Here is a 122,496-nt window from a genome sequence, read left to right as displayed (position 1 = left end):
GAACGATTCTGATTATTTGAATGAGATGAGTTCATCCTGGGACAGCAAGAAAACAGACAGGACGGCGGTCATTGAAGACCAGGTTTGGACATTCCCTGGTTACAGGGTGTATCTACCCCGGTCAAGGATGCCGCTTCGTACTGATGTCACAACGTTTATTGTGAAACACTTGAACACAGTGAAAACTATAAAGGACATTAAAACAACAACATTACAATACGTTCGACAATACATTCAGTCAATGAGGAATTTAATAACGTACCGTGTGCACCTTATTAACCGAAAGTAGACAAACGTTGACGTAGACTTGAGACTGTTGTTCTCCATCTAGCAGTTGGTGCTTGTGTCTCTCTCTCGAGACTGTCTTTCTCTATCTAGCAGTTGCTCTGCTTGTGTCTCTCTCTCGAGACTGTCGTTCAGTCTGTCTCGCCGTACTCGCTTTTATTGAAAACACATGACACGGAAGCAGAAGTGACATTGACAAACATTATAAATAAAGTATCAAAGACGATTTCTAGAAAAACACACATATAAAGTTTCGCATATAAACATTAAACACTTTTATAGAACAACAAGTATAAATAAATTATATTTTTGTTGTCGTAGCAACCAATGACAAGATACCCGCCAGTTACACTCCCACCAAATTACTGTTGATATAACATTCCTAAGCAGTTCACCTTATCTTTAGTCAATAACCTGCTGTAACTACACTGACCATACCCTTGGCTGCAAGCGTCAGAAAAGTGGTGAAGCTCAACTCTCTGTACCTTGCCAAACCCGTTTGGTATAAAACGTGTTGCAATCTAAGTTTGATCAAGGTTCTCTAAATCCTCTCTGCACAACTCCCACCTTGACTTCAAGAGGCGTGGGTACCGGCAATGGATTTATTAACATAAAGCGCGGGTCCGAAAATACGCGGACCCGGTAAAAAGCTCGTGAGAGAAATGAATGACAAACTGACAATGTTAGTGGGTGAGTGGCGGCAATCCACCGGCAATCCACCCCAACCACACTAACCAAGAAAAATAAAGTGGCACACGGGGGTGCAAAATAACCTACGACGCGGTGCAATCAACAAACGCGTTCGTGGCTAAAATCATTCCTCGGGCGAAGCAAATTATGTACTGGCAACAAGTTCCAAGTACTGGCATGGCACAAGGCGAAGTATCTTCCGATGCTGGGTGAGTGCCAGCGTCGGGTTTAAATGTCCACAGTCACTGAGGAGGAAATTGACAGCAGCTGGCGAGCGGCGGGAGCGGAGGCCCCGCCCAGCTGTCAACTGGCTCATGACAGTACCCCCCCCCTCAACGGACGCCTCCTGGCGGCCCACCTGGTTTCGACGGGTGAGCCTCGTGGAATTCCCTCAGGAGCGACGGGTCCAGAATCCAGGTTCGCGGAACCCATTGACGGTCCTCCGGTCCGTAACCCTCCCAGTCGACCAGGTACTGGATGCCCTTTCCCCTGCGGCGTGAATCCAGGATCTCCCGCACTGCGTATGCCGGTCCTCCGTCCACCATCTGGGGGTGGGGGGTGTGGGTGGGGGGGGGGTTGGGCAAGAGGGGGGGCCAAGGGGCTGGCCTCCACTGGTTTGATGAGGGAGACATGGAAAACCGGGTGGATCTTCATGCAGGCGGGCAGCCGAAGTCGGACCGCGACCGGGTTGATGATGGCCTCCACAGTGAAGGGGCCCGCGAATCGCGGACCCAATTTGGGGGTTGTCCCGGCCAGCCGTAGGTCCCTTGTGGACAACCAGACCTTCTGGCCCACCTGGTAGGCTGGCGCGGAACGGCGACGGCGATCCGCGACCCTCTGGTTCCGGACTGCCGTGCGTGATAGGGCTGCCCTGGTCTCCCTCCATACACGATGGGCCCGCCGAAGATGGTGTTGTATCGACGGGACCTCCACCTCCCCTTCCTGTGTGGGAAAGAGCGGCGGCTGGTAGCCATAAGCCGACATAAACGGTGACCGACCTGTGGCTGAGGAGACCAGGGTGTTGTGGGCATATTCCACCCACGGGAGATGGATGGACCAGGCCGAGGGACGATGAAGGCATACGCAGCGCAGGGCCGCCTCCAGGTCCTGGTTCTTCCGCTCGGTCTGGCCGTTGGACTGTGGATGATAACCGGAGGACAGGCAGGCCGACGCCCCCATGGACCTGCAGAAACGCTTCCAGACCCGGGATACGAACTGGGGCCCTCGGTCCGACACGATGTCAGTGGGGATCCCGTGGAGACGGACGACGTGTTTGACCAATAGTGTCGCCGTCTCAATAGCGGACGGCAACTTGGTCAACGGCACGAAGTGTGCCGACTTAGAAAACCGGTCCACTATCGTGAGAATGACCGTCTTTCCACGGGATGGGGGGAGGCCGGTGATGAAATCCACTGATATGTGGGACCAAGGGCGCGGGGGGACAGGTAGGGGGCGGAGCAGTCCTGCCGGAGGCTGATGGGAGACCTTGCCACAGGCGCACTCCGGGCAGGCCTTAACGAAGTCCGCCACGTCGTCGCGGAGCCGCGGCCACCAGAATCGCTGGGAGACGAGGTGCTCGGTGCAGCTCACCCCTGGGTGACACGCCACCTTGGATGCGTGCCCCCACTGGAGCACCTCCGAGCGCAGCGAATGGGGGACGAACAGTCTGCCTGTGGGACACTTATCGGGAGTCGGGGTACCTTTTAATGATTCCATGACCCTCCATTCGACCTCCCACTGGAGCGCCCCCACGATCTGGCGGCCGGGCAGGATGGGTTCCGCAAGGTCTTCCTTGTCTGCTGGCTCGTGGATCCGCGAGAGGGCGTCGGGCTTGGTGTTTTTGGTTCCTGGACAGTAGGTGAGGGTGAGGGAGAAGCGTGTTAAGAAGAGCGCCCACCGTGCCTGGCGTGCGTTCAGCCTCTTGGCGGCCCGGATGACCGCCAAGTTTTTATGGTCCGTAAGCACGGTGAACGGCTCCTTCGCCCCTTCGAGCCAGTGCCTCCACTCCTGAAGAGCCAATACGACGGCGAGCAGCTCCCTGTTGCCCACGTCGTAGTTGGCTTCGGCGGAGCTGAGGCGGCGGGAGAAGAAGGCGCAGGGGTGGAGCTGCTGGTCGACTGAGGAGCGTTGGGAGAGTACTGCCCCAACACCTGAGTCCGAGGCGTCTACCTCCACAATGAACGCGGCGTTGGGGTCTGGATGGCGGAGAACTGGGGGGTGAGAGAAAGCCTCTCTCAGCAGACGGAACGCGGCGTCCGCTTCTCTCGTCCACCTGAACGGGGTCTTAGTGGAGGTGAGTTGGGTGAGAGGGAGGGCCTTCCGGCTGTAGTCCCGGATGAAGCGGCGGTAGAAGTTGGCGAAGCCCAGGAAGCGTTGTAATTGCTTGCGAGAGGTGGGCGTGGGCCATTCTACTACCGCTTCGGTCTTGGCTGGGTCAGCCCGGATCTGCCCCCGCTCCACGATGAAGCCCAGGAAGGATAAGGAGGAGGTATGAAATTCACATTTCTCGGCTTTGACGTATAGTCGATTCTGCAGCAGCCGCTGCAGAACTAGCCGGACGTGCTGGCGATGTGCCTCAAGGGACTCTGAAAAAATTAAAATGTCATCCAAATATACAAAACAGAAAATATTCAGAAAATCCCTCAAGACATCATTAATAAGATTCTGGAACACAGCGGGTGCATTGGTGAGACCAAACGGCATCACCAAGTACTCGAAGTGTCCCAGAGGTGTCTTAAATGCGGTCTTCCATTCATCCCCCTCTTTAACCCGAACAAGACGATAAGCGCTCCGGAGGTCCAGTCTAGTGAAGACGGTCGCGGCCTGGATGGACGCGAAGGCGGAGTCAATCAATGGGAGCGGGTATTTGTTCTTTATAGTTATTTCGTTGAGTCCCCGATAGTCCACGCACGGACGCAACGATTTATCCTTCTTGGCGATAAAAAAGAACCCCGCTCCCAAGGGTGACCGTGATGGCCGAATGAGCCCGGCCGCGAGCGAAGAGTCAATGTAGTCCCGGAGAGCCTGTTGTTCGGGTTGGGAGACGTTGTACAGACGAGAACTGGGAAACGGAGCGTTGGGCTGAATGTCAATGGCGCAATCATAGGGACGGTGCGGTGGTAAGGACAGGGCGCGGTCCTTGCTGAACGCCTGTCGTAGGTCGTGGTAACAGGGCGGTACCCCCTCTAGGCTAATCTCCTCCCTAGGGTAGCTGTGAGATGGTGCCGACCCGCCCGCGGCCGACCGGAGGCAGTGAGCGTAGCAGAGGGGGCTCCACCCCTGAATGGTAGGTCCGTCCCACGAAATGGCCGGATTGTGGGTCCCCAGCCAAGGTAACCCGAGCACGATAGGAACCGAGCGTGAATGCATCACGAAAAACCGCCGGTATTCCACGTGATTGCCCGAGAGTACGAGTCGAAGCGGCGCGGTTTCTTGCGTAACCTCGGCGAGTAACCGACCGTCGAGATCGAGTATGCTCCGACTCGCCCCCAGCTGAACAACCCGACAACCCAACGCCGACACGACGCGCGGGTCTATAAAACAGCCGTCGGCCCCCGAGTCCACTAAGGCCCGAACGGACATTGTCCTGGTGGGACCGTGTATAACGGCATCCAGTTCCAGTCTCCGCGACGTGAACCCCCCCGCGGACCTTAAGGGGACCCGTTGTTTGTGTGGACGGGGTAACTTACAGTCACTGGGGGTCTTTCCGGGAAGCCCCCAACTTGGACAGTCCGGGGCTCGATGACCCAACTTGTCACAGAGCTGGCATGCCGGGCCGGTGCTGCGTCGCTCCGGCGCCCGCGCAGCGGCCCTTTCGCCCCCCATCTCCATCGGCTCCACGGCCGCGTGCCCCCCACGCGGAAAGGTCCGGGCACCCCCTCGGGTCCCTGCTGGCGGCTCGAGATTAGCCTGGGCAGCCCGCTCCCGGGCCCTGTCTCGCATCCGGTTGCCCAGCTGCAGCGTGAGGGAGATCAGCTCGCGAAGGCTGGAGCACTCGTCGTGGGTAGCCAGTTCGTCCTTCAACGCATCGCTGAGCCCGCGCCGAAACATCCCGCGCAGCGCGCGGTCGTCGTACCCGCTGGCGGCAGCCAGGACGCGGAAGGCGACGGAATATTCCGCCGCCGATCGGTTACCCTGCTGGCAGATCCACAGCTGGGACTCTGCTGCCCGCCCACTCACCGGGTGATGGAACACCTGCCGTAACTCGGCGATGAAGTCCGGGAAGGAGGCTCGGAGCTCCGGCCGAGATTCCCAGACGGCCAACGGCCAAGCGGCTGCGGGTCCGGCAAGCAGGCTGGTAACGTAAGACACTTTGGCCGCGTCAGTGGTGTATACGGAGGGTTGCTGGTCGAAAACTATGGAGCACTGCAGCAGGAATTGCGCACAGCGTCCGGGCTCCCCTCCGTAACGGGCGGGATGTGGGATGTTGGGTTCGCGGCTCAAAGTTTGGGGAGGGACGGCCCCCGCGGCGAAGGCGCCGCTGGTCTCAAGTCTGTCTACCCGTTGGGCTAATCAGGTAATGTCGCGGCGGATCTCCGCGATGGCGGGCACCACTTGACCGAGCTGCTCCGCCTGCTGAGCGAGGACGGAGAAGATTCGGTTACTGTCCGCAGGATCCATGTTGGTCGGAAGATTCTGTCACGTTCCGGCGGCGACAGTGGCAGCTGGCGAGCCGGAACGTGTGGTATTGGCGGTGGATCGCTAAGCAGGACAGAGGCGTGGGTACCGGCAATGGATTTATTAACATAAAGCGCGGGTCCGAAAATACGCGGACCCGGTAAAAAGCTCGTGAGACAAAACCGAGAATGACAAACTGACAATGTTAGTGGGTGAGTGGCGGCAATCCACCCCAACCACACTAACCAAGAAAAATAAAGTGGCACACGGGGGTGTAAAATAACCTACGACGCGGTGCAATCAACAAACGCGTTCGTGGCTAAAATCATTCCTCGGGCGAAGCAAATTATGTACTGGCAACAAGTTCCAAGTACTGGCATGGCACAAGGCGAAGTATCTTCCGACGCTGGGTGAGTGCCAGCGTCGGGTTTAAATGTCCACAGTCACTGAGGAGGAAATTGACAGCAGCTGGCGAGCGGAGGCCCCGCCCAGCTGTCAACTGGCTCATGACAATCACGACCTCCTTCTACCGCGGTACCATCGAGAGCATCCTGACCAGCTGTATCACCGTGTGGTACGGCACCTGCACCGTGTCCTGCCGCAAGACTCTGCAGCGCATCGTGAGGACAGCTGAGAAGATTATCAGTGTCTCCCCCCCCCCATCTACACATCTACAACACCCGCAGAGCCATCAGGATCGCTGGCGATCCCACCCACCCCTCCCACAGCCTCTTCAGCTTGCTGCCATCGGGTAGGAGACTGCGGAGTCTCCGAGCCAAGACCAGCAGGCTCAAGGACAGTTTCTGCCAACAGGCAGTCCGGAGACTCAACTCCCTCCCAGCCCTGCCCAGCCTGCCCCTTCCCACTGCCACACTCACAGAACTCTGAGTACACGCTACATGCTGTACTATCATCCTGAACTCTATTTTTTGTTCTTTCTCATTCTTATCTGCAAGACCTCACTTCCACCCTTTCTTGTTTGTTTTTGCATTACTACATTACGTCACTTTATATACGTCACTTCCTCACTTTACATATGTCACTACCTCACTTTACATACGTCACTACCTCACTTTCCAGAGAACACTACCTCACTTTACATACAGAAATTACATGTTTTGTCTGTTGTCAATTGTATGTCTTTTTAGCCACGTTATAAGTGCCTTGCATGTCTTGCACGCTGGGTCCGAGAGGACATTAATTTCATCTGTGCTGTATGTCATGCATATTAGCATATTTGACAATAAAGCTGACTTTGACTTTTGGTCATAACAACACCTAGGTACGTCACTTGATTTTTTTACAGGTATGTTGTATAGCATAGACTCATTACATGACTTCACAGCTAACAACTCACATTTATTTATATTTAGCGAGAGACCTGACACTTTGGAAAACTCTTTAACCAGAGCTATGGCCTTTGGAATTTGCTCAGGATTTTTCAGGAAGAGTGTGGTGTCATCTGCCACCTGGCTAATCGCAACCTGCCTGCCCGCTACCTCAGTACCTTGGACCTCGCTTTCAGTGACCAACAGGATTTGTGCTGAAAGTAAGAACAGGAAGAAATGGGACAACCTTGACGGATGCCACGGGAGACGTTGAAGCGAGGGGACGTACCATATTTAAGCAGTATTGAGGAGTTGCAGTTGGTGTGCATACAGTGTCTTAACAGCCTGAGGAAAGTAGTTTCCAAAACCAAACTTATTAAGTGATTGAAAAATAAAAATGTGTTCCAAAGTGTCAAAAGCTTTGTAAAAATCCAGAAATAAAATAAAACTATTGTGGTTAATAAGTTCCTGATAATCAAGAATATCCAATACAAGACGAACATTATTAGCAATGTGTCTTTTACTCAAGAAGCCTGATTGTGTTTCACTCATTATATGCGGTAAGGATTTTCAAGGACTTGCACACTGCAAGAATCCAAACTAGGGCGCGGAAAATCCAACTGGACCCTCCGCACCCTGCCCACCACCTTTTCCAGCTACTCCCCTCAGGCAGGCGCTATCGATCCATGCGCACCAAATCCAGCAGACATTTAAACAGCTTTTTCCCCCAAGCCATTAACTCTTTGAACTCTTTCAACAGTAGCCAAAATGGAACTGTATAGTGCCACTAAGCAGTTTTTTGACGACGATACTAGTGCTGCGTGTTCTACCGGAAACAAATTCCTTGTGTGTTCTACATACTTGGCAATAAAGATGATTCTGATTTTCTAATTCGATTTGCAAGGATGGAGGCTAAAACTTTCTAGTCTGTATTTAGTAGGCAGATCGGGCGCCAGTTTTCAAGAGATGATGTCTTTTTTTTTGTTTTGGAATGAGAGATGTAAGCCCTTGAGAGAGTGAACAGGGGAGGGAGCCTTTTGATATGCTCTCAGAAAAAGAAAAAAAAAACATTGAGCAGGAAAGGAGCCAAAGGGTCAGAAAATGTTTGATACAATTCTGAAGTAAGCCCATCGTTTCCAGATTTATTCATCTTGAGCTGCTTAATTGCATCCTGCACTTCAATTAGATTGATTGGTTGATCACATGTTTTTTTTCTCATTAATGTTAATAGTGTTATTGGACGTAATGGATTCTAAAATTGACACTGGCTCTGCTTGCATATGGTTGGAAGTGTATAGGTTACCATAGAATTTTGAGCAGAAAGAGGAGATTTTGTGGTAGTCTGAGACAATTTTGTTATCAATCTTGAATGTGTCAATGGTTTGTTTTTTAGATTTACATTTTTCCAAGTGAAAGAAATACGATGAGCATTTTTCCCCTTCTTCCAGCCAACGCCTCCTGGATCTGATAAACGCACCCTCTGCTTTTCGTCTATATATACCATCCAGTTTATTTTGGTAGTCTGCTAACTTGGCGTGGTCATCCTCAGATAGGGTTGCTGATTGACTGGAAAGAGAAATTATTTGAGCACATAAACCGTCCTCTTCCGCTCTTCTGTGTTTCGCTAAATTGCTGCTATATTTCCTCATGTATTTACCGATTTCGTACTTTAGAAGTTCCCATTGGAGGCTGAAAGTTTTGAAGAAGGGCTGTGTCCCAATGAGACTTTATTAACCTGTTTATATTTTCCTTTACCTCATCATGAGCTAACAAACTATTGTTCAGCTTCCAACATAAAGCCTTAGGAATATCCATAACTGGTGTCAAGGTTACCTTAAGTGTGATTATTTGATGACCAGACAGAGGGTTGTCAGGAAGGGCATCCGACGTAAAAGCTTGGCCAAAACAAACATGCGTATCATACCTCTGAAGATGGAGGTGACTGATTCGCTGTGGCGACCCCTTGAAGGGAAAAGCCGAAAGGAAAAGAAGAAGACAGTGGTGCTGAGTGGTAGTCTACTTCAACGAGGTCCGCAGAGATTGTTTTAGATATCAACCAGTAATCCAGTCTAGATTGTTTTGAAAGGTCCTTAGAGTGCCAAGTATATGTTTTTAGAGAGGGGAAACATCATATAGGTTGTACTTCTCCATGAAGGTGATGAGGTATAGATTAGAGACTGCTTGACTTGGTGGTGGAAGATCTAGTTTGTTATTCATAACATTAAAATCACCACCCAGAATTAAATAGGCAGTTGGATATTTGTTTAACCAGTACTCAACTTTTTTTTAATCAATTCCTTCTAACAATAATATATTTTTAGGACGTGAATTGTACCCATATATATTAATCACGATAACATTTTTATCAGATTGCCAACATAAGTATGATATAGTGACCTTCCGGGTCACTGTCATGACCAATAATTTCCCCAGAGAAATTATCTTTTAGAACTGTGACACCGCCTGCTCTTTCCGACCTGTGTGCTCCCCAAAAGTCTCTTCCCCATTGACTTTTCCAGAGACTGACGTCATTTGTTGTCCTATGAGCTTCTTGCAAAAACAAGAAATCACACTTAAATTTTCTGAGAAACAAAAATACAGCTTTGCGTTTCAAGGTGTTCCTTAAACCCCTGCTGGCATTTAGGGAGAGAAGGGAAAGGGACATAGGGATGACAACGGTAAGAAATAGACAAGGAAGATAGAAGAAGTGAAAAATTAAGCTAGGAAAAGTAAAATATAAAAGAAAATACAATTTCTTTTTTAAATAAGAACGAAATATAGAAAACTCAAAAAGCAATCCACGGGATCACTTCAAACATAAAGTGCTCACACCAAAGGTTTGGTGAAGCACAGTCTCTATTGAAAAAGAAATAGAGACTAAGGACTGCTGAATAACCAAAAGTAGATCTACATTTAAACAAAAGAAGTCAGTTGTCAATTAACGTCGCGCGAGGAATCGTCACTTCTTTGTGTAAGGAAGCCGGGAGCAGTCCAGTGGCTTTTTCGGGATCGGTGATTGTTATTATTCGTAGTCTTTTGTGCTAAAATACAGTACAGTACATTTCTTCTTCTTTTCCCTCCAAGGGCTCGCCACAGCGAATCAGTGTCATCCATCTTCATAATTTTGATGCGCATGTTTGTTTTGGCCAAGTTTCGTCGTCGTCGGATGCCCTTCCTGACACCACCCTCTGTATTTATCCGGGCCCGGACCGCCACAAGAAGACACTGGTTTATGTCCCCTAGTGGCTACAGAACAAGCAACTCGTGCAGTAAATATATACTACTGTATAATACAGTAGTATACATTTACTGCATAATACATTTACTGCTTAATACATTTACTGTATAATACAGTAGTATACATTTCCTGCACGGCTCTTGGCATAGGCGGTCGCCTAGGCCGCCATTTGCTGGAGGGGCGCCGCCACGCCGCCAGTCCCAGTTGGCTGTTGTCATTGAATTGTATTGGGGGCGCCGGGATGTAATCTCGCCTAGGGCACCAAATTGGATAGAGCCGGCCCTGACTGTATTCCTGTTGCAACACAGAGAGAAGGAAAACATGCAAGAACACGTACCACACACACACACACACACACACACACACACACACACACACACACACACACACACACACACACACACGCGCGCGCGCGCGTGCGCGCGCGATGTGTCGTTCTCGAACGAACTGGCTCTTTGAGCCGGATCTCTGAAGTGAAAGAAGAGAGCCGTTTCCTGTCAAGGAGCCGCAAATAGGAGCCGACGTTTTTTTGTCCTCTATTCCCCGCCCCCAGTCTTCGGTTAAAGCCGCAAGTGATTGGTAGATATTCGTGGCAGAGCAAGGAGGGGAGAATTACAGACACACGCAGCGGTGAGGAGAAGGGGGCAGGGGGGACGTTAGGGTAGACAGAAGGACAAATGTTCTCACATTATGGTGTTATTATTAGTTAATATTTTTTACTGGTTGGTATGATAGCATTATTCATATGAAATGAGTGACAGCTTATCATCAGACCAGAGGAACCACAGGGAAAGTCAAAGTTAGTGGATGGTCTATGTGTGACGGGTCACGGCACCAATGTGACGGGTGTCACAATAGTGACTGTCTTCGTCTCCACGATTCTGCCGTCTTAATGAGACCAGACGCGTGAATGTGTCTTTTTATTTCTTTTATTTCTGCAACACAGTATGGCAGAAGGGATGGGTGAAGTCGCATGGGTTTCGTCTTGTCATTAACCTGAATCTCCTCGAGATTGTTCTCAAATGCAAAACATTATAGATAACAAAAGAGAATTAACAACGTGTGATCGTATAGTGGTTATTTACAGAAAAAGAGAATACAACACAAGTACAATGTTATTTACAAGATGTGCCTGAACGCATCATAGGCGGAGACTCGGCAGAGCGCACAGTTCAACCCGCCATGAACACTCACGGGCAAACGAAACACGACACAAGAATCTAAATATTGTTCAATAAAAACGAAATGAAACAATTATTACCTGCAACACAGTATGGCAGAAGGCATGGGTGAAGTCGCATGGGTTTCGTCTTGTCATTAACTGCGCAATAGAAAAGCACTATGAAGCACACGTGCTCCAAAGTTCCACTCGACAAAACGTGAAGTAAATAATGACACAAAAAGTAATCTGGACTCGAAATGAACAAGGGAACTAATTAGATAACACTAGACAGTATAAAAGGGGGAACAAAATAAGATATTGTCATGAAAATGCGCGTTAATAGACTCAAACAGAAAATTGCGACTCACCCTGAATCTCCTCGAGATTGTTCTGGAAACTATGGGCGGGACATTGTGCCACCCAGTGCGCCGTTGCGTCACTTCCTTCATAATAATAATCTATGTGCACACATAAATCAAGCCATACAAATATTTGATATCATGTAATTATATATAATAATTAATACAGTAAAGTCTCGTCGGTTATATCGATAGTACCGCTTATTACGATACTATTCCTATGAACGCAAGGAGAAAATTACATGCGCGCAGGGTCGGATATATCGATAGTCCCAGTTATATCGATATTTTAGGACTCCTGAGAATATCGATATAACGAGACTTTACTGTATGTCATAATATAGTGTAAAATTATACCATCCATGCTATAAATAACCGACATATCATGCCTTTCATTAGTTTTTGGTGTAAAGAAGCACCATTTTTTATATGAGTAATTCGTTTTTCACATAATTGGACATGATATTTTTTTGTAGTTAGTTAATTTAAGCAACAAAAAAAGGCTTTAGTGAGCCGTGCCAAAAGAACAGGCTCTCTGAAAAGAGTCTGAATTCCATTATTACCTTATACTCCAACACAATAGTGGGCGCCAATTTCCCAAGTACGATTTAAAAAGGGGCGGGAGTGAGACCGAGTGAGAATGATGGGGGGGGGGGGGGGGGGTAAGTACGCTGCCCGGAAGTTGTCGAATCGATCCTGACCAGAGTAACGAAGGTAAACAAAATTGTCGTCTTGTATTGGATATTCTTGATTATCAGGAACTTATTAACCACAATAGTTTTATTTTATTTCTCGATTTTTACAAAGCCTTTGACACTTTGGAACACCGTTTTATTTTTCAATCACTTAAGTTTGGTTTTGGAAACTACTTTACTCAGGCTGTTAAGACACTGTACACCAACTGCAACTCCTCAATACTGCTTAAATATGGTACGTCCCCTCGCTTCAACGTCTCCCGTGGCATCCGTCAAGGTTGTCCCATTTCTCCCTATTTATTCTTACTTTCAGCACAAATTTTATCACTGTTGGTCACTGAAAGCGAGGTCCAGGGGATTGAAGTAGCGGGCAGGCAGGTTGTGATTAGCCAGGTGGCAGATGACACCACACTCTTCCTGAAAAATCCTGAGCAAATTCCAAGGGCCATAGCTCTGGTTAAAGAGTTTTCCAAAGCGTCAGGTCTTTCGCTTAATATAAATAAATGTGAGTTGTTAGCTGTGAAATCATGTAATGAATCTATGCTATACAACATACCTGTTAAAAATCAAGTGACGTACCTAGGTGTTGTCATAGCCAAAGACGACGAAGAGCGTTTTCATTTGAACCTCGATCCAATAATTGATAAAACCAAGAAGCGCTTTAATCACTGGTTACAAAGGGATCTATCACTAAACGGAAGAATACTCCTAGCAAAAAGTGAGGGAATCTCTCGGTTTGTATATCCTACAATGGCTTTAAATGTGGATCCAAGCACATGTAAGACAATGGACAAAATAATGTATAACTTTGTATGGAAAAATAAAACTCATTATATAAGAAACTCAGTCATATCCAGGACGGTAAAGGAGGGAGGCCTAGATTTTTTGGACTTTACTTCTCTAAACTATACGTTTAAGATTAACTGGCTGCGTAATTATCTGTGTAGCCCTGATGCAATCTGGAATTTCATTCCAAAATCCATGTTTTCCCGACTTGGTGGTCTGTCTTTCTTGCTGAAATGTAATTATAAGGTTATAAGGTTGAAAAATTGCCTGTTAACCTATCAAAATTTCATAAACAAGTTTTATTAGCCTGGTGCCTAATGTATAACCATTCTTTCTCTCCGCATTCATGTATGATCTGGAATAACTGTCATATTTTGTACAAAAACAAATCACTGTTTTTGTCTAGATGGATTGACTGGGGTATCATTTATGTAAAGCAACTTTTTAACACAAACAATGTTTTAATGAACTATGTTTCTCAATACGCATCAAATCCCTGTGACCCCTAAGGACTTTGCCATCGTTATGGATGCCATCCCAAGTGGTATCATAAGCCTGTTCAAGGGTCACTCCGCTACTCCCGACAGACCACCACCAATTCCAGTGACAGAAACTGCCCTGGGGAAACTCTGTTTCTCATCAATTGCTCGAAATCGGAACCGTGCAATTCGACATTTGTTTCAAAAATCTTTTGTGATGGTTCCCTACGTTGTTCATCACTGGAGAACGTATGTCCCAAATATTCCATGGGAAAAGGTTTGGACCCTCCCATATAAATTTTTCATCACAAACAAACAAAGAGAAATAACCTACAAACTTTTGCACCGTTGCTATCCCGTTAAACATAAGATACGGTCTTTACAGGATATATCTTGTACATTTTGTGAAGCTGAGCCTGAAACTGCAACTCACCTCTTCTGGGCTTGTCCCGAAACTACTCGCTTCTGGAAACACTTTGTCAAATACGTTCAATGTAAAGTCACTTCTCTATTCATATTTCATTACAAAGACATGCTGTTTGGATATTACAACAAGACCAACGATAAATATTTTATTATTAATTTATTAGTTTTTCTTGCCAAAACATCATATTCATAAATCTAAATTTTGTGGGAGGAAACCCCTATTTGTAATATTTCAAAATGAAATGAAACTATATCAGAAAACAATTCAACTATCTGCCGACCCAAATGCTATCAAAACACATGATTTGTTGATGAAATATGGCATAGGATGATGTGATTGCCGAATTCATCTGGTGTCCCCCCCCCCCTCTCTTTTTTGTCAATTTCACTATGTTGTGCAGACTCGATGGAATGTTAAAACCCCTGGCACCCCCCTTCCCCCCGCTCTCTCTCTCTTCTATTTTGTTCTTCTCTCCTCTTTTTTCTTCTTGTAAAATGATTATCTGTCAGGAACTCCTATTTCCTGTGCGATCAGGTACTGTCTCATACGCGATTATGTCACCTAATGTATGTTGCCAACTATTTGGAAAATATCAAGTATGCAGAAAGATTTGCTGAGACACACCTCAGATGTACTTTTAGAAGCTCCACAAGCTATGGAGCAATGGTTTTGTCTACCTTTGTTGTGTTTTGTTTGCAGTGTTGTTTGTTTGTTTGTTTCTGTTGCTTTGTATGTTTGCATGCCATTTGAATTAAAAAAAAAACAAAAAAAGAAGGTAAACAAAATATGGTGCTTTCGGTTGCTTTTCAGAAGTCGTCTCGAACTAAACCTTTCCAGGTCACAACGTGAATTCTACATCTATTGCCCACATTAATTCCACACACTAGGAGTTTGTGGAAAGTTGCACGTTGGTCTACTTTGATGGACTCATCGATGAGAAGGTTTCTTCAGCCGTCATCTGTACAAAAGTGAAGGTTTCGGACGTTTCGCCTCCTATCCAAGAGGCTTCGTCAGCGAACTAAAGTCTGACTGGTCGTATCGGCCCCATTTATATATCCCTATAGGGATATATAAATGTACTTTTGTACAGATGACGGCTGAAGAAACCTTCTCATCGATGGACCACTCCTGTACGACTGAGAGCTTACACAGACGTTTTGATGGACTCACTTCACACACGAGTTACACGATGACCCAAATTGCAAATGAACAGGCATTGATTTCCTGTTGACTTCCTGCCCTTCTCCGTCATCTACCGACGCCAACGATTGACGGTAACCAAGAACTCATTGTATTTAAATGCCATTGCTATGTCATGACGGCTATTTCAACAACTTCGAAATGTGCAATTGCTGTGGTGTTTTCAAGAACGACGTAAAAAATATCAGCGTTTCATAGCATATTTGCTGTGCATGAAATATGAGTGCTTATTGTAGGGATGTGACAACATTGTTCAAGAATAATTCAATCAATTATCAATCAACAATTAAACGCCATATTAAAGTGCTTGTAAATAGCTTTCAAATGATGTATACAATATTTGTCTATGACAAATAAGGAAATAATTGATTTTTTTAAGTTTCGAAATATGAGTGGATTCTCTGCCTGTAATTACAGTTAAAACAATGCAAATCTGTGACCGAGTTCTTTATTACAGTTTAAAATATCATAACTTTCTTAATTTTTGGCAGATCTTAACGAGTAAGCTACCATTGGAAAGCTTTTGAAATTCGAAAGAAGAACAGAAAAGATTCAAAATATAAATGAGCAAATATCAACGATCGAATGCAGGCAGATTTTCGTCAGGAATCCAAAAAGGCTGTCACTGAATACTAGGAAAGAAAATTGCAAGCTCTAGAAATATAGACGCTTATGCTTCTTTTTGCTTGGCAGTTGTGGAGAAAAAAATATATCCCACTTCTGTGAGTTATAAAAATACAACTTACTCACCTTTATAAACTGTAGCGTTAGCAAAAAGACCGTCAACATCAATCCATTATTTTTCTCGTTGTCGTTTTGGGAAATTTCAAGACCCAGCATGGAGGGAAACGTGTGTAATACGTCCTCATAAACTGCATAGCTTGGAAAATCCCACCAAAAACCATCACGTACTTCACCAAAATGCAATGATATACGACTGAGAGTACGGAGTGCGCTCGCTTCACTGGACAGAAACAATGGCGGGGGAATATAGCGAACTGTAGCGTACCTACTTATTATCTAAGCTGTGAGAAGGTTTCTTCAGCCGTCATCTGTACAAATTTGAAGGTTCGGACGTTTCACCTCCTATCCAAGAGGCTTCGTCAGCGACGTCAGTTAGTTCGCTGACGAAGCCTCTTATAGGAGGCGAAACGTCCGAAACCTTCAAATTTGTACAGATGACGGCTGAAGAAACCTTCTCATCGATGGACCACTCCTGTACGACTGAGAGTTTACACAGACGTATTGGCTAAGCTGTGTTTCATGTTTGATGAGATGTATTTTTTTCCCGAAAGTACGCCACACTTCATTCAGCATCTTTTTATGTGTGTATCGTGTTTCTTCCTTCGACGTGCTAGTTGGCAATGTGTGTTCCTGTGATGAGCGCGCTGGTCTCTGCGACGTCAACTGCTGCCGCGACAAAGAATGGACTCAGGAGATGGCTCTGTTCACTCGCTGCTCAGTGCACACCACCAGGCAAGTCATCATCATGTCATACATTTCATTTAGAAGCGCCTTTCAAAACTCTCAAGGTCACTTTACAGTCACGGGATCAGTTTTTCTGTGGGTGAGCAGCGGCAGCCACACACGCCAGCGTTCACTCAACCTGGAAGTAACTCAAACAGATAGAAAGCTAGCTAGCCAGCCAGCCAATTGTTAGCAAACAGATACTTAGCTAGATAGCCAGTCAGCTCGATAGCGAATAGATAGCAAGCTAGATAGCTAATAGATAGCAAATAGCTAGCAAATGATAATAGCAAGACTATATATATATATATATATATATATATATATATATATATATATATATATATACACAGTAAAGTCTCGTTATATCGATATCGGATATAGCGATAGTCCCGGTTATATCGATACTATTTCTATGCACGCACGGAGAAAATTACATGCAAACAGGGTCGGATATATCGATAGTCCCGGTTATATCGATATTTTTTCGGATATCGATATAACGAGACTTTACTGTGTATATATATTTATATATATATATATATATATATATATATATATATATATATAAAATCCTCGTCTCACCCACCATGGGTGGTGTCTGTCCCCCATCTTAGCTCGGGTCCTCTACCAGAGGCCAGGAAGCGAGAGGGTTCTGCGCAGTATCCGTGCTGTTCCCAGCACTGCGCTTTTCTGGACTGAGATATCCGATGTTGTTCCCGGGATCTGTTGCAACCACTCGTCGAGTTTGGGGGTCACTGCCCCGAGTGCGCCAACCACCACAGGCACGACTGTCACCTTTACCTTGCAGGCTCTCTCCAGCTCCTCTCTGAGCCCTTGGTATCTCTCCATTTTCTCATGTTCCTTCTTTCTGATGTTTCCATCACTCGGGACCGCTCTATCCACGACAACGGCTTTCCTTTCCCCTTTATCTATGACCACGATATCTGGTTGGTTGGCCATCACCATCTTGTCAGTCTGTATCTGGAAGTCCCACAGGATCTTTGCTCGGTCATTCTCCACCACCTTTGGAGGTGTTTCCCATTTTGACCTTGGGGTTTCCAGTCCATACTCCGCACAGATGTTTCGGTAGACTATGCCAGCCACCTGGTTATGGCGCTCCATGTAGGCTTTCCCTTCCAGCATCTTACACCCTGCAGTTATGTGTTGGATTGTCTTAGGTGCCTCTTTGCACAACCTACAACTTGGGTCTTGTCTGGTGTGGTATATCCCTGCCTCTATGGCTCTGGTGTTCAGGGCCTGCTCTTGGGCAGCCAGGATGAGTGCCTCTGTGCTGTCCTTTAGGCCAGCCCTCTCTAGCCACTAATAGGACTTCTTGAGATCAGCCACTTCTGCTATGGTTCGGTGGTACATCCCGTGTAGGGACTTTTCCTCCCATGATTGTCCACCTTCCAGCACCTCATCCTCTGTTCCCCATTGTCTGAGACATTCTCTGAGTACATCATCCATTGGAGCCTTCTCTTTGATGTATTCATGGAGCTTGGATGTTTCATACTGGACAGTGGCTCTCACACTCACTAGTGCCCGGCCTCCTTCCTTACGGCTTGTGTACAGTCTCAGGGTGCTGGACTTGGGATGGAACCCTCCGTGCATGGTGAGGAGTTTTCGGGTCTTAACATCCGTGGTCTGAATCACTTCCTTTGGCCACCTTATTATTCCTGCAGGGTATCTGATCACTGGCAGGGCATAGCTGTTTATTGCCCGGGTCTTGTTCTTGCCATTGAGCTGGCTTCTGAGGACTTGCCTCACCCGCTGGAGGTATTTGGTCGTAGCCGCTTTCCTTGTTGCTAGTTCGAGGTTGCCATTGCCCTGAGGTATACCGAGGTACTTGTAGCTGTTTTCAATGTCTGCTATTGTTCCTTCAGGGAGTGAGACCCCTTCAGTGTGAACTACCTTGCCCCTCTTAGTCACCATCCGACTACATTTCTCCAGCCCGAATGACATTGCGATATCACTGCTGTAGATCCTGGTTGTGTGGATCAGGGAGTCTATGTCCCTTTCGCTCTTAGCATACAGCTTTATGTCAGCCACGTAGAGGAGGTGACTGATCGTAGCTCCATTTCTGAGGCGGTATCCATAGCCTGTCTTGGCAAATATTTGGCTGAGGGGGTTCAGTCCTATGGTATATGCCATATTTGATGGACACTTGTGTTAGTGGCTTGCCATTGGCTTCAAGTGTGGTTTTCCACATCCTCATCGAGTTTGCAAGGAAGGCTCTCAGGGTCCTGTTGACCTTATACAACTCCAAGCATTCAGTGATCTATGTGTGTGGCATCGAGTCATATGCTTTCTTGTAATCAATCCAGGCTGTGCACAGGTTGGTATGTCGGGACCTGCAGTCTTGAGCGACTGTTCTGTCAACCAGCAGCTGATGTTTGGCACCTCTAGTATCTCTACTAATGCCTTTCTGTGCTTTGCTCATGTATTGATCCATGTGTCCACTTATCTTAGCCGCAATGATGCCTGACATGAGCTTCCATGTTGTGGAGAGACAGGTTATTGGCCGATAGTTGGAAGGAACTGCACCCTTTGAGGAATCCTTCACGAGCAGGATTGTTCGCCCTTCGGTTAGCCATCCTTGGTAAGTCCCATCAATCAGCAACTGGTTCATTTGTGCTGCTAGGCGCTCGTGGAGAGCTGTGAGTTCCTTTAGCCAGTAGGTGTGGACCATATCCGGGCCTATATATATATATATATATATATATATATATATATATATATATATATATATATATATATATATATATATATATATATATATATTGTGATGGCATGAGAGGCTAGCTCTCAGCGGGACAGGACAAGGAGCGCAATGGACGACAGGTTTGAATACAAACAAAGGTTTTAATAAAAGGTTTCAGGGGGAAATTCACAAGTAACAAAGGCAAGAATAGTGTCTCTTCCAATACTTAAATCATAATAAAGTCTCTTCTGAGTTGAAACTGAAGACAGAGTTCTTTTCCATGGGTTTCTAGGCCTCACCCCTCTTGATGTCCTTCTCAGGTAGCCTAGCCACCTTTAGCAAGAGTCCAAATCCAGTGTTCTGTCGTCTGGTCCCAACTGGCAATGAGTTCCACACAGCAATCAGTTTCTCCACAGAGCACAGCAATGGAGCTTGTCTTCCCCGCCCCCACACTCAGAGGCTCTCCGCCTTAAAAGCCTTGCCTGCCAATCAAGCCGTGATCAGCCACAGGTGTGGGGTTTGAATTGCTGCCTTCCACCAGATGGGGCCAAAACTCTCTCTGCGTGAAGCCATCTTAGGGGGATGTATTTGCCCTTCAGAACCCAGCCTCTCGTGACATCACAATATCTATTAGTTTATGTACGTGTTTATCTGTATTTTTTGTTGCCCTCCATGACTCTGCTCTAAATCATAAAATATATTGATGATGACTCACTAAGTTTTAACCTTTGTTTTTTTCTATGTTCTTGATGTTTTTTTAGGCTCAATTTAAGGAGCAGACTGGAATGGATTACAAACCGGGTATGTCCCCCCCCGCCACCCCACCGCCTCCATCCCAGCTCCGGTTTCTTTGTCGGGAGATTCCGCCCTCTGCTCGTATACGCGCGTCTCTCAGCAAGGCGAGCTTGTCCGGAAACTAAAGGCAGAGCAGGCACCAAAGGTAACCAACCGGCCACAGTTTTTTTTAATCGCGAAACCTCCGACAAATTTGGTTGAGTTTTCCAAATTGCTCTCATTTTAAAACTTGAAAGTGTTTTTCTTTTTCTTCACTGTCAATTGACTCATCTTGGGCCTTTGATTTCATCTCGCTATATATCGTCTCGGGCGCTCACGTGGCCTTTTCATTTACAGTGATACCTCGGTTTATAAACCCCATGGCTTATGAACTTTTTGGTTTACGAACGTTCCATTTATGAACATTTTACCTTGGCATACGAACTATTTTTCGGGATACACACGGAGCATCACAATGAGTGATGTGTCGTTGGTGATCGAGCCCGTTCTCCTAACAAGAAAATGGCAGCCGGCTGTTTTTGTCCTCTATTCCCCACCCCCAGTCTTCGGTTACAGCCACGTGATTGGTCAAGAACACAGATGTGAGAGGAGGGGGTGTTAAACATTAAAGAGACAGGCAGACGACAGAAAGAGAGTGACAAAATGGATTTCAACTTGGATAGTTCAAAAGCGGAGTATAGACTGCACGGTTAAAATATCCTATGAGTCAGGCTCCACAAATAACGCGCAAAAGCCATCTGTATCTGTCTTGATGCAAAAAGCTATCAACCCAGCCAAAGAGAACACAATTGATGAGGAACAAGGTAAAATTACCGCAGATAAAGCACCTCCAAGGCATCATTCCTCAAGATGGTGAAAGAAGAAGGTTACGTTCCTCATCAAGTGTTTAATGCTGATGAAGCCGGTCACTCCATTCCATCAAGCCATCAATGACCATCACAAAGGTAAATGAAACAACTTTATTAACCAGTACAGTTTACTTCTTTAATTACACCATAGCACATTTATTTTACATAAAATTATAATCAGAAAAACTTTATTCATCCCACAATGAGGAAATTTGCATAATAATAAATCATTCATAAAATTGTGTAGTTTTAAGGCTTAGAAAATTAGATCGTAGAAAATTATGTTTTATGGGGACCTGGGAACGGATAATTCTCATTTTAATGGTTTCCTCTGGGAAATTAATTTTTGGGATACACACTTTTCGCCTTACACACCGTCTGGGAACCAATTAAGTTCACAAGCCAAGGTATCACTGTCGTTGTATTGTCGCAAGCTAATGTATTAATGGTACCATGACCAGATCGACGCGGCGGTCAAGCAGCTCCTGACGCTCAAGGCGGAGTTTAAGAAGTTGACCGGTCAGGATTACAAACCGGGGATGATCCTGGCGACGGCTTCATCGGCTGTGACCCCTTCTTTCTCCTCCCGCTCCTCTTCCTCCTCCTCTTCTTCTGCTTCATCCGTCTTGTACGAACACAGCAGGGAGAGCTTCTGCGGAAACTCAAGTCGCAAAAAGCACCCAAGGTATACACCTGATTAGTTAAATCGAGTGGAAAAAAAACAGTTTTATTTTATAGTTGATGGAGAATAAGAATTTATCATGTTTAAAAGTGCCGTGCTTTGTTGACTAACTAAACAATGGGCCCACAGTCAAAGCGCAGATGGTCACAGTAAATCTGAGTGAAACAGACACGGCAAGGTGAACTGTCGTCTCCATCTAGATTCTAGAAGGTCCGGCGTTGCACAGAATTGAGGGCTTGAGATACTCCCTTTTCACCAAAGTTATTTACGGCTTAAACATCCTGCACAAGCGCCTGATTACAAACTTATCAGTTCATGGAAAAGACAACCAATTAAAATGTCTATGTTTTACTGCTTGCAGCTGTTGGTGCTCAGTACGCCCAGAGGCATTATAATCAAGAAAACCATGTTTTACTAATGCATCACTTTAATTTACATATACTCTCAATAAATAGCTTGGCAGAGAGGCACAGAATTCAGACGTATGTCATTTTATGACTGCGTCTCCTGCCGGCAGTGGGGACAATCTTTCTGCTTCCGAGTCTCTGTCCACGGTGTCTGACTGTCATATCTCTGACAATAGTTTAGATCAGGGGTGGGGAACCTATGGCTCTTTTGATGATTGCATATGGTTCTTCCGATAAATCTAAATACATATTCTCGCTTTTTTCTGTTCATTTTCTGTTGGGGCTGCAGTTGGCGGAAAGTGCAAATTTGATTGGATGACACTGACCTAGGTTGGCGCAAAGCACAATTTTTATTGGATGATACTGGCCGTCAGTTGAAACAGGTAAACGCCCCTTTAAATGAGCCTGACGAGTAAAAACAAGGTACACTTCAGCTTGAACGCACCGAAGGATTGTGGAGAGAAAATATTCTTATTCTAATTTGCAATGAAACAATACCATTGATGAAACAGTCGAATGTCAGTGACATTTTAACAAGCCCCGTGTTAACGCTTAGCATCAACATACTTCTGTGACAAGTATGTTGCATAGCAAGTGTGGAAGCTAATGAGCCGTGTGCAGGATAGCTAGCAGTAACTTCGCATATGGATCCGGCTGGTTGACTTTAATTCCGATCGTTTGGCTGGATTTTTACCAATCATGAGGAACGGAAAACCATTCATGTTAACGGTGACTACGATCACAAAGTTATTTTAAATAATACATTCTGACTATGTTGTAAAGTGGCTGCGCGTGCGTTTGCGTGCGCGCGAGCGTGTTGTGGCTATCACTGAAAAACATTTCTAAATATTTTACTTTTATGGCTCTCTTAGTCAAAAAGGTTACCGACCCCTCGTTTAGAACAACGGTTTTGGTTTCAAAATAGACCTTCAAGTGAGTGTGAGTGTAACCTTTCAAAATAAAATTAAGATTCCAAATACAGTGAGACCTCAACTTACGAACGCCTTATAATACGAACTTTTCATCATACGAACGTCCAATTTATGAAAATTAAGCCTTATAATAAGCACTATTTTCATAATGCACACCCACCACGGCCGGTCCATCAAGCACACGACCTTCGGATCTGGCGGAGTGATCTTCGGCGGAAGCACACGACCGAACAGCGCTCCAGCCGGCGCTACTTTCCATACCCCTTCTCATTGAATGCACACGTCGATCGCCTACTCAGAGCTTTTTGCTGATAATTTTACTATTATGGGACTGGAAAATAAACACCACAGGTTTGCAATCGATTAAAGAAGTCCTTCCGTATCAATTCGAGTCGTCTGGACTTCAATGTAGCGCCTAAAAAAGGCACAAGATGGCACACAAGCTCCGTTGGAAATGGACTGATTTGTCCACTGGGAATTGTAAACTTAAACCTTCTTCACGCGTGTTACCGCAATTGGCTGCAACACACAACGATTCACCATTGCATTATTTATGTAGTTTTCCTTCTAATTTCGCCATCAACATGGTGTTTTCAGATGAAAAAAAGTACCCAAAATGCATTGTGTGTCGCTTTCTCGGTCAGGGGCGTTCCCTGCGTGACGTCACTTAGGGCATCGTCATCAACTCGAAAACAAGACTTCATAAATATTCAGCGTGAGTCTTAAAACGTAAAATATAGCTATATGCGGTGTAATCTTTGTAAAATACGCTCAGTCGAAGTAATTTGAAGTCATTTTACAAATTATGGACGCAACTTGTCCGAAGCTGTCGGTTGTCGTTTAAAGTTTACATTTTTGAGTTTCGACCAAAGTCAAGATTTTTAAAGCAATGACTTAATGGAAACACTCACTGAACTGAACACACTCGATTGGATATTTTCTCATTTAGGACCAAGTGGACGTTGCGGTCAAGCAGCTGCTGGCCCTGAAGGCAGAGTACAAGCAGGCCACCGGGGTGTGGTATTCTAATCAAGAAAACTATGTTTTACTAATGTAGTCCCGCCCCCTTGTTCGTGACGTCACGGCAGGATACTCCTTCACAAACTGCCTTGCTCCAGAATCAAAACAATGGCTCAAAGGCAAAACCATTATGCGTGTTACCGCAATTGGCTGCGACACACAACGATTCACCATCGCGTTATTTATGTAGTTTTCCTTCTAATTTGACGATCAACACGGTGTTTTCAGACGAAAAAAAGTACCCGCAATGCATTGTGTGTTCCTTTCTCGGTCACTGGGTCCAGCCTCACCCAGACTCTGCCTCCAGCGGCCCCTCGGTAAATTGAGTTTGAGACCCCTTGTCTAAACCATCTTTGGCCTGTGGTACAGGGCCCATAACCCGTTGCGCTAGTCATTCTGGCAGCAGTCCTAGCGTTTTGACAGTAACCAAAATACAGTAAAGTCTCGTTATATCGATATCGGATATATCGATAGTCCTGGTTATATCGATACTATTTCTATGCACGCACGGAGAAAATTACATGCAAACAGGGTCGGTTATATCGATAGCCCGGTTATATCGATATTTTTTCGGACTCCCTTGAATATCGATATAACGAGACTTTACTGTAGTAGCTTTTTCATAGTGATTACAAATACTCACAAGATAATAATGATGCACAGCCGTGACCGTCATTGGTCTGGGAACTCGACAAAAATTTTATTCTGCGCATGCTATTAAAAGGCTTTACAATTTCCGGGTATCACATGATCAGCTCGTTTCGCAGGTGACATCAATCAGTGAAACTTCCCCAATCATGTCTATGCCTCACACACACATTTACGCACGTACACTCAAAGAATGTATTGTTTTTTTTGTACACACGCGCTCAAATAAGTAATATATAATGCCTGTAGGAAATCACAAATGGAAAGGCACAACGCTCTCATCACATATTTATAGAATCAAAAGTCTCGAAACTTGTGCGACATCATGACTTTTGTTTCTGACGAAACCAATTCTCACATGAAGTGGCTCCTGTAATGATATGAGCAACTCGGATTTGCTTGTTCGACTACTGATGCTTGACTAGAGACCAAATGCGCATTCGTTGTGAGTCAGTCACTCCTCTCTCCCTCCCTGTCTATGTGTGTGTGTGTGTGTATGCGTGTGTTTCTGTGTGATAGTGTGGCGAGGAGTAGCATAGACAGAGATGGACACATGAGAGTCAGATATTCTCCCGCAAGATCAACCTGATGAAGCACAAATGAATGCACACAGTAGGGAATAAGAATAATAATACATTTAAATTACCAAGCGCCTTTCTGAATCCCTTTGGCTGCACCATGTGCACCAAGAAATTAGCCAAAAAGATGCATGAGAACTCACACACGCAAAAAAAAAAAAAAAAAAAACGTTTGCATGCTCACCGTACGCTTGTTTGAACAGTTCGGACCAGCACATCCAGACGAACAAGGACAAAAAAAAGCTTTACATGCTTCGTGTTTGCCAAAATGTTGTAATTCAAGTTCTTGCACCCGAGACGCATACGGGTGTGAAGCCCTTCGTCTGAGAACGCATGCAGGTGTGAAAAGCTGCGTATGTGTGTTGTGATATCATGAGAGGCTAGCTCTCAGCGGGACAGGACAAGAAGTGCAATGGACAACAGCTTTGGATACAAACAAAAGGTTTTAATCAAGGGTTCCAGGGGGAATTCACAAGCAACAAAGGTTTGAATAGTGTCTCTTCCAATACTTATCAAAATAAAGTCTCTTCTGATGCTTAAATCCAAATAAAGTCTCTTCTGAGGTAAAACTGAAGACGGAGTTCTTTTTCCAAGAGTCTCTAGGCCTCACCCCTCTTGACGTCCTCCTCATGTAGCCTAGCCACCTTAGCTAGGTTCAAATCCAGTGTCAAGTCGTGTGGTCCCAACTGGCAATGAGTTCCACGCAGCAATCAACTTCTTCACAGAGCACAGCAATCGAGCTTGTCTTTCCCCAAGCTCCACACTCAGAGGCTCTCTGCCTTAAGAGCCTTGCTTGCCAATCAAGCCCTGATCAGCTGCAGGTGTGTGGTTTTAATTGCTGTCTTCCACCAGATGGGGCCAAGACTCTCTCTGGGTGGAGCCATTTTAGGGGGATGTATTTGCCCTCCAGGACACAGCCTCTCGTGACATCACACCCCCCCCCCCCCTTGAGACCGACATCCTCGGCGGTGTGAAGGATGCGAAACAGGCCAGGAAGGCCTCCCTTCGGGAGAGGGCATCCACATTGCCTTGGCGCTTGCCAGCCCTGTGGACAACAGAGAAGTTAAAGGCCTGCAGACTCAAGAACCACCTTGTTACTCTGCTGTTGGTCTCCTTGTTCCTGGCCATCCATTGGAGAGGAGCATGATCAGAGACCACTGTGAAACGTCTTCCCAGGAGATAGAAGCGCAATGACTCCAGCGCCCATGTAATGGCAAGGCACTCCTTCTCCACTGTGGAATAATTCTTTTCCCTGGGCAACAGCTTCCTGCTAAGGTACAGGATGGGATGTTCCTCTCCTCCATGTACTTGCGAGACTACAGCCCCCAGACCAACTTCTGATGCATCCGCTTGCACCATGAAGTCCTTGCTGAAGTCTGGTGCCACCAGGATCGGACTGGAACACAGTGCCTGTTTTAGATTGACGAAGGCCATTTCGGCCTCTGGGCTCCATTTCACCAATCGGGAGTGTTTTTTGGTCGTCAATTCTGTCATGGGGGCTGCTATAGTAGCAAAGTCAGCGATAAAGCGTCTATAGTAGCCAGCCATGCCTAAGAACGACCTCACCTGCTTCTTGGTAAGGGGTTGGGGCCAATCTTGTATAGCCCGTAGTTTTGCTTCTTGAGGCTTCACCAGCCCCCGTCCTATAGTGTAGCCCAGGTAGTTGGTCTCGCCAAATGCCAACCTGCATTTTTTCGGGTTTGCTGTGAGACCTGCTTTTCTGAGGGAGTCAATCACAGCTTGCACTCATGGTAAGTGACTCTCCCAGTAATTGCTGCCTTCCACCAGATGGGGCCAAGACTCTCTCTGGGTGGAGCCATTTTAGGGGGATGTATTTGCCCTCCAGGACACAGCCTCTCGTGACATCACAGTGTGTGTGGCTGGGAGAAGGAAGTGTGCGTGCTGAGACAGACAAAGAATGAGATTGTGTTTGCACGAAAAAAGCAGCACGTCTGGAAAAAGCAGCAATTGTCACAGTGCCTCCATCATGATCGAAACAGAAACATTGGCTGTGAGAGGTGGAAGCAGCTGGCCAGCATGTTGTTGGAGGCAAGGCAATTTTTCTACGCCAGCGTCAAGTCTTTTCACAAATAACTTATGGTGAAAAAATAATGAAATGATAACCATGGATAAAATTAATCCAAGAAAGAAAAAAAAATCACCACAGATGTTACATTTTCAGTGGTAATCTGAACTAATTTATCTCTGAGTAACTTTACCATCATTGCATGTGTGTGTCTTTTTGTGTCATGAAGACATCAGCGAAGATGCTTGTCTTGCGCGGCTGAAGAAGGAAGAAGAGGAAGCCCGTGACATTAAAAGAGAAGAGGAGCCAGAGGACCCTTGCACCAAAAATGCTGACAACAGATCATCAAATGATGATGATCAAGATGAAGATTCTGACGATGATCTGACATGTCACACTGACAACAAAACCTGCAAATCTTCTCTGTGTGGCAAAATGTTGACTGATCATAGTCATTTTAAAAAGCATGCGAGAACCCACACTGGTGAGAAACATTTTGCCTGCTCAGGTTGTGACAAAGGATTCTCTCACAAACGCAATTTAATTAGCCACACAAGAATCCACACCGGTGAGAAGCCCTTTTCCTGTTCAGATTGCGGCCAAAGATTCTCTCAGAAGGGCAATTTAATTCGCCACACAAGAATCCACACTGGTGAGAAACATTTTGCCTGCTCGGTTTGTGGCTAAGGATTCTCCCGGAAGAGCCATTTAATTAGCCACACAATAATCCACATTGGTGAGAAACATTTTTCCTGTTCAGATTGTGGTCAAACATTCTCAAGGAAGAACAATTTAATTAGCCACACAAGAATCCACACTGGTGAGAAACCTTTTTCCTGTTCAGTTTGTGGCTTAGGATTCTCTCAGAAGAGCAATTTAATTTGCCACACAGGAACGCACACTGCTGAGAAACCTTTTTCCTGTTCAGTTTGTGGTCAAACATTCTCTGTGAAGGGCCATTTAATTTGCCACACCAGAACCCACACTGGTCCAAAACGTTTTTCTTGTTCACATTGTGGAAAATGATTCTCTCAAAAGGGAATTTTAATTTGCCACACAAGAATCCATACTGGTGAGAAACCCTTTCCCTGCTTAGTGTGTGGGAAAATATTCTCTCAGAAGGTCCATTTAATTAGCCACAAAGGATCCCACACCAGTGAGAAACCCTTTCCCTGCTTAGTGTGTGGGGAAAGATTCTCTCAGAAGGGCCAATTAATTAGCCACACTAGAACCCACACAGGTGAGAAACCCTTTTCCTGCTTAGTGTGTGGGCAAAGATTCTCTCTCAAGGGCTCTTTAATTGATCACACAAGAACCCACACCGGTGAGAAACCCTTTCCCTGCTTAGTGTGTGGGCAAAGATTCTCTCACAAGGGCTCTTTAATTGGCCACACAAGAACCCACACTGGTGAGAAGCCTTTTTCCTGTTCAGTTTGTGCCAAAGGATTCTCTGAGAAGGGCCATTTAATTCCCCACACAAGAATCCACACTGGTAAGAAACCATTTTCCTGTTCAGTGTGTGGCAAAGGATTCACTAAGAAGGCGCATTTAATTTGCCACACAAGAATCCACACTCATTAGAAACCTTTTGCTTGTTAAGAATGTGGTCAAAGATTTATAAGGAAGCATCACTCAAAAGTGCACGTGAGAAACCTTTTACCTGCCCAGTTTGTTGCAAAGGATTCTCAAAAAAGGGGAATTTAATTAGCCACACAATAAACCACACTGCTGAGAAACCTTTCGCCTGCCCAGTTTGTGGCAACGAATTCTGTCAGAAGAGCCATTTACTGTAATTAGCCACACAAGAATCCACACTGTTGAGAAACCCTTTTCCTTCACTGCTTGTGGCCAAGATTTTCTGTGAAGGGACTCCTAAAAAGACAACTGTATAGTAAAGCGTTTTTTTGCCTGAACAAAACAACCATGTATAGCACGCATATCAAACTCAGGCCCGCGGGCCAATCTTGGCCCAAACTACAATTATTTTTGTCCCGTACTACAATTATATTTCGCCAGCAAGATGATTTGTAATATATATTACATCTGGCCCACCGGCCCGATCACAGAGCACCATACCTGTCCACCTTGGCTAATAGCTGCCCTTATAAATGATTACAATTCCTGTATAAAAGTTGTAGTATGCCGTACATTATTTGAAATGATTAAAAAAACGCGAACACAAGCGGAAATGCAGTTTACCGCGCATGCGCACATTATGCTTTCATAATCGACCTATGCAGTTACAAGAAATATATACATATAATCGATTATTACTTTTGCTCCCCTTATTGATTACAATTCCCCTTATTAAGCGATAATAAACCTTACAAACACAACCCGATACATAATTATTTACTTTTAGCAAGAATAAAAACAGATAAAATAATTTAAACAAATTACCCTTTTTTATTCTATTTACTTAATACACACCACAAGCAAGTATTTCAATTTTTCTTAGTGCGTTCCCCACATGTGGTAAATTTAGTGTTGCTTATTATATGCAGCAGTGCAGGATTTAGCAGATTTCATCTGTTCTAAAGATGGTTTTACTCTGTAGCACACACTGTCACAATTTAGCTTCATCTGCAACAAGGATGTTAAAGTATCAATTCCCATTGTCTTTCTATACTCTGTATTTTTCTGACATGGCTGAACACCCTCTCACTGTCTGCATTAGAATGAAGAAGGCAGAGCAAAACTGTATATCTGTCACGGCACTCGAAGCTTGCGGACAGGAGTCGAGTGACGAAGGAAGGTGGGGCGGTTTGGATCCGAAATACACGGCGAGACAGATCTCCAGGAGAAAGTCTTTACTGAGACACGCATGCAAAATAACAAACAGTGGGAAGGTGAGTGAGGACAACTGACAAAGACCGACCTGACGGCGAGGTAGTCGCGAGGGTAGCTTCCAGAAATTCTTTGACGGAGACGGTAAGGTGCAATCGGCATTTATAGTCAGAAGGCACAATGACAATCAGCTGTGGGAGCCCAGGTGAGAGATGATGGGAGGGGCCATCTCCAGGGAGCAGCGGAGGAGGTGACTGGAGGTGCGGGGCGCGCCCAGGACGGAGACGAGATGTGACAATATCTTTTCCATCAACGGGAAGCAACTTTGCCCAAAGGCTCTTTTTAATTTCAATATACAGTGGGACCTTGGCTTTCGCACTTAATTGGTTCCCAGACAGAGTGTGTAAGGCAAAAAGTGTGTATCCCAAAAATGTATTTCCCATTGGAAAACATTAAAATAAGAACAATCCGTTCCTAGGTCCCCATAAAATATAATTTTCAACTAAATAAGCCTTAAAGGACAACCGACGCCGCCGGACAAGTTGTGACTACTCCTTCTCCTGAGCATATTTTACAAAGATTATCTATATATATTTTACGTTTTAAGACTCGCGCTGTATATTCAGGTAGTCAAAAAAAGTGGTGTCGGTTGTCCTTTAAAACTACAAACAATATACCTTATTCAATGTGTAATAAATGTGCTATTGTGTTGTAATAAAAGAAATACACTTCACTATATAATAAAGTAATTTTATTTACCTTTGTGATGGTCGTTGATGCCTTGACCAAACTACGGCCCGTGGGCCGTATCCGGCCCGTCAGCACATTTGGCCTGTCCCCCTGATCAATACCAGAGATGCTATCAGATATTTTTACTTTTTGGCCTCCAGAAAAAAAAATTACAAGTCAAACGTCAGTTTTCGATCAGTATTTGTTCCTATTTTAATCAATGTATGTTGTTTATAATCGTGATTGAACAATACAAACACGCCTTCTCACAATAGAACGCTAAAGGAGTCGGTCACAATGCCACACGACACAAGAAAGTGATGTATGAGGAAGTGGAGAGGAGTCAGGGGCGCTCAGTTTGGCGAATAATGGCGAAAAAGTGAGGAAAGAGAAATATTGATTCCGAATGCAGGGTATTCAGCCTGCAGTGGACAAATGATTATTTGTTTGCTCAATGCAAATAAAAGTTTGTCTCATCTGTCAAGAGGAGGTATTCAAAGAATACAATCTTGGGCAACACTATGAATCCCGTCACAAAGACAAGTACGATAGCTTGCAAGGCCAAATACGAGCAGACAACTCTCAAAGCTAAAAAGTGGACTACTATCTCAGCAGAATTCATTTGTATGCCAAGCTCAGCTGAACAAGGCATCCGTTTGGGCCAGCTTTCAGGTTGCTAAACTGATAGCAAGCAGCGGTAAGCCTTTCACGGACGGAGAGTTTGTGAAGAAACGTATGGATGCAGTCGCGTAGGAATTGTGTCCCGAGAAGAAAGATGCATTTAATGCCGTAAGTCTGTCGGCGAGTCCAATTACCAGACGCGGTGAAGAAATCGGGAGGAATGTATATGCCCAGCTGCAGCAGAAGACGAAAGAATTGGACTTTTTTTCATTAGCACTGGATGAGAGCACGGACGTGGGAGACACAGCACAACTGCTCATTTTTATTTGTGGAGTTAAAGCAAACTTTGAGATATTTTGAGATTTCTATGCCGGCCTCCCAAACGTGTCGTATGTGTCATATCCAAACATCAAAAAACATGCAATGAAAATGTCCAGTTTTTGGCAGCACGGATATCTGAGAGAAAACCTTTTCTCCCATGAAACTGCTGAAATCTCCGATGAGATCAAGATTTACAGATGAACATTTGCATCACTTCTTGAGACTACTGGCTGTAACTAGAATGGAACCTGATCTTCAACTTCTCACCAGCCAGATGCAGACCCACAATTCACCCTGATGATAGGTAAGCTCACTTTTCTGACTTGAATGAGTCATTCTGAGCATAAACAAATATAATCATAATAGAATCTACTGGGATGAAATCCATCTTTAAATCCATACTGGTACGTCTCTGTAAGCTCTCAGTGGTACAGGAGTGGTCCATCGATGAGAAGGTTTCTTAAGCCGTCATCTTTTTTGAAGGTGTTGGACGTTTCGCTTCTTTTCCCAGGAACTTCGTCAGCAAACTCTTGACTTGTAGTTTAGATATATATATATATATATATATATATATATATATATATATATATATATATATATATATATATATATATATATATATATATATATATATATATTGTGATGTCACGAGAGGCTGTGTCCTGGACGGCAAATACATCCCCCTAAGATGGCTCCACCAAGAGAGAGTCTTGGCCCCATTTGGTGGAAGGCAGCAATTAAAACCACACACCTGCAGCTGATCAGGGCTTGATTGGCAAGCAAGGCTCTTAAGGCAGAGAGCCTCTGAGTGTGCAGTTTGGGGAAAGACAAGCTCGATTGCTGTGCTCTGTGAAGAAGTTGATTGCTGCGTGGAACTCATTGCCAGTTGGGACCACACGACAGGACGCTGGATTTGGACCTTGCTAAGGTGGCTAGGCTACATGAGGAGGACGTCAAGAGGGATGAGGCCTAGAGACTCTTGGAAAAGAACTCAGTCTTTAATTTTACCTCAGAAGAGACTTTATTTGGATTTAAGTATCAGAAGAGACTTTATTTGGATTTAAGTATCGGAAGAGACACTATTCAAACCTTTGTTGCTTGTGAATTCCCCCTGAAACCCTTGATTAAAACTTTTGTTTGTACCCAAACCTGTCGTCCATTGCGCTCCTTGTCCTGTCCCGCTGAGAGCTAGCCTCTCATGATATCACAATATATATATATATATATATATATATATATATATATATATATATATATATATATATATATATATATATATATATATATATATATATATACAGTAAAGTCTCCTTATATCGATATTCAAGGGAGTCAGAAAAAATATCGATATAACCGGGACTATCGATATATCCGATCCTGTTTGCATGTAATTTTCTCCGTGCGTGCATAGAAATAGTATCGATATAACCGGGATTATCGATATATCCGATATCGATATAACGAGACTTTACTGTATATATATATATATATATATATATATATATATATATATATATATATATATATATATATATATATATATATATATACAAATTTCCCCATTGTGGAACGAATAAAGGTATTCTGATTCTGATCCCTACTGTCCGGACAAGGCGGTGCCGGACTCTGCTATGATAGGTCCCTACTCTCAGGTTGGGGGGAGCAGAAGACCACTCCCTGCGGCCCCACCGATTGTTCCTACATTCCTGACTAACGACTGGCCTGTTGGCCCCACTCCCTCCGGTATCACCTCATCAGCATTACGAATTTTGCCTAACCTGTTTTGCCTAAGCAGGCTATTGTATGAACGATCCAAATTGAACCCCACCCCACCAGACCGGTTTAATGAATGATTTAGTTGGTTTATGAGAATCTCTTCTTTTACTCCCCTTTCTGTCATGAGCCAGTTGACAGCTGGGCGGGGCCTCTGCTCTTGCCGTCCGCCAGCTGCTGCCAATTTCCTCATCAATGACTGTGGGACATTTAAACCCGACGCTGGCACTCACCCAGCGTCGGAAGATACTTCGCCTCGCGCCCTGCCAGTACTTTGATCGTGAAATCAGTACGTGATTTGCTTCGCCCGAGGAATGATTCTAGCCACGAACGCGTTTGTTTTATTGCACCGCGTCGTAGGTTGTTTTGCACCCCCGTGTGCCTTTTTGTTTTCTTAGTGTGGTTGGGTGGATTGCCGCCGCTCACCCACTAGCATTGTCATTTAGTCATTCTTTGTTTTGTTCTATAAACTTTTTACCGGGTCCGCGTCTTCTCAGACCCGCAATTTCTGTTAATAAATCTACTGCCTGCACCAACGCCTCTGTCCTGCTTAGCGATCCACCACCAACCCATAACGTTCCCGCTCGCCAGCTGCCACTGTCGCCGCCGGACCGTGACAGAATCTTCCGACCAACATGGATCCCGCAGACAGTAACCGTATCTTCTCCGTCCTCGCTCAGCAGGCGGAGCAGCTCGGTCAATTGGTGCCCACCCTCGCGGAGGTCCGCCCCGACATCACCCGATTGGCCCAACGGGTAGAAAGACTTGAGACCAGGGGCGCCTCCGCCTCAGGGGCCGTCCCTTGCCAAACGATGAGCCGCAAACCCAACATCCCACACCCCGCCCGTTACGGAGGGGAGCCCGGACGCTGTGCGCAATTCCTGCTGCAGTGCTCCATAGTCTCTCTCTCTCTCTTGGCAGTCCATCGAAGTCGAAGATGACGTCGCTTCCATTGCTTTGTGGGGTATTGGACAGTGGTTATCGGCGCTGGCGTCGATGCCACTGTAAGTGACTATGAAGTCCGATTCTGGAGCCACAAATCCTGCCACATTCAGGACATGTGAGGCCAGGACCGGGCTGGCAAGGCGGTACTGAAGCAGCACAGAGGTGTCTTTGCTCGCGCCGCACGATCCTCCTCTGGGTGCGTTTGTTTTCAAGTTGTGTCACCCCTTCGTGGCATAAGGAACGCCACAGTGGCCTGTTAGCTGCAGCAGACTCCAGATCGCTGGGCTTGATGTTGCATTTCTTTAGAGTCTGTAAGCTGAGGACCACCAGGCTTCCTATTCGCTGACAGGAGTTGTCCATAAAGCACCTGCCGAGGCAAGCGGCAGCTAGGCATCCGGATGACATGTCCAACCCACCGGAGTTGCCTCTTTGCCAGTATAGCCTCGATACTGGTGGAGTGCGCCATATAGCAGCGTGGACACACACACTGCTTGGTAGACTGCGACTTTTGTTGGAGTTCTTAAGTGGTTGTTTTTGAACACACGAGTACGCAATCTGCCAAAAGCTTTGGAGGCTTGATGGATGCGGGCCTGGACGTCGTCGTCAATTAGACAGGAGGGTGTTAGAATGCTGCCGAGGTAGCTGAATTGTTGGACAACCTTGAGGGGTGTGCCACTGAGGGTGAACGCTGGGGTAGGAGAACTCTCTTTTGCCATGACCTCCGTTTTGGTTACATTGATCACGAGACCGAGTGATCGGTAGACGGAGGACATGGTATCAAGGGCATGTTGCATGGCAGCTGGGCTGTGGGCCAACAGAGCACAATCATCTGCATACTGTAGCTCGTGGATGTCGCTGATCAGGGTCTTGGTCTTGGCCTGTAGGCGTCTGATGTTGAACAGGCTACCATCCAGGCGGAATTGGATTTGTACGCCGCCACCTTCCTGGATGGACTTATGGAAGAGGAGCGTAGCTGCCATCAGGAACAGGTTGAATATAGCAGGGGCCAGTACACAGCCCTGCTTCACCCCGACTTCCACAGGGAACGGGGAAGATTGCTGGCCACCAACAAGTACAGTTGCTTGCATGCCGCTGTGGAACTGTTTTAGGATGCCGAGAAATTTGGAGGGAACGCCAAATTTCTGCAGTATGGTCCAGAGAATGTCACGGTTAACTGTGTCAAATGCCTTTGTAAGGTCGATGAAGGTGATATAGAGGTCCTTGCTTTGTTCCTTACATTTCTCCTGAACTTGGCGCGCAGCGAAGATCATGTCCAGAGTGCTTCGATCCTTCCTGAAACCGCATTGTGTCTCTGGGAGGATGTCTTCGGTAATGTGCGATGTAAGACGGAACAGCATTACTTTTGTAAGAATCTTGCCAGCAACAGAAAGTAGGGAGATACCACGGCTGTTGCCACAGACTGACTTGTCCCCCTTCCTTTTATAAATGGTAACAATGTTGCTGTAAAGAACTGTGAGTCGGGCAGGCTTCTCTGCAGCACCGGAGCGCCGCAGGGAACAGTCCTGGCTCCATTCCTCTTCACCCTCTAAACCTCGGACTTCAATTACAACACCTCAACCTGCCACCTTCAGAAGTTCTCTGACGACTCAGCTATTGTCGGCCTCATTACAGAGGGAGACGATAGGGAGTACAGGGGACTGACAAAGGACTTTGTGTACTGGTGCCAGCAGAATCACCTCCAGATCAACACCGGGAAAACCAAGGAGCTGGTGGTGGACTTCTGCAGGAAACAATCCTCACCTGCACCATTGAACATCCAGGGTTCGGACATTGAGAGGGTGACCTCCTACAAGTACCTGGGTGTTACTCTCAACAATAAACTGGACTGGACAACAAACACAGATGCCCTAATCAAAAAGGGACAGAGTCGCCTCTTCCTCCTCAGGAAACTGAGGTCTTTTGGAGTTCAGGGGTCACTCCTAAAGACTTTCTATGACTCTGTGGTGGCATCAGCCATCCACTATGGCATTGTCTGCTGGTCAGGCAGCATCACCACCCGGGACAGAAAAAGACTGGAGCGCTTTGTCAAGCGGGCCAGTTCTGTCGTGGGCTGCTCGCTGGACTCTCTAGAGGAGGTGGGCAACAGACGGACGCTAGCTAAACTAAAAGCTATGACGGACAGCCCCTCCCACCCCCTCCTGCCCATCCTGACAGCTCTGGGTAGCTCCTTTAGCCAGAGACTATTACACCCGCGCTGCAAGAATGAGAGGTACCGCCGCTCGTTCCTACCGACTGCTGTCAGGCTTCACAATTCCCAATGATCACATGTGAAAAAAAAAAACTGGACACTTGTAAATATGGGTTGTTGCAATATATCTAAATGCATTTCTTGATTCTGCACTATGTACAGTCTTGTTTATAGAACGGTTTTTGCACATCTACATTTGCACAGTATACAGTTGACATTTTTATTTTGTTATGCTTAGAATATCTTGTTTTCTATCCTTTCACTCCCACCCCAACCCCATCCCTCTTCAATTGCTGCTGTGGACTGCAAATTTCCCCATTGCGGGACGAATAAAGGTATTCTGATTCTGATTCTGATTGTCTTTCCATTCCTGAGGAAGTGTCCCGTTTCGCCAGATGTTGCAGATTAGGTGGTAAAGCTTCCGTGTCAGGAGGTAACCGCCGCTCTTGAAGACCTCAGCTGGAAGTCCATCAGGGCCAGGGCTTTTGTTGTTTTTAAGGCTCCGGATTGCAGAGAGGACCTCTGTGAACTGAGGAGGTTCATCAAGGGAGGGAACTGATGGAAGCTCTGGGAGGGAGTCAAGGACAGATGTGTCTGAAGGGTTTACTTGGTTGAGCAGGGAGTCAAAGTACTCTGCCCAGCGCTCAAGTATTAGCTGTTTGTCCTTCAGTAGTACAGAACCGTCTACAGATTTAACTGAGACAATGTGTTGTCTTCGTGGGCCGTGCAGGGATTTTACAGCATCATAGAAGGCTTGGGTGTTGTTGTTGTCTGCATGCCTCTGGATTTCTTGGGCCTTGCTGAGCCACCACTTGTTCTCCATCATCCTCAGCTGTTTCTGTGTTTCACCACGGATGGCCTTGTAGTGATAGAGGAGAAGTGGAGAATGAGGGTTGGAGAGAAGTGTGGTATGGGCTTTGCGCTTGGCTTCCAGAAGCTCCTGTATGGCAGCTGAGATGTTATCGAACCAGTCTTGATGGCGTTTCTGAGTGAAGCCGATGGTCTCAGAGGCAGCTTGATGAATTGTTGTCCTCAATTTTTTCCACCTGCTTTCAATATCAAGGTCACCGTTACTGGTGTCCTTGTCCAGCCTGGCAAGTCCCTCTGCCAGCTTGTTGCGGTAGCTGGCTGCACACTCTGGGGACTCCAGGGCCCTGGTGTTAAGACGCCTTTGGGGTTGCTGTTTCTTGTGAGGAGGTCGAATTCTCAGCTTGAGCCTGGACTTGATCAGTCGATGATCAGTCCAGCATTCAGCCCCACGCATGGCCCGTGTGATGCTGACGTCATTTTGGTCTCGTTGCCTTGTGATGATGTAGTCCAGTAAGTGCCAATGTTTGGACCTGGGGTGCATCCATGATGTGATGTATTTCTTTTTCAGTTGAAAGATGGTGTTAGTTACAATCAACTGATGCTCAGAGCACAGAGTGAGGAGTTGGAGGCCATTGCTGTTTATTTTCCCCGTCCCGTGTCTTCCGATTACTTGTTTCCAGAGCCTGGCATCAGTACCTACTCGGGCATTGAAGTCACCCATCAGAACAAGTTTATCAGAGGCAGGGATTTTGGATATGGTAGCATCCATGGTAGGGATATGTTTTGCTTTTCTACTTTCATTTCTTTCATAACTTTGCTGCTGTGAAATGTAAATTTCTCCACTGCGAGACTAATAAAGGCAAATCCAATCCAATCCAATCCAATCCAGGGACTCGTAGAAGGCATCTTTGGTGTTGTCGTCAGCATCCAAGGTGGGAGCATAGGCGCTGATTAAAGTTGCGAAGCGACCTTTTACCAGGGGAATACGCCAGGTCATAAGCCGTTCACTGATGCCTTGGGGGGACTCAGGGATGTTACTGAGTAAACTGCTTTTCACAGCAAAGCCAACTCCATGTAGTCTTCGCTCATTCTCTGGGAGACCCTTCCAGAAGAAGGTGTAGCCCTCACCAACTTCTGTGAGTGAATCCTCGCCTGAGAACTGAGTCTCACTGAGTGCGCCAATATCGATGTTGTACCTCCTGAGCTCATGTGCGATGAGGGCAGTTCGTCTTCGAGGTCTCTCCATCCCGTCTCGAGCATCGAGGAGGGTGCGAACATTCCAGGAAGCCAGGTTCATAGTCATTAATTTATTTATATTTCGTTTTCGACCGCAGAGGGGGGATGCCTTGGTGGCTGCGGTGGGCCACCCAGGTGTGGTGGAACAAGCAATGTTTAGGTCACCTTTTCTAGACCCTTCCCCTATAAGGGGTGAGCAGTGCGGACCCTGAATAGGGCTGCTCAGACGCACAGGATGCTGCCGAAGGATAATGTTGCTCCATCCCATCTTCGCAACGACCGTCAATCCTGTACCGCCCCTGTGTAGGAATCAAGCTAGAAGCTTCCAGTCACATCCATGACCTGCCCCCGTCACTTTATCCTATCGCCAGTGGACTTATATGGTGGAAGCTGGAACCTGCGCTACTAGTGGATTTAGTGTGAGGGACGGGGTGCGCAATTCCTTCCCCCACATACTTGGCCGCACCCGCTGTATTCCAGTGGCAAGAGTGAGGACTCAAGACGACCTTCAGGTGAGTGCGGTTGCAAGGGGCTGCCGCCTACGCCTACCCCCGGGTGCGGATTTGGGATCACTCTTTGTCTGGCCTCTACCCTCCGACCTGTTCGGCTTGGGTGACCCTGCCAGGAGTACAAGACTCCAGCCGACATAGCTCTCGGGGTCATGGAGACGCGCAAAGTGCCTCACCACGATAAGGTGGTGATCCCAGTCAAGGCACGCTCCATAGTATTCGACCAACAACCCTCCGTATACACGACTGACGCGGCCAAGGTGTCATATGTTACCAGCCTGCTTACCGGACCCGCAGCCGCTTTGGCGTTGGCCGTCTGGGAATCTCGGCCGGAGCTCCGAGCCTCCTTCCCAGACTTCATCGCCGAGCTACGGCAGGTGTTCCATCACCCGGTGAGTGGGCAGGAAGCAGAGGCCCAGCTGTGGATCTGCCGCCAGGGCAACCGATCGGCGGCGGAATATTCCGTTGCCTTCCGTGTCCTGTCAGCCGCCAGCGGGTACGATGACCGCGCCCTGCGGGGGATGTTTTGGCGCGGGCTCAACGCGGCACTGAAGGACGAACTGGCCACCCGCGACGAGTGCTCCAGCCTTCGCGAGCTGATATCCCTCACGCTGCAGCTGGACAACCGGATGTGAGAAAGGGCCCGGGAGCGTGCTGCCCAGGCTAATCCCGAGCCGCCGGCGGGGACCCGAGGGGGCGGTGCCCGGACCTTTCTGCGTGGGGGGCACGCGGCCGTGGAGCCTATGGAGATGGGGGGTGAAAGGGCCGCTGCGCGGCCGTCGGAGCGACGCAACACCGGCCCGGCTTGCCAGCTCTGTGGGAAGTTGGGTCACCGAGCCCCGGACTGTCCTAGTTGGGGGCTTCCCGGAAAGCCCTGCAGTGACTGTAAGTTGCCCCGTCCTCCCAAACTACGGGTCCCTTTAAGGTCCGCGGGTGGGTTCACGTCCCGGAGACTTGAGCTGGATGCCGTAATACACGGTCCCAACAGGACCATGTCCATTCGGGCCCTAGTGGATTCGGGGGCCGACGGCTGTTTCATAGACCCGCGCGTCGTGTCTGCGTTGGGTTGTCGGGTTGTCCAGCTGGGGGTGAGTCGGAGCATACTCGATCTCGACGGTCGGTTACTCGCCGAGGTTAAGCAAGAAACCGCGCCGCTTCGACTCGTACTCTCGGGCAACCACGTAGAATACCGGCGGTTCTTCGTAATGCCATCACGCTCGGTTCCCATCGTGCTCGGGTTTCTTGGCTGGGGATCCACAATCCGGCCATTTCGTGGGACGGACCTACCATTCAGGGATGGAGCCCCCTCTGCTACGCTCACTGCCTCAGGTCGGCCGCGTGCGTGTCGTCATCCTCTCGCAGCTACCCACCGGAGGTTATTAGTTTAGAGGGGGTCCCGCCCTGTTACCACGACCTACGACAGGCGTTCAGCAAGGACCGCGCCCTGTCATTACCACCACACCGTCCCTATGATTGCGCCATTGACCTCCAGCCCAACGCTCCGTTCCCCAGTTCTTGGCTTTACAACGTCTCCCAACCCAAACAACAGGCTCTCCGGGACTACATTGACTCTTCACTCGCAGCCGGGCTCATTCGGCCGTCACGGGGTCATTCGGCCGTCACGGTCACCCTTGGGAGCGGGGTTCTTTTTTAATCGCCAAAAAAGATACATCGCTGCGTCCATGCGTGGACTATCGTGGACTCAATGAAATTTTTTGAAATTTCAAACTATCTATGTTCTTTCGCTAAGATTTTAACCTCATTGTCGTCAAATGAGTGGTTGCGAGCTTTTAGGTGCATATGTACTGCCAATTGAGGCCCACGAGTATTATCCCTGCGATGTTGATAGTCTTTTTTTGAGAATTTGTTGAGTCTCCCCAATGTACTGCTCTTTACAATTTTCATTCTTACAATGTATGGAATAAGCTACATTACTTTGTTTTTCATTTGGCAGCCTGTCTTTTGGATGTATTAATTTTTGCCTTAACGTGTTTATCTGTTAGAAATAAGTAGGAATTTTGTGCTGCCAAAGGAGTCTTTGTAGTTTTTCAGAAAGTCCTGCAATGTAAGGTACCGCTACTCCTCTCCTTTTGTATCTTGAGAATTATTGGTTTCATTCCCTATTCTTTCTTCCTGACATTTGTTGAATGACCACTGACGGTACCCACAGTTTGTGAGTGCTCTGCTGATATGTTTTGACTCCTTTTCTCTACCTTTGACGCTTGTTGGTTTTAGTTTTGCCCTATGCTGGAGGGTTCTGATAACTCCGAGTTTATGTTGTAAAGGGTGGTCAGAATCGAAAAGTAAGTATTGGTCAGTGTGCATAGCCTTCCTAAAGACTTCTGTTTTTAGCGCTCTGTCCTCTTTTATAATTACTTTACAATCCAAGAAGGCTAGTTGGTTCTCTTGAATGTCCTCACGAGTAAATTTAATGTTGATGTCTACCGAGTTGAGGTGATCTGTGAAGGATTGAATTTCTTGTTTTTTTAATTATAGAAATTTCTTTATCTCTTCCATGTACAGAAACTGGTGAGTCCATAGCACAACCATGAATTTGTTTGCAAAATTTCTCCCGAAATTGAAAATACGTAGTATTCAGGCAGATTTCCCATAATTGGCAGATGTGGTCCGGTTTAAGTTTCCAATAGATACAAGAACGAACTGATAGACTGTCTCCAAAAGTTAGAGAAAGGTAAACATATAGACAAACAAATGTATTTTAGATTATACCCGGGTGAGGTCATGCCATGTATCTATGGCCTGCCTAAAATACATAAAGAAGGGTTTCCCCTCAGACCCATTGTTTGTAGCATTGACTCCTCTACTTACAATGTAGCCAAATATCTAAAAACTATCTTAGCTCCGTTGGTTGGGAAAACGGAATATCGCGTAGCGAACACCACAAGGTTTGTAGAGAGTATCAAAGACCTCATATTGGATCCTGATGAGGGGATACCGGAAGGAGTGGGGCAATCAGGCCAGTCGTTCGTCAGGAATGTAGGAACAATCGGTGGGGCCGCAGGGAGTGGTCCTCTGCTCCCCCAACCTGAGAGTAGGGACCTATCATAGCTGCGTCCGGCGCGGCTATGTCTGGACATTAGGGATATATATATAGGGCTGATACTACCAGTAAAACCTTAGTTCGCTGAAGAAGCATCTTGGATAAGAAGCGAAACGCCCGACACCTTCAAAAAGTACAGATGACGGCTAAAGAAACCTTTTCATTGACACTGCTCTTAAGGTTAAACTGATATGACTTATTTTGAAAAGGTCTCAAATCAAGTAAGACTCATGGTTAAACCTAATCTAGAACGTTGCAGTACGTTGGTGTCGGAATTTTTATACACGCAAATATTCGTACCAATTATGAAGCCATACATCAACCTAATTGTCTTCACCTCATTCCTTTCTTGACTCAATTACACATGACACCCCTATTACATAATAAGTGTCAATCTCCAACGCACAGTGCTTTCCCCCCTTTGCATCATGTCACTGCCATGACCATGACGTGCATGTGTCAATATTCAAAGCAATCGTTAGATCATGCCGTTGTCCCACATCTGTCTTTTTAAACTGTGCTCAAGAATACCTTGCAGCTGCCAAAGAAGGAGAAGGAAGTGGGGGAGGTGGAAGGGAAAGCCCAAAAGGGGCGTCAGGCAGAGGCAGGCATAGAAAGTGTGTGTGTGAGAGAGAGAGAGAGAGAGAGAGAGAGAGAGAGAGAGAGAGAGAGAGAGAGAGAGAGAGAGAGAGAGAGAGAGAGAGTGAAACAGTGTGAAAGAGTGAGAGAGGTAAGGAAGGGGCACTGGAAGCAAAGCTGTGATGCAGAGAGTGAATCACATGATCATGGATCTGTTTACAAACGGAGAGCTCCATAAACGTGAAGCGGCGAGAATCATCAGAACTGGGAAAGGAAATTGAAAGACCTGGCTTCAAAGTTATTTTTTTTGTCTCATCATACAGTCCCCTTTATGTTGTGTCGTCACGGCAGGAATGCAGGTGAAGAGATGAAGATCTGCTTTCCACAAGAACACCGTGGTTGCTTGCTTGGCTGGCTGTGTTGCTGCCATTCCTGCCCATTTCCTTTGTTGCTCTATCATTGGCCACGGCAAGTTTTCACAGCCAGAGAGACGAAAAGGGACATCTAAAACAGGAGAGAAGACAGCAAAGCGGAGCAGAAAGAAAGAAAGAAAGGAGGGAGAGAGCTTGTGACAATGTTATGAGTGGGAGATGAAGCACAACGCAAGTTGATCACTAAAGCGACAGGGAGTGCTGTTAAGGGAATTGAAGTCTTTTCAATGCAGATCTGAGCATCGTTTTCCCACATGCCCTCCACCTTCAAGACTTTTTGTTCATGCGATGCAGGGAGAGGGTATTTCACAATTCTAGTTTCATCCCATGGGAATTAAAGAGGATGTTTCGACCACCTTTTGGGGTAAATCATCTCTGACAGAGTAATTGGACTTCAAATAAGCAGCCTGTTCGCCCCATGATGACTTGTTGAGAAACTGCTCGTCTCTCTCGCTACGGGAATTCCATTCATGGTACATCCCGTGGAGATACATTATTGGGAGCCCAAAAAGCTGAAAACATCAGGTCATGAAAGTCATCCGTTGGGCTATTTACAGTTGTCAAACTCTCCAGAAGAATGTTCACCCCTTTTTTTTGAATGTATACAATCTTTCACATTGGATGCAACCCTTTCAGTGGTGTAACAGTGAGTTTTTATTTTTTTTTTCATGAATTGAAATTAATTGAAACCAACGCAGTCTTGATTAATTCTTCCATTTATTGTGTTGCACCAAGGTAACAGAGAGCCTGCATGACTAAAGATGGTTCTTTTTTTGAAAAGACCCACTTAAAATCTTTGACTGTTACTCAATGAATGAAATGCTCGAACCAATGAAGGCCAGAGTGTTATCAGAATCAGAATCAGAATCATCTTTATTGCCAAGTATGTAGAACACACAAGGAATTTGTTTCCGGTAGAACACGCTGCACTAGTATCGTTGTCAAAAAAACTGCTAAGTGGCACTATACAGTTCCATTTTGGCTACTGTTGAAAGAGTTCAAAGAGTTAATGGCTTGGGGGAAGAAGCTGTTTAAATGTCTGCTGGATTTGGTGCGCATGGATCAGTAGCGCCTGCCTGAGGGGAGTAGCTGGAAAAGGTGGTGGGCAGGGTGCGGACTGTCCAGTAGGATTTTCCGCGCCCTAGTTTGGATTCTTGCAGTGTGCAAGTCCTCGAGAGTGGGTAGGGCGGTGCCAATGATTTTTTCCGCCGTCCTAACTGTCCGTTGAAGTCGGATTTTGTCCATTTTTGTGGCGGCCCCGAACCAAACGGTGATGGAAGAACACAGGATGGATTCGATGACAGCCGTGTAGATGTTGCAGCTGTAGATGTTGCAGCACCTCCTGTGGCAGGCCATGCTTCTTTAGCAGCCTCAGGAAGTACATTCTCTGTTGGGCCTTTTTCAGGATAGAGTTGGTGTTGACCTCCCACTTCATGTCCTGGGAGACTGTGATTCCCAGGAACTTGAAGGTCTCAACGGTTGACACCAGGCAGTTGGATAGTGTGAGGGGTAGCTGTGGTGATGGATGTTTCCTGAAGTCCACCATCATCTCAACTGTCTTGAGCGTGTTCAGCTCCAGGTTGTGACGGCTGCACCAGAGCTCAAGCTGCTCCACTTGTTGTCGGTACGCAGACTCGTCGCCGTCTTTGATGAGACCGATGACCGTGGTGTCGTCTGCGAACTTTATGAATTTGACAGCTGGGTGCGTTGAGGTGCGGTCGTTTGTGTAGAGAGAGAAGAGCAATGGAGAGAGGACGCATCCCTGCGGGGCTCCAGTGCTCGCGGTTCGTGTTGTGGATGATATATTTCCCAGTCTGACCTGTTGTGTCCGTCCTGTCAGGAAGCTGAGGGTCCACTGGCAGATCGTGGGGGACACACCAAGCTGGAGAAGTTTGGGGATGATGGTATTGAACGCAGAGCTGTAGTCCACAAACAGGATCCTTGCGTAGGTTCCTGTGTTGTCAAGGTGGTCGAGGATGTGGTGCAGTCCGATGTTGACTGCATCCTCCACAGACCTGTTTGCCCGGTAGGCAAACTGAAGAGGATCTAGCAGAGGTCCGGTGATGTTCTTTAGGTGGTTCAGCACGAGGCGTTCAAAGGACTTCATGACCACAGACGTCAGAGCGACAGGTCTATAGTCGTTCAATCCCGAGGGTGCTGGTTTCTTTGGAACTGGGACGATAGTAGACTGTTTGAAGCAGGATGGGACTTCACACTGCTCCAGGGATCTGTTGAAGATTTGTGTGAAGACCGGAGCCAGCTGGTCAGCGCAGACTCTCAGGCAGGAGGGGGACACACTGTCAGGTCCTGCAGCTTTCTTGATCTTCTGCTGCTTGAAGAGCCGTCTAACGTCCAGTTCGTGGATCTGTAGGGCAGAGGGCGGAGATACGGTAGTTTCTGCTAATGGTGGACAGACCGGGGAAATGGGGGTGTCCTTTTCAAATCGGCAAAAGTATGTATTTAACTCGTCAGCCATACCATTGTTGTACACTGCTTGGGGGGAAGGTAAACGATAATTTGTTATTGCTTTCAGGCCATTCCACACCGATGCAGAGTCGTTAGCGGAGAACTGTTTGTTAAGCCTCTCCGCATAACGTTTCTTTGCGATGTTAATTTCCTTCGTCAGCCTGTTTCGGGCGAGTTTGTAAACTGCTCGATCGCCGCTTTTAAATGCGGATTCTTTCTCTTTCCTAAGCTGCCTGAGTTTGGGAGTGAACCGTGGCTTGTTGTTGTTGAATGAGCGGAAGGACTTTGTTGGTAGACACATGTCCTCACAGAAACTGATGTATGATGTTACAGTGTCTGTGTATTCATCCAATGTGCCCGTTGAAGTTTCAAAGACGCTCCAATCAGTGCAGTCTAAGCATTCTTGTAGCGATAACTTTGCTTCATCTGTCCATGTTTTAACTGTCTTGACTACCGGTTTTACACATTTGAGTTTCTGTTTATATGTGGGAATTAAGTGGATTAAATAGTGGTCAGAAAGACCCAATGCTGCATGCGCAACAGACCGGTATGCGCCTTTGAGTGCTGTGTAACAATGATCTAGAATGCTTTCTCCTCTGGTAAAACAGTCAATATGCTGCTTATATTTGGGAAGTTCACGGTTTAAACGTGTTTGATTAAAATCGCCCAAAATGATCAGGGGTGATTCTGGATATTTCAGTTCGAGATGGTTTACATGGTCCGCTAGCGTTTGTATACACGCGTTAGCATTAGCTTGTGGCGCGATGTACACGGCAACGAGAATAAAGGAAGCGAACTCACGTGGCGAGTAGAATGGCTTGCAGTTGAGAGACAGCGATTCCAAACCAGGGCTGCAGTGTGCGTCGAGCATCGTGACATCGGTGCACCATTCTGCGTTGATGTAGAAGCATAGTCCACCGCCTTTGGATTTCCCCGATTGCTCCGTATCACGGTCGGCCCGAAGGAGACGGAATCCGGGTAGGTGTAGCGCGGAATCCGGGTGGCGGTCACTGAGCCAAGTCTCAGTGAAGCACAGCGCAGCAGAGCGGGCGAACGTTTTATTGGTCTTTGTGAGAAGCAGAAGTTCGTCCATCTTGTTTGGTAGTGAGCGTAGATTAGCGAGGTGGATCGATGGGAGCGGCGTTCGAAATCCACGCTGCCGAAGCTTGACGAGAACGCCGGCTCGCTTGCCCCTCCTACGCCGGCGTCTCAAAGCTCCGTACAGAGCTGCTACGCCGCTCGCGAGCAGCCCCGAAAAACCTTGTAGATTTTGGTGTGTCGGTGAAAATAGTCCAAGAGTGGATTCCCCAATGCTCAGTAACTCTTCCCTCGTGTAACTGAGTCGCGTAGGATTATGAAAGTAAATGTCTTTATTTGACATTTGAACCGTGATTACAGGGCAGTCCGGTAGTCGAGTGGTTAGCACACCGGCTTCACTGTGCAGAGGTCGCCGGTTTGCGTCCCGGTCCGGCCTCCCTGTGTGGAGTTTGCATGTTCTCCCCGGACCCGCGTGGGTTTTCTCCGGGTCCTCCTGTTTCCTCCCACACTCCAAAAACATGCATGGCAGGCAGATTGACCACTCTAAATTGTCCCGAGGTGGGAGTGTGACTGTTGTATGTCTTTGTGTGCCCTGCGATTGGCTGGCAACCAATTCAGGGTGTCCCCCGCCTCGTGCCCGAAGACAGCTGCGAGAGGCTCCGCATAACGTTTCTTTGCGATGTTAATTTCCTTCGTCAGCCTGTTTCGGGCGAGTTTGTAAACTGCTCGATCGCCGCTTTTAAATGCGGATTCTTTCTCTTTCCTAAGCTGCCTGAGTTTGGGAGTGAACCGTGGCTTGTTGTTGTTGAATGAGCGGAAGGACTTTGTTGGTACACACATGTCCTCACAGAAACTGATGTATGATGTTACAGTGTCTGTGTATTCATCCAATGTGCCCGTTGAAGTTTCAAAGACGCTCCAATCAGTGCAGTCTAAGCATTCTTGTAGCGATAACTTTGCTTCATCTGTCCATGTTTTAACTGTCTTGACTACCGGTTTTACACATTTGAGTTTCTGTTTATATGTGGGAATTAAGTGGATTAAATAGTGGTCAGAAAGACCCAATGCTGCATGCGCAACAGACCGGTATGCGCCTTTGAGTGCTGTGTAACAATGATCTAGAATGCTTTCTCCTCTGGTAAAACAGTCAATATGCTGCTTATATTTGGGAAGTTCACGGTTTAAACGTGTTTGATTAAAATCGCCCAAAATGATCAGGGGTGATTCTGGATATTTCAGTTCGAGATGGTTTACATGGTCCGCTAGCGTTTGTATACACGCGTTAGCATTAGCTTGTGGCGCGATGTACACGGCAACGAGAATAAAGGAAGCGAACTCACGTGGCGAGTAGAATGGCTTGCAGTTGAGAGACAGCGATTCCAAACCAGGGCTGCAGTGTGCGTCGAGCATCGTGACATCGGTGCACCATTCTGCGTTGATGTAGAAGCATAGTCCACCGCCTTTGGATTTCCCCGATTGCTCCGTATCACGGTCGGCCCGAAGGAGACGGAATCCGGGTAGGTGTAGCGCGGAATCCGGGTGGCGGTCACTGAGCCAAGTCTCAGTGAAGCACAGCGCAGCAGAGCGGGCGAACGTTTTATTGGTCTTTGTGAGAAGCAGAAGTTCGTCCATCTTGTTTGGTAGTGAGCGTAGATTAGCGAGGTGGATCGATGGGAGCGGCGTTCGAAATCCACGCTGCCGAAGCTTGACGAGAACGCCGGCTCGCTTGCCCCTCCTACGCCGGCGTCTCAAAGCTCCGTACAGAGCTGCTACGCCGCTCGCGAGCAGCCCCGAAAAACCTTGTAGATTTTGGTGTGTCGGTGAAAATAGTCCAAGAGTGGATTCCCCAATGCTCAGTAACTCTTCCCTCGTGTAACTGAGTCGCGTAGGATTATGAAAGTAAATGTCTTTATTTGACATTTGAACCGTGATTACAGGGCAGTCCGGTAGTCGAGTGGTTAGCACACCGGCTTCACTGTGCAGAGGTCGCCGGTTTGCGTCCCGGTCCGGCCTCCCTGTGTGGAGTTTGCATGTTCTCCCCGGACCCGCGTGGGTTTTCTCCGGGTCCTCCTGTTTCCTCCCACACTCCAAAAACATGCATGGCAGGCAGATTGACCACTCTAAATTGTCCCGAGGTGGGAGTGTGACTGTTGTATGTCTTTGTGTGCCCTGCGATTGGCTGGCAACCAATTCAGGGTGTCCCCCGCCTCGTGCCCGAAGACAGCTGCGAGAGGCTCCAGCAACCCCCGCGACCCTAATGAGGAATAAGCGGTACGGAAAATGAGATGAGATGAGAACCGTGATTACATCTGTCAGTGTCTGCCCAGAATTATTCAAAACCAACAAAACGTTTTCTTTTAAAATACATGATGATAATAACAACGCCTGTGGATTTTTTTTTTTACTTTGAGAAAGGTAGCAATTTTTTTTCCAGAGATATTTCACATTTCCTTTCATCACTATGCTGCTGTGAAATGTACATTTCTCCACTGTGAGACTAATAAAGGCATATCCAATCCAATCCAATCCATTTATGACACATGCTGTTGATCAATTTCATGCACACGATCTTGTACCATTGCGAATGGTATCAACATTGTGGGATATACTTTCAAAAGTCTCACCAAATAGAAGAGACTCTGTGACAATTAAAAGGAATCCAGTTCGAATGTCATTGTTTTAAATTCACAGTGCTTTTTCTTTGGATGAGATCCAGTGAGAGGCACAGTGAACAAGTGGTCAGTCAGCACGTCTACCTCTCGCATTTGTCGACTTTGCATGTTCTTGCTGTGTTTGTATGCCTTTTCCTGCTACATTACAACAATAGTTAGCTAATATTACAACTCCCTCTTTTTTACCCCGAATCCATTACCATGATGATGAATACACCCCAAAAGGACTTTTCAACACTGTTCCTCAAATATCGTATTGTGTATATCTTCAATCATTTGTTGTTGCTCGTTCTCTGTAATCATACAATCATAAATAATAATAAATACAAAGCTTCTAAATAAGACTTTAAATTGAAATTGATTTTAAATACTAGTATGTAGTTGTTTTTTTATGGCGTGTTCATAAAATCTCGATCTTTATTGACCTATTTAGTCTACTCATCCCCATCTTTGCAGGGTGTAGGTGTGACCTTGCATTGCAGAACTCTGACCCCTCCTGCAAGATGACACCTGAAGAGCTTTTCTATTTTCCACTCAATGTCTACGTCATCATTCTGGGCATGGGCCTTTTTATCCTAGTGCTCAGCCTCATTTTCTGCTGCTACCTATTCCGGTTTGTGATCATCGGCACCATTCACAAAAAATAACTTGCTTTTGCTTTTTTTTGCTATTGGCCTAGATGAAATACCCGGTGAAAAACAGTGAAAATGCATTCAGGATTGTCTGACAAATCCCGGTGCGCTCCAGTTGGACACAACTGATTTGCAATTCCACATCGACACACGTATTTCTGTTGAGGGTATGTTGGTTGGAGGCTATCAAAGACAATTTATAGTGAGAAGTAGGGACAGATCTCCTATCAGACATAGGACAGATAATCACACACTTTGTTGTTTAACAAATGACGAAAAGGAAGACCACTAAAAGTGTTGGGGTAATTCGCTATACAAACATCTTTAAACATATTTTTGCATCATAGTTGTATTAAGTTCATCCTGTCTACTTGATATTAAATTTAAAACAGATGAAGTCCCATCCCGCTTCAAACAGTCTACTATCGTCCCAGTTCCAAAGAAACCAGCACCCTCGGGATTGAACGACTATAGACCTGTTGCTCTGACGTCTGTGGTCATGAAGTCCTTTGAACACCTCGTGCTGAACCACCTAAAGAACATCACCGGACCTCTTTAGTTTGCCTACCGGGCAAACAGGTCTGTGGAGGATGCAGTCAACATCGGACTGCACCACATCCTCGACCACCTTGACAACACAGGAACCTACGCAAGGATCCTGTTTGTGGACTACAGCTCTGCGTTCAATACCATCATCCCAGAACTCCTCATCCCAAACTTCTCCAGCTTGGTGTGTCCCCTACGATCTGCCAGTGGACCCTCAGCTTCCTGACAGGGCGGACACAACAGGTCAGACTGGGAAATATATCATCCACAACACGAACCACGAGCACTGGAGCCCCGCAGGGATGCGTCCTCTCTCCGTTGCTCTTCTCTCTCTACACGAACGACCGCACCTCAACGCACCCGGCTGTCAAATTCATAAAGTTCGCAGACGACACCACGGTCATCGGTCTCATCAAAGACGGCGACGAGTCTGCGTACCGACAACAAGTGGAGCAGCTGGAGCTCTGGTGCAGCCGTCACAACCTGGAGCTGAACACGCTCAAGACAGTTGAGATGATCGTGGACTTCAGGAAACATCCATCACCACAGCTACCCCTCACACTATCCAACTGCCTTGTGTCAAGCGTCGAGACCTTCAAGTTCCTGGGAATCCCAGTCTACCAGGACATGAAGTGGGAGGTCAACACCAACTCTATTCTGAAAAAGGCCCAACAGAGAATGTACTTCCGAGGCTGCTAAAGAAGCATGGCCTGCCACAGGAGGTGCTGCAACATTTCTACACGGCTGTCATCGAATCCATCTTGTGTTCTTCCATCACCGTTTGGTTCGGGGCCGCCACAAAAATGGACAAAATCGACTTCAACGGACAGTTAGGACGGCGGAAAAAATCATTAGCACCGCCCTACCCACTCTGGAGGACTTGCACACTCCAAGAATCCAAACTAGGGCGCGGAAAATCCTACTGGACCCTCCGCACCCTGCCCACCACCTTTTCCAGCTACTCCCCTCAGGCAGGCGCTACCGATCCATGCGCACCAAATCCAGCAGACATTTAAACAGCTTCTTCCCCAAAGCCATTAACTCTTTGAACTCTTCAACAGTAGCCCAAATTGAACTGTATAGTGCCACTTAGCAGTTTTTTTTTTTTTTACGACGATACTAGTGCTGCGTGTTCTACCGGAAACAAATTCCTTGTGTGTTCTACATACTTGGCAATAAAGATGATTCTGATTCTGATTCTTATCTTACAGACAGTGTATTGTCGGTGTTCAAATACCTGACATGACATGACATACCTGACATGTTTTGTTTAAATTAAATATTTTTGCATCGTTTAGCTTTGGACTTCCTGATACATCATATCCTGCCTTCCTTTACATGATGTCACATCCTATCTTACGTCACATCCTATCTCCACGTCTTACAGAAATGCTCTCCCAGCACTTCGATCTCGCTCTCTTTCCTTCCTTATATATATATATATATATATATATATATATATATATATATATATATATATATATATATATATATATATATATATATATATATATATATATATATATATATATATATATATATATATATATATATATATATATATATATATATATATATATATATATATATATATATATATATATATATATATATATATATATATATATATAACCAGAGATTGGGAGGCAAGCCCCAATGAATAATGAGATTGGGAAGCCAGCCCCAATAAATGAAATGCTGAGCGAGGCAGCAAATGACCTGAGAGACAAGATCATGGCAAGAATGAAAACTGGGCAACGAAGGCACCGATTACAACGGCTATGTGAAGTACCACCTGAAAGTCTCATGGAAACTGTGAATGCAGCACTGAGAACGATCCCGACCGGAACGATCACGGAAACCAATGAGCTGATATACACCTCAGCATCAGTGATCCTAGACATGCTTGGCTACAAGAGCAACCATGAGAGCCACGAGATTCATTACCCACCATGGAAAAGACGGTTGGAGGCCAAGATCAAGGCGGCTCGGAAAGATGTGAGTCAATTGACGGAGACCCACAGAGGTGTGAATAAAAGGCCAATACCCAAGAGGTACATGCAGATAACCATACCTGAAGCACTTGAAACTGCCAAACAAAGGCTCCAGGCCTTGGCCAGTCGCCTAAAGAGGTACACGAAAGAGAATGAGGCCAGAAGAATAAACAGGCTGTTCGCAACACAACCTGCGAAAGTGTACGCTCAGTGGCAGGGTTCTAACAGCAGAGCAGACCCTCCAAGGCTGGAAACTGAAAGATACTGGAAAGGCATATGGGAGAAGGAGGTCGCACATAACAGCAGTGCACAATGGCTGGTGACTCTGAAAGAGGAGCACAGCAACCTCCCTGAACAGAACCCAGTTACCATCACAGCGGCAGATATACAAGGAAGAGTCTCAGGTATGAAAAACTGGACGGCACCAGGCCCGGATATGGTCCACACCTACTGGCTAAAGAAACTCACAGCTCTCCAAGAGCGCCTAGCAGCACAAATGAACCAGCTGCTGATGGATGGGACTCACCCAGGATGGCTAACCGAAGGGCGAACAATCCTGATCATGAAGGATTCCTCAAAGGGTGCAGTTCCTTCCAACTATCGGCCAATAACCTGTCTCTCCACAACATGGAAGCTCATGTCAGGCATCATTGCGGCTAAGATAAGTGGACACATTGATCAATACATGAGCAAAGCACAGAAAGGCATTAGTAGAGATACTAGAGGTGCCAAACATTAGCTGCTGGTTGACAGAACAGTCGCTCAAGACTGCAGGTCCCGACATACCAACCTGTGCACAGCCTGGATTGATTACAAGAAAGCATATGACTCGATGCCACACACATGGATCAATGAATGCTTGGAGTTGTATAAGGTCAACAGGACCCTGAGAGCCTTCGTTGCAAACTCGATGAGGATGTGGAAAACCACACTTGAAGCCAATGGCAAGCCACTAACGCAAGTGTCCATCAAATGTGGCATATACCAAGGTGATGCACTCTCCCCACTGCTGTTCTGCATAGGACTGAACCCCCTCAGCCAGATAATCGCCAAGACAGGCTATGGATACCGCCTCAGAAATGGAGCTACGATCAGTCACCTCCTCTACATGGATGACATCAAGCTGTATGCTAAGAGCGAAAGGGACATAGACTCCCTGATCCACACAACCAGGATCTACAGCAGTGATATCGGAATGTCATTCGGGCTGGAGAAATGTAGTCGGATGGTGACTAAGAGGGGCAAGGTAGTTCACACTGAAGGGGTCTCACTCCCTGAAGGAACAATAGCAGACATTGAAAACAGCTACAAGTACCTCGGTATACCACAGGCCAATGGCAACCTCGAATTAGCAACAAGGAAAGCGGCTACGACCAAATACCTCCAGCGGGTGAGGCAAGTCCTCAGAAGCCAGCTCAATGGCAAGAACAAGACCCGGGCAATAAACAGCTATGCCCTGCCAGTGATCAGATACCCTGCAGGAATAATAAGGTGGCCAAAGGAAGAGATTCAGACCACGGATGTTAAGACCCGAAAACTCCTCACCATGCACGGAGGGTTCCATCCCAAGTCCAGCACCCTGAGACTGTACACAAGCCGTAAGGAAGGAGGCCGGGGACTAGTGAGTGTGAGAGCCACTGTCCAGGATGAAACATCCAAGCTCCATGAATACATCAAAGAGAAGGCTCCAACGGATGATGTACTCAGAGAATGTCTCAGTCAATGAGGAACAGAGGATGAGGTGCTGGAAGAGGGACAATCATGGGAGGAAAAGCCCCTACACGGGATGTACCAACGAACCATAGCAGAAGTGGCTGATCTCAAGAAGTCCTATCAGTGGCTAGAGAGGGCTGGCCTAAAGGACAGCACAGAGGCACTCATCCTGGCTGCCCAAGAGCAGGCCCTGAACACCAGAGCCATAGAGGCAGGGATATACCACACCAGACAAGACCCAAGGTGTAGGTTGTGCAAAGAGGCACCTGAGACAATCCAACACGTAACTGCAGGGTGTAAGATGCTGGCAGGGAAAGCCTACATGGAGCGCCATAACCAGGTGGCTGGCATAGTCTACCGAAACATCTGTGCGGAGTATGGACTGGAAACCCCAAGGTCAAAATGGGAAACACCTCCCAAGGTGGTGGAGAATGACCGAGTAAAGATCCTGTGGGACTTCCAGATACAGACCGACAAGATGGTAATGGCCAACCAACCAGATATCGTGGTCATAGATAAAGGGGAAAGGAAAGCCGTTGTCGTGGATGTAGCGGTCCCGAGTGATGGGAACATCAGAAAGAAGGAACATGAGAAAATCGAGAAATACCAAGGGCTCAGAGAGGAGCTGGAGAGAGCCTGGAAGGTAAAGGTGACAGTCGTGCCTGTGGTGGTCGGAGCACTCGGGGCAGTGACCCCCAAACTCGATGAGTGGTTGCAACAGATCCCGGGAACAACATCGGATATCTCGGTCCAGAAAAGCGCAGTGCTGGGAACAGCACGGATACTGCGCAGAACCCTCAAGCTTCCTGGCCTCTGGTAGAGGACCCGAGCTGAAATGGGGACAGACACCACCCATGGTGGGTGAGACGAGGATTTTTTTTTTTTTATATATATATATATACACAAACACACACATATACACACATGCTCACAAAAACACGAACACACAGACACACGCATGCGCACATACTACTACTAGCTGTCCATCATAGGTGATGATGACGCTTGCTCCCAGCGAGGGGATATTGGGGCGGGGTGGGGGGGTGGTTAGCGACGGTGTCGCTGGTGCCACTTCTCATGCGCATAGAGCCCCATCCTTGAGCTGCAGACACGTCCGCAGATGGAACATGGGAGGCCGGATGGCAGGGGGGGTACCAACCGCTCGCTGGTGCCGTTGAACGCGTCTCTCTAATTGTCTGTCTATGACATAGACAGACAATGTGTGCACATAGACTCTATGTGCACATACACTTACACACACATGCATAAACACAAACACACGCATATAAAGGCACGCGCGCACACACACACACACACACACACAATATCGTAAAGCATTGTTATGTTCCACATCGGATAACTATATAGTCCTAATCGTGCTTACATCGTTGTTCTCCGAGTATTCTGGCTTCCTTTTGCATTTTCAAAAAAAGGCTAATTGGGTTGTAATGGATCAATAGAGACAAGGAGAGATGAGATGGATAGCTTGACAGATGACAGACAAAACTGTGCTACACCACCTGCGCTGGAAGTGACACTTGCATTCAGCTGGTGTAAAAGCCAGGCTATTTCAACCACCAACTTTTCAGATGTGCCGTGGGCGTGCAAAAGAAATCCATTATGAGTTAAAAGTGACTTCACAACCTTGCTCATATGATGGACGGGGTATGTCAGATTGCAATGTTGCATTGAGGGAAGCACTTTCATTCACTCTCCATCCAAACAAAGATGTCGTCTCACTAACCCGAGTACAGTTGTTGGCCTTGGGCTCCAACTCCGTCATCTTGGTGATCTGCTCGAGGAAGTCGGTCTCCATCATTCCTGGCTTGGAGCCCTGCAACTTGAACTGTGCCTTCGGATGTGCCAGGATCACTTGGAGGTTCACTGAGAAACCTGCGGCAGAGGAAGGCGTGAAGAGGTGAGCCAGCATCCATTCAAAGCTTCATGACGAGGCCATTACCATCGCACCAGGTATTGATGATAGCACACATTCGTGAAGCTAATGACTGTGGTATGGCTGATAAGAAATTAATTTACCACGGGGCTATGCATTTCCTCGGTGGTCATTTTATGATGGAGATGGAATGGTTTGGAAAGCTTCTGAAGACCGATGACAATTCTGAGGTGAGCTTTAATACTTTTATCATGGACTGTCTGCGATACCATTGAATCAACCTGGTTAAAAATAGATTAAAATGCATGAGTGACGGACAAAGCAAATCAAGCATGTCAAGTGCCACGATGCTTGCTGAAGTCCCAACCAAAAATTTCAAATTGTCCCTTACAATAACCGTCATTGTTTTTGACTTCAGATTTGAAAGTACAGTAAAGTCTCGTTATATCGATATCGGATATATCGATAGTCCCGGTTATATCGATACTATTTCTATGCACGCACGGAGAAAATTACATGTAAACAGGGTTGGATATATCGATAGTCCCGGTTATATCGATATTTTTTTCGGACTCCCTTGAATATCGATATAACGAGACTTTACTGTAGTTACACATTGATTTGTTCTCCGCTCGCTATGTAATACGGCGAGAGGATTAAATGTTCTAATGGCTTCCCCAAATTCCTAACGGCCCCCGAGAGGAATGCCGAACTACAATGTGGCACGTGGCACAAAATGAATTTGACACCCTTGGCCTCAAATAATGTGCTGCTTAGCATATCATGTCTGATGTCTGCTGGGCATCCAGAACTTCAAGCTCAAAGAAATGGAAATGGTTGTCATTTCAAACTAAACAAGTCCAGGTAATGTCAATAAACACTGTGGTGGTGGTGGTGTGCGCACGCAATGCACACAACTCTAAAAGGTAGTACTAACACCGACATTAGTCGTTGTCTTGGTTCATCTGTACCATCGATACAGTCACTAAGAGATGATCCCGGGTCACCATGGCATTTATGAAGATCTCATGACAAGCAAAAGTACCACTGAAATATTGTCATTGTTATTATTAGACAACTATGTAGGGATATTAAAATGTCAAACAGGTTTTGTAGGATTTGCGTCTTACCTGCCATGTCAATGGCAAACGCACGGTCTGGTCTCCAGCCCGAGTCCCAGCCCACAACTCTGCCCCCTGAAACGATTGGGCGCTCATATGATCCGCCACCAACAAATCCCACTGGCCAAACAGACACGCGTCGAGTACTCCGCATCTAGGAAAACAAAAAGATGAAAGTCATGTCCTTTTCACATCACAGTTCATCATAACAATCATGTATTTCATTTCTAAGCGCCTCTCAAAACTCTCACGGACATTTTACAGTCACGGGATATTTTTTCTGCGGGTGAGCAGCGGCAGCCACAGGGGCCAGCGTTCACTCAACCCGGAAGTAATATCAAGTAAAAAAAAAAAAAAAAAAAAAAAACTACAAATAAATAAATATATATAAATAAAAATAATAATAATAAACAATAAGAGTTCTGTTAATACACTAAGAAATAATAAAAGAGCTGAGCCAAAAGAACCGACTCTCTGAAAAGAGAGAATTCCCATTACTCGTGCCTACTGCCCGATGATCGCTGGGATAGGCTCTAGCACCCCCTAGAGTGAGGATTAAGCGGATTGGAAAATAAATGAAAGAATGAAAATATAAAATGTCAAATACAGTAAAGTCTCGTTATATCGATATCGGATATATCGATAGTCCCGGTTATATCGATACTACAGTAAAGTCTCGTTATATCGATATCGGTTATATCGATAGTGCCGCTTATTACGAAATTATTTTCATTTCCCTTGCACATTTCTAGTCTTTTTATGTATAATTAGTACCGTTTAGTACGATACCCGGTTATTACGATAATCCGGTTATTACGGTGCTCCTTTTCATCCCCCGCCGGCCATTTTTGTTGTTTATATCGATATATCCGTCGCGCCATTGGTCAACTTGGTCACGTGTCTTGTTACGTGAGCCGCCATCGGTCGCGCCATTGGTCGACTTGGTCACATGAGCCGCCATCGGTCGCGCTATTGGTCGACTTGGCCGTGTGACTTTGTCACGTGACACGCCATCGGTCGCGCCATTGGTCAACTTGGTCACGTGTCTTGGTTACGTGTCACGCCATCAGTCGCGCCATTGGTCGACTTGGTCAGGTGACTTGGTTACGTGCCCAGCACCCGTGTAGCGGAGCCATTTTCATTTTCAGACGCTAGCTCGTGTGTAGCAGACGAGATTGAAGTGTTTGTGTTAAAAGGTAAAAATGGGAAGCAGAAGAAGATTGATGACTTTTTTAAATTGTATACATAATACAGTAAGATGTAAGCGTTGCAGTTTCCCTGTTGTGTTATGTACATGCCCACTGTACTGTATATGAATGCAATCGTTTTTTGCAACAATGTTTCTTGTTTTGTCTGCTGAAGCGCGATGATTTTGAAAATTATTAACATTCCATACTGTGGATTAAAGGACAGCCGATGTCACTTTTTATTCAAATGCAAATAAAAATGACTTCACGCCAAGACGTCTTACATTGCTTGTGAATCCAAACAATGGCTTCAGATTCGGATAATATGCTTTCTTGTTACACATCCAGTTATGAATATGTTTCAAATACACTGTAGTTCTGAAGATTAAAGCATACATGTTGACAATCATTAAAGAATTACAGTAAAGTCTCGTTATATCGATATTCAAGGGAGTCCGAAAAAATATCGATATAACCGGGACTATCGATATATCCGACCCTGTTTGCATGTAATTTCCTCCGTACGTGCATAGAAATAGTATCGATATAACCGGGACTATCGATATATCCGATATCGATATAACGAGACTTTACTGTATATGCCATTTTGAGGCAACATTGGGGGAACATCTCTCACCCAAAAAAAAGGGAGCTAATGGCCAGCTCCGTTTCTTATATGGCGCTTGGCTGCCCTCTTTTGGCGGCTTTTGTTTAATGCAGTTCGGCGCATGATCGGATATATCGATAGTCCCGGTTATATCGATATTTTTTCGGACTCCCTTGAATATCGATATAACGAGACTTTACTGTATTTCAAAATGAAATGAACCTATCAGAAAACAATTCAACCATCTGCCGACCCAAACGCTATCAAAACACATGATTTGTTGATGAAATATGGCATAGGATGATGTGCTTGCCGATTTATCTGGTGCCCCCCCCCCCCCCCCCTCTTTTTTTGTCAATTTCACTATGTTGTGCAGACTCAATGAAATGTTAAAACCCCTGGCACTCCCCGACCCCCGCTCTCTTTCTCCTATTTTTACTTCTCTCCTCTTTTTCCTTCTTGTATAATGATTATCTGTCAATAACTCTTATTTCCTGTGCGATCAGGTACGGTCTCTTACGCGACGATGTCACCTAATGTATGTTACTGTCTCTTACGCGACTATGTCACCTAATATATGTTGCCAACTGTTTACAAAATGTTAAGTATGCAGAAAGATCTGTTGAGAGGACACCTCTGATTTACTTCTAGAAGCTCCACGAGCTATTCAGAACCAAATGGTTTTGGCTACTTTTGTTGTGTTTTGTTTGCAGTGTTGTTTGTTTATTTTTTTTTTTGTTTCTATTACCTCGTATGTTTGCATGCGATTTGAATTTAAAAAAAAAAGCGTCGAGAAGGTTCCCGATGCTTTGGTGGCTGTTACGCGCACGACGTCTTTTATTTGAGACGATATGGCGTCATCCGATGGTGAACTTTCGCGACAACGCGACAAGTACTCGTTTTCAGATCATTGTAATTATTTACCATCGGAAAGTTCCAAAATGTTTATTTTTGCTGTCCTGCAAACATTGCCAAGTTACGTACTATAAGCCGTTCAATTATTTGTTATGGTTCGTTTTCCTCAGAGAGGAAGTTGAAATGTATTTCCTATTTTATTCGTTTCACAATAAAACACGTCAAACACGCAGGACAAAATGTCGCGTAAAACCCTGGTGGGCGGCGGCCGGACGAAGAGATTATTTGTCAAGTACTGTACGTACCTTTATTGGAAATATGGCCAATATATTGAACAGAAAGAGGTGGCGCTAGCGAAGTAGTGTACGAGAAACACCGCCCACAAGGCGAAGCTGCGGAAGCGGAAATGACGCGTTCTTATTTTGAAAGAGCGCCAATTTAAACGAGTCGGCTCTCCGAAGCGAAATCAGCAAGACCGGTAAAGACAATCAAACGACTTCCAAAATGAGGGCAAAGTTGCAACTAGCGCCCTGAGCTTTCAAGGAGGTCCACTTGCAGTTCTTCCGCCCACCGACGGACACTTTCGGAGAATGAAGCTTTTTCACTTTTACTCCCGTTCGAAGGAACGTTGGATGCCGTGACGGTGACTACTTTGATTTGTTGGGCATGTTTCGCGCTCCCAAGTCGCGTTTTCGTCTCCAATGGTGCATTTTGTCTAGTTTTTGTTTTTAAAAATGAATATTCCACGTTCGTTCTTGACTTTTGTCGCCGCTTTGCACTGAGTTAGTTTGAAGGAGTGGTCTTGTTGTGTCGGAGGAATGAGAGCAGAAGGAAGCTCTTGATTGATCATCTATTATTTCTTTCTTTCTTCACATTATTTCTTCGCCTATTTATTCACATGTTTACATACAGTCAATATTTGTTTACGTATTTATTTATTCATTCACTTATTTATTCTATTTATCCACATATTTACATGTTTATTTATTCACCTACCTGTATTTATTTGCCTATTTATGTATTCAGATATTTACAGATGGATTTAATATGTATTTATGGTATTTATTTATTTATAATGTATTTTAGATTCATTGAATATTTCTCTTAGATTTATGTAATATTCATGTAGTATTTATTAAATATTTTATTTATTCTCATTATTTATTCACATATTTACATACAGTCCATATTTGTTTTATGTATGTATTCATTCCCATATTATTTAATCTCCAATTCATTCACATATTTACATATGTATTTATTTATTTCTATTTTATTTTATTGACTTATTTATTGTTGCAGCGGTTGTGAAAGCGCTATATGACTCAAGATGTATTGTATTGTATTGTATTTGACTACTGAATATAGTGGCACAATGTCAAATTGCAATGTATTCTTTTGCAAGCAGATTTCAGGCCCCATTTTGGTTGCAAAGCTGACTTTAATTGTGTTCTTTGATGAACGTCACATTGATGTGCTATTTTTCTCCAATTGACACGGGTTCGAAATGACTGTCAATGGGGCTTTTGCGCTGGTGCGGCTGTTCAAATTTGGACCAATCATACAAGGCAATACATCTTGATTGCGTGGCCTTCAAATCAGGGCGCTGTCACATTGACCAAGCACAAATTGAGCGAAGTTTTAATGACTATTTAGTTTGAAGGTTGTTTTATTCTTCTTCATTTTTGCAGCCAATGACGCTAAACCTCAATTGGGATTGACAAACAGCTCCAAACAAGGAAAATCCCATGACTGGAAAGTGTCCTTGAGAATTTTCAAAGGCGCTTGGAAATGAAATGTTTTTTTATTATTACAGTAAAGTCTCGTTATATCGATATCGGATATATCGATAGTCCCGGTTATATCGATACTATTTCTATGCACGCACAGAGAACATTACACGCAAACAGGGTCGGATATATCGATAGTCCCGGTTATATCGATATTTTTTTCGGACTCCCTTGAATATCGATATAACGAGACTTTACTGTATTATTATTATTATTATTATTTATTATTATTATTGTTGTGCCTCCTATTTGGAAAACAGGAACTAACAAATACTTGTGTTTCTCCATAAGTGTTTTTTTGTTTTTTTTCATATATTCATTAATATATAGTTCATTTAGCTGGCTATCTATTTGCTATCTATTAGCTACCTATTTGCTATCTATGAGCTAACTGGCCGGCTAGCTAGCTATATGGGTGGCTAACTATTAGTTATGTAGCTAGTTGTGTAGCTCAGCTATTAGCTGTCTAGCTCGCTATCTATTGGCTATCTATTAGCTTTCTATTAGCTATCTATTTGTGATCTATCAGCTAACCATATAAATAACATAACCCGGTCTGCATATTTTCACCTCCGCAATATCAATCGTCTCCGTCCCTCTCTCACCCCTCACACCACTGCTATCCTCGTCCACAGTCTCGTCACCTCCCGTATCGATTATTGTAATTCACTTCTTTTCAGGGTCAATCAAAAATGTCTCCATAAACTCCAACTAGTCCAAAATTCCTCAGGCCGAATCATCACTAGAACCCCCTCCCTCCTTTCACCACATCACTCCTGTCCTCCAACAGCTCCACTGGCTCCCTGTTAAACTCCGTATTGAATTCAAGATACTTCTGTTTACATTTAAAGCCATCCATAACCTTGCCCCCCCCTATCTGTCTGACCTAATTCAAATCTCCGTTCCTTCTCGGGCCCTCAGATCCTCTTCCTCCCTCCACCTCTACACGCCCTCTGACCGTCTCACAACGATGGGGTACAGAGCTTTCAGCCGCTCCGCACCTAAACTATGGAACTCACTTCCACCTAACATCCGCAACATTGACTCCCTTCCTACTTTCAAATCTCACCTGAAAACCCACCTGTTTAAACTTGCTTTCATGGTCTAATTTATTCTGCTGTTTTTATTATTTCTTGTTTTATGCATGATTTTACTGTTTTGTGTGTTGTCTTTGTTGTAAAGTGTCCTTGAGTGTTCAGAAAGGCGCTTGTAAATTAAATGTATTATTATTATTATTAACTGGCTGGCTATCTATTAGTTATATAGCTAGCTGTATAGCTGGCTATTGACTATCTATTAGCTAGCTAGCTTTCTATCTATTTGAGTTACTTCTGGGTTGAGCGAACGCCGGCGCATGTGGCTGCCGCTACTCACAAAAAAAAAAAAAAAAAACATCTCCTGTGACTGAAAAGTGACCTTGAGATTTTTGAAAGGCGCTTGTGAATGAAACGGATTCTTCTGATCTGAGTGTGTTTTGGTTGTTTTTGGTCTCCAGGATCAGACTTGTGTTTTTCCAACCAATGTGTGACCTCTGACCCCTCCGAGTAGAGCAGCATGAAGAAGAAAATCAGGCGCTCGCAAGAAGCGCTCTCCGGCCAACGTGAGTATGGCCACAGGCAAGAAAGCGCAAAGTATCCCAGTGGACTTTTGTTTTGTTTTTTGTGATACCTCGGCTTATCAACGCTTTAGCTAACGAACTTATGAACGTTACATTCGTGAGAATATCACCTTGGCATACAAACTACTTTTCGGGACACACTCGGAGCGCCATAATGGCTGGCGGACTAATTTTCAACGGAAGAACACCAAAGCAGACGGCCGCAACTCGATGAACGTAAAGCTAAAAGGCTCCCAAACACAAAATGCTCATGGGCACTGCAACATTCAAACAACGCAAAACTAGACTCACCCTTTGATGACAATGCTTTCATCTTGCCATGAAATGGCCATGCATCTCTTTCCGGGAGGAGTGAGCGCTGGCGCGTGTGGCTGCCGCTGCTCACCTGCACAAGAAAATGTCCTGTGACTGTAAAGGGTCCTTGAGAGTTTTGAAAGGCGCTTAGAAATGAAATGGATTATTATTTTTATTATCATTATCATCATTATTATCATTATCACCGTTATTATTATTATTATTACATTTCATCACAAAATAATTGACTTGGTCATTGTGTGAAATTCAGCCATTTTCTATGACAGATTATGACCACTGGGGGGCAGTAGAGAACATGTATACGTATCATAATGGTCATGTATGTATGCGTGTAATAACAATAATAATAATACATTTCATTTCTAAGTGCCTTTCAAAACTGTCAAGGTCACTTTACAGTCACAGGATAAATTTTTCAGTGGGTCAGCAGCGGCAGCCACACGCGCTAGCGTTCACTCAACCCGGAATAACTCAAATACTGTAGATAGAAAGCTATCTAGCCAGCAAATAGATAGATATCCAGCAAGCCAGCGAATAGATAACAAATATCTAGCGAGCTAGCTAGACTGCTCGATAGCTCGCTAGATAGCCAGCTATAGTTCATTCCTAAATTATAGATGATGTTCAGATGGAATTTATTATTACTGAACCAATGTTCAGTTTTGTGCATTTAGAGGGGAGTAGTGTCTCAAAATGGATGAATACATGAAAAAAATAACACAAGTAAATCTACTGACTGCTGTATGCTGCTCTCTGTGACCCGCTGTTGTTGTGACACAGTCCTCTACCGTCGTGGCTGTTGCTGCCATTTGCGGCATTTTTTAAGATTCGAAAAAAAATCTGCGTCTGCGTAAAATGGACAAAGGTAAATACAACCACTTTATTATATAGTACAGTTTAGTTTTTTCATTACAATCCATTAGCACATGTAATATATCTGAAATAAGATTTCTTTTGTGTTGTTTTAAGGCTTATTTAGTAGAAAATGAGGTTTAAAGGGGACCTGGGCAGGCACGGATTATTCTCATTTGAATGGTTTCCTATGGGAAATTAATATTTGGAAGATCATTTTTCCTGACACACACTTTGTGGGAACCAATTAGGTTCGTGAGCTGAGGTATCACTGTATTTCATGATAATTTGTTCCCTCTTTTGGATTGGGCAATATGATGATGATGATGATGATTATGAAAGCATGAGTGTCAAACATAGGGCCCACGGGCTGGAACTTGCCCCCAAGGAGGTTTGATCAGGCCCGCAGGATCATTTAAAAGTGCAAACAAAAAATTGCACAAACGACATGGATTTCATATTTGCTATCTGTTAGCTATCTGTTAGTACGTCTTGCTGGATATGTAGCTATCTAGCTCTTAGCTATATGGTGCATCTGGCTGTCTATCTATTAGCTATCGATTGGCTAGCTGGCTAGCTTTCTATCTATTTGAGTTACTTCTGGGTGTAGTGAACGCAGGCGCAGGTGGCTGCAGAAAGACTGATCCTGTGACTGTAAAGTGGCCGTGACAGTTTTGCAAGGCGCTTATAAATGAAATGTATTATTATGATGATGATTTGTTGTCTTTTTATGCCCCGCCCCCAGGCTGGGTCCTGTGCCGAAGATGCGAGGACGACCCGGCCTTGTTTGGGGACAAAATCACCGTGCGGGGCGACATCTTCTGCCTGGTCAGCTTGGACTTGGTCTTCTATCTATTATTACTGTATCTATGAGCGAGCTAGCTAGCGAGCTTTCTATCTATATGAGTTACTTCCTGTCACGGTTTGCGAGGTGGTGATGGCGGGTTCGGATCCCAAAAAGCAGGCAGGAGGGAGCAGGAGGTTGTTTGACAAATTGTATTAAAATAAAGTCAGCAGGAACAAAATGTAAAACATCAAAATGATCTGAATTGAAAAAAATACAAAGTAGCAAAAGAAGACCAAAAGTAAAAGCCCGCCAAGGTTAAACAAACACGTACACGATGCATGCTGCAACCAAGCAGCAAACAAACAATGAATCGGCACCGGATGATCGTGCCAGGTGTCCTTTTAAGTGTCATTGATTATAACGACCAGCACCTGCGAGGCTGCCGGCAGGGCTGACGTCGCTACCCGCTGGTCGCCAATCTGATCGGGACGACCAGCACCTGTGCAGGTGCAGGCGGGGCCGACAGCGCCCCCCGTTGGTCGCCAACCAGATCATGACACTTCCAGGTTGAGTGGAACCAGCGGCGGCGGCCATGTTGACGGCGACTGACGGCGGGCGCGTCTTGCAGGCGTGCAAGAAGAAGGGCGCCTGCGTGGGCTGTTACGTGAAAAGTTGCCGCAAGACGGCGCACTTCCCGTGCGGACGCCGCAGCGGCTTCGTTTCGCACTTTCAGCAAAACTTCCCGTGAGTTTGCCGCCGCCGCCGTCGTCGAGCGCGACAAAATGGCCGCCAGCGCCGACAAAGATTGAATTGATCCAGAAAATGCAAAGTTGCGCGAAAGGCGTGCGATTGGTCCAAAGGTCAGACTGTCGCCGTGGGAAAGCCTTCTTGTTGTCCATCTGAGGTTTTGAAGATGGAGCTTGAAGACAAGCGAGGACATCTCCAAATGTATTCCGTCAAGTGGATCGTTTTGGGCCGTGATCAACTACAGCTTGCATTTTGTCAAGAGAAGCGTTTCCACTCTGGTTTTTTCCCGATGTTACTGCGTGTAAACCTTTCCCGTCCTCCTTTTTTTTGTACGTCATCTATGAGTGTGCTTTTTTTTCCATTCTGTTTTGTTTTCTCTGATGTCTTGTTGGCGCCTGGTTTGACAGCCTTTCCGCTTTGCTGCTGTTTGCTTGAAGGGAGGGCTTCTTTCCAAATAATCCATCCTTTCCTCCTTGAAAGCTCCTTCTGTTGAAAATTCTACAGTATAGTGATAGCTTGGCTTACCAACTTAATTGCTTCCCAGAAAGTGTGTGTAAGGTGAAAAGTGTCGATTCCCATAGGAAACCATTAAAATGCCAATAATCCGTTCCCAGGTCCCCAGAAAACATCATTTTCAACTAGCCTTACCTTATTGATGTATCTTGTTGTAGCTTATTTATGACCTTACCTTATTTACCTTATTTATTTATGGCCGCGCGGCCGCCATCTTGATGTGCCTGTAGGCCTGCCGATGCCAAACACATCCTTTTTCTTCTGACGCCTTCCTGTTGGGCTTTTCTTTCATCCATTCATATTTTGGATTGATGATGTCACTTTCCCTTTGAATGATGAGGGCGTGTTTCAGTGGATGGTTTTCAGTTAGCGATGACTGTTCATGTCGTTTCTGAAGCACCAGTTCCGATTCAACGATGTCAATTGCGCTTGCGATGACGAACGCTTGCTTGTGCTTTGAACACATTGGAGAGAGAGCGCCGTCCGCCCTTTCATCTGCTGTGAGCTCATTTGACAAGAAAGCTGACTGAGTTGACATTGACACTCACTTTTGAACGAAGATCCAAGAAGTGCCTGGCACGCCGGTTCCGAGAGGACCGACCGACCGTCATTTCATCTGTGCTGTATGTCACGCACATTAGCATCTTTGCGACAATGGATTGTTTGAAAACCTGAAACGGCACTTTCCATTAGAATCCACGTCATTTTGATTTCGGTGCCGTTTGATGTCGAAACAGGTCGACGCCCCCTTTTGAATAAGCGGACGAGTAAAAAATAATCAGGTTGATTGGACTTTGCGGAGAGAACAGCTTCTCATTTGATACATTGTCATTTGCAATCAAACAATAGCATGGACCAAACAGTCGAATATCAGTGCTACTATGACAAGCCCATGCAAACGTTAGCATCAATATACTTCTGAGAGAGCCAGCCGAAAGCAAGCGTGGAAGCTAATGAGCCGTGTGCAGGCTAGCTAGCAGTAACCTTGCATCTGCACTCGGCAAGTTGATTTTTATTCTAATGGTTTGGCTGGCTTTTTACCAATCGGGAGGAACTGAAAACTATTCATATTCATCTTCACATGATGAATATTATCACAAAGTTATTTTGAATGATACATCACATTTAGTCCAAGGCCAGATCTTCTACATGAGGATGACAGTTGAACAGTCTGCGTCTGTTCACCTCAGATTGACCCCAGATTTTCCGCGCTTCCATTGCGGGCCTTGTATTCCGCCAACTAAGCGTGAAACTTTGAAATAGGATCACTTGTATTCTGTCTCTTCTTGATCTGCTCAAAGGTGGAATGGTCTGGAAACATAAGCCTGATGTGGAGTAGGGATGGCCAAATCATTGGAAGTGATGAAACGTGTTGAGGCGCCACGTGAGCGCGTTGGCCTCACAGTGCAGAGGTAGCGGGTTCAATTCCAGCTCTGAGCTCCCAGTGTGGAGTTTGCGATGTCCCCACGGGCCTGCCTGACTGTTGTCCATGTACACGATTCCACTTTTCAGGATTCCACAAACATGCACGGCTGGCTGATTGATCACTCCCAATAGTGCCGAGATGTGAATGTGAGCGGGGATGCTTGCTTGCTTGCTTGCTTGCTTGCTCGCTCGCTTGCTCGCTTGCTTGCGGGGATGCATGTGGGCGGCGCCCTCGCCTCATTGACGCATTTTGACAGCTACTGGAGCAACTTTGCAACTCCGCGGCGTGCGCCAGCACCCCCGCAAGTCCATGACGATTGGCGCAGATTGCCACAATCCTGACACATATATAGTTAGAAGAAGAAAAAGAAGAATAATGATAATGATAATAATAATACATTTCATTTGTAAGCGCCTTTCAAAACTCACAAAGTCGCTGGATCAGTTTGGGTGAGCAGCGGCAGACACATGCGCCTGTGTTCACTCAACGCAAAATAACTCAAATAGATAGAAATCTAGCTAATAGCCAGCCAGTGAGCTAACAGATAGCAATAGATAGCCAGCTAACGCTATCTATTAGCAAATAGATAGCGATCTAGCTGTATAGATAACTAAAGATAGCCAGAGAGCTAATAGAGAGCCAGCTAGCTAACTAACTAACTAACTAACTAACTGTCTCGCTCCATCAAAAGGACATCAAGATTGATGTACACGCACACGCACAGGGAGAGTCAAACGGCAACATTTTGTTGGGCCTGCAAGAAAATAAAGTGAAAAAAAAGTGTATAGGAAGCCTCGGGTCTTTGGGTCGCTAGCTGCTTCCTTTGGCATCTTTGCTGGTTTCTGTCGGGGCCAAAAGAACTCCATGAGGCAAAGCGGCCACTTCAAGCAGGAATGGTTGCGCCATTTCGCCACTACCAAGAGGCCAGCCAGCACTGTTTTTGATTCGGAGGAATCGGTGAAAAGGTTTCTTCAGCCAACATCTGTACTTTTTGGAAGGTGTCGGACGTTTGGCTCCTCACCCGAAGAGCTTCGGCAGCAAACTATGGTTGTGCTGGTTGCTAAGGCCAGAGCTACCAGCACAGCTTTAGTTTGCGGACAAAGCTTTTGGGATGAGGAGCATCGTGGGCAGCATTTTCACAGCCCTGCGTCATTCGGCGGAAAGGTTGCTGCTGTTGGGACAGTCTGCGGCTTGGAATCGAAGCGGATCACCGTTGGACAGGAGATGGGAGACTTTTGGTCTCTTTTGGTCAGTGGACACGACAACTTGGTGTTTGCTTTCAACCTTTAGCTTCTAGCAGACGTGCACATTCCTCCACGACGTCCCTGATCCACTGGAGTTTATTTGGTCTTTCGACTTGAAGATGGCAGCTCCTGTATTTTGTTTCTTCGACTTCTTCCTTTCCTTTCCTTTCCTTTCCTCTCCCTTTCATCGCGTTGCTGCTGTGAAATGTCCATTTCTCCACAGTGAGACTCCTGGAAGGTCAATAAAGGTCACTCCAATGTTCCAATGTTGCAATGTACAGCAGGCAAAATGGAAAGGGTTGTGCGCGCGTGTTTCAAAACAGATGTTCACCAAAGGATGCACGGCGCCATGACGACCGGCTCATCTCTGATGATGCCTTTTCCATCGATGACATGAAGGCGCAAAGAGCAAAGGGGCCGGCCGCCTCACAAGGACCCGGCGGCGCTCTATGATGACCTTTGGCTGGAGGCTGCCGGAAGGCAAAGGCAAAGGGCTACAGGCAGAGCGCCCGAACAACCTCAGCCCGATTCGACCATCTCAATTGCGCTGGCGGCGCCATGTTTTTCTCCCGCGCCAGCTCATCCTCATCCTTCACAACTGAATGGCAAAGAATGTCAAAGTCCATGATGCTAATGTTCGCGATGGAGCACAAAGATGCTCTTCAATCCGTGACAACACTGGACCTTCTACCTTCCAGTTGAGGCACTCTCAATTTGATTGACACTTGCATGGAATAAAGTGCCTCAATTCTCGCCACGTGTCCGTCTGCATCGCCTGCAATCCGCTCACGCAAAAAAAAAAAAAAAAGATAAAATAAAAAGAGGTGGAAGCGACCTCCGCGAGATGTCGTGCCGAAGCACCTCCAAGCCTGCCCGCCAAAGAAAATAGGACCCAAGTCACGTTTGCAAATGCAGCCAAACGTCACACATTCTTTCCAAAAACCTGTTTGAAAATGGATTGGTTCAAAAACTGAAACGGCACTTTCCATTATAATCCATGTCATTTTTTTTTTAATCCGTTCCAGGGCGACTTTTCAAAGCACTTTTTAACTTTGACAGCATAATGCTAACCCGAGGTCATGTGTAAAATACGACATCAAGTACCATATGCTTTGTTTTCAACATAAAAACCTCTCTATCTGTCTTCCATGGGGCGTGTTGGCCCCTATCCCCGCTGTCTTTGCGCAGTCGGCAGGAGACGTCTTTGGACCAGTTTCTCACCAATCACAGGGCACACTAACCTTTCACAGCATTCCCTGACCTTTGCAGGGGAAAAAACCACGCCATTTTGGGTGCAAAACCCAATTGGATGAGAAGCAAGACGTTTGAAAACTCAGCTTTGACTGTAGACCTCTTTTCATCCATGGATGGATGGATGCGAAGGCTTTACCATTGATTGGAAAAGTTAGCCTGTAGCAGATGTGCACATTGACGGCTCTCATCCACCGGTGAAAAGAAGGCTTTGATTCTCTCCTCGTTCATCCTCAACTGCTCCATGTCATGAAGTGTTGGTCGCGTAGGGTTCACGGCGGAAATCGTTCAGATTGCACAACTCTCCATGTTTATTTGTGTGTGACATTACAGTCAACACAAAGCAGAATATTAAACACAACGGGAACATCAAAAAAAAACAAAGCATGGAGAGTAGTGCAATCTTAGCGCCTTTCCCCCATGTACTACACGTCAAATGGCGAATGACATGAAGCAGTTGTAGATGAGAGAGGAGAGAAGCAAAGCCTCTTTTTCACCGGTGGATCAGTGCCGTCGTGGCGAAATGTGCTACAAGCTACATGTTGAGCGCAAACACCAAGCTTGTAAATGTATCCATGTGGAAATACTGCAACAGAGTACATTGTTTCCAAATGACACCTGCATGGTGCTTTGTCGGCAGACTGCGTGCGTCAAGCTGAAGGCATGACATCAATCTTCTGCTTCTTTAGCCAATCAGTGTCCTCCATCTTGAGAGCTTTGATTGGCATGTTTGTTTTGACCAAGCTGTGACGTCCGATGCCCTTCCTGACACGAGCCTCGGGATGTATCCGGGTAATTATGTGTCCCACTGTGGGACGATCAAAGGCTTGATTCTGATCATAACAATAATAATACGTTTGATCTCCAAGCGCCTTTGGTAGGCACCCAAGGACACTTGATGATTAAAAGAACAAAAAACACATTTCATAGTTGAGTGCATGTATGCTGACATGTCGTCCATTAAAAAAAAAACTTCCAAGTGGGAAATTCTTTGTAATCTCTGGACCAAGTCAGCACCGGGGGAGGGAGGGGCCGCGGGTGGACAGGAGCACCTCAGCTATTCAACTAGGCCACTCTGGTCCAGATCTGATCCTTTATTTTGAAGTCAAAAGCCTCTGAAAAGCGCCATCTGACCTCCTATCCACTGTGAACACGTATGTTGTATCCATTTTTCAAAAAACTTCCAAGTGGGAAATTCTTTGTAATCTCTGGCCCAAATCAGCAAAAGTGGCATCTGACCTCCTTCCTCACTCCAATGGATGTGAACGTGCATGTTGGTGTTTTGTGTCCATTTCAAACAAACTTCTAAATGGGAAATTGTTGGTTATCTCCGGACCGAATCGACACTGCATGGTGGGGAAACTACAGCGGTCCCTTTTTTTCTGTGCCAACACAAAGTGCATCTTGCAATTCAGTCAACCTTTTTCTGCCTTGATTGTGTGACCATGTTTTCAATCAAATTCAATCTGCTGAGTGCATGTTAACTTGGCCATTACACTCACTAATTCGATTAGAATGAAAGAAAAAAACAAAGTATTGCATGAAGAAAATATTGTAGAAACTGAGTCAAAGCAGTGCACGAGCGGCCTGACGTCACTTTTTTGTTGTTTTCTATGCAGAACACCCTGACCCTCGATACCCCCCCCCCCCTCAATGAGGGGGAAAAAGGAAACAATGTATCAAAACATAAAGAGCACACTGTTGTCTGGCCAATCCGTTTGCAGAGGAGTAGTTCAAATTGCAAGTTGAAGGCAGCATGCAGTGCCTTGGATAGTGCTTGGAACAAAGCAACAGTGGATGGATGGTAACCTTGTTTATTCGTCATTTTGACCTTGATCTGCACCCTGTATAGCAGGGGTCTCAAGCTGAATTTAGATGGGGGCCGCTGGAGGCAGAGTGTGGGTGAGGCTGGGCCGCATCAGGATTTCCACAAGAAAAGCATAGATAAAACATTCCAATGTTCTCAAAATCTTTATTTTTAACACACAAAAAAGGAATAAATGAAAAAATGAATAAAAAAAATAAATTAACCAGTAATCAATAAATAAAATAATGATCATGATAATAAGGCAGATACAGACGACTGAAAAAAACACATTATTTTCATAAAGGTTCAAATGTCTGTATTCACAGTTCTTTAACTTTCTTCACATCCAGAAAATCTTGAACATGAAGTGTCGTAAACATGGCTTCTCTTTCCGACTTGTTCAAGTTTCATTCGTCTCAATCAAGCGGGCCGCACTAACATTCATCTTTCACATCAAGGCGGGCCGCAAAACATTCTTTCTTGAGACCCCTGCGGTATAGCGAGTATATATTCCCTGGTATTCAATCAAGTATACACTTAGCAGAGAAATCTTTTGGTTCATAACAGCACAGTATCATTTGTTGTTGTTTTTTCCTCTCTTTTGTTGATGCGTGCATGAAGCAAGCCCAAAGACGAGCGGCCTGTCGTCACTTTTTCTTTAATTTCCAGAACATTCTGACTCTCGATACTCCCCCTCAGAGGCTGCAAAAGAAAGTTGTCTGCATGGACAAAAAAAGGAAGCGCACGAGCGAAGGACAAATTCCAATGAGGAAAAACCACAACCCGACATCATGTCAGCCTGTAAAAAAAAGACAGTCGACAAATATTTGTCTCTCAAAAAGAAGAAGAAAAAGAAATAAAAATCGGTGACTTGAATTGGAAAAGATAAGTCAAGAAATATCACCTTATATGAACGTTATTGTTTTTTGTTTTTTTTTCTCGCGTGGGCATTTGCTCGGGGGGGGCATAACAGGTGAAATATTTGTTGATTGATGTCACGCCTTCAAGTTCACGCAGTCCGACAAACCACGAGGCGTCATTTGAAGAAAAAGAAACCCGTTTCCCTTGACTGAAAGTGTGCCGCATGGAGAGTTTTGAAAGGTATTGCGATGATGACGATGAGAGTATTTGACGCATCACGATGACGATGGCGGTATTTTTCATGCAAGTACAAAGAGTTGAGCGTCCAGCACGTTCCAGTCACGACGTGGAACATGTGGGGGAAAAAAAAACAAAAGAAAAGACTTTTCTTTTTGGACTCATTCAATGTATCAAGAATGAAAGCACGTTTAATCAGGATACATTAAACACGACACTTTACCATTAAGGAACAATACACAGAGCCATAAAATGAGAAATCAATCAAATAGCCGTTTCAACTCCAAACCCCGAATGGCATTTGAAACAGATTTGAAAGTATAGGACGTGTCTTTTATTGACTTCTAAATGACACCTTTTGTAAGGCTCCCGTGATTGGAGTCGCGCCACGACCAAAGTCTCCCGATTGATGTAACTAAACATGTCCAATCTACAGCAGCGGACATTAGGGGGGGCAAATGATAAAAACAACGTTTTATAGATGCGCAATGAAGATGTGCATGTGAAAACTGTGCCAAAATGCTTCATCAGATGAATTGTACATCGTGTCAGGTGGAAGAATATAGAAAGAAAGCAGACGTCATTTACTGACACAAGTGTTATGACTATAGTATAGAGGGTGGCTGCATGTGATCTTTACAATTCGAGTCCACGTGGGGCTTTATGATGATTGTTTTTTTTCTTTCTCACAGAGGAGCGAGTCATGAGTCGTCATGACGCGCCGGGGGTCATCATAAAGCCACGCCCTCTCTTACAAAGCAAATTGGATGTCTCGCACAAGTGTCGCACCTCCTGGGTATAATTGACCGAGGAGGCGCGCAACTCCTGAGTAGTTGCTTGTTGTCACATTTGAGACAAGAAGTCTTTTTTTCCCTCGAGGTCAAAGATGAAGAAGAAGAAGAACAAAGCCCTCGGACGGCTTGTGCTGATACTCTGCGGCGTTGCTACCCTGCTGGCAATCGGTGAGATTCTTCCCTTTATCTTGATGAAGAATCAGAATCAGAATCACAAAGCCTTTAGTACTCCCACAATGGGGACACTTGTCGGAATTTGACAGCAATTTGAAACCAAGCCAAGTGGAAGATGACAAAAAAAAGCAAAAACTAACTCGTTGCTGAAAAAAATAAGAAAAATCACTCCAATCCAAATTAATTTACTACCAAAAATAATGAATGTACAATCTACAAGAACTTGTAAATGCAAAAAATATATAGTTGTGAAAGGCGCTTATCAATGGAATGTATTATTATTATTATTGCAAATTTCCCCATTGTGGGACGAATAAAGGTTTTACTAATTATTATCATAGTATGATTAGTATTATAGTATTATTATTATCAGTATTATTATATTAGTATTAGTATGATAGTATACTTTGTATTATTATTATTCTAACCAATGTATGTATATTTGAAATGGACGTGGTTTATTGCGTGCGTGCGTGCGTGATTTCGACCACGGATTTTGACGTGCGACTTGAAGTGAGCGGGAGCAGTCGGCTGCTCTGGGCGGCTCCCAAATAGGAGCCGTCTCCAGTCGATCACCTCAACGAGCCGCTTCGTGCGCGAACGACACACCAGACCGCCATCTGTTGCCTGCCTTCTTGGCAAATCTTGCCCACCGCCGCCGAAAAATTCAATGTGTTTTCCTAAAAATTGGTTTTGCATTCAAGGAAGATTCTTTTTTGGCTCAATCTTTCTTCTTCTTCTTTTTTTAAGCAATGTGAAGGGTGTCGTTTTCTGTGTAGCTTTATTTCTTGTTTCTATTTATATAGGTATTTTTATGAGTGTGTCTATGCTTGTCTGACTCAAGTGTCCTTGAGAGCTTTGAAAGGCGCTTGAAATAAAATGAATTTTATAAAAAGGTATTTTATTATTATTATTACTCATTTTCGGGGCTGTCTTCTGAAATGTGTCATTGTTTAAGATGAAAGAAACGTTTTAGATTCCCCCCAACCCTTCCAAAACACGATTCGGATCCTTAGTGATGTCATCATGAATATGCAAATGTTGAAGATGATCTGGAATTAATTGTGAGGCGTTGGAATCAGCGGGTGCGTTTCAAAGATGTGAAACATCACCGCACTGTGCATCAGTCACAAGTTCAACAGCTTCACCTGGCGGCCACCAGAGGTAGTGCGAGGTGGGGCGTTTCCCCTGGCGGTCGCCGGAGGTACTGCAATTGCTCCAGCATCCCCCCGCCTCCCTTGACACCCTATGAAATTCAAGTGAGGCGTCTTTGGTCACATTTCCAAAGACCGTAACTACCTGAATTTTTTGTTTTGCATTCAAGGAACATTCTTTTTTGGCTCAATCTTTCTTCTTCTTCTTTTTTTAAGCAATGTGAAGGGTGTCGTTTTCTGTGTAGCTTTATTTCTTGTTTCTATTTATAAAGGTATTTTTATGAGTGTGTCTATGCTTGTCTGACTCAAGTGTCCTTGAGGGCTTTGAAAGGCGCTTGAAATAAAATGAATTTTATAAAAAGGTATTTTATTATTATTATTACTCATTTTCGGGGCTGTCTTCTGAAATGTGTCATTGTTTAAGATGAAAGAAACGTTTTAGATTCCCCCCAACCCTTCCAAAACACGATTCGGATCCTTAGTGATGTCATCATGAATATGCAAATGTTGAAGATGATCTGGAATTAATTGTGAGGCGTTGGAATCAGCGGGTGCGTTTCAAAGATGTGAAACATCACCGCACTGTGCATCAGTCACAAGTTCAACAGCTTCACCTGGCGGCCACCAGAGGTAGTGCGAGGTGGGGCGTTTCCCCTGGCGGTCGCCGGAGGTACTGCAATTGCTCCAGCATCCCCCCGCCTCCCTTGACACCCTATGAAATTCAAGTGAGGCGTCTTTGGTCACATTTCCAAAGACCGTAACTACCTGAATTTTTTGTTTTGCATTCAAGGAACATTCTTTTTTGGCTCAATCTTTCTTCTTCTTCTTTTTTTAAGCAATGTGAAGGGTGTCGTTTTCTGTGTAGCTTTATTTCTTGTTTCTATTTATAAAGGTATTTTTATGAGTGTGTCTATGCTTGTCTGACTCAAGTGTCCTTGAGAGCTTTGAAAGGCGCTTGAAATAAAATGAATTTTATAAAAAGGTATTTTATTATTATTATTACTCATTTTCGGGGCTGTCTTCTGAAATGTGTCATTGTTTAAGATGAAAGAAACGTTTTAGATTCCCCCCAACCCTTCCAAAACACGATTCGGATCCTTAGTGATGTCATCATGAATATGCAAATGTTGAAGATGATCTGGAATTAATTGTGAGGCGTTGAAATCAGCGGGTGCGTTTCAAAGATGTGAAACATCACCGCACTGTGCATCAGTCACAAGTTCAACAGCTTCACCTGGCGGCCACCAGAGGTAGTGCGAGGTGGGGCGTTTCCCCTGGCGGTCGCCGGAGGTACTGCAATTGCTCCAGCATCCCCCCCTCCCCTCATACGCTATGAAACTCAAGTGAGGCGTCTTTGGTCACATTTCCAAAGACCGTAACTACCTGAATTTTTTGTTTTGCATTCAAGGAACATTCTTTTTTTGGGTCATTTCTTTTCTTTTTTTAAGCAACGTAGGGGAGGAGGTAATCATTTCACGCGCTGTCTTCTGAAATGTGTCATTGTTTAATTTAGACATCCACGACCTGTATTTGTGTTTTTCTAGGACAATGTCAGTGCCAAACAGGCTGGCAATCGTTCAAGAACAAATGTTACTACTTCTCCGAGGACAAACTGTCGTGGTATGACGCTCACACCTTCTGTTTATCAATAAACAGCAACTTGGCGATCATACAGGACATTGACCAATGGGTGAGGCGCCATATCAGCCAACTGTAAACATATCGACCATTTTGTTACTGGATTGTCTTCTCGATGAAAAAAAGTTTCTTCTGCAATCATCTGTACTTCTTTGAAGGTGTCGGACGTTTGGCTCCTCATCCGAAAAGCTTCGTCAGTGAACTAAAATGGCTCGCTAGCAACTGTGGCAGTTGTACAGGGTCGTGGATGGAGAGCAGGATGGTTCTTCCGCAGGAATGCAATCAGACCTCGTGTATATATATATATATATATATATATCCCTAATGGACAGGTGGCGGTGCCAGACCTGTGCTCTGATAGGAGGTCCCTGCTCCAAGGTGGGAGCAGTGGACTACTCCCTGAAGCTAATCTGATGATTGGCCTGAAAGTGGCAATCATCAGATTAGCTTCAGGGAGTAGTCCGCTGCTCCCCCCAACCTTCAAAGAAGCACAATTGAATGCCGAAGAAACCTTGTCATCAATGGACCAATTCCCGTATGACTGGGAGCTGACACAGATGCATTGTCTCGTCATTTCACCAGATTTTTTTTCCCGCCAAATACTTTGATTTTATGGAGCACCAGTTAAACAAGCGTGCGGCTTCATCACCTCTGCCGCTCAGTCGTATGTTGTGTGTTTATGTTCATGTACCATATCTTGTAGGAGTGGCTGGAGACTCAAATGGGAGACCAACATGTCTGGCTTGGCCTGACAGATGGAATCACGGAGGGCGTGTGGCTTTGGCTGGACGGCAGTCCTGTAAACCCACAAATAATGTATGTCATTTCCTTCTGTAACGTCATTGCAAGCTTGCCATGTCTGCCTGGGTGCTTGAGTGGAGCAATACAACAATCCTCCCTCGTTTTTCGCGGCTCATGGGGACCGAGACCACCTGCAACAGTCCAAAATCGGGGAAGTCGGGTGGACCAGTGATTGGGTAGCACCTGCCATGTGGCAATGGGTTGCAAAACAGTTTTTCACAGCTGCCAACCGTGAATGAAAAATACAAACTTGAAAATATATATTTTTTTTCATCAGGAAATGGGGAGAAGGTCAGCCTGACAACTGGAATAACAATGAGGATTGTGGTCACCTACGACACTCGAGTCCAGCCTTGAATGATCTTGACTGCTCCAAGGGGTTAAGATACATCTGCGAGCGAACCAACCGTGAGTCCATCCACCATTGTTTCTTTTTTGTTGCATTTTGTTGGAATCCAGCTGCGGCGTGACAATAATCAGTGACTATTCAGAGGACAGGCCTCTCCCAATTCTCCATTTTACTGCGAAACCTTCCTTTGATTAGCATGACTGATTTTCAAGAACAAATTTGAAAATGACGGTTGTAAAGGAAGCCCAGTGCTTTTTGTCGTTTTTTTTGAGTGGCATCAAAAGGCCTTTTTTGGCGACTGAACTGCCACCGCTTATCCGCACACAACCCGCAATGTTTTCCCTCAGCCAATTCAACGGTGCAACGGTGTGATCTGAGGAATGGATGGAACGAGTACAGCTCCCACTGCTACAAGCTGAAGTGGGAAACCCCAAAGAGCTGGTCCATGGCCCGTGATGACTGCGTCCTAGAGGGCGGTGACCTGGTCTCCATCGCCTCTGATCGGGAGGATTGGTACGTGACCAAAATGTTGACTCCTTACCGGATCGACACCTGGATCGGACTCTCCAATCTGGTAAGACAAAATGGCTCGCTAGCAACCGTGGCAGTTGTACAGGGTAGTGGATGGAGAGCAGGATGGTTCTTCCGCAGGAATGCAATCAGACCTCGTGTCAGCTCCGAGAGGGGAACAATACGAGCTGGTCTGACGCCCTGTCGCTCAACTACACCAACTGGGTACAAGGTGAACCCTCAATGTAAGAAGATCTCATTGCTGCCTCATGCCTGCTTCGCCGAATACGTCCGAGCCGCTTTCCTCTTTCTCCGAACAGCACGGGCAAAGTGGGCTCCTGCACGACTGTCGTCAACAGTCTGTCCGAGAGGTTTGGCAAGTGGAGGTCACAGCCATGCCTTCCCAAGCGTCCGTACATATGCAAACGGCCACTGGACAGTAAGCGGCGCCGTCATTTAACAGCACATTACACAGAAACGCGCACTCATCATGTCCGTCTCAGCCATCTGTCCTGACGGATGGCTGGGATTTTCCAGAAGCTGCTACTTACTGGGAAGCAACACTGACCAGCTCCTAAGCTGGTCCGATGCCTCCGCCAGATGCTCCAATGAGGGGGCTCACCCGCTCGTCATCAACAGGTACACTGGGCACCTTGGGGGTTCGAACGGAACAAATGTTGTTGTTCATACTCTTCTTTTGGTACGCAACAATAATACTTAGTGGGTGTCGGTTGGGTGGAGACTTCCGGCAGTCATCTTTTAACCTTGGCAACTTTGAATGTGGACGGCCCGGTCGTCGAGGGGTTAGCCACTTCACAGTGCGAGGCTGTGAGTTAAAACCCAACTCCATTCCCCCCCGGGCCCACCAGGGTGTCCTCCCTCATTGAAAAAACATGCACGGCAGGCTGATTGGGCTGATTGAACATTGAAAATGAGAGCCAATGGTTGTTTGTCTCGGTGTGCCCTGCAATTGGCTGGTGATCTATTCAGGGTGTCCCCAGAGACTGGTGGAATGGGCCTCGGCAGAGAACGTTGAGGTTCCTCATTTGTTCTGATTTTAACTGTCATTTTTTCTTGCAGCCAATCTGAACAATCCTTCATTACTGGCAAACTTTGTGACTTTCGACAAAATAATGTCTTGGGGATGTGGATTGGTTTATCAGGTACACGATTTACTTTTCCTCATCTGTCTATTTTTGGATAATAGATTGCAAACGCCTTCAAAAGGCGTATCCAAATAGCTGGCAAGGTGCCGTAAGCTATTTGCCCAGCAAAATGGCCTCCTTTCAGTTTTTGGAACGAATAGAGCTTTAAAAATTTTGATGCATTTGTGTTCGATCGTTCCAGACGGGGGAGAAAATGGGACATTCCAGTGGGTGGACAAAACCCCCGTTGACTACACAAACTACGGAACCGGATGGCACAAAAACGCTGCAAATAAAGTGAACTGCGGATTCATCTTCACAGGTAACGTTCTCGTTCACCAAACGTTGACCAAATTCAATGACAAAAGCCAACACGTCTCTGCTGTTGACGCCAAAAGGAAACGATGAAGGAAAATGGGAAACCATGGGCTGCTCCTCGAGGCACGGTTACATTTGTGAGAAGACAGGAAGTCAAAACCCCAAAGAGACTCCAGCACCAAGTGAGTCTCACAGATGCTCCTCCTACAACAATCTTGATAGCTTCAAGATTTTCTGATCGATATTTCTCCACTTAGCTTCCTACTGCGACCCCGACTATCTTCCCAATGGCAATTTTTGCTACCAATTCCAAGATGGTTGGACACAATCATGGAAGGATGCAGAGGCTTATTGCGTGGCAGATCAAGGTCACCTCGTCAGCTTTCAGACGCAGAACGAGGTGAACTTCTTGAAGGGTGAGCATTGAGACTGTCACTCAGGGATTCGTTGCAATGTACATCATTGGATTAGATGAGATTACATGAGAGCAACCTTCATCTCGCAGCGCAGAAATTCACAATTCACAGCAGCAAAGTTGTGAAAGGAAGAAAAAGTCCCAGAACAAAATGTAACACCCTTTTTTTCATTCTGAAGCCAAAGTAAGCGACGCGTCACCTCTGTGGGTGGGACTCAATGACATTGAGAACAACCAGTTCACTGACGGAACAACTCAAGTAAGTGAAACGCTTACAGGTAGTTTTGTTGAAAGAATCTCAGAAAACTCATTATCATCATCAAATAATCATACAATTAAAAGTCAACAACATTGCAACTGGGATGCACAGGGATTTATCCAGTGGGAAGACCCGAAGGCCGGGAACTGCGCTGTCATGAAGCCTTCGGGTCAAATCCTTTGCCTCGACTGCACAGCCAGATATGGTTTCATCTGCAAAAAAGGTCCAAAACGTCTTCACCCTTTCTTTGCATGTTTTGTAATACGCTCTCTGATATTTCACAATTCTGCCATTGTTGCAGCCAAGGCTCAGGGGCAGCTTATCCAGCTACCAACATCAGGACCAGGTGGATTTCGCAAACACTGCTCGTCCTTCCACCAAGCAATTGGTGGTCAAGAAGCCTTTTTGTTGCAGGTTGGAATCAAAAATGCGGCTGGTGGATGGAGGATCCCTTTGGTGACTTTTGCTACCTGATCCGTTACCTGGCGGCGAGGCCCTGGGATGATGCGCGAAAAGACTGCCTCGAACATGGTGGAGACTTGGTCAGCATCACCGACCCCTACGCACAGGCTTTCATTCAAGGTACAGCAAGCATTTCGTGTGTCTGCTAGAAAGTTCTGGGTTCCATTCCCAACTGCCTTGCTTTCTGGTTCCCAGTTTGCATGTTTTTGTATCCCGGCGGAATCCTAAATGACATTCCCCTGTTAGGTGAGATTAAGTCGAGCCCAACTGGGATCTCCCTGTGGACGGGTGGCCGCCATGGAGATGACTGGGCGTGGACTGACGGCTCCCCTTTCGGATACAAACACTGGAGTGCAGGTGCATTTCAACGTGCTGTCATATTTTTAGGTGACAATGTTACGAAACGGAGTGCTTAAAGATCTTTATTTCCTTACAGGAAAGCCAAATGACTACAAGCAAGACAACTGTCTTTCCATCGCAACTAACAACGGCTACTGGACTAACGATAACTGTGCTAACAAGAGAGGGTACATCTGCAAGCAAAGAGGTAAAATGCAACGTTCCCATCGTTGCAAATACATGTAGCTACAATCTCGTTTCATTTTCAGCACATATGTCGTCGACGCTCCTCGGACAAAAGACTGGTCCACAACTGGGAGGGACAGGCAAGAATAACTGAAGACTTATTGAATTATAATTTGACCTGGTGAAGCCTCGGCCACGGTCTTTTGGTCTTTCTCAATCATATTTTATGTAAATCATGCAATGAAGTGTGTCTTCTGCCAGATTATTACTCCTTATTTTTGACCTGGTGAAGTCTTGGCCACTGTCTTTTGATTTTTCTCAATATTAATCAAGCAGTGAAGTGTGTCTAATGCTATATTTAGTCTCTTGTATAATCTATCTTATATACAGTAGAATTTTTAGTAAACCAGTTTCTCAATATTAATCATGCAATGAAGTGTGTCTAATGCCATATTTACTCTGTCTTGTATCTTGTATCTTATATACAGTAGAATTTTGAGTCAACCAAGTGCGTCCTTGATACTGAAGTTACCTGTTAGCCTTGATACAGAGATTTTTGTGGAAACAAATTGATAAAAGATAAGCATTGTTTTGGGGGACTCAAGCCTTGATGTCGCACCATAGTCTTGGTACCTACCGCCTTTCTGATCAAGTAAATTTGTGTGTCAAACAGCCATTGTCTGAATCATTGGTGTGCATTGCACTTACTATTAACATGAATGGTTACTCGTGATTATTAAAAATCCAACCAAACGATCACAATGAAAGCCAACTGCCACCACTTAAAAGGAAAATGCTTTTTTAAATGGTGGATTTGACATATATGACTCGCAAAAAGCCGCGGGGGCCCAGGCTCGAACGCCGTCTGAGAAACTGCCAAATGGAATGAGAAAAAAGGCAAAAATTTGACCCGAGCGGGACCCGCAGATTGCGTGGGAATTTAGTCAGGAATGTAGGAACAATCTGAGGGACTGCAGGGATTGGTCCTCTGCTCCCCCCAACCTGACAGTAGGGAACTATCATAGTTGTGTCCGGCGCCGCCATGTCTGGACATTAGGGATATATATATATATATATATATATATATATATATACCAGTAAGATATATATCATCGATATATATATATAGGGCCGATACTAGGAATGGGTGTCTGTGCTGGACATTCCCACTCTGATGCTGGAGGCTAGTGTTGCACCACTTGGATCCTTCTTTTCCTCTTCTTCCAGCTTGTCAGTGGTCGGTAGCAAATTCTTAGATCCACTACCTTAGAGGCAGGAATCAACTCCTTCCATTCTACCAGCATGTCACTGAGTTCGGTGACCTCTTTGTCTAGGCCTATTCCTCAGCCTGCGGTCCTTGATTGGTTGCTGCGTAATTGCAGACTCAGCGATTTTAGACTGGGCAGAGAACATGTCATTGCCATAGCCATTCCAAAAGGCTTCTTGGGTGGCTCGTTTCACCTCAAGGAACTTTGCCTCGCACTCAGCGGTCAGCCTGTCGACTTCCACTGCAGACACTCTGACCGTTTCATCGTCTGATTCTCTTAGGGCGTTGGCATACTCAAGCCCGGAATCAACAACTTTAGAGAAGTCCATCTTGAAGCTCCGCCATTCATTTGGACCATCACTTGGATCCAGGAATCCAGCCGCCACATAAGTAGTCAGAGCATTGCCTTTTCTGGTGAATGAGGCCTGTGCTTTTGACCGTGCACTCTTGAGTTTTTCCAAGTCATCCATCTCAATTCTGTTTCTGTTGAATGGGGAGCCAACTGTTTGACAAGTGCGGTCCTTGTTGAGGGGCTTTGTTCCACTTTATTGGTGCAATTGGCTCCTTTGCCCTAGATCAACGGGAATTTCAGAAGATTAATAATTGATTGGATTTGGCTTTGGGGTCTGAAACCCAGTTACAGACCACTGTTCCGGGTGGTACAGTTGTTTGTTTGGGGCTAGGCTTATCCAGCAGTTCCAGGTCGGCTCCAGTCAGTCACTGGAGTGTGAGGTCGGCCAGGGCTGGCTGGGTTGGCTGTGTCTCCAAGGTCAGCAAGCTGCTGCTGCACCAGTGAGCGGCGGTTTATGACGGTCAATTTATGTTGCCACGTTTTCCCACCGAAAGGGATCCCAGGGAGACCACACCGATACAACTCAACTCACTCTCGTTATTTATTGTTGATTGAGTTTGAACACAAGGTTGTTTTTTGTTTGGTAGACGAGCACTGAAGTAGGTCATAAACCTGCAAATGCAAACACAGAATGGCCCATATAAAGGTTTTCTGATTCTCATTCTCATAAATGCAAGTCATTCACAATCATTTCTCATCACTACACCTAGATTCATTTATCATGATACTTACATTCATTTCTTTTCATTATACTTTGACATGATGATTTTAGTTTTATATTAGGCAGCTGTGTAATGGTGATTCGAGGAGTCAAACATCACACAATATACACCCGGCTACAATGTATCGTTAGTCTCCGTTCGCTATTGTAAAGAGCTATCGGCGCAACCAACAGTTACATAAGGCAGAAGACTGCTGTCAAATGAGCCCACATCAGAGAAAATTGAAACACTCAACAGAAAGGTAGAACGTGGAAATGCAACATGTGGACTCAGCGGCGGTGGACGTCTCCCTATATTGCCCTATATTGCCAAGTATGTAGAACACACAAGGAATTTGTTTCCGGTCGAACACGCTGCACTAGTATCATCATCAAAAAAATTGCAAAGAGGTACTATACAGTTCAATTTGGGCTACTCTTGGGGGAAGAAGCGATTTAAATGTTTGCTGGATTTGGTGCGCATGGATCGGTAGGGGAGTAGCTGGAAAAGGTGGTGGGCAGGGTGCGAAGGGTCCAGTAGGATTTTCCGCGCCCTAATTTGGATTCTTGCAGTGTGCAAGTCACACAACACTCCCAAATAAAACCTCAACATCTTCATCTCTGCTAAGCTCCAGCTCCGCTTGCTGTCTTTTCTTCAGTCGCACTGTCTCCAGCACTGACCGCCAATAAAATAAGAGAAAATACTCTTGGGAAACCCGCGAAATACGTGTCTGGTGGGAATTTGAAAAGCCACCTAAAATACAGTCGTGTGAAAACTCCCATTCACTGACTGGAATTCACCCAAATGCATGAGCAGGCACTTGATTCTGCCTGTGGAAGTTTTGTGAAATTACAACAACGGGTGTGTTGCTCTGAAACGCTTCCACCGAGGACGAAATGTGTCCGCCATTGTAGTTCTTCTTAGCGGCAGAGGTGTAGTCGAGGGTATACCCCGGTATACGCCGTATACAGACTTATTTTTCGGTCGGAATTGCGTATACCAGTGGTACTCAAACTACGGCCCGCGGGCCGTGTCCGGCCCATCAGCACATTTGGCCCGGCCCCCTGAAAAATACCAGTGCTATGCTATCAGATTTTTTTACTTTTTGGCCTCCAGAAAAAAAATATTTTTTACAAGTCAAACGTCGGTTTTCGATCAGTATTTGTTCCTATTTTAATCAATGTAATCAATGTATGTTGTTTATAATCGTGATTGAACAAAACAAACACGCCTGCACACAATAGAACGCTAAGGGAGTCGTTCACAATGCGACGCGACACAAGAAAGTGGCATATGAGGAAGTGGAGGGGCGCTCAGTTTGGCGAATAATGGCGAAAAGGTTAGGTAAGAGAAATATTGATTCAGAATGCAGGGTATTTAGCCTGCAGTGGACAAATGATTATTTTTTTGTTCAATGCAAAGAAAAGGCTGTTTGTCTCATCTGTCAAGAGGAGATATTCAAAGAATACAATCTTCGCCGACACTATGAATCCCGTCGATAGCTTGCAAGATGGCGCCCCCCTGTGTGGCTGCCTCCACAGCAGTTCTTTCCCTTTCTTGTCTACTTTTTCACTTCTTTACTTTTCCGTTTTTGTTTTGCCTAATCTCGTTCCATAAACCTACGGAGAGGAGATGGGCATCTTTTCTTTTGCTCATCGCCGTTATTTTTTACTTTTTCATCGCTCCTGTGAACGGGGAATCCACGCGCACGCGGAATCCCATTGTTTACAGTCGAGACCAGCTACTAGCGTGGCGGGCTAATAGCGGACTAGCGGCCGCCGCACCAGACATCCCCGATGAATTGAAGAGGAGGAAACGAGGATGTCGGGCCGGGAAAGATCGGCGCAAAAGAACGAGGAAATACCGACACGTTCTTCACGGAATGTGAGATCGCTCCCGAATAAAATGGACGAGCTGGCGGCGCTAACGCGACATCAGAGGGAGCACCGGGAAGCCAGCTTGCTACTCGTCACGGAGACATGGCTTTCGGCAATCACTCCGGACGCCCACGCAGAGTTGGAGGGCTTCCAACTCGTACGAGCGGACAGAAATGAAGGCAGCGGTAAGCAGAACGGAGGGGGGATTGCTGTATTTGTGAATGACAAATGGTGCAATCCTGGGCACATCACGGTGAAGGAAAAACTTTGCACTCGGGACATCGAGCTGCTAGCCGTTAGCCTCCGGCCGCATTACCTGCCACGGGAATTCTCACACGTCATAGCCGTGACGACGTACATTCCCCCTACGGCAAATGGCGGCGCTGCCTCCGATGCCCTCATATCTGTTGTAAACAAGCTGCAAACCCAGTCCCCCAACGCCTTGTTTATCATCTCAGGGGACTTCAATCACATTTCCCTGAAATTCTCCCTCCCAACATTCACACAGTATGTAACTTGTGCCACCAGAGACAATAACATATTGGACCTATTTTATTCAAACGCCAAGGATTGGATTGGATTGGATATGCCTTTATTAGTCTCACAGTGGAGAAATTTACATTTCACAGCAGCAAAGTGATGAAAGGAATGAAAGTAGAAAAACGAAATACATGAGCTGCTGGAAAGGCAGCCACTCTCGCGGCGCCGTCTTGAAGTCAAAAGAACAAAAAAAAAACTAAATAACAAATAATATGACAGCATAGAGACAATATGACAAAACAATGCATACAATCCCTCCCCCCTCCCCCCTCTCGGAAGAGCAGACCACAATATGGTTTATCTCCAGCCTGTGTACAAACCCCTTGTGCAGAGGAAACCAGCTGTGACCCGCACGATCAAAAGATGGTCCACAGAAGCTGAAGAAGCTCTGCGGGACTGTTTTGATTCAACCAGGTGGGAGCTCTTTACAGAGATTCATCGGGAAGACATTGACTCACTCACCAACACCATCACAGACTACATTAACTTTTGTGAACAAAACACCGTACCCACCAGGACTGTGCGGTGTTTTGCCAACAACAAACCATGGATTAATCCCGACATAAAAGTCCTCCTGAAGGAGAAGAAAAGGGCTTTTGTGTCGGGCAACAGAGAGGAACTGAAGGCCGTGCAGATCCAACTGAGGAGGAAGATCAGAGAGGGGAAGAAGGCCTACAGGATGAAAATGGAGGAGCAGCTGCAAGCCAGCAATGTCGCTGGTGTCTGGAAGGGCCTGAAAAACATCTCAGGCCACAAAAGCCCAGTGACATTGAACGAAAAAGACAAGGACTGGGCAGATGAACTCAACCGCTTTTTCAATCGGTTTGACAAGACGCCAGCCGCCCCCGCACCACCGTCAACTTTACCTGTAGCTGCACCGGCACCAACTCTCACTGTGGCCTTACCCTCCCTGCCCCCTCTCACGACCAGCTTTCCACAACCAACATCTGCCCTCCCAACCGTTGCCACACCCTCAGCCGCCACTCTGCCTCCTGGTTCCTGCCTGTCTGTCACAACTGCGCAGGTGAGGAACCAACTGAGGAGGATGCAGGTGAGGAAGGCAGCAGGTCCGGATGATATCAGTTCCCGACTCCTCAAGACCTGCTCCGACCAGCTGTGTGTCATTGTCCAGCACTTGTTCAACCTGAGCCTGAAGCTGGGCAGAGTTCCACAGCTGTGGAAAACGTCATGCCTGGTCCCAGTGCCCAAGATTGCCAACCCCAAAGAGCTCAACAGCTACAGACCGGTGGCGCTGACGTCTCACCTGATGAAGACGCTGGAGAGACTCGTCCTCGCCCACCTGCGACCGCTGGCAAGCTCATCGCTGGACCTGCTACAGTTTGCCTACCAGCCCAGCCAAGTCTACTGGGGGACAAGCTGCGGCATGCCGGAGTCGACCATCACATCACATCCTGGATTACAGATTACCTCACAAACAGGCCACAGTACGTGAGAGTAAAGAACTGTGAGTCGGGCAGGCTTCTCTGCAGCACTGGAGCGCCGCAGGGAATAGTCCTGGCTCCATTCCTCTTCACCCTCTACACCTCGGACTTCAATTACAACACCCCAACCTGCCACCTTCAGAAGTTCTCTGACGACTCAGCTATTGTCGGCCTCATTACAGAGGGAGACGATAGGGAGTACAGGGGACTGACAAAGGACTTTGTGGACTGGTGCCAGCAGAATCACCTCCAGATCAACACCGGGAAAACCAAGGAGCTGGTGGTGGACTTCTGCAGGAAACAATCCTCATCTGCACCATTGAACATCCAGGGTTCGGACATTGAGAGGGTGACCTCCTACAAGTACCTGGGTGTTACTCTCAACAATAAACTGGACTGGACAACAAACACGGATGCCCTAATCAAAAAGGGACAGAGTCGCCTCTGAGGTCTTTTGGAGTTCAGGTGTCACTCCTAAAGACTTTCTATGACTCTGTGGTGGCATCAGCCATCCACTATGGCATTGTCTGCTGGTCAGGCAGCATCACCACCCGGGACAGAAAAAGACTGGCGCGCTTTGTCAAGCGGGCCAGTTCTGTCGTGGGCTGCTCGCTGGACTCTCTAGAGGAAGTGGGCAACAGACGGACGCTAGCTAAACTAAAAGCTATGACGGACAGCCCCTCCCACCCCCTCCTGCCCATCCTGACAGCTCTGGGTAGCTCCTTTAGCCAGAGACTATTACACCCGCGCTGCAAGAAGGAGAGGTACCGCCGCTCGTTCCTACCGACTGCTGTCAGGCTTCACAATTCCCAATGATCACATGTGGAAAAAATAAATAAATAAATAAATAAAAATTGGACACTTGTAAATATGGGTTGTTGCAATATATCTAAATGCATTTCTTGATTCTGCACTATGTACAGTCTTGTTTATAGAACGGTTTTTGCACATCTACATTTGCACAGTTTCCAGTTGACATTTTTATTTTGTTATGCTTAGAATATCTTGTTTTCTATCCTTTCACCCCCACCCCAACCCCATCCCTCTTCAATTGCTGCTGTGGACTGCAAATTTCCCTATTGCGGGACGAATAAAGGTATTCTGATTCTGATTCTGAAGGCCAAATACGAGCAGACAACTCTCAAGGCTAAAAAGTGGACTACTATCTCAGCAGAATACATTTGTATGCCAAGCTCAGCTGAACAAGGCATCCGTTTGGGCCAGCTTTCGGGTCGCTAAACCGAAAGCAAGCAGCGGTAAGCCTTTCACGGACGGAGAGTTTGTTCAGAAATGTATGGATGCTGTCACGGAGGAGTTGTGTCCCGAGAAGAAAGATTCATTTAACGCTGTAAGTCTGTCGGCGAGTACAATCACCAGACGCGGTGAAGAAATCGGGAGGAATGTATATGCCCAGCTGCAGCAGAAGATGAAAGAATTTGACTTTTTTTCATTAGCACTGGATGAGAGCACGGACGTGGAAGACACAGCGCAACTGCTCATTTTTATTTGTGGAATTAAACCAAACTTTGAGATATGCGAGGAGCTGGCAGCCCTCCAAAGTCTCAAAGGGACTACAACGGGAGAGGATATTTTGGACCAAGTGTACAAACCATGAAGAAGTTGGACCTGAGTGACAGAACTGTGATGACGCATTCACGCCCAACAATCTCATTGATTTCTATGCCGCCCTCCCAAACGACACGTATCCAAACATCAAAAAACACGCAATGAAAATGTCCACAGTTTTTGGCAGCACGGATATCTGAGAGAAAACCTTTTCTTGCATGAAACTGCTGAAAACTCCGATGAGATCAAGATTGAGACATGAACATTTGCATCACTGCTTGAGACTGGCTGTAACTAGAATGGAACCTGATATTCAACTTCTCACCCGCCAGATGCAGACCCACAGTTCACACTGATGAACATACATAGCTAAGATCACTTTTCTGACTTGAGTCATTCTGAGCAGAAACAAATATCATCCTAATAAAATCTACTGTGATAAAATCCATCTTGACAGCCATACTGGTAGTGAAATGTATTGTGCTGTGTAGGTGCCGTATCACTTTGTTGACTTTCTCAATTTGCTTCCTCAACGTGCTTTTCACAGGGAAGTTGATGAGAGAGAGCTGCAAACAGCGCTGTCTGTCTACAAGCCTACTGGAACCTACAAATGGATTATAAGGAAGGAACACAAGAACTTGAAGAGACTGCTCATATCAGATGTCAGAGAGATTCTGCTCTGACATAGAGCTGAACTTTTATCTGTTAAGATTGTGCAAGGCACAACAGAAAGTTCATGTTCCGTGGCCTTTTTTTCGATGAAGAACCCAGAGAGAGTTATTTAGTTATTATTTATTTCATAAATAGTGTCATTTATTTCCTGATTTTTTTAATGTGAAGAACTCAGAGAGGGTTATTTAGTTGTTATTTAATTCATTAATAGTGTTATTATTTGTTTCCTGACTTATTTTCTGTAAAGAACCTGGAAAGGGTTATTTGGTTATGTGTGGCTTTCTGGAAAACACATTTTTTTAAGCTCCCCTACGATCGTCACACTTTTTCTGTTACAAACTGACACCGGCCCCCCATCACAGAAGGGAAGTTGTGTGGCCCTCACAGGAAAAAGTTTGACGACGCCTGGCGTATACCCACATCCCCCCCATCCGCACTATTCAGTAATATGTGACTGTTAGACTGCACTTTTTTCCCTTCGGGATGGTGAAGCCATGACCCAACCTCCTCTGCTTCTAATTGGCTGGTACTCGCTGCCTTCACTGATTAAATTGGTTCACTTTGGGCATGGTGACTGATCAGAAGCAGAATAAGGGTGGTCAATCGCGCCGCTTAAAATGCTGTATTGCACTTCAGGTGCCTGTGTGCCACTTGACTGCGAACGGCACAGAGCAGACAAACAGAAGAAGCAGCGTTGAGTTGATGGAAGACAACAAGATAACTTTGAGGTAAGTTTTACGGTGTTTTCCAAATGAATCATGGTTTTAAACGAATGGCAATCATAGGACTGCACATTTATAGGAGAAGAGATTCTCAGAATCAGAATGAGAAAACATTTATTCGTCTATCAATGGGGAAATTTGCAGTCCACAGCAGCAATTTGAAAGGGGATGGGGTGGGGGGGGGGTCAAAGGATAGAAACAAGATATTCTAAAATAGCAAAATAAAAATGTCAACTGTTGATGTGCAAATGTAAATGTGCAAAACCGTTTCATAAAAAAACGGTACTAAGTATCAAGTATCAAGAAAGGCATATTGATATATTGCACCAACCCATATATACAAGTGTCCAGTTTTTTTTTTTTCACATGTGATCATTGAGAATTGCGAAGCCTGACAGCAGTCGGTAGGAACGAGCGGCTGTACCTCTCCTTCTTACAGCGCGGGTGTAATAGTCTCTGGCTGAATGGACTACCCAGTGTCACGCCCGAAAGAGGTGTGGCAACAGATCTCGTCGGACAAAAAGGAGAGCTGAATCCAAAATACTCAATGGAGACAGGAATGGGTTCAAAAGAGGCTTGACTGAGACACGCAGGGAACATACATAAAGGGGCGAAACGGAAAAGCAAGGCGACAACAGCAGAGGGGGACCAACCTGCGTCCACATATCTAAACCAGTGTCTAGGTTTTGTCCCTGGGAAGGATGTGAGGGCCTGTTTCTCCATCTCTTCCATGTAAAGATTAGCCACTATGGGTGAAACTGGTGAGCCCATAGCACAACCATGGATTTGTTTATAAAACATACTGTGAGGCGACAAGGGCGTGGAATGTGGAAATACACTGGCGAATACCAAGCCTAACCGGGTGGCTTTTATAGCCAGAAGGCACAATCAGTGGATTGGGATCAGGTGTGTGAGCCCAGAGGAGCAGGTAGTGGAGGGGCGCGCACCTGACGCCAATCAGGATGTGACACCCAGTGCTGTCAGGGTGGGCAGGAGAGGGTGGGAGGGGCTGTCCATCATAGCTTTTAGTTTAGCTAGCATCCGTCTGTTGCCCACCTCCTCTAGAGAGTCCAGCCAGCAGCCCAGGACAGAACTGGCCCTCTTGACAAGGCGCTCCAGTCTTTACCTGTCCCGGGTGGTGATGCTGCCTGACCAGCAGACAATTACATAGTGGATGGCTGAAGCCACCACAGAGTCATAGAAAGTCTTTAGGAGTGACCCCTGAACTCCAAAAGACCACCTTTTCCTGAGTAGGAAGATGGGACTATGTCCCTTTTTGATGAGGGCATCCATGTTTGTAGTCCAGTCCAGTTTATTGTTGAGAGTAACACCCAGGTACTTGTAGGAGGTCACCCGCTCAATGTCCGAACCCTGGATGTTCGACGGTGCGGGTGAGGATTGTTTCCTGCAGAAGTCCACCACCAGCTCCTTGGTTTTCCCGGTGTTGATCTGGAGGTGATTCTGCTGGCATCAGTCCACAAAGTCCTTTGTCAGTCCCCAGTACTTCCGATCATCTCCCTCTGTAATGAGGCCGACAATAGCTGAGTCGTCAGAGAACTTCTGAAGGTGGCAGGTTGGCGCGTTGCAGTTGAAGTCGGAGGTGTAGGGGGTGAACAGGAATGGAGCCAGGACTGTCCCCTGCGGTGCTCCGGTGCTGCAGAGAAGCTTGTTTTGCCGCCAATAGTAAAACTGCGCGAGTCGGCTAACGTTATGAAACGTTAGGGTAAGTTAACTAGATGCCACGAAGTATCCGTAGCACCCGAACCGCGGCCTCTCCCCCGCAGCTGCTCCGTACACCAGCCATGACCGGACAGCCGGCTCGGGCGTTCATGCTCGCTGAAAGGACCGAGCTTGATTCCACTTGATGCCGGACGGCGGCAGCTCCGCTTATGTTCGATGAAGCTGATTATGTCTATGAAGCTTGTTATTGTAAACGGTCTTAATTACAACGTTAGACAAGTTACTTGGCCTTAATTAACCTACATGATCTAGTTTAATTTTATAATAGCGACGCTGGTAGTTGATTTTTAAGTAAGTTAAAACACAAGAATGGGACTAATCGTTTGAGATTCAACTTAAAACAACACTGTGGTCTAACCAGGCTGTCTTTTTTTGTATAGGGACAGATAGCAATGAAAAGAAGGGGAAGCATAGCAGACTTTTTTTATAAAGAGACCCAAATCAGGCCCAGACCAGGCCCAGGCAGACCCCAGCCCAGAAAGCAGCAGCTCCCAGCCGAGAGCTAGCCAGGGAAGACAGTATGAGGACAGACAAGACCAGATTCAGGCAGACCCAAGCCCAGAAAGCAGCCGCTGCCAGCCGAGAGCTAGCCAGGGAAGACAGAATAAGGACAGACAAGGACCAAGTCTACCCCCACCAGGTCAGAACATACAGAGTCAGTAAATTGCATGTCCAGTTTATTGAAAAGTGAAGCCTCACTGTCAGAGATATGACAGTCAGACACCATGGACAGAGACTCGGAACCAGAAAGATTGTCCCTACTGCCGGCAGGAAAAGCAGTCATCAATGACATACGTCCGAATTTTCCCCCCTCTGCCAAGCCATTTATCGAGAATATATGCAAATTAAAGTGATAAACATACATACATAAAACATAATTTTCTTGATTATAATGCCACGCCTCTGGACGTTCTGAGGACCAACAGCTGCAAGCAATAAAACATAGATATTGTAATTGGTTGTCTTTTCTATGAACTGTTCAAGCCGTAAAACGTCATCGGCCTCCATTGGTCATGGCTGACCATGGATGACTGTCCTATGTTGTTTTGCTTGTACAGTGCCTCCCATGGCTGAAAAGCCCGATGAGAGAGTGGCAGTTCCTGCCGCAGGAGTCACATATGCGGAATGCTGTTGGTCTGTTTGCTGGTGATGGTCCCGTTTTGTTGGCTGAGGAATTCTTTCTGCGTGCACGTTTCTCCACTGCCTTTTTTTGTCAGTTTTTGTCGCCGTCCTGCAGCCGAAAGTGGAGCGTGCTTTTCCAGCTGGAGCGGTCTGAGGCTAGATCCTCCCAGGATTCTGTATTTTTAGACTCTTCATGTCTCTCTTGCAAAGATCCTTGAACCTCTGTTGGGGGCGGCCGGTGTTTCTTTTTCCTGTAGCAAGCTCCCCATAGAGGATGACTTTGGGAATGCGGCCATCCTCCATTCGATGCACATGGCCTAGCCAGCGTAGTCTACGTTGCCTCAACAGGGTGTACATGGTGGGTAGACCTGCACGGGATAGGACTTCAACGTTTGTCACCTTGTCTTGCCAAGAGATGCCGAGAATGCGGCGAAAGCTCCTCAGGTGAAATGAGTTGAGTCTCTTTTCGTGGCGTGCATGTGTGGTCCATGTTTCAATGCCGTAGAGCAGGGTGCTGAGGACGCAGGCATTGTACACAGCCTTTGTCTTCATGGTTAGATCATGATTTGTCCACACTCGTTTTGTGAGTCGGGCGAGTGTTGTAGAAGCCTTTCCAATCCTCCTGTCCAATTCTGTGTCAAGCGAGAGGTTGTCAGTGATGGTGGGCCCAAGGTAGGTGAACTGGTGGACGACTTCAAGTTCGTAGTCATCGATGTTGATGACTGGTGTTGATGGGGTATCTTGCCCGAGCACATTGGTCTTTTCCAAGCTGATGGTCAGTCCAAAGTCTTTGCAAGCTCGAGAGAAGCAGTCCATCAATGATTGCAGCTCCGACTGCTGGTGTGTTGCCACTGCAGCGTCATCAGCAAACAGCATGTCTCTGATTATGGTCTCGCAAACCTTCGATTTGGCTTTCAGGCGAGCTAGATCGAAAAGTTTGCCATCTGATCTTGTGCGGAGGTAGATTCCCTCATGGGATGTTCCAAAGGCATGCCTTAGAACAAGAGCAAAGAAGATCCCGAAGAGTGTTGGAGCGAGCACACAGCCTTGCTTGATGCCGCTGCGGATGCCAAAAGGCTCAGAGAGATTTCCATTGAACTGTACAGTCCCTTTCATGTCAGTATGGAATGATTCAATCGAGCTGTGCAATTTGGGGGGGGGGGGGCAGCCAATCTTTGCGAGGGCCTTGAAAAGTCCATCTCTGCTGACGAGGTCGAAGGCTTTGGTGAGGTCGATGAACGCAATATACAGTGGCTGGTTTTGTTCCTGCACTTCTCTTGCAATTGTCGGAGTGAGAAGACCATGTCCGTTGTGGATCTACCAGCTCGGAAGCCACACTGTGATTCTGAATAGTCACGTTCTTCCAGCTTTTGAAGGCGAGCTAAGAGGACCCGAGCGTAGACCTTGCCCACGACGCTGAGTAGGGAGATCCCTCTGTAGTTGTTACAGTCACTTCTCTCTCCTTTGTTTTTGTACAGGGTGACAATTTTGGCATCTCGCATGTCTTGTGGGAAGGCACCTTCTTCCTAGCACTGGCATAGGAGTTCATGCAGGAGGTGGAGTAGGGTTGACTTGCAGCTCTTGAGGAGGTCAGGAGGGATGCGCTCATTGCCAGGGGCTTTTCTGGAGGTACCTTGGTCTCTACCTCTCCGCTACACCCTCGTTAGCCAAAATGTCGTTATCCAAACGGAGAAAAGTAGATAAGGAGTGTAGAATTTTCACCTCCTATTTATTTACAGAGATGCACGGAAAACCGTTGTGCTTGGTGTGTTTGCAACAAGTTTCGGTATTGAAGGAATATAATATTTGACGCCACTACGAGACTCATCACAGCGAAAAATATGACGGGTTGCAAGGACAACTGAGAAGAGAAAAGATTAACGAATTCCTGGCGGGTCTGAGGAAACAGCAGTCAACTTTCATCCGGAGCCGAGAAGTCGGTGAAGCAGCGGTAAAAGCCAGCTACCGAATTGCTAGCGAAATATTTGTTAAACGATGCATGATGAAGGTGGCTGAACTTGTATGTCCCGAGAAGCGACAAGCCTTTGCCAATATTAGCCCGACGAGGAATACTATAGCAGAGAGGATGTTGGAACTATCGGCAGATTTAGACAGTCAATTGAAACAGAGAGTCAAGTCATTTATTGCATTTTCCGCGGCAATTGACGAGAGCACTGACATCACAGACGTGGCCCAACTGGCCATATTTATTCAAGGAGTTGATGAGACATTGACTGTTACTGAAGAGTTTCTTGAGTTGGTGCCAATGATGGACACCACAACAGCCGAGGACATTTTCGGCTCTGTCGTTGCTGCATTGGACAGAGTTGGAGTGGACTGGTCCCGCGCTGTCAGCCTGGCTACAGACGGCGCGTCATCCATGGTCGGAAAGAAAGCAGGTGTCGCGACAAAGTTCAAAGACAAAGTACAAGCCCTTAATGGAGGAGATCGTTTCTGGACATTTCACAGTATTTTGCACCAGGAGGCATTGTGTTGCAAGTCGCTGAAAATGGACCACGTCATGGAGGTGGTTGTTCGCACTGTAAATTTCATCCGGTCCAGAGGTCTGAACCATCGTCAGTTTGACAAACTTCTCAGCGACAGCAACATTACCCACAGCCTGCCATATCACACTGAAGTGAGATGGTTAAGCCGAGGCGCTGTGCTGAGGCAGTTCTTTGATCTACGAGAGGAAATCGGACAGTTCATGGAGAAGAAAGGAAAACCGGTGTTGGAATTACAATCACAGGAATGGCTATGGGACCTTGCATTCTTGGTTGATATTACTGAACACTTGAACAATCTGAACAAAATGTTGCAAGGCCGCAAAAAAGTTGTCACACAGTTTTCTGACAACATACATGCATTTAAGTTGAAGCTGACTTTGTGGAAGATGCAACTGGCAAATGGCAACCCTGCTCATTTCCCCTGTCTGAGAGATATGTGTGTGTGTGACCAGACCCGATGCGGACATGAAACGGTACAAAGACAAAATTGCAGGACTACTGCGGGAGTTTGAGAAACGTTTTCAGGTATTTGGTGAACTTGAGACAGAATTTTCAGTTTTTCGCTCACCTTTCACAGTTAATGCTTCTGATCTGCCGGTCGAAATTCAGCTAGAGATAATTGATTTGCAGTATGATGCAGATTTCAAGGGCAAATTTGCCTCCCTATGTCTGGACAGATTTGATCAATATCTACTACCAGGGTACCCCAAATTCACAGCCCTGGCTGCTAAAGTTTTGTGCATGTTTGGGACAATCTACCTTTGTGAACAAATTTTCTCAGTGATGAATATCAAAACAAAAATGCGTTCAAGGCTCACAAGCAAGCACTTAAATGACATTCTGAAAGTGACAGCTAGTCAGGACATGACACCTGGTATTGATACAGTTGTACAGGCAAAAAGATGCCAAGTTTCAGGAACAAATACAAGTCCAGACTAGACATCTGTGTAAGCTCTCAGTCGGACACGAGTGGTCCATCGATGAGAAGGTTTTTTTCAGCCGTGATCTGTACTTTTTAAAGGTGTTGGACGTTGAAGATGACGGCTGAAGAAACCTTCTCATCGAAAGTCCAGACTAGACTAACACCTTTAAAATGCATCCTTAGGTACTGTTTGCATTGAAAGAATACAGCTCTGTGAAGATGAATCCTTACTGTGTTGATTTAAAAAATGTCAAACAAAAGTTGTCTGATGGATTTCTACTGTTCATACAACTCCATAAATTTTCAGTATGTATTGTATGTGTATGTATGTTTCATGTATGAAGTTTACAGATTTACAGGACAGACGAACACTTTCTTCATTACACATTTAAAATCACTCTCCTCAGATTGTAAGGTGTACGCAGGGATTACATTTAGATTTTATATGTGTATGTGTAAGTGGTTTAAAAATTCCTTTCTTTAAAAGTCTCATTTAATGTTAAAGTGCATTACTATATTTTCAGTACCAATTAAAGTTGTATGCCTTTGTACAATCAGTGGGATCAGTTGCAATGCATATTTGTGAATGATAAAAGTAAATTGCACATTTGTCTAAGGAAGTATGAGGTGTTTCATGTAATGTTTTGTAAAAGGATAGTTCATTAAATGTCAATATTTTCCCAATGTTCTTGTGCTTCTTTACACCAAAACAAAGGAAAGACATGATATTTTTGTTATTTTTAGCAGAGTATGGTATAATTTTAATGGTCCGGCCCACTTGACATCTCCCTAGGCCGTATGTGGCCCGCAACGCGAAATGAGTTTGACACCCCTGATCTAAAAGCATTGCGAAGAACTGGAAAATGTTGATCAGGTTTATGCGAAGATATTAACATATACGCAGCTCGAGCCATTTTATCTCCAAATACCTTTGAATGCACTCTTTGTTGCGTTACAGAATGTGGCATAAAAGAACAAACAAAGCAATTACTTTTCCTATTTTGTTTAGCAATTAATGTAGCATAACGATACCACGTGTTTGATAACAACGGATTCCAGTCATGTTTTTCTCCTGCAAATGGTTGATATAATGCGTCCATGACATCTGAATTTTGGGCTTTTTTGTCAGGTGTTTCCATCCAGGCTGTCGGTTTGATGTGTGGTTTGCGCTGGAAAGGCGATGTCACGACTGGTGTTGTCAAAGATGACAACATGCATATAGTTACAGGAAAACCAGTGTGATGTTCACGAAAATCAGGACAGAGTCTCAAGTCCATGCATCCCGCAACCTTGTGGGTTACGATAACGAGTTGAATATCTGTCATTGTGCCAGTTCCAGTTCCTAACCAGTTCCCTTGAGTTATCTTTCTGACAATTCGTTTTGCTTCTTGGGCACAGCTATTTTGAACCCATTTTGTTTTGGGCTCAGAATGGACCACAACGGAGTCCCAACCAGTGGTCCAAGTCTTCCCTGACTTGGTACGAGCGTACCAAGAACCATGAGGGTAATCACTTCCCGTTTGTCGTGCTTCGTTCCTGAGGATGTTAAGAGGAAATGAGATGATTCCTGCATCTTGTAGTGGCAAGCAGGCTACAGGATGTGCCATGCTAGGGCACTTTTCTGTCATCGTTGGTTGCAATGGTGGAGTTTGGCAGGCTGATGGAATGGGAGGCTTTACGTGCGTCATCTGGATTGCCTCCACTAATTCATACAGCAAGATGATGTGGACCAAACCCATGGCTATTGAGTGGTTTGGCTCCGTCTCTCTTCCACCTGCTCCAGATCTGGTTGGTGAACGATTTTGCAGTGGCTTTGATGCACCCAGGTGGACCTCTCGGCGATTTTGATGGCAGTTGGCGTTGTTATCAGCACGGTGAATGGCCCCTCCGACTTTGGTGCAGACCTTGATCAGCGCCTTCGGGGAGCCCAGCAGCCTCTCTGTTCCTGCAAAGGGAACACAGGACTGCGGCAGTACACGTGCTGTGGACCTCTTTGTTGTTGTACAACATTTCACACAACCATTTTGCCAACAAAGCGCCTGGATCTGATTCATTCTTTTAGAATAAAATGCAACTGGTCTCAGCTTTTGTCCATGCTTTTGTAACAGGACTGAAGTCATGTATTTGTCTTTGCAGTCAACTGTTTGAACAAAAGGTTTGTCATAGTCAGGTAAAGCTAAGACGCTAGTGTTTGCTATCAAATTTTTTAATTCTGTAAATGCTTTACTGCCCTCTTCGGTCCACTGAATAGAGTCTTTCAGTGCCATTTCGTCTTGGTATATAAGTGTCGATAATGGTTGGGTAACTTGTGCATAATGCGGAATCCAAGTTCTGCAATAATTGCACAGTCCCAAAAACGTCATCATCTGTTTTTTCGTCTTAGGTCGAGGAACCTGCAAAATTGTCTGTTTTCTCTTAGTTGTCAACTCTCTTCCCTTTCTTGACAAAAGATGTCCTAAGAAAACTACTTCTTGTTGACAGAACTGCAATTTATCCAAAGAAGCTTTGTTACCTGTATTCGCTAAATATTGGAACAAAGCTATTGATACAGTCTTGTTCTCATCTGCAGTCGGTGAAGCAATTAAGATGTCGTCAACATACAAAAGAATCTGAGAAGATTCAGGATGTTTAAAATCAGCAATACACGAAGACATTTCCTGTGAAAAAAATTGTAGGACTATCTGTAAACCCTTGTGGTAATCTTGTATATGTATATTTTTTCCCATTAAATGTAAATCCGAACCAATGACGTGAATTTTTGTGTAACGGAATGGAGAAAAAGGCATTGCTCAAATCAATCACTGTAAACCATTTTTTGTCAGGTTTTAAACTGTTCAATAATGTGTGCGGGTCTGGCACACACGGAGCACGTGATTGTATGGATTTATTTACCTGTCGTAAATCATGCACCATTCTCCAAACTCCAGATTCCACTTTTTTAACAGGAAATATCGGTGTATTACATTCACAAGTTGGGTCTTCAATCAAAATACCAGCTTTCACCATATCCCGTATTACAGGGGTGATGCCAATAATAGCGTCCTGTTTTAATGGATATTGTTTAAGTCTTGGTCGATAAGTCGTTTTAGGCAATACTTCAACTGGTTTCGCTGTTTTAAGTAAGCCCACATCAGTTTTTCCCGATGACCAAAGGGTGGCAGGGACGTCTGGAAAGTCCTCCGCCCCTAAAGTGGCCATCAGTCATAATTCTAGTGAATCGACCTTTACTGGGTCCCCCATAGCGTCAACTACGAAGGACTCCAGAAAATTAACTTTTTTGGGTTTATACCCTTCTTCTGTTGGTACTAAAGCTATTTGCAATTTTTGTAACAGGTCTCTCCCCAACAAATTTATAGGACACTCTCCACTCAAGACCATAGTGACCTTGTATGGAGTTAGTCCCTCATCTAAAATTTTTATTGGTTTGGAAATCGGTAACAATGTCACTTTCCCATCTGCAGATACCACAGAAATTTGTTGTCGACTTGGAGTGACACCTGGAATGGTGTCTCTTAACACTGATCTGCATGCACCACTATCGCAAAGAAATTTGACATCCTTTTTCCCGATTTTTAGCCAATAATAAGGTTTTTCGTTTTCCGGTAAGGTTAAGGCAAACACATTAGTCAAATCCAAGATTTCAACTGGTTTTATTGATTCCCATTTCTCACTGTTGTGATTGTTGTCATCAGTGTTGAAATGGGGTTCCTCGCGTCAATCTGAATGTTTTGTTTTATGTCCTTCACCATATCGCGTATTATATGGTGGAGGTCTGTAAGATTTCCCATGTTTCCTTTTCGGTATAGGTTTCTTCTTGCAGTGGCGAGCAATATGCCCTACACTGCCACAATTGTAGCATCGATCATTGTGCGGCATCCGTCTCTTCATCCGATCCTGGTATAACACGTTCTCCATTATGTTACCCATGGTAGATGCCATCACATGTTCCATCGGCGAATCTGCACCATTTCCCCACTTTTTTCTCACCACTTCTTGGGCGTGTATCGCCCACTCCATGAGATCAACCAACCTTCCAGTCCGGTGTTGGACATAATGTTTGCGAATGAAATCTCCAATTTCCGGCGTCAAATTCTGCAAAAATGTTTGCTTGAATTGGTTGACATATATGGAATTCTCATCAGCAGATTCAGGAATACAGCAGTGGTTTCGAAAAACATTTTCCAAGCGTCCCCGAAAAATGTTAATATCTTCCCCACGTAACTGTCTACGATTCTGAATCAAGCCAAAGTTTGGTGTTTTTTTCCATAATGTTCGGATGTTTTCACAAACCAATCTCAGTTGGGTTGTCGCTTCCTCGTACGTCATATTCGTTCCCATCGATGTTTTCCCAGTAAAGTCACCTTTCACCCGATTCCAATGGTGTCCCAAGCATCTCCTGAGAACCTTAAGTGTTTCTTGTCCATTCAACTGATAAGAAGCATTCCTCAAAATTCTCAGTCCAACTTTCTGCATTTTCAACAACATCACCTAGTCCTTTACACGCCTCTGCAACATCACTGTCGCCCCATGGCCGATAAACCAAGATAGTTTGATCATGTATGCTTGAAGAATTAGGATTTGCTACCTGAATGAGTGGCAAAACGTCACAGTCGCTTCCATTATTCATTTCAATTCCATTCAACTCTTCAAACGGATACAATTGTCCAGAACAATTTGCTTTGCTCCTCGTACGCGAAGAAACACAATCAGCAGCAATCTGATTTTTAATATCAGGTTGCAATCCTCGTATTCCTCCAGTAGGGGTCATAAGCGCTCCATTCTGCTGGTCTGCCCAACAGACATTTGGAGTCATCACCGGGGGGGCCCACCCAGGGGGGCCCACCCGCCCCACAGGGGTTGAACAAATGGCGTCCTCCCCTTTCTTCAGCCCTGCGGAGGAGGGGGAAGAGAAGGAGTGGTAGGAGGGGGGTCGTGGCGCCTTCTCGGCGGCGCAGCCGCCCCCCGCCCCTCCTCCTCGCCTCCCGTGGGGGAGCTCTGGGGATTGAAACAATGGCTGCTTTCCATTTTCCACCAACTTTTCATTGGGACGTGCAACAGACGAAGCCACAGTTTCATCGTCAGAGCCCACTTTGGAAGACATTGCAACTATCGCTTTCTCCTCTTTTTTCATCCGTTTGGCTTCCATTTCTCTCGCTCTGATTTTTGCTTGCGCAATCCAAGCTTCGCAGGCAATTATCTCGGCATGTATCTTTCCAAGAGATTTTTTCATCGCGGATGCTTCCTGAAGTTTCAATCGAAACATGACTCCGTCAAAGGTTGTAGTTGCAATGCACCAGAGAACGTACTACAGTCCATCCACTTCTTGCAATAAAGTTCGCTACCTGGGAACTTTTTGGACATAAACTCTACATCCCTATGAATTGGGGTCTTTTTAGAAAAAAAATAGCACCCATTTTCACGATTGCAACAACAAATTCCTTCTTCAACCATTACCAGAAAGGAAGCACACCTCGCGATGTTGATTCAAACCCAAGAACAAAGGGCGTGATTCGCGCCAATCCTCAGCCAGGATGCGCGTTCTTCTTCCCCTTGACAATGTTCCTTCTTTGACAATCCATAATCCTCTTTTTCCTCTCGGCTCTTCCCAAGCCCCTCTTCCCCTTATCCTCTTCTCCTCTCATTCCAACCACAGCTACTTCTCTCCAAACTCAAACCTTGCCCTCTAGTTCTTCCGTCTTCCACCTGGCCCCAAGAAACCTCACCTTTCAGTCTCTCCTCCTTGCTTCCTTCTTCAGTGGCACTTTCCAAGCCAAAAAGTTGTCCCAGTTTTATCCTTTTCCTTTCACCTGTAACCCATCCACATCTACTGCTTTCTCCAGCCTCTCACCTGTCCCTTCACTCTTCCTCCTTCACCCAATTGCCCCAGTTAACACTCCTTTCTCTCTCCCTTTCCCTTCCTGATTCTCTCACAATCTGTCTGTGCCCTACTTCACTCCATCATCCTCTCCTCGATGTCCTACTCAATCTCCATGCTTCTCATCAGCTGTCCCCCTATCGACTCTGCTACTCTGCATCTGCACCATTCCAAGTCTCTGTCTACTTCATCCTGTCAACTCAAACAACTGTCTCTAGCTCCCTGTCTGTCTTTTCTCATGCTGCAACTTCATACCTATCAGTTACATCTCCATCTGACATGTCTTCACTCACTGTATCCACGCCATTGATCCTCTCTACTCCGACCTCACAACTTCTCGCTCATCACATGCTCCACTGTCCTGTACAACTTCATCTTCCACATCTACCATCAGTGCTCGACTGCCTTCATACCTCTACTTTACGCTATCCTGTACATCTGCACTTTCCTCTTCTCTGACATCATCATTCCTGTCACTCAATTCTTGTTCTCTCAGCTTTCTCTACATCTCCTAGTCTGTCCTGCCTCTTGCTACAGTATTCTGTCTACATCAGCTCACATTCTTGTCCATGCACATCCTTCTGCTCATCCTTATCATGCTATTGCACATCTCTGACTCGTATTAGCACCATGATCATCCAGTCTCGTCTCAACATCAATGTCATTATCCTGATACTCTACGCATGCTTCAATGCCACTCTCTTCACCAAGTCTTTGCACTCCTTCAGCATCTACTCTCTTCTGCTACACTATCAACTCTCGCTTCTACATATGTTACATATCACATTTCCTATCTCATCTTCACATCTCTTTCAGCTTCTATGCATGTCACATACATTGTATACATTCCATCTCTATTCCTACATCTTCCATCTCATCTTTGCATCACTTCATCCTCCTTTTCAGTCTCCATCCTTCTTCGCGCAATACAATCATCATCAGCCCTTTCATGCACTTACCTATCCTGATCTGAATCAGTCAGCTCCTGCTCTCTCCACCTCTCATCTCTCACCTTCTAGCTTCGCATCTTTCTCTCTCATCCAAGCCTCTCCTTGTTCCTCAGTTCCCTTCCTCACCCATATCTCTTCATTTCTACTCTTCCTCATTCCCATTACATTATAATCTGTCGTCTTTACACTTGACCAATTGCACTCATCTCATGTGTCCTACCTCACCGTATCCATCACCATTTTCAAGTCCTCTCAGTCATATATCTCAATTGAATATCAACTCCGTGATCACCTTCTGCAATGTTCTCTACATTTGCCATCATTTTGAAATCTTACTAACTGTAAATGACTAGCATGAATTACATGTTCTGTACATTCACATTAACCAGTCTCATTAAGTTTCTTTATCTAACAATTTTTATAATAATTGATCATTGCAAGTTCGGCTTTATAGCATACTTTCATAACGTGCTTATAATCAATAGCTGATCGATTTGCGTGAAGTATTTGAAGTACAAGCTAGTATCAAGTAAGGATGCCAGTGTACTAGCCATGTGCTCTCCAGTTAAATTCGAATCCCTCATGAGAGCCAATGATAATGTCTATTAATTTACTCGGACCCCATTAGTTCCCTAATTACAAAATCTCCTGGAATGCACCTATTCCAAAGACTCAGGACTATTATATGAGTGACGACCCCATTCATAACAGTGCTAATGTTGCTCTTCCTGAACGTTCACTTTACCACCTCAAGACAGGTCCTCACGTCAGACTAAGTCTATCTTGTACGCTCATTGTAACGCTATTCCTTTGCACATTACCACACTCGCCACTAAGAGGTACTCTTGATGTCGTAAATGTTGTTGGCCCTATCCTTTCATGGCATACTCTTCTTAACCATCGATACACACTCAGTCTGTAAAAGATCTATTTTATGAAATACTTGATTAACCCAATTGATACTATCATAGAGATTTAAAATTAGTCGTAAATTAGGATTTAACTCAGATTAAAAACGTAAAATGATAGCTATCAATTTCAATAGGCATGTATAACTTAATAAAATCTTATGAAATGTCTACGAACATACAAAAACTTAAATAAGACATCAATAGAAGAGTAAATAATCAAAAATCTTATAGAAACTAGAACTAAACGGATTACAATAAATAATCAATTAACTTATGAAGTGGTAATTTTAAACCGATTATGAGCACAAGACAAAAGGAGATGACAAAAGGGTAATTTCAATACTACAAAGTACTAAAGTATACTACTAAAAGTTTAAAATACTGTATGCAAGGCAGATGACTCGCATAAAATTTCAGAGATTCTCAGAGACAAGCATCAAAGTAATCGTACTCCTAAAGGAAATACTCTAAAAGATACTTCAAGTATACAGACGTAATGCAAGCTATCTACAAAATTGATTAGAAGAAATATCTAAATAGTTTAGACAGAATTACTTAATAAAGGAGAGCAAGCATTAATAAGCACAATATTTGCAAACAAGTGGATCAATATATCCGATATCGATATAACGAGACTTTACTGTAATAATAAAAAAACATTTCATTTCCAAGCGCCTTTGAAAATTCTCAAGGACACTTTCCAGTCATGGGATTTTCCTTGTTTGGAGCTGTTTGTCAATCCCAATTGAGGTTTAGCGTCATTGGCTGCAAAAATGAAGAAGAATAAAACAACCTTCAAACTAAATAGTCATTAAAACTTCGCTCAATTTGTGCTTGGTCAATGTGACAGCGCCCTGATTTGAAGGCCACGCAATCAAGATGTATTGCCTTGTATGATTGGTCCAAATTTGAACAGCCGCACCAGCGCAAAAGCCCCATTGACAGTCATTTCGAACCCGTGTCAATTGGAGAAAAATAGCACATCAATGTGACGTTCATCAAAGAACACAATTAAAGTCAGCTTTACAACCAAAATGGGGCCTGAAATCTGCTTGCAAAAGAATACATTGCAATTTGACATTGTGCCACTATATTCAGTAGTCAAATACAATACAATACAATACATCTTGAGTCATATAGCGCTTTCACAACCGCTGCAACAATAAATAAGTCAATAAAATAAAATAGAAATAAATAAATACATATGTAAATATGTGAATGAATTGGAGATTAAATAATATGGGAATGAATACATACATAATAAACAAATATGGACTGTATGTAAATATGTGAATAAATAATGAGAATAAATAAAATATTTAATAAATACTACATGAATATTACATAAATCTAAGAGAAATATTCAATGAATCTAAAATACATTATAAATAAATAAATACCATAAATACATATTAAATCCATCTGTAAATATCTGAATACATAAATAGGCAAATAAATACAGGTAGGTGAATAAATAAACATGTAAATATGTGGATAAATAGAATAAATAAGTGAATGAATAAATAAATACGTAAACAAATATTGACTGTATGTAAACATGTGAATAAATAGGCGAAGAAATAATGTGAAGAAAGAAAGAAATAATAGATGATCAATCAAGAGCTTCCTTCTGCTCTCATTCCTCCGACACAACAAGACCACTCCTTCAAACTAACTCAGTGCAAAGCGGCGACAAAAGTCAAGAACGAACGTGGAATATTCATTTTTAAAAACAAAAACTAGACAAAATGCACCATTGGAGACGAAAACGCGACTTGGGAGCGCGAAACATGCCCAACAAATCAAAGTAGTCACCGTCACGGCATCCAACGTTCCTTCGAACGGGAGTAAAAGTGAAAAAGCTTCATTCTCCGAAAGTGTCCGTCGGTGGGCGGAAGAACTGCAAGTGGACCTCCTTGAAAGCTCAGGGCGCTAGTTGCAACTTTGCCCTCGTTTTGGAAGTCGTTTGATTGTCTTTACCGGTCTTGCTGATTTCGCTTCGGAGAGCCGACTCGTTTAAATTGGCGCTCTTTCAAAATAAGAACGCGTCATTTCCGCTTCCGCAGCTTCGCCTTGTGGGCGGTGTTTCTCGTACACTACTTCGCTAGCGCCACCTCTTCCTGTTCAATATATTGGCCATATTTCCAATAAACGTACAGTACATGACAAATAATCTCTTCATCCGGCCGCCGCCCACCAGGGTTCACGCGACATTTTGTCCTGCGTGTTTGACGTGTTTTATTGTGAAACGAATAAAATAGGAAATACATTTCAACTTCCTCTCTGAGGAAAACGAACCATAACAAATAATTGAACGGCTTACAGTACGTAACTTGGCAATGTTTGCAGGACAGCAAAAAAAAACAATTTGGAACTTTCCGATGGTAAATAATTACAATGATCTGAAAACGAGTACTTGTCGCGTTGTCGCGAAAGTTCACCACCGGATGACGCCATAGCGTCTCAAATAAAAGACGTCGTGCGCGTAATGACGTCACCGTGAGCGTCGATTCACAGCCACCAAAGCATCGGGAACCTTCTCGACGCTTTTTTTTTCAAATAGCATGCAATCCCTATGCTATCCCTAAGAAGGGGAACTTAAGGCAGTGTCAGAACTACAGGACCATCAGCCTGATCTGCCACGCAAGCAAAGTGCTGCTAATGATCATCCTGAACAGACTAAAGAGTAATAACATGACCTGTTCCACAACTTCATCGACTTTAAAAAAGCCTTTGACAGGGTGTGCCATGAGGGGATGTGGCAGGTGCTCCAAGACTACAACTTCAACAAGAATCTCATCCAGGTCATTCAGTCTCTCTACATCAGGGGTGTCAGAGTCGTTTTTTTGCCGCGGGCCACATTGTAGTTATGGTTTCCTCCCGAGGGCCGTGATGAATTTGGGGAAGCCATTAGAATGTTTAATCCCCTCCACATATTACATACAGAGCGCTAAATAAAATAATTAATAACTAGTTTTCAAATCTGAAGTCAAGAAAAATGACTTATTGTGGTTTACATCCAAAAAGATGACATTTTGGTTAGAATTTTAGCAAGTATAATGGACAAGTTCACAAGTTTGATTTGCTTTCGCGGGCCGAAAAAAAATATGTGGCGGGCCGGATTTGGCCCCCGGGCCTTGACTTTGACACCTGTACTCTACATCAACTCAAGCAGTGCAGTTCTCATGAACAACACCATGGGGGAACTTTTCAAAACATCTATTGGTGTCCGACAAGGCTGTCTTCTGTCCCCCGTCCAATTCAACATCAGAACCCTCCAGCACAGGGCTAAACTAATACCAACTAGCATTGAAGGTAGAGAAAAGGAGTCAAAACATATCAAGAGAGCACTCACTAACTGTGGGTACCCTCAGTGGTCATTTAACAAATGTCAGAAAGAAAGAATAGGGAAGGAAACCAATAATTCTCAAGATACAAAAAGGAGAGGAGTAGCAGTACCGTACATTGCAGGAGTTTCTGAAAAATTACAAAGAGTCCTTTGGCAACATGAAATTCCTACTTATTTCAAACCGATAAACACATTAAGGCAAAAATTAGTGCATCCAAAAGATACCAAATGAAAAACAAAGTAATGTAGTTTATTCCATACATTGTAAGAATGAAAATTGTAAAGAGCAGTACATTGGGGAGACTCAACAAATTCTCAAAAAAAGACAGGGATAATACAAGTGGTCCTCAATCGGCAGTACATTTGCACCGAAAAGCTAGCAACCACTCATTTGACGACAATGAGGCGAAAATCTCAGCGAAAGAACATAGATGGTTTGAAATTGGGGTAAAAGAAGCGATTCTTATAAAACAAAATCCTTCATTAAAGCGGTCTGGTGGGGTGAGGTTCAATTTGGATCGTTCATACATTAGCCTGCTTAGGCAAAACACCTTAGGCAACATTCGTAATGCTGATGAGGTGATACCGGCGGGAGTGGGGGAAATAGGCCAGTCGTTAGTCAGGAATGTAGGAACAATCAGTGGGGCCACAGGGAGTGGTCCTCTGCTCCCCCCCAACCTGAGAGTAGGCACCCATCATAGCTGTGTCCGGCGCCGCCATGTCTGGACTTTAGGGATATATAAATAGGGCCGATACGACCAGTCAGACTTTAGTTCGCTGACGAAGCCTCTTGGATAGGAGGCGAAACGTCCGAAACCTTCAAATTTGTACAGATGACGGCTGAAGAAACCTTCTCATCCATCATATACAGTAAAGTCTCATTATATCGATATCGGTTATATCGATAGTACCGCTTATTACGATAGTATTTCTATGAACGCAAAGAGAAAATTACATGCGCGCAGGGTCGGATATATCGATAGTCCCGGTTATATCGATATTTTTTCGGACTCCCGAGAATATCGATATAACGAGACTTTACTGTAGCTTGTATTTCTCCATGAAGGTAATGAGTTATAGATTAGAGACTGCTTGACTTGGTGGTGGAAGTCGATCTAGTTTGTTATTCATAACTACATTAAAATCACCACCCAGAATGAAATAGGCAGTTGGATATTTGTTTAACCAGTACTCAACTTTTTGATCAATTTCTTCTAACAATAATATAATTTTAGGGCGTGAATTGTACCCATATATATTAATCATGATAACATTTTTATCAGAGATTGCCAACATAAGTATGATATAGTGACCTTCCTTCCGGGTCACTGTCATGACCAATAATTTCCCCAGAGAAATTTTATTTTAGAACTGTGACACCGGCTGCTTTTTCCAACCTGTGTGCTCCCCATAAGTCTCTTCCCCATTGACTTTCCTGAGACTGACATCATTTGTTGTCTAATGTTAAGCAGATTCCTTACTTACAGACAGTGTATTGTCGGTGTTCAAATACCTGACATGTTTCGGCGACTACTTCCGCCTTCGTCAGAGTGTCACGGATGTTGCTGTGACGCGCCATTTTCAGCTGGTGTTGCTATGAGGGCGTGACCTACCTGTCAGAACTGACAGGCAAGCCACGCCCCCCGCTGTCCGCTCGTCCCTCCAGGATGCTGCTCCAGGTAGTAGAGAGAGAGATCCGAAAGCGAGGACCAAGGACCATCAACAGGGATGAGGGAGCTTACATGCTCTCTACTACCTCATAGCAACACCAGCTGAAAATGGCGCGTCACAGCAACATCCGTGACACTCTGACGAAGGCGGAAGTAGTCGCCGAAACATGTCAGGTATTTGAACACCGACAATACACTGTCTGTAAGTAAGGAATCTGCTTAATATTAGTTATCAAGTAGACAGGATGAATTTAGTACAACGATCATTTGTTGTCCTATGAGCTTCTTGCAAAAACAAGAAATCACACTTAAATTTTCTGAGAAAGAAAAATACAGCTTTGCGTTTCAAGGTGTTCCTTAAACCCTTCTGGCATTTAGGGAGAGAAGGGAAAGGGACATAGGGATGACAACAGTAAGAAATAGACAAGGAAAATAGAAGAAGTGAAAAGTAAAATATAAAAGAAAATAAAGTTTCTTTTTTAAATAAGAACGAAATATAGAAAACTCAAACAGCAATCCACGGGATCACTTCAAACATAAAGTGCTCACACCAAAGGTTTGGTGAAGCACAGTCTCTATTGAAAAAGAAATAGAGACTAAGGACTGCTGAATAACCAAAAGTAGATCTACATTTAAACAAAAGAAGTCAGTTGTCAATCAACGTCGCGCGAGGAATCGTCACTTCTTTGTGTAAGGAAGCCGGGAGCAGTCCAGTGGCCTTTTCGGGATCGGTGATTGTTATTATTCGTCGTCTTTTGTGCTAAAATACGGTACAGTGCATTTATTCTTCTTTTGCTTTCGGCTTTTCCCCCCAAGGGCTCGCCACAGCGAATCAGTGTCATCCATCTTCATAATTTCGACGCGCATGTTTGTTTTTGGTCAAGTTTCGTCGTCGGGGGGACTTTAGGGGAGACAGGAGGACAAATGTTCTCACATTATGCTGTTATTATTATTCAATGATGATATTTTTTACTGGTTGGTATGATAGCATTATTGGTATGAAAAGCAAATGAGTGACAGCTGATCATCAGACCAGAGGAACCACAGGGAAAGTCAAAGTTAGTGGATGGTCTATGTGCACACATAAATCAAGCCATACAAATATTTGATATCGTGTAATTATATATAATTAATATATCATAATATAGTGTAAAATTATACCATTCATGCTATAAATAACCAAAATATCATGCCTTTCATTAGTTTTTGGTGTAAAGAAGCACCATTTTTTACATGATTAATTCGTTTTTCACATAATTTTTTTGGGGAGTTAGTTAATTTAAGCAACAAAAAAACGCTTTAGTGAGCCGTGCCAAATAAACGGGGCTCTCTGAAAAGAGCCTGAATTCCCATCACTACCACACACCCCAACACAGTAGGGGGCGCTAATCCCAAGTACGATTTAAAAAGGGGCGGGAGTGAGAACGAGCAGGGGGGGTGCGGCGGCGTAAACTGCCCGGAAGTTGTCGAATCGATCCTGACCAGAGTAACGAAGGTAAACAAAATATGGTGTTTTTCGGCTGCGTGGAGATTTCAATTTTTTTTGCAGAAGTCCTCTCGAACGAAACCTTCCCAGGTCGCAACGTGAATTCTACATCTATTGCCGACATTAATTCCACACACGACGAGTCTGTGGAAATATCCACGTTGGTCTACTTTGATGGACTCAACTTCACATACGAGTTAGACGATGAGCCAAACTGCAAATGAACAAGCATTGATTTCCTGTTGAGTTCCTGCCCTTCTCCGTCATCTAGCGACGCCAACGATTGACGGTAACTAAGAACTCATTGTATTTAAATGCAATTGCTACGTCATGACGGCTATTTCAACAACTTCGAAATGTGCAATTGTTGTGGTGTTTTCACGAAAGAAGTAAAAAAATATCAGCGTTTCATAGTATATTTGCTGTGCATGAAATATGAGTGCTTATTGTAGGGATGTGACAACATTTTTCAATCACAATTCAATTATCAATCAACAATTACATGCCACATTAAAGTGCATTTAAATAGCTTTCAAATGATGTATAGATTATTGTTCTATGACAAATAATAAGGAAATAATGGCATTTTTAATTTTCGAAATATGAGGGGATTTTCTGCCTCTAATGACACAGTTAAAACTATGAAAATCTGTGACCGACTTCTTTATTACAGTTTAAACTTTCATAATTTTGAAGCATCTTGGATAATAAGCGAAACGTCCGACACCTTCAAAAAAAGTACAGATGACGGCTGAAGAAACCTTTTCATCAATCATAATTTTGTTAATTTTTGGCAGATCTTAACGAGTAAGATACCATTGGAACGCTTTTGAAATTCGAAAGAAGAACAGAAAAGATTCAAAATGTAAATGAGCAAATATCAACGATCGAATACAGGGAGATTTTCGTCAGAAATCCAAAATGGCAGTCACTGAATACGAGGAAAGAACATTGCGAACTCGAGAAATATACATGCTAATGCTTGTTTATTGCTTGAAACCTGGCAGTTATGGAGAAAATATATATATATATATATATACTACCACTTCTGTGAGTTATAAAAATACAACTTACTCACCTTTATAAACTGTAGCGTTAGCAAAAAGACCGTCAACATCAATCCATTATTTTTCCCGTTGTCGTTTTGGGAAAATTGGACATAGAGTCGCAGCAGGCGTCGGTGGACACTTCCCCCCTCTGATGTCATCAAACGGTCGTTTGCTGTGCGAGAGTGAGATGCTGGCTGGCTGGCCAAAATTGCCGTACGCATTGCCGTGCTGCTAGCGCGTTGCGGTGCCAGGCGTAGAATTAAAATGTAAAATATAGGGTGTGGCGGTCATGGTCGCAAGTGCGGGTGGTCGTAATTCGCTCTGGTCGTAAGTCGGATAATCCCTGTTACAGGGACCTCCTAAAACAAGCCAACATCACTACCACACAACTTGAATTTCTATACACTATATTCTGCGAGGATTTGCGCACTCCGGGGAGCTCCTCGGCCCGCGCTATACTGCTCTGGTCCATTGGAAATGGCTGGTTTGTCCGCTGGGAATTTGTGTCAACTTACACCTTCTTTACGCGTGTTACCGCAATTGGCTGCCACACAGCGATTCACCATCGCATTATTTATGTAGTTTTCCTTCTAATTTCGCGACCAACACAGTGTTTTCAGATGAAACAAAGTACCCGGTCAGGGGCGTTCCTTCAGCGACGTCACTCCGGCATCGTCATTAACTCGAAAACAAGACTTAATGAATATTCAGCGCCAGTTTTAAAAGCTAAAATATAGCGATACGCGATGGAATCTTTGTAAAATGTGCTCAGTAGAAGTCATTTAAAGTGATTTTACAAATTATGGATGCAACTTGTCCGGAGGTGTCGGTTGTCCTTTAAATCAAATCTTGAAATTGTTGATTCACTGTTGTTGGAACTTCAACCTGGATTTGTCATCCCACATTTTAATCACGAGGATACGCCAACATTTGTGCTGCAAAATAGTTGCTATTGTCTCAGGACTCGGGTACAGTGTGACATGTGCTCAAATCGATTGTCAGGCCGCCATGGAGCAGAGCGCATGACCCAGTCAGGACAGAGGGACCAATAGCCGCATTTGTATAAAAGGACAGGGCCAACAGTTGCTGTTGGTCCCAAAACAACCTCCCGCATCAGCCACCATGAAGGCTCTCGCTCTCCTCTCCGGGCTCCTTCTATTTGTGTCCGCCGTGCCTCTCCCCGGGCCTACCTACCACGCCTTCTGCAGAACTCTCTGGTAAGTCACATGGCAAACCCGCTTAAGAGCAAAGCTTGAAGTTCGGTTCAGTTGAGACGGACTCTCAACCCTAACGGCATATTTCATTTGTCGGGTGCTTTGTTTTATTGTTTTTATTGTAAAGTGTCCTTGGGTGTTTTGAAAGGCGCTTGAAATTAAATGTATTATGATTGATTTCATATTCAACACATTTGGCCAGTTATCTGTCAAATCCAATCTTCTCATTTCACTTTGTCTTTTCCTCAAATAAACCAGAGTTACCAATGGTCAAACACTGTTCAGTAGAGATAAAAACCAGGGCGGAATCAGGAACTGGCGCAAAATATTCATCTCTATAATCATGCGAAGTAAAAATGTTTTCCCAAACAGTAATTATTGTAAAGAATAATGACTGAATTTTATTTTTGTCAACAGTATATGTTACATGATGACAGAGTTGTGCATTTTTATGACTTCTGACATATATCACAAGTACATTGTGACCTGTAGCACTGATTTAAAATGTAAAATGAAAGAAAAACATATGGCCCTGTTACCAAAGACCAAATCTGAGATAACCTCTGCTTCTCTAGGCTCTTTCCTTCAACTTGTGCGGAGGTCAGCACCAAATTGGTGCAGCAGATTCAAGCTTTCAACCCCATGTTTGGCTGTGACAAGTGTCACTACATGGTAATGTTGTCTTTTTCATCAGAAAGTCATTCAGTGGTTTTCTCATCCATCAATATGTTCCTTCAGCTGGTGGTTGGCACTCCTCTGGGTCTTACAGCCAACCACACGTCGGCGGACGGCCTCAAAGCGGAAAACATCACTTTCACCTTCAGCTCCACAGTGATGACTACTGGCTGCCGCGTGACTGTAAGTCCGCCCAATCTGACAAGAGTACACGATGGATTGGCTGAATGCGCCTCTTCACTCAGGGATGTTGTTTCTGTATGTTAGTCATTAAATAGAAAAAAATAGGATTGTTTGCAAAGTTAATTGAAAAAAAGTGTCTAAAATTGTCATCACTCAACACACTTTGTCTCTCTCTCTCTCTCTCTCTCTCTCTCTCTCTCTATATATATATATATATATATATATATATATATATATATATATTAACTTTGGACAGCGCTGCTAAAATTATGTTCAAATTCCAGTCAATGATTTTTTTTTTCATCCCAGGGTCAATCCACCTCTCTCGGCTTCACCAGCCTTCTTGACGACGGCCTCAACTATTGCAACCTCTATGATCTACTTTCAGGTCAGCTGCCCCTTTTCAAGAAATGTCTTTTTTTCCTTTCCCTTCTAATCCTCATATGATTGTTTTTTGTTCTTGTTGTTTTTGGTCACTTCTGCCCAGCGAGCGGACTCAACAGTGGTCCAGGCTTCATGGAGATGACCAACGAATGGGCTTGCCTAGGCTATGGACTTGCAACTTGCAAAGCCTAAAAAAGTTTTGAAAAAAGCACTTAAGAAAAACAAAGCAAGAATGTGATGTTTTTAATGCATTTTAACTAACAGCATCACAAATTTACTAAGAATGTTTTTCGCATCTTCTGCTTTTTAAATAAAAAAATCTTTACTTGCCTGCATCAAAAATGTCTCCATTTGTGACTTTCTATGACATAGAGGCTGATGTCAGGACACAGTAAAGTACCTTTTTTTTTACCTTTTTTTTTTAAGCAAGATCCAAGAAAAGTTTAAAAGGGCTTGCTTCATGTTTAGTTTCTAGACTTGAATTTTCCATCCATCCAACCATTTTCTAATTTGCTAATCTTTACGTGGGGGACACCGTGAACCATGAGCTATTTAGAGTGTTGAACCAGCCTGCCATGCAGTTTTCTAGAATGTGGGTAGAAACCAGAGGACCCGGAAAAAAGCCACGCGGGCCTGGGAGAAAATGCAAACTCCACACAGGGAGGCCACAGCGGGAATTGAACTGACGACCTCTTCACTGTGAAATCAGCACGCCAACCCCTCGACTACTGACCACTGGGCCGCCCAATATTTAACATGACACCACATTAACACAACAGAACACGTGAAATTACTGCAAATGTTTGCGTAGCGTATTTGAATTAAGATTTCCACGGACAACGCATGCAATGTGCTTCTGTGAGCCGAAATGCGAAACACTGGTTTTAAGCATTTTTATATGTAAATATTGAAAAACGGCCAGGATACTACCCATATTTCATTTAAAAATACTTTTGTGTTTTTTGGTTTATGCCTGAAAATTGATCGCATAGTCATCAAACTCAACGCCCAAGGTCAGATTTGGCCCACCATATCAATAAATTGTTTTCACGGTCATAGGGGGCCTCTGGAGGAAACTGCAACTCCTACGTGGTTTGTGACCAAAAAATGGTTGACACCTCTGGAATAAATGAATAAATACAATTGACATCTTAACCAAAAATATAAGGAAATGAACATCATGGTTAACTTTACACTTTGCCACGCATCCTGAGAGCAAATCACTGGTGCAATGTCATATGTAGTGTGTCAAAAGCGCATATCGGCATGGGCAAAGTTGAGTGATTGCTGCAACAAATTGATTTGCGAAGTACAAGAAAGATATCGATGAGAAGGTTTCTTCAGCCGTCATCTGTACAAAAGTGAAGGTTTCGGACGTTTCGCCTCCTATCCAAGAGGCTTCGTCAGCGAACTAAAGTCTGACTGGTCGTATCGGCCCCATTTATATATCCCTAATGTCCAGACCTGGTGGCGCCGGACACAGCTATGATAGGTCCCTACTCTCAGAAAGATAAAGACAAGAAAGATACGCAAAATCACGTGGGCACAGTGGCGGTCACAAGACACCGGGGAAAAATCATGATGTAGTAAATAAACAAATACAGTAAACAGATATTTGCTCGCATAAACTTCATCCTAGATTAGAAGATTAATGAACTAAGAATAAAATCGTCTGACCTCTTCTGGCACCTTTAGCCCTGTACATTCAAAAACGAATCGAAAATCAAATCTATATGCATATTTCCCATGAGCGGGCTTTCTGGTTAGGTTGCGCAAAGCGCCAAAATATCCCCAGCGGCAAGCAAAAGCGGCTCGATCCAACGAGCCCAAACAAGAGCCGACTGTTCCAATGCTATATTGCTTTAATATTGATATCCTTTCATTTTAGTTTGCACATTATAATCTGGCGACATGGCACACTCGTCGTCTGGTTGGCACGTCCCGCTCACATTGCAAAGGTGCAGCGTTCAAATCTGACCTTCCTGTGTGAAGTTTACATGTTCTCCTGCGTGGGTGTTCTATGGTTTCTTCCAACGTTCCAAAAATATGCCTGGCAAGTGAATGGAAGACTGCACATCATCTATTGGTGTGAGTGAGAGCGAGATGGTGATTCGTCTCTTTGTGTCCTGCGACCGGCTGGGAACCAATTCAGGGTGTCCCCATCCGAGTGCTCGAAGACACCTGAGAACGTTTCCAGCACCCGCCGCAAACACTTGTGAGGATGAAGTGGTCCGGAAGATGAATGAATGAATCTTCTTCTTTTCCTTTTGACTTTTCATCAGACACCTTCATCCAGTCGACCCAGTCCACGTCGGCAGGGTCGCCTGGATGAGGGTGTCCGATGTTGCGAGACCCGAATCACCCAATGAATAGAGCATACATCACCGATGATGTGTCCCTTTGTATCCAGGAGATGTATCCTTCAAGCAAATCCGGAAGATGAATTAATTAATGAATCTTCTTCTTTTCCTTTCGGCTTTTCCCCTCAGGAGTCGCCACAGCGAATCAGTGTCCTCCATCTAACCCGGTTTTGTGCATCCTCTTCTCTCACACCAGCTAGCTACATGTCCTCTTTGACCACATCCATAAACCTCCTCTTAGGTCTTCCTCTCGGTCTCCTGCCTGGCAGTTCAAGGCTCAGCATCCTTCTCCCGATATAGTCACTCTCTCTCCTCTGGACATGTCCAAACCATCAGTCTGACTTTCTCTCCAAAGCCTCTAATACGAGTTGTCCCTCTAATGTACTCATTCCTGATCCTATCCAACCTGGTCACTCCCAAAGAAAACCTCAACATCTTCAGGTCTGCTACCTCCAGCTCTGCTTCCTGTCTTTTCTTCAGTGGCACTGTCTCAAGTCCAAACAACATGTCTGGTCTGACCACTGTTTTATACACTTTTCCTTTCATCCTAGCTGAAACCCTTCTATCACACATCTCACCTGACATTTTTCTCCAGCCGCTCCAGCCTGCCTGGACACGCTTCTTCACCTCTTGTCCACACTCTCCACCGGACAGTTGACCCCAAGTACTTAAAATCCTCCACTTTCTTTATCTCTTCTCCCTGTAGCATCACTCTTGCACTTGGATCCCTCTCATACACACACATCTATTCCGTCTTGCTGCGACTGATCTTCATTCCTCTCCTTTCCAGGGCATATCTCCACATCTCTAGTTTCTCCGCCACCTGTTCCCTGTTCTCGCTACAGATCACAATGTCATCGGCAAACATCATGGTCCAAGGAGATTCTTGTCTGACATCGTCTGTCAGCCTGTCCATCACCATAGCAAACAAGAAGGGGCTCAGAGCTGACCCCTGGTGGAGTCCCACCTCCACCTTGAATTCCTCAGTTACACCGACAGCACACCTCACAACTGTCTTACAGTCATGATACATGTCTTTCACCGCTCTGACATACTTTTGTGTTACTCCAGACTTCCTCATGCCATACCACAGCTCTTCTCTGGGCACCCTGTCATACGCTTTCTCCAGATCTACAAAGACACAATGCAATTCCTTCTGACCTTCTCTGTACTTCTCTATCAGCATTCTTAAAGCAAACGTTGCATCTGTCGTACTCTTTTTTTGGCATGAAGCCGTACTGCTGCTCACAAATGTTCACTTCTGTTCTTAGTCTAGCTTCAACGACTCTTTGCCAGAGTTTCATTGTATGGCTCATCAACTTTATTCCTCTGTAGTTAGTACAACTCTGCACATCTCCTTTGTTCTTAAAAATGGGCACGAGTACACTTCATCTCCATTCTTCAGGCATCTGTTCACCATCTAAGATCTTGTTGAATAACCCAGTCAGGAACACCACCGCCACCTCTCCAAGACACTTCCATACCTCGATTGGTAAATCATCAGGCCCAAGTGCCTTTGCCCCCTTCATCCTCTTCAGCACCCTCCTCACTTGCTTGCTACGTCTTGGTCCACAACAGTCACGTCTTCTACTCTTTGTTCCTTCTCATTTTCCTCATTCATCAATTCTTCAAAGTACTCTTTCCATCTTGCTATCACACAATTGGCATCTGTTAATACATTGCCATCTCTATCCTTAATCACCCGAACCTGCTGCAGGTCCTTCCCATCTCTGTCTCGCCAGCCTGTAAAGATCAGTCTCACCTTCCTTGCTGTCCAGCCGATCATACAAGTCATCATAGGCCTCTTGTTTGGCCTTTGCCACCTTGACTTTAACCGTGCGCTGCATCTCCTTGTGCTGCTGTCTACTCTCATCCGTCCTCTCAGTGTCCCACTTCTTCTTTGCTAACCTCTTTCTCTGTATACACTCCTGCACCTCCCCATTCCACCACCAAGTCTCCTTATCTACCTTTCTCCCACTCGATACACCAAGTACTTTCAGATCTGTCTCTCTGATTATCGCTGTATCAATGTATGAATGAATGAATGAATGAATCCTACATGTTCTGCTAATTCGCTTTGCTCATGCTACAGCTGTTAATAAATAAATAAATAAATAAATAAATAAATAAAGATGTATTGAATTGGATTGGATGTATATAATTACCAAGTGATTCATTTTAAGATGTTTTTATATATTAGCAACAAAATGTGCTTCTGTTGAATCATTTTGAGAAAAAAAATTAACATAAGGACTATATATATATATATATATATCGATGAGAAGGTTTCTTCAGCCGTCATCTGTACAAAAGTGAAGGTTTCGGACATTTCGCCTCCTATCCAAGAGGCTTCGTCAGCGAACTAAAGTCTGACTGGTCGTATCGGCCCCATTTATATATCCCTAATGTCCAGACATGGTGGCGCCGGACACAGCTATGATAGGTCCCTACTCTCAGGTTGGGGGGGCGGGACCCCTCCCTGTGGCCCCACTGATTGTCCCTACATTCCTGACTAACGATTGGCCTATTACCCCCACTGCCCCCGGTATCACCTCATCAGCATAACGACCCTCATCAGCATTGCGAAAGTTGCCTAACCTGTTTTGCCTAAGCAGGCTATTGTATGAACGATCCAAATTGAACCTCACCCCACCAGACCGATTTAACGAAGGATTTTGTTGTTTTATAAGAATCGCTTCTTTTACGCCCCTTTCAAACCATCTATGTTCTTTCGCTAAGATTTTAACCTCATTGTCGTCAAATGAGTGGTTGCTAGCTTTTAGGTGCAAATGTACTGCCGATTGAGGCCCACTAGTATTATCCCTGCGATGTTGATAAAGTCTTTTTTTGAGAATTTGTTGAGTCTCCCCACTTAGCCGATAAAATGCAACAAAATTATACTAGGAAAATTCTAAATTTGCGAATTAGGAGACTTAACATAGAGATAAAAAACAAACAGTCAGAAATAGAAACTTATTATCAGCGATTACAAACTAAACTTACCCACAAAATCTATCAGGAAGTGTGTGAATTTACTAAATCCGGTTATATGAGGCACCACAGCAAAACCAAAGAGAGACAAAAGGGTAAATTTCAAAAATTACTTTTACTGAAACAATCTCAGCTACTGGTAAACACGCGAAAAATTAGGAATGAACAGTTTGCAAGGGAGAATTGGATCAAAAATTTGTCAGACAGAGATCTCTCAGAGACAGAAAAGGCGGTACTTACCAAAGGTTTAAATTTCTCAGTGACTCCTAAAACTATACCTACAATAGATTATATCACAGCTACTGAATCGGCTATTAAAAATAACAAACTTTCGTATGCAGAGGCAGATGATCTACGCATTAAAATATCAGCTCTTCTCAGTAGTGCCAAACTTCCTCCGTCCAACATAACATTAGAAGAGAGAAAGGCGTTAACTACTCTACAAAAAGACAAAAATATTACTATTTTGCCAGCAGACAAGGGCAGATGCACAGTGCTTCTCAACACATTGGATTATGAAGACAAAATAAATAGGTTAATCAGTGATTCTAACACGTATGAGCAACTAAAAAGGAACCCTTCCAATAGATACAAGAAAGAAATGATTGACTGTCTCCAAAAGTTAGAGAAAGGAAAACATATAGACAAACAGATGTATTTTAGATTATACCCGGGAGAGGCCACGCCATGTATCTATGGCCTGCCAAAAATACATAAAGAAGGGTTAGGCAACTTTCGCAATGCTGATGAGGGTCGTTATGCTGATGAGGTGATACCGGGGGCAGTGGGGGTAATAGGCCAATCGTTAGTCAGGAATGTAGGAACAATCAGTGGGGCCACAGGGAGGGGTCCCGCCCCCCCAACCTGAGAGTAGGGACCTATCATAGCTGTGTCCGGCGCCACCATGTCTGGACATTAGGGATATATAAATCGGGCCGATACGACCAGTCAGACTTTAGTTCGCTGACGAAGCCTCTTGGATAGGAGGCGAAACGTCCGAAACCTTCACTTTTGTACAGATGACGGCTGAAGAAACCTTCTCATCGATGGACCACTCCTGTACGACTGAGAGCTTACACAGACGTATATGTATATATATATATATATATATATATATATATATATATATATATATATACCGGTTCGTGTCCCGGTCCAGCGTCCCTGTGTGGAGTTTGCATGTTCTCCCCGGACCCGCGTGGGTTTTCTACCACACTCCAAAAACATGCATGGCAGGCAGATTGACAACTCCAAATTGTCCCTAGGTGTGAGTGTGAGAGTGACTGTTGTCTGTCTTTGTGTGCCCTGCGATTGGCTGGCAACCAATTCAGGGTGTCCCCCGCCTCGTGCCCGAAGACAGCTGATTCCCTAATGAGGAATAAGCGCTACGGAAAATGAGATTATATATATATATATATATATATATATATATATATATATATATAAATGTGACAGGTGTCACAACAGTGACTGTCTTGAGCTCCACACTGCTGCCGTCTTAATGAGACCAGACGCGTGGATGTGTCTTTTTATTTCTTTTATTTCTGCAACACAGTAGGGCAGAAGGGATGGGTGAAGTCGCATGGGTTTCGTCTTGTGATTAACATAAGTCTTGTCCAAATAGTTCTCAATATGCAAAACATTGTAGATAACAAAACAGAATGAACAATGTGTGATTGTATAATGGTTATTTACAGAAAAAGAGAATACATCACAAGTTCAATGTTATTTACATTGAACTTGTGTTGTCCCTGAACACATCACATTCGAGACTGTCGGCGCGAACACGCTGTCTCCTGGATAAGTCAAAGTCAAAGTCAAAGTCAGCTTTATTGTCAAATATGCTAATATGCATGACATACAGCACA

At 45.0% G+C, this 122,496-nt stretch overlaps 2 protein-coding genes, 1 long non-coding RNA gene and 1 pseudogene across 8 annotated transcripts; 3 read left to right on the top strand and 1 right to left on the bottom strand.

Annotated features, from left to right (window-relative positions):
• The first annotated feature begins 12,354 nt into the window (after nucleotides 1–12,354).
• Nucleotides 12,355–32,353, top strand: LOC148891991 (uncharacterized; annotated as a pseudogene). The gene is made up of 2 exons (XR_016116346.1): nucleotides 12,355–12,393; nucleotides 27,603–32,353. The product of XR_016116346.1 is annotated as an uncharacterized LOC148891991 (transcript).
• On the bottom strand, nucleotides 21,542–60,505 carry LOC148891990 (uncharacterized). 4 transcript variants are annotated; one of them, XR_016116347.1, is made up of 4 exons: nucleotides 60,415–60,505; nucleotides 57,470–57,606; nucleotides 56,190–56,338; nucleotides 21,542–26,392 (listed from the first exon to the last, which is right to left on the bottom strand). It is a non-coding gene; the product is annotated as an uncharacterized LOC148891990 (long non-coding RNA). The 4 variants fall into 4 exon arrangements; XR_016116350.1 differs by having other exon boundaries at nucleotides 57,470–57,535; nucleotides 60,415–60,479; XR_016116348.1 differs by lacking the exon at nucleotides 21,542–26,392 and adding an exon at nucleotides 43,305–43,457.
• Nucleotides 60,506–60,563: 58 nt separating this feature from the next.
• On the top strand, nucleotides 60,564–82,753 carry LOC148891989 (macrophage mannose receptor 1-like). Of its 2 annotated transcripts, XM_089007375.1 has the most exons (23): nucleotides 60,564–60,752; nucleotides 61,801–61,868; nucleotides 63,395–63,499; nucleotides 65,430–66,215; nucleotides 74,250–74,519; nucleotides 77,224–77,369; nucleotides 78,021–78,133; nucleotides 78,396–78,526; nucleotides 78,815–79,041; nucleotides 79,119–79,222; nucleotides 79,298–79,416; nucleotides 79,481–79,616; nucleotides 80,058–80,140; nucleotides 80,325–80,444; nucleotides 80,521–80,622; nucleotides 80,698–80,856; nucleotides 81,035–81,114; nucleotides 81,226–81,337; nucleotides 81,416–81,460; nucleotides 81,529–81,696; nucleotides 81,823–81,933; nucleotides 82,013–82,123; nucleotides 82,185–82,753. In XM_089007375.1, the coding sequence occupies exons 5-23, from the start codon at nucleotides 74,444–74,446 to the stop codon at nucleotides 82,253–82,255; spliced, it is 2,214 nt and encodes a 737-aa protein (XP_088863501.1). In that variant the 5' UTR covers nucleotides 60,564–60,752; nucleotides 61,801–61,868; nucleotides 63,395–63,499; nucleotides 65,430–66,215; nucleotides 74,250–74,443; the 3' UTR covers nucleotides 82,256–82,753. The 2 variants fall into 2 exon arrangements, with proteins under 2 accessions (XP_088863501.1, XP_088863502.1); XM_089007376.1 differs by lacking the exon at nucleotides 61,801–61,868 and having other exon boundaries at nucleotides 65,430–65,512.
• A 29,041-nt stretch (nucleotides 82,754–111,794) lies between these two features.
• On the top strand, nucleotides 111,795–115,619 carry LOC148891988 (uncharacterized). The gene is made up of 6 exons (XM_089008328.1): nucleotides 111,795–112,061; nucleotides 113,824–114,038; nucleotides 114,611–114,707; nucleotides 114,774–114,893; nucleotides 115,203–115,281; nucleotides 115,381–115,619. The coding sequence occupies exons 2-6, from the start codon at nucleotides 113,944–113,946 to the stop codon at nucleotides 115,467–115,469; spliced, it is 480 nt and encodes a 159-aa protein (XP_088864454.1). The 5' UTR covers nucleotides 111,795–112,061; nucleotides 113,824–113,943; the 3' UTR covers nucleotides 115,470–115,619.
• Nucleotides 115,620–122,496: the final 6,877 nt, after the last annotated feature.

The sequence above is a fragment of the Hippocampus bargibanti genome, linkage group LG11 (assembly GCF_051943395.1).
Source record: "Hippocampus bargibanti isolate YZ-2025 linkage group LG11, ASM5194339v1, whole genome shotgun sequence".
Lineage (NCBI taxonomy): Eukaryota > Metazoa > Chordata > Actinopteri > Syngnathiformes > Syngnathidae > Hippocampus > Hippocampus bargibanti.
This window is presented reverse-complemented; position numbering and strand designations above follow the sequence as displayed.

Coding starts and splice junctions, on each gene's coding strand:
- LOC148891989 (XM_089007376.1), top strand. CDS start 74,444: ATGAAGAAGAAGAAGAACAAAGCCCTCGGACGGCTTGTGCTGATACTC. Junction 74,520..77,223: donor TGCTACCCTGCTGGCAATCG/GTGAGATTCTTC, acceptor GTGTTTTTCTAG/GACAATGTCAGTGCCAAACA. Junction 78,134..78,395: donor CCTGTAAACCCACAAATAAT/GTATGTCATTTC, acceptor TTTTTTCATCAG/GAAATGGGGAGAAGGTCAGC.
- LOC148891988 (XM_089008328.1), top strand. CDS start 113,944: ATGAAGGCTCTCGCTCTCCTCTCCGGGCTCCTTCTATTTGTGTCCGCC. Junction 114,708..114,773: donor GTGACAAGTGTCACTACATG/GTAATGTTGTCT, acceptor ATGTTCCTTCAG/CTGGTGGTTGGCACTCCTCT. Junction 115,282..115,380: donor CCTCTATGATCTACTTTCAG/GTCAGCTGCCCC, acceptor ACTTCTGCCCAG/CGAGCGGACTCAACAGTGGT.